At 43.5% G+C, this 121,447-nt stretch overlaps 4 protein-coding genes across 8 annotated transcripts; 1 reads left to right on the top strand and 3 right to left on the bottom strand.

Moving 5' to 3' along the window:
- Nucleotides 1–908: 908 nt before the first annotated feature.
- Nucleotides 909–51,201, bottom strand: gpr4 (G protein-coupled receptor 4). The gene is made up of 4 exons (XM_030744690.1): nucleotides 51,082–51,201; nucleotides 7,249–7,989; nucleotides 5,610–5,874; nucleotides 909–4,360 (listed from the first exon to the last, which is right to left on the bottom strand). Exons 2-4 carry the CDS (start codon nucleotides 7,375–7,377, stop codon nucleotides 3,645–3,647), a joined length of 1,110 nt encoding a protein of 369 aa, XP_030600550.1. The 5' UTR covers nucleotides 7,378–7,989; nucleotides 51,082–51,201; the 3' UTR covers nucleotides 909–3,644.
- A 24,094-nt stretch (nucleotides 51,202–75,295) lies between these two features.
- Nucleotides 75,296–104,958, bottom strand: eml2 (EMAP like 2). The gene is given in 24 exon segments (XM_030744342.1): nucleotides 75,296–76,952; nucleotides 77,721–77,851; nucleotides 78,197–78,292; nucleotides 78,474–78,561; nucleotides 78,702–78,763; nucleotides 78,766–78,798; nucleotides 78,873–78,961; nucleotides 79,096–79,163; nucleotides 79,280–79,411; nucleotides 79,497–79,622; nucleotides 79,870–80,024; nucleotides 80,302–80,401; nucleotides 80,543–80,677; nucleotides 80,826–80,921; nucleotides 81,437–81,547; nucleotides 81,828–81,897; nucleotides 82,799–82,948; nucleotides 83,307–83,436; nucleotides 84,164–84,192; nucleotides 93,219–93,320; nucleotides 93,747–93,864; nucleotides 94,146–94,373; nucleotides 104,186–104,514; nucleotides 104,650–104,958. Coding segments are annotated over 23 exon segments (2,448 nt in total). The 5' UTR covers nucleotides 104,259–104,514; nucleotides 104,650–104,958; the 3' UTR covers nucleotides 75,296–76,826.
- A 25-nt stretch (nucleotides 104,959–104,983) lies between these two features.
- LOC115790547 (rhomboid-related protein 4) lies at nucleotides 104,984–116,410 on the top strand. 5 transcript variants are annotated; one of them, XM_030744345.1, is made up of 9 exons: nucleotides 110,204–110,335; nucleotides 110,436–110,539; nucleotides 111,225–111,388; nucleotides 112,932–113,211; nucleotides 113,350–113,482; nucleotides 114,997–115,085; nucleotides 115,479–115,544; nucleotides 115,659–115,802; nucleotides 115,924–116,410. In XM_030744345.1, exons 3-9 carry the CDS (start codon nucleotides 111,236–111,238, stop codon nucleotides 116,028–116,030), a joined length of 972 nt encoding a protein of 323 aa, XP_030600205.1. In that variant the 5' UTR covers nucleotides 110,204–110,335; nucleotides 110,436–110,539; nucleotides 111,225–111,235; the 3' UTR covers nucleotides 116,031–116,410. The 5 variants fall into 5 exon arrangements, with proteins under 5 accessions (XP_030600207.1, XP_030600205.1, XP_030600204.1 ...); XM_030744347.1 differs by lacking the exons at nucleotides 110,204–110,335; nucleotides 110,436–110,539 and adding an exon at nucleotides 104,984–105,129; XM_030744344.1 differs by having other exon boundaries at nucleotides 110,239–110,539.
- Nucleotides 106,450–109,075, bottom strand: LOC115790546 (tubulin alpha-1B chain-like). Its single transcript, XM_030744343.1, has 4 exons — nucleotides 108,928–109,075; nucleotides 107,908–108,130; nucleotides 107,674–107,822; nucleotides 106,450–107,591 (listed from the first exon to the last, which is right to left on the bottom strand). The coding sequence occupies exons 1-4, from the start codon at nucleotides 108,928–108,930 to the stop codon at nucleotides 106,614–106,616; spliced, it is 1,353 nt and encodes a 450-aa protein (XP_030600203.1). The 5' UTR covers nucleotides 108,931–109,075; the 3' UTR covers nucleotides 106,450–106,613.
- Nucleotides 116,411–121,447: the final 5,037 nt, after the last annotated feature.

The raw sequence follows: 121,447 nt of genomic DNA, 5'->3' as shown, positions 1-121,447 counted from the left end.
AAGGAAGCACATCATCCACAAAAAGCAGAGAAGCGATACTGAGTCCACCAAAGCGGCGATCCTCTGCCACCTTTCTATGCCTAGAAATTCTGTTCATGAATTTTATGAACAGAATTGGTGCTGCTCTGGAGGACCCCAGCTCCCACAAAAGTTTAGTTTACTGCCAGCAATGTGAACGCAGCCAGTAAGGTTGGACAGGGATCCAATGGCCTGTGCCAGTGGGTCGAATATCCCATACCGCTGGAGCATCTCTCATAGGACACCCCGAGGGAACTGTCACATGCCCTCTCAAATTCCATAAAACACTAGTTAAGCAAACTCCCACACACCCTCCTCAAAAAGATAATGAGCTGGTCCAGTGTTTGCTGGATAAAAAAAACCCACATTGTTCCTCCTGAAACAGAGGTTTGACTCTCCTCTCCAGCACCCTGCCAACAGCAGAAGTTTGGAGTCGTGTGGAGCTTCAAAGAAGAAACATTAATTCATATTTTATCCCTAAAGTGAGCGTGATCAGGTCTCTTTCTAAATTAATTACAGTAGTCAGACGATACACTTTATTTATAGTCCAAGGCATCCACCTCTCAGTGTACGTTTGTCTGCAGTGAATACAGTTTATTTTCCACTCATGAATACCTTTAACTCACTCACTTTGGACCTCCCTGTGTGACCTTTTGTTGCCAGTGGCACTGCATTTTCAATTCTTCTGATAAAAGAGACAAACCACACAAAAACCCCTAAAGATAAACAGAGAATGAAGGAAAGAGAATATGGTGATAAACGCTGACTCGTTCCCTTCGATCCATTTCCATTTTAAAGGCCACCGCGGAGCCGCTCCAGCTTAGTTTTCAGCTTGCAGGCGCCGAACGAACACACGCTGGTAGATGCAATTTCTTTTTTAATGTACAATTTATTTCTCACCGACACTGTTATTGAACACATATGCATTATGAAGCCTGCACCTCCTCCCTCAGACTGACACACAGCTGTGCAACAAAACCAGTGGCAAATAGGACAACGCACAGGGCAACACTAACAAGCTGAAAACATCCAGATACTTTACATTATTGCATTGAATTTAGTGATGCTTTCATGCCAGGGCAAGATAAACATTTTCTGCTGCTGGGATGACATATTTTCCAAAATATACTACAGGTAGAACGGCAACACGATACCTGTGTCCACAAAAGGATTTGATTGGACTGGAATAATCTGAGCCATGATGCTGCACATTAGAAAATTCGCTGTCACTGCTTTATCATTAAACATCCAGCAGGGCATCCTATAATGTAAACACATGCACTTATGAAATGTCGTAACAGTGTAAGAACATGAGACTCCACAGAAATTTTTTTTTTTAAAAAGCATGTATAGATGAGCTGACAGTTGATTTGATTTTTGCTAAACACACAGATCAGCCTGATTTTTTTATAGTCAGGATTAGACCGTCATCCATCCAAAGATGGAGCAGCTGCATCATCTATGTTTCTCATGACACCACATGAAAGACGACTTAAGCATCTACGTTACAGTTTAGATTAACGGATGCGTCAGATTGATTAGTTTGATCCAGAGATTTTGGAGCGGCACGTCTGAACTGTGCAGAGCTCTGTTGTAGGACGACAGCAAACAAGCTCCGTTTGTTTACTCTGTATTGGATTTACTTTTTAAACAATCTCTCCATCAGGATCATGTGGATCACTCATGTGGGATGATGGTAAATACGCCCAGCTTATCAGATCCTTCATTAATCAACTCTCAGTTGCCGTCATGACTCTCAAAGGTCCAGGCAGATGGTAAAATATGGCAGTTGTAAAAGCGTCAGCGGATTAAAAAGTGACATATTCATATTTACATTAAAAACAATCATCATCAAGTACAAGCATATTTTTTTATTCTTAAATTTGAAATAAATCATCAACAACAGCCAATGTTGCCGTTCAGCCCCAACCTGCCACTGGTCCCTCTGACCGCTGCATTTCCTCATCACACCTTTAACAATAAAATATGTATTAATTTGTCACTAATATAACAAACAACAGTATTAGCAGCCAGCAGTTTTGCTTGAATAAAGAAGGAATGTACTTTTTTTTTTTTTTCAATGCAGGGAACCCAAATGTTCGATGTGAAGGCTGCTGAGCAGTGGTGCACATGTATGTTCTGCATCTCATTTAGGAAGGTCGGGATAGTTGAAGTCTGTGATAGTAATGTAAACGTTCTCACTGTTGGTCAGCTGCAGGTGCTCTTCAGCCCTTGCATGCAGTTTGGATTCACTCATGTTCACCTTTGAGTGAGATACATTTTTCATTTTCCAGTATCTATGCTCACATATTCCAGTGGTAAATGCATACATATAGATTTGTCTGAAGTATGACACTTATTTTCAGCTTCACAACATAATATAGTGGAAATGAATAATTTAAAAGCTTTCAAACTTATCTGAATGTTTTAGAAGTCTTTTAACATTTTCTTTGATGTCCCCCTGCAGGGAGATTTATTTGCTGTATGCGGTAAAAAATCAAATAGAAAACATGGCTCATGTTATACAATGACTCTGCTCTAAGCCTTCTCACCATCACAGTTTACAAGCTGAGGTACTTCATAAGGCTTCCTTTAAAAATTGAATGCAGTTATAAAGATGTTTCCAACAATTATTACAAATATGTCAGACCATCCTGCATCCCAAAATATATCATTCAGTCCCGTTGGGGTTCCACCATTGAAAACACTCAGCTATGCACTTTTAAAGATTTCTCTTAAATATTCAACAGCTTCATAAATGACATTGTAAATGGCACAGTGGAAAAAATGTCCAAAAATCCAAGTTGTCAAATTGTGCTGATAAAATCCTCATCGGTCACAGGATGGACAGACATCAGGTCTGTCAACCTGTTGGTCCTGCACTTTGGTTCAGACTGAAGGAACATTTTTACTGGCCAGCCTGGCACTGAGGTCGGTACACAGACGTCTGCTGAGGCTGAATCCTGCAGATGATCCCCTCACTCTTCCTGACGTGTCACCAGCAGGCCAGAGTTTCTTCTGATCGGACACGTCACATCACGATGATACCTCATGATGATCCTTCCCAGATTGCTGGGGCAGAATAGCACATTAACATGCTAACATCAGCATGCACTGCAGCTGTGTGGAGGCTGATGAACCACAGCTGGGAATGCTCAAAGTTCAATCCAGAGCCAGACGGCCAATCTGTCCGAGCCTCGTGTGTTAGCAGGTTTTTGGAATGAAAGAATCCTTTATGGAAAGTCACGTTTTTTTAAACTGTCATAGAACATTTTTCTGTTAGCAAATAGGATTCACACCATGCGCTGTCCTCGGGTTTCTTTACATTTCTGCATCAGCAGCGGCGAGGATCTAACCAGTGGTTTGACCATTTTTCATTCGGAGAACAATTTTGTGTTCTGCTGTGTGAGCATTTCATCCTCCCACAGGTCTGTTCACATGACCACCACCCTCCATTTTGCTGCTTCATTTATCCCATTCTCAATCTGTCTTATTGATAACCTACCCCATGCATCCACAGCCAATGGTTGCATCTGATTTCAGCACATAAGAAATCAAACCCTGGAAGTTATAGGAGCTGCCCCCCCCTCTCACAGAGCTGTTGACCTGTTACTGTTTGATCCAGGTCACTTCCTGAGGATGGTCATCTGCAGACACTCCTCCTTCAGAGCCACCAGTTCAGTCTTGTAGTTGTTGGTCTTGCCTGGATCAACATACACACAAGGTTGCTTCTTTGTTGACAGCGGTGTGTCCATGGTTACTGAACCAGCATTGAGAATGTCAGCATGTGAGGGCGAAGAAGAGTAGCGCCTGTGGCAGGCCACCGACAGCAAAGCTGAGAGGGCTCTGCCGACATCGTGCCTGGCTCCCTCATTAACAAAACAGTACAAAATAGGGTCAGCCACGCAGTTCAGGCTGGTCAGTGCCAGGGATACGTGGTATGCTGCAAACAAGGTCTCCTCCGAGCCGCAGTCACACGGCTTCCTTAAAAACATGACGCTCCGCACCAGGAGGAGGATGTGGTACGGTCCAAAGCAGAGCAAAACAATGAGAATCAAACTCAAAGCTAAACGCTGAATTTTGGCCTTTTCCTGGCGCTCTGTTGAGACATTGCAACGCACCGCTGCAAGGATCCCTCGGTAGGCGACCAGCATTGCTGTCCACGGAGCAAGGAAGCCAAGAAACGTCCTGTAGAGGTTCATGCCTGCTACCCAGTCCTGCATGGGATATTTCTCGAAGCAGAAGGTGTGGTTGAAGCGATCCTGGAAGAGCTCATCGTGGAAGAGAGGAGCAGAGTTCGCTACAATCTCAATGATCCACACAACGGCGCTGACAAGGACAGCTGCAGGAGGCAGAGGAGAGGAAACATTAGATACTGTGGTAACTGACATTCCTATATCTGCTGTAAATATTGATCACTCTGTGGAAATCCTATTCTCTCTAGATATTACAGTATGGAGATCCATCCATCCATCCATCCATCCATCCATCCATCCATCCATCCATCCATCCATCCATCCATCCATCCATCCATCCATCCATCCATCATCTTCCACTTATATAGTTATGGGGTTGGGGGGGCTGTTATAGGGTACACCCTGTACAGGTCAGCAGTCTTTAGCAGGACTGACACATAGAAACAGACAAACATTCACTCTCACATTCACACCTATGGCCAATTTGACACGTGGGCAAATTTATGGTGCACAAACCCTTGAATATAAAAAAAAATCTTTCAGGTCATATTTCTGATCTGATGCGCCTCTTCTGTGGATACTAGCAGTAGTTTTTAACTACTGAAAACTGCTCAGTTGTACCCGGAGACCCAGCACTTCTGATTATCCTCAACATGGATATGATCATTATTGCTGTACAGAACTTTGAGGTCCAGGGTGAAACAGCAAATGTACAAATGCAAGAGAAAGAGGGCCATCCTTGGAGTGATCTAAAAATAGTAGCAGGAACTGGTCCAGAGGTGAGTGGGGAGATGGCTTAGAGGGGGCGACTGGCCAAATATAAGTGGGATGTGGTTTTGGTTTCTGATGGGCAGTCTCACAGAACTTTCTGATTACACATTGCATAAAGTCCTCAACTTTTTGTTGTGTGAGTGTACCAGTTAAACAAACTACTAATTTCTCCAAACAGTAATTTCTGGATGCAATAGTGTATGAAACTTTAAAAAGTTTCCCTCATATCATCAGTTTCTATTTCTCTGTTATAAGTTGAAATTATGGTGCATGTCATTAAAGTGTATTCATTGTAATAACTTTAGCAGGCTTCCTTTCTTACATCAAAGAGATCTTATCTCTGCAACACTCCACTTCCTGCTGTTTCAAAATGTGGTAAGTTTCTATCTATAGTACGTACTTTGAAGATGTACTTCCTAATCAGTGTTAGCAGTATCACAATTTTGGGTAGCATCAGCAAATGCCAGTGTAAACAGGATGTCATGCACTAAAACGCTGCAGATCAGAAATGACTTACTCTTTAATAAACCATTTGTTTTTAGATTCCTCCATCACAAGTGTTAAAGAGCCACTTACATCAATGTGTTTGCACCAGGTTGGGTTGACGGCAGAAGTCATACAAACCTGTTTTGATTCGTCGAACTTTGGCAAAGCGCAGAGGGTATGCTACAGCCAGGTACCTGTCCAATGATATGCAGCACAGGAAGGCGATGCTGACATAGATATTAGTATAGAAGATGAAACCAAACAGCTTGCAGCTCTCCTGACCGTGGATCCAGTTATCGTGATGCAGGAAGTAGTCGATCCACAGAGGAAGAGTGGCAATGTAGAGGAGGTCAGCCACTGACAGGTTGATCAGGTAGATGCCGAGTTCATTGCACTGGCGTACCTGATGAAAAATGAGAGGGAGTGAAGATTAAAAGATAAAAAGAGAAAGGAGATGAACAAGAATAGTAACGCACTGGCTTAAAATCGGTGATAAGGTGATAACTCAAAGGGCCACACGGTGCAGTTTGCATCAGCTCCAGGTGATTCGGTTTCCTAGAAGTCGAAACAGGGCAGAATTTGAAGGGCTGACTGTGTTCAGTCAGAATTTTAGGCCTTTGTTACCTTCAGTGTGATGCAGCCACATGCTTTACAAGATGTTTTTTTGCAGTTGCTTCACTGCAGCTCAAATATACACGGCCACAGTGATGAGTTGGAAAAGAGACGGGCAGACAGAAATGTTGGAGGCAGGACTTTAGCACGTCTGCTGCATGGCTTCCATTCAGTTTTCTAATTTAATTTACCAAGTCACACCACACACACGTGCTGCACTGTGTAGAACTAATGGTAAATGGATTAAATGACATCCACTGAATAGGAGATGCCACTATTCATACAGTGATGAAAACACATAGTATTTAGGCATAAGTGAACTGGTATTCAGTTCGAGTGCGCGCATTAATGAAGCTGCTGATGTGGGTAATGCTGCTGAGCACAGACGTGTGTGACGACCATCGTGCACCTACTGAATGACCAGCTCTCTTGAGGTCGTCTGAATTGTGGGGTACTGTACAAATGTGCCCTGATGCTGACATCAAAGGCAAACAATTCAACATGAAATATTGCTTACTTTAATGACGGCTGTTCTTGAAAAACACGAGTTGGTGAACTGTATGAATAAAAGTCAATAAAAGTCAATAACAATCCTTCCTCTGGCTGCCAAAGCAAACGGACAGTCTGTGGGAAACGCTGTAAAAGTTTGATGCTGTATGGGAAAATATCCTGAGGCCTCTTTTGACCGTATCTGGCAGGCGATGCCGGACAAATGCAACATAAATGACCATTCACCACAAATGTGTGGTGAATGGTGACGCTCAGTGTGTGTTTTTTTAAACTGTTGTTTTTAGTGCAGTCAGAGGACTGTTTATAGACGTCTACAACAGGAACCTCAGAAACTGCCACAAGTCAAGTTTGTGTTGATTCTTCTCACTGAGTTTGAGCCGCTGTATCCTGTCTTCAGTCAGATTTGAGGTTTAGTCTTTAGAAAAATCAAATATAATGCAAGAATTAAGGCTAGAAAAAAACACTTGGATTGTTTTTACTGTGCAAATAAAACAGATTAAAGATTCCCGTGAAAAACAAAATAAGACCTATTTGTTCCCAGCATGGCCTCTGAAACCAAAGCGGCAGCCTTCCGACCTTAGTTTGGAAACCACTGTTTAGTCTAAAGCATCAGAGATCACTGAATGTGGAAACTGTGTGCAGGTGTCCACCTCACCTGCATGTAGGCAGCCCACAGGGCCATGCAGTTAGTGGGCAGTCCCAGAACGATGACTATGATGTAGAGCGTAGGCTGGAAGAACTGGTCCACCTTACTGTCCACTTCACAGAAGGAGATGTTGCACATTGTCCTGTGTGAGGCTCTCTGAGTGTGCTTGCAGGTGTGTGATGTGTGTTGAGCTGCTCTCAGCTTTGCGTCTCTCCCTTCTATAGTTTCACAATATTCCAGCTCCAGCAGTTTGACAGTGACATGATGACTCTGACGTCCTGCTCAGCTCCCGCACCGCAGTCCCAAACGGAGCGATGGAAGGAAGCATACGTCATTTCCAGGGAATGTCATCATTCTTGTTCTTTAAAGCACCATCCTCCGGACCCAGAGGCCTCGACATGTTATAATCCTCTCTCACGCTTCAAAGCCAGCCCGTGTCCTGCAGTGTTGAGTAAAAGAGGTGAAGAAGGGGAGGCTATATAATGTGGTGAAATGAAAGCTGCCTTATCAATGCTGTGCCAGGTCTCCTGGGCCTGCACAAGACCTCATCAATCTTTTAGAGATTAGAGGTCTGCCAGGTCTACTGTGAGAGTGATGAGCCTGAACATCACTGTGTGTGCGGTTGAATCTCAAGGTCCTGATGACACACAAAACTCCTCAGAGATGCTGGCAGTAAAACAGGAACGACTTTACGGAGCTTCGGCAGTCCGGAGCCGACAGGACGTCTCTTTATTCTGAACTCCTGAATATCTGCAAGAGAGAGAAAGATAGAGCAATAAAGATCATTTATGATATGAACTATATCTGTTTGGGGTATTTGAACTGAGTGAGATCCTTCCTGTGGTGAGAACGGACCACTCAAAACTGCCTGCAATGAATGACACATACAAGCCAAGCCCTTGTCTTCTAATACATTGAAACATTCACAAAACTGTGTGAAAGAAAAGACAAAGCATGCAGCAGGAGGCGCAGACAGGAACAACTTTCCACTGCTTGTACGGGGAACATCTCTGACATCTGGCACAATAACGCAGAACGTGCTGACAAACTGTACGCGCAAACAGAAAGTCAGATATTGTGAGTCTTCACCCAAACATTGGATTGCCTTTTTCACTTCTTGATTTTACGTCACCATCCCTGAGCTTAGCCTCTGTTTTTAAATATTGGATCACCTTGATATAATTTATGATATATCATAATATATTTTGAAGGATATGAATCACCGTGCCTCAGTCCTTATGTACAGTTCAGCTTTCTATGCGATGTTTGTGAACCTGTTAGAGGAAGGATACAGTGCTATGGGACACGTTGAATGCATGATATGAAAGTGTAAATCCTCTGATTTTATATGCAAAAAGATTTATTGCTCGATCATATGTGGTTGCAGTTCTACCAGTATATAAAAGCGGTTAGCTGTTGGGAGCGCCGGCGCTCCGGTCGGTCACAAGAGTTTAAAAGAACCAGGCAGAATGGGTCAGTTTACTTCCTGGCTGTCCAGGAAAGAGGCCTCAGAGATGTCTGTTTAAACATCTGTGAAGAAGCAGCTCAGTGATCAGAATTCACTGGTATGGAAACGTGATTTTGGACTAAGCTGACAGCTGCTGTCATGCATGCAAACACAGATGAGGACATTTCCATGTCATGGTTAAAATAAACATACATTAGCTGGGCCACAAGTCTGCTGTAATCTGAACTCACATGTTGAGCGCAGAGACACTGAAGGGAGGTTTATTTGGTCTTTACAATTATTTGTCACTCTGGAGGTGAACTGTCTGTTTTTTGTTTTTAAACAGCCTAAAATGTCAAATGTGTCTTAGTTGGCAGATGAATGTTTCAAGTGTTTCTTCTTCTTCTTTCAAATGACATTTCATTTTGCACTTGTGCACACTCGATAAATAACAGTAAAGATGCAATTAACTGTGATGCATTCAGAGTAAAACTGTAAGCTTGAGCTCACTCTCTGCTCCATTATCATGGACAAAGGTGCTGATGGGGAATTGTCAGTGTCTTCTTATATACTCCTTCGGCTCTATAACGATGTTTTTGTGGTGGTGCAGCTCAGTTAAGCAATAATACTCAGGAAGAGGAGCTGACATGACAGTTATGTGATACAATGTTTGCTCATTCCTCAGTATCTGTGAGCACAGCTGCTGTGCATTGACTGGCTGTAGCATTAGTATTAGCAAAATTCCAAGTGTGACCTCGATGGACAATCCCCTTTTTAATCTTTGGCATTTGCACCATTTAGTCCGAAGCTGCTGGAATCACACAAATATGTACAATGTGATGTGATGGTAATATTTCAGAGAGCAAACGCTGCTGTGACAAAGTCGGCATGAGGCGGCAGGAAAGGTAGAAGTGGTGTAAATTACAAGACCGTCAACAAGAAGAACATCCTGTTTGGGAGCCTCATGTTTCAGCCTTTGTTCAGTTTGTTTGATTTTTAATTGTTGTTTCCTTTCGTCTTTTTTGAAAGATTTGGGATTTTAAGGACTGTTAAGACTTCCCGGTGAACTCAAATCTCAATCAAGTCCAACAGTGTGACCCTTCCTCTGTGAGCATGGCTCTAAAGGACATTTTTTCTATGAGATACCAGTATCTATGACAAAATGGTCGTATTTGACACCCTGGGAATAAGAATGGACTCTTGTAGTGGAAAAGTATTAAAATTCTACCATGTCAGGCTTACAATAGAAAATGATTCCACTGGAGCTCAAAGCCCTGCATTGATTATATTAGATATCATCAGAACTCCAATTGGGAGGATTTTTCAGGTTTTCAGTAAAAGGAAAGAAGCGTGAGGCAGAAAAACGAGAAAAGAAGGAAACAAGGAAGGAATCAAACCTCCGTGCTCCATGATTTTCTACCTTGCATTCCCGACGATGACAGTTTACAATATAACAGACCCTTTAGATGCTGGTCCCAGTGTGCGGTTATCTCAAAAGATCTCTCTTTCACAGCTGAGTCACGGCACTCGACAATCAAAGATCTGCAATCGTATCTGTCACTGAGCACCACAGAGAGAATTCACTTCCTCATTAGATTAAACAGCAGGGCCACATGTCACCGACAGAACCTTCACTTCTTAAATGCTCCTCACAGAGGCCAGGGTTTGATCAAATTCAACTAGGATAAGACACAAACTAGGTTAATGTAAGATATAATCAGGTCAGCAGCCAGAGTGGAGAAGATGGGGGGTCGGGTCTGGCTCTAGGACATGCTGTCAGTCCTTATTTACTGACACAATATAAACCAGAGTGACATGGGTTTGTTTCCCAGCAAGTCTCACATGCATTATCTTTCTCCACCCAGTCACCAGAAATGTGGTATGTTACTGTCAACCACAGATATATATCAAGCTGCTCTTGCATGATAACATGCATGATAACTATGCATGGTTTCCATAGAAATTTAGGCACACTGTCAAGCCAGCTATGTGCAGCCAGCAGACTCTTTTGAAGTCAAAGGTTTGACTCGTTTCTGACACAAAGTTGATCAAAAGTGTAACACAACGTGGAAACATTACATACACCGGCAGACCGTTCTGACTCACACAGTTTTGTTCTTTTAGAACTAGTTACTAGTTCTATTATTGTTGCTGCTGTTGTTCTTTGTCAGTTGATGTCATTATCCACCTGTGTCAGCATACATCAGGGATCCTCACATCCAGGCCTCGAGGACACACCTGAGCCAAATATAGAAGTCATTAGCAGGACTCTGGAGAACTTGACTGCATACTGAGGAGGTAATTCAGCCATTTGATTCAGGTGTGTTGGATCAGGGACACATCTAAAAGCTGCAGGACACCGGCCCTTGAGGCCTGGATGTGAGGATCCCTGGCATCTTGAGCATTAATATTGTTCAGACAGTGCACAAAGACGTGGGTGGCACGATTCATTTACTAATACACTAATGACATTTAAAAACCTTGCACAGCAGTAACAAAAGTGCAACACAGTGATGCAGTGATTGCCCAGCAAACATGGTTGAAGCAGCAACAGTGTCTCCCTGGTCAAAGCTGGTTGCAGTATGAGGGCAAAAACTGGACCATCAAACGATGAATGTTGATGTTGTTTCAGTGAAATAGAGGTCCAGCCAGACGGTCTCTTACAAAGCAAGAAATATTGCCCTGTCCCCAGCACCCTCTTCTGTCACACCAACCCTCTGCATGTCCTCCTCCTCTACATCCACGAACCTCCTCTGAGGTCTTCCTCTTTTCCTCCTGACTGGCAGCTCTATTACCTGGGATCAGCTGGGATAGGCTCCAGCCCCCCCACGACCCTGAATAGGATATGCGGAAGTGAATGGATGGATGGATGGCAGCTCCATCTTCAACTTCTTTTGCCCAGCATATCCACTATCCCTCCTCTGCGCACGTCCAAACCATTTCACCCTCGCCTCTCTGACTTTGTCTCCAAACTGCTCAGCCCGAGCTGTTCATTTATAATTCTGTCCATCCTGCTCTCTCCCAGTGAAAAGCCTCCAGCTCAGCCTTTTTGTCAGTGCAACTGTCTCCAAACCACACATCATAGCAGGTCTCACTACCATCTTGTAAACCTTCCTTTTCACTCTTGCTGCTAATCACCACTGACACCCGTCTCCACTCGCTCCACCTGGCTTGCACTCTCCCCTTCACCTCTCTTGTGCACTGTCCATTGCTTTGGATGGTTGACCCCAAGGATTTGAACTCATCTACCTTCCCCATCTCCACTCCGTGCATGTTCACCTTTCCAAGTACCTCCTTCTCATTCCATCTGCTTCTCCTGACTTTCATTCCTCTTCTCTCCAGTGCATACCTCCACCCCTCCTGATTGATAACTAAATGGCTGTGATCAGCTAACTAAACAATGTTCACTCCACATATACAGACTACTACCGGACACAAATATATAAAACACAATGCATTTAGGCATGGAGACATGGTCAAGAAGTCCTGCTGAAGTTGGAAGTATCAGAAAAAGTGATTTAAGTGACCTTGAAGGTGGCGTGGTTGTAGATGCCAGAGGCTGAGCTCACAGTTTGCATGGACTCATCATCATGTAGCAGTGTGGCTCTTATAAGCAGCTCAAACCTGGATTCCTTTCACAACTGAAAGAGTCTCAACAGGTTTATTAGTAATTAGAAATGTGTGTGCAAGTGTGAACAATGAGAGTCTCTTTCAACCTGTTTGGTGCAGGAGGGTAAAACACAGCAGTGTCTGATCTGCTGCCAGAGGAGATTAGGTCGAGGCAGCACAGTTACGCTGCCGTGTTCCCAAGACTTACAAGGACATTACATTGATTTTTCAATCATTTCAAATAGCCTAACTCCAAATCTTCACCTGAATTAGTTACTGTAAGCCTAAACTTACCAGATCTTCAGCTTAAATTGTAATATTTTTCATTGTGGGGAGTTGCTTATTGTCCCCATATGGGAGAAAAGGCCCCATAATGTGACTCAAAGTGCCTCTCATTGTCCTGAAGGTTTAATGTACTACTTCCTGCGCTGTGGGCACCTCTGACTTTTGTGGCTTTTCTCCAGGTAACCAACTAAGAGCGACATTAAACAGGACAATGTGAGATATGACATATGACTTTTTGTTATACATCAGCGCACCACTACAAGTCAAAGCTTTTTACATCAATGTAAAGGCAAGTCAGCTCCAGCAAGTTATAATTATTTCATTATTTTAATCTCATGTTACAGTAACTATGTTTTCTATATGTTTTTATGTGAAACAGTTGGTGCTTGTAGGGTTTATGTATGTATGCATTATCATGTTATTATGTGACCAATGGGTGTATTCTGGATATTGACCAAAGAATCCAGAGTGAGGCCGTGAAACTGGTGAGTTACAAAATTTCCAACGCATGTTTATCACATTAGTTTGCTTGAAAAGCCTAAAACCTCAAAACTACAAAAAGAGGTTTTAAACCTGTTTGTAGTGCCCCAAAATACAAAGTGGGGTGAACACACCACGGCTTGAAGATGAGGCCACATTAGTAGCATGCCCCTGGTTTTTGGTTTGGTGTCTGTGAGGGAACAGGAAACAGTGGATCCTGACCTGTATCTGAGAAAAGGTTCAGGGACACACACACACACACACACACACACACACACACACACACACACACACACACGCACACACACACACACACAGACACACTCTGTCGAAACAATAAATCTGACCTTGAGAACAAAGGTATGTTTGGAATGCAAGCTCCGATTCTCAGTCGTTGAAAGGACTGTTTGAAGGTTTACAGTTAATTCAGGCTTATTTAAACTAGATCTCATTTTCATTGTTTTGGCCATCATTATTCTCTGCTATGATATTATTATACTAAACAAGGACCTTGAGATCTGGAAACAAGTTGACACTGTTAAAACAAAAAGTCCAGCGGGCAGGAAAGGAGCGGTCAAACCACCCGGATGAGCTGTGGACAAGAAAAGCAGATGATCTAAAATAGCTTATCTGGTTTATAATCCCGCTTTGCAGAAGGAATCTCTGTGCATGCAATCGCTGTTCATGTCATTGCTTTAGCTTCCTGCTTTGCTCTCATTTCCACAAAGATGCAGGTCTGTTTGTTTATTAACACGTCTTTGCAGAGAATTACATTACTGACACTCACCTGTCTGACTTCTTATTACAAACGAGCTATTTTTTAATGCAATATAGTGTTTTTCACTTTAAGCAAAGTAAATCTGAGTTGTGGACAGTCTCAGAGTAGGTGAAATGCCAAGGCTAATGTAAAGTGAAAATAAGAGGACTGACAGAAGGGTGTGTGTGTGTGTGTGTGTGTGTGTGTGTGTGTGTGTGTGTGTGTGTGTGTGTGTGTGTGTGTGTGTGTGTCACTGTTGACACACTAACTGCGTGGCTGTTTGCCAAACATTCCTGTTGACAACAGAAGCAGGAAGACGGTAATGTTACACTATCAAACACGCTGAAACACCTTGCACACTTCATCAAGCAACTTGGCATCTTTTAGGACACACACACACACACACACACACACACACACACACACACACACACACACACACACACACACACACACACACACACACACACACACACACACACACAGTGAAAACTCTTGTAAAAATGTTTGAAACCAAACAATGGTAATCTTCTGCAGGTTTTCCTGTGAGTTTACGTTTCTGTTACAGTGACTAGTTCAGCTCAGAAGATTCATATTTAAAGCTGGCAGCCAAATTGCAGATGTTATTTATTTTTAGCCTCATGAGTATCAGTGATATTGGGAGGTCAGCATCAGTGTGCTGTCACACCTCAATCTTCTTTGGCTCAAACCAGAGTGAAAACACTTTCTGCGCTGTCCACACAGTCGCGCTGTAAATAAAACAGACACAAGTTGCCAGGTGTCACAGCTAACTGGTCCAGTGGAGACCTGTTAGGTGGAGCGTTGGCAGCAGAATGAAAGGAGACCAAATCTGATGCCAGGTGGTTCATCCTTACTGGACTTGTCGAGTTTAGCTGATGGGGATGCCATGATGAAGTATCTCTCTATAAAGCAAAGAACACTGGCTAAGATTTGATTGCATTTTGATCACTTTGCAATTCCTTTGTAAAACAATTGAAATACTGCGGCAGGCCGTAGTTCACTCGTCAGAGATCAGCAGGACAGTTTGACTTCATCGTTCCTTTTGTATTATTTTTGGGGGCATTTTATGAGGTGGCAGTGGAGTGAGAAACTAATGGGAGTATAGCTACACTTTATAATGTATTTGACTAGCAGACTAACATAATTCATTTAACTTGTTGCTGGAATTGTATTTAACACCCTCTGAAATCCTTCTTTCATGGTGTACTTTCCAGAGACTTTCATTCACCCTTCAAATCTCAGCTGCCCTTTCAAAAACGAGCTCAGTGAGAAATAATAAGGACGGGAACTTGAGCTGCAGCCAAGCGGTGACAGAAAGCCGGACACCTGATGACAGCAAAGTCATCGTGACTCCTTGTTCTCAGTTTTGGCCCACCCATGTTCCCATGTTCCTGACCTCAACTTCCCAACATTTATAACGTTTCTGATAGTTTTAGCACAGCTAGGGTTCACTAAGTTCATTATCATCATTCTTATTTTAGGCTCAAAGGCACTAAAGTACAGGCAGCTTGCCGATGATGCGTCTGCATGTTGCTCTGTGGGACACAGGTGACATTAAAATGCTTTTATTAGCTGAAGCCATTAGCATGGTTATTTTCAGTCTGAGCAACCTTAAGAAAGATAAGCTCCACTATTTATGGAACTGGTGGAATTTAACTGTCCACAAACAATGAGATCAGGTTATTTAATGTTCTGTAAATATTGGAGATGAATCTGCTTTTATTCAGTCAGCACCACAGTTAAACAGCTCTTTGGACCAATTAAATATTCATTCCTTGTAGATTTTTAGTTTCCCAGATGATGAAATGTCATGAAAATACACTTCCTGTGAAATTAAGAGGCCACTGTCTCTAACCCAAACACCAACTAGTGGAACACATGCCGCACAGTGACCCAGACCCTGTTTCATTCCCACCACTTATGACTGTGGTCAACTTCCTCTTCCAGCTTGCATGCAAAGATATGAATGCTGCTCAAAGCCAATAACAAAGCACATTTCAGCCATCTTTTTAAATGTTCATCTTTAAACATGTTAATCAGATGATTGAGATTTGTATTTCTCTGTTACTTCATTTTAAAAGATACATTTCAAAATCTTAGAAACATGGTGTCAAAGCAGATACTTACTCTGGATGGCATTACTTTGGCCTCCAGTAACACTGTGAGAAATCTTGGAGTCATTTTTGACCAGGATATGTCCTTCAATGCACATATTAAACAAATATGTAGGACCGCTTTTTTGCATTTGTGCAATATTTCTAAAATTAGAAACATCCTTTCTCAGAGTGATGCTGAAAAGCTCATTCATGCATTTATTACTTCTAGGCTGGACTATTGTAATTCATTATTATCAGGCTGTCCTAAAAGCTCCCTGAAAAGCCTTCAGCTGATCCAAAATGCTGCAGCTAGAGTACTGACAGGGACTAGAAAGAGAGAGCAGATTTCTCCCATATTGGCTTCTCTTCATTGGCTCCCTGTTAAATCTAGAATAGAATTTAAAATTCTTCTCCTCACCTACAAGGTCTTGAATAATCAGGCCCCATCTTATCTCAAAGACCTCATAGTACCATATCACCCCAACAGAGCACTTCTCTCTCAGACTGCTGGCTTACTTGTGGTTCCTCGGATACTTAAGAGTAGAATGGGAGGCAGAGCCTTCAGCTTTCAGGCGCCTCTTCTGTGGAACCAGCTCCCAGTTTGGATTCAGGAGACAGACACCCTCTCTATTTTTAAGATTAGGCTTAAAACTTTCCTTTTTGATCAAGCTTATAGTTAGGGCTGGATCAGGTGACCCTGAACCCTCCCTTAGTTATGCTGCTATTGGCCTAGGCTGCTGGGGGGTTCACATAATGCACTGTTTCTTCTCATTCACCTTATTTACTTTGTTTATACTCCACTCTGCATTTAATCATTAATTGATATTAATCTCTGGCTCTCTTCCACAGCATGTCTTTCTCTCCCCTCAGCCCAACTGGTCACAGCAGATGACCCCCCCTCCCTGAGCCTGGTTCTGCTGGAGGTTTCTTCCTGTTAGTTTTTCCTTCCCACTGTCGCCAAATGCTGCTCATAGGGGGTCGTTTTGACTGTTGGGTTTTCTCTGTAATATTGTAGGGTCTTTACCCACAATACAAAGCACCTTGAGGCGACTGTTTGTTGTGATTTGGCGCTATATAAATAAAATTGAATTGAATCTTGAGTCACTTTTTTTCTTTTATGTATTTCCTCCCCATCTACATCTCATAATAATTAGCCACGACGCTTTGTCTCCTTCTTGCTTCCTCACTCATCCTCTGTATAATTTCTGAAATATGCTGGGAGTCAGGATAATACAGTTTGACTCAGGGTTTCTCCTCTGTTTTGTTTCAGATCCTGTCAATTCAAATTATTGCTAATAAGTGAGATGTTGTATATATGCAGCTTGCCTGACAGTTCTATCACAGAAACATACTGAAACGCTTTACCTGTGGTTGCAGCGTTCCTACGAGAGCAGAAAAACGTTATCCCGATGGTACTCAGACAGGAAGGTCGTTTCTCTCAGGCGTTTTTTAAAAGGATCAAAGAACAAGATCTTGGGAACATTTGAGGAGGAACTGAAAGGTCTAGATGGAACTGTAAGAAGCTTTGTACAAAAACAAAGACTACAGGGTGAGAGCCACTCCTATAGCATCATATTTCCATCCTGCCCAGAAACCTTTACTTTAAACAATACTGTAATACAGTGACAGCAGTGGTGACGAAAATCGGAGACGTAATAGAGATTTCCAGTGTGCAGGTCTCTCTTTTTTCTAACTAGACAAACACAGGACAGTTTAAAAGAAACAGATCTACATGAACGTGCTGACCGCCTGGGTTATGCTCATTCCAAATGTGTCTACACATAGTAAAATAACCATATTAAATGATATTAAGAAACCTTTCCTATGCTTTTTTTTTTCTTCTTTCCCCTCCTTGGGATAAAGCACCTATATTTCTGAGGGAGCTTGAGCCTAAAGTTTGAACATGCACAGTTAGATTTAAATAAATCAAACCTCTCCACCCCTTAAATCACCTCCTAACTGAGTGATAGTTAGTGTACGTAATGGGTATGATCACATTCAGCAGGGCAACATGTTAGCTCACCATTAACTCAAAAACTGGCTCTGTTTAGGCTCATGCTTCTCATATATTTGTATTTTTGCTCTGCATTTTCCACAGAGCACGTTTAAAGACCCGGTCTGCCGTGGACCTGCTGAGTATCCATCCATATGTGTTTTTATATCCTACAGCATCTATTGCCAATACTAAAATATTCTTTCTAAAGTCTTACAAGTGTAGCTTCATTGATTTTAAGTTGCATTAATAAAAAACACTGCTGAGAGCACAGCAGTGAACCGCTCTGACGTAAACAATGCTGGCGTCCTGCAGCTGCTGCTATTGTGTTGGCTACACAGGCAGTGTTTATAGACAAGGAGTAAGTCCGGACAATATCTATTACATTACTGGCAGGATGCCTTACTGATTGTATCAGTCTGTCCAATGAAATCTGAGTAGCGTCTATCATCAGTAACTAGGGTTTTATCTGTTGCTATTTTTACTCGGGTAAATCATCTCGATTAAATGAGGAATGATTGATGTTAAGTCACAGCTTACAACAGACTGCCTACACAGTCTGCGTCAGGGCGTTCAGACAGTATGGTCTGTGATGCCAGATGTCACATGATGACATGAGTACCTGGAAACTGGAGAAAAAAAAATCTCCCTCTCGTCCCGTGAGTGTGTCATCCTCAAGCTCAGGTCCTCTACCAGAGGCCTGGCAGGTTGAAGGTTCTGCGCGGTATCTCAGCTGTTCCTAGGACTGCACTCTTCTGGACAGAGACTGCTGATGTTTTGCCTGGAATCTGCTGGAGTCACTCTTCCACCTTCAGGGTTACAGCTCCTAATGCTCCTATTACCAATGGGACCACTTTGAGCTTTACCTTCCACATCTGCTCCAGCTGTTCCTTCAGCCTCTGGTACTTCTCTGTTTTTTCAGGTTGTCTGTTGGGATTGCCACATCTATCACAACTGTGGTCTTCTGTTCCTTGTCAACCACTAATATGTTTGGTTGGTTGGCCAGCAGCTGCTTGTCTGTCTGGAGCTGGACGTCCCACAGGACCTTAACCCTGTTGTTTTCAGCCACCTTTGGTGGTATAGTCTCCATGGCACCTTTACACAGTCTGCAACTTGGGTCCTGTTGGCTGTGGTAGACTTCGGCCTCTATGGTGCTTAGAGCCTGTTCTTGTGATGCCATGATCAGAGCCTCTGTGCTGTCCTTTAAGCTGGCCTTTTCTAGCCACTTACGCCAGCCTCTTCCTCTTTCTGTCAACGGTACATCCCGTGCAGAAGCTTGGTTGTCCATGATTATTCCTCCTCATCGTCTGTCTTCAGCTGAATCAGGCATTCTTGGAGCCGCTCATCTTTGGGAGCCTTCTTCCTGATGTATTTGCGGCTGCTCGGTGTTTCATCCTGGATTGTGACTCCGACACTCACTAATTCTCGTCCTCTTGCTTTCCGTTGCTCATAGAGCCTCAGGATGCTGGACTTCGGGTGGAGACCTCCATACATTGTGAGGAGTTTTCCTGTCTTGACATTGGTGGCATCTATCTGCTCCTGTGGCCAGCTTATTGTTCCAGCTGATCTGATGACTGGTACAGCGTATGTATTCATGACTTGGATCTTTTTCCAACTACTGTGGATCCTGGTGAGGTGGATCAGTGAGTCAATGTCTCACTCACTTCTAGCATACAGCTTGATGTCATCCATGTAGAGGATCTGGCTGATGGTCACTCTGCTCCTGAAACTATATCTGTATCCACTCTTAGTGATCAGCTGGCTTAGGGGTTTGAGGCCTATGCAGAACAGCAATAGGGACAGTGCATCATCTTGGTATATTCTGTATGATGGTGACTTGATTGCCTTGGAGTTGGCTTCCAGTGTTGTCTTACACAGTCCCACTGAGTTCCTGATGAATGTTATTAGCATGCTATTAGCTTTATACTAGCACTCCAGGATCCTTGTCAGAGGCATTGAGTCATAGGCTTTCTTGTATCCAGTCCAGGCAGTGCTCAGGTTGATCTGCCTGGTCTTAGAGTCCTGGTGTAAGGATACAGCACAAGTGGACACAAGAGGAGACTTGGGAACTGTAGGAATGCTACTACACATATAAACCCAGTGAAAGGGGTTAGAGGATGTGGGACTTATGGACTCTTCAACACCCAACATCCAGACTGACATTGAAAAAACTAGTATCTCAGTCTTCCGACATCCACAAGAAGCAGCTGCTATCACAACTAGAGATTGACGAGGTACAACACAAACGCTACAGCATTTGTCAGGTCAGGGAGAAGATATCATCATACCCATCAAGCCCCAAGAACAACTGGTATATTGAATGCCAGAGCAGCTGAGAGAAGATGATGGCTAAGCTGGAAACCTGGACCCTCTGTGGCCGATTACCAAGACTATGTGAAGAACCCTCTGAAAGTGTTCTAAAAGATGTGAATGCTGTACTATGGACAATCTCTATACACTACCAGTCATAAGTTTGAACATGAGTGTGCCCAAACTTTTGACTGGTACTGTATACTTGGACTCTACCTAAGTAGCTTCACATCATTTTAAAATAAACATTTCAACCAAGGCCCCGGGATAGCCCGTCGGTCCATCCTCTGCATGAAACAAGCTGTTTCAGCTCCATTCATGCTCCCGTTGAGACAACTTTCTTCTGAATACCCACCTGGTTGGTGGGTCATCTGCCTGAAATGAACATATCAAAGACATCCTCTTCATACAGAAACCTTTTTGTGGTCAGGCAATATACATGCAAGTCTTTGGGGTTTTTTTTTTTGGGGGGGGGGGGTTGTTGAACAAAACTGAGTGAAGTCCTGCAATGAATCCTGCCTTCTTGATGCTGGTTTAAATCGTCATGCTTTGTTGAAACAGCTTAAAAAAGGGGATGAAGGTTATGTGGAGCTGCAGCTAAATAGCATTGTGTTACACTAATGGTGCGTTCACACACACAATACACAAAGTGAAGTTTTGCCTCATATTACTCACATGAATACACAGGAGTGAGGAGGAGTTACCCACAATGCCAGAAGGACTAAAGGAAGTTCAACAATTTCCCTCAAATTTCTCTGAGCTGTCTCCTGTTTTTCCTGTCTATGAAAAAGGGAAGTTAGACCATACAGCTCAAGCTGCTCCCAAACACACAAACATGGTTTTGCTTTAAATTGCATCAAGCAAAAATCTATGTTCCATTTCTACATCCATGTTGGAAAATCATCCATCCATCCATTTTCAGGCTATCAGATTAAGATCGCCGGATCAGCAGTATAAGCAGGGATGCCCTGACCTCCTACTGACCTCAGTTGCTGAATGTTTCTAGAAACATGGTGTCTAACCAGATACTTATGGATGGCATTACTTTGGCCTCCAGTAACACTGTGAAGAACCTGGGAGACATTTTTAACCAGAATATGTCCTTCAATGCACATATTAAACAAATATGTCAGACTGCTTTCTTGTATTTGCACAAAAATTAATTAGAAACATCCTGTCTCAGAGTGATGCTGATTATTATAATTCATTATTATCAGGCTGTCCTAAAAGCTCCCTGAAAAGCCTTCAGCTGATCCAAAATGCTGCAGCTAGAGTACTGACAGGGACTAGAAAGAGAGAGCAGATTTCCCACTGTCCCACTGTTACCAAGTTTTTGCACATTAAAGCCGTGGCACAACATACTTCAAAAGTGCCGCCGTTCACGGACTTCCGGCAACAAATACCGTAATACCCCTATATGGCTGTGACGTGCAATTTCTGGGCTTTCAGGAACCGTTTGCATTTTTTTCGATGGGACAAACGGTTGTAGTTACGGTAAAAAGCCAGCTGATCAACGTTCCTTTGATCAGCCGACTCCGCGCTGATATGCCAGGTCTCAATCAGCTGTTCGCCGCTATTGAGGGCAAGTAACGGCCGCTTCAGCAGCGATCGCCCGGTGTTAAAGGGCTACAGCCTGTCACTCTTTGCCAGGGACAATGATTGACCCTCATGAGGCTGAAATATGTAGTGAAAACAGTAAAGTTGTCCTGTGTACTGTAAGTGTTGCGGGAGCCGCCGGTGCCCCATCAGATGTGTGATCAGCTGACAGTGATCAGCTGACCTGCTCCTTCTAGATTCAGCCAAATGCATTCAAGCTGCAATCAAAGTGAGAACATGGGATCTGGTAAGTTATAAAAGCGTCAGTCAGCTTAAATTTAAATTCAGGATTATCATCCTTCACCAAACTTTACAGTGAGCTCAGTATTCTCACGCAGCCTTTCACAAAAAAAGTGGGTTTAATGTCAGAGACATTTCACAATATTGATATTTCACAATATTTCACAATATTGATAAATAACTTTAATAGCACATCTTTGTGATGTGACTGTGATGTGACTGCAGGAGACCTGAGTGTGTCACTAGCAGAGGAACTTAACTGTTTCTTTGCTCGCTTTGAGACGCCTCAGGACCACCCATCTGCTCCAGTCCTGCCCCCTCCCACCAGGCTGCACCCCACTCACTGTCCAGGAGCATGAGGTACGGCGCGTGCTCCTGGCAGTGAACCCCAGGAAGGCTGCCGGACCAGACGGAGTACCTGGCAAGGTGATCAGAGCGTGTGCCCACCAGCTCACCCTGATTCTCACCAGGATTTTCAACCGCTCCCTGGCCCAAGCAGTCATCCCCCCCTGCCTAAAAACAGCCACAATCATCACCGTGCCCAAAAGGTCATCTGTCACCAGCCTAAATGATTACCGCCCTGTGGCCCTCACACCGGTAATCATGAAGTGCTTTGAGAGGCTGGTTCTCCAGCACATCAAAGACCATCTGCCCCCCACTTTCGACACCCATCAGTTTGCATATCGTGCAAACAGATCCACAGAGGACGCCATCGCTGTAGCTCTCCACTCTGTGTTGAGCCACTTGGAGCAGCAGCAGAGCTACGCTCGCATGCTCTTTGTGGATTACAGCTCAGCGTTCAACACAATCATCCCGGATATTCTCACCACCAAACTGCACACCCTGGGCCTCCCCCCTCTCACATGTTCCTGGATCAAGGACTTCTTAACCAACCGGCCCCAGACTGTGAGACTTGGCCCCCATCTCTCCTCCACCCGCACACTGAGCACTGGCTCCCCACAGGGCTGTGTGCTGAGCCCCCTCCTGTAGTGCCTCTACACCCATGACTGCAGTCCGGCCCACAATAACAACCTCATCGTCAAATTTGCTGACGACACCACAGTGGTCGGACTCATCTCAAAGGGAGATGAGGCAGCTTACAGAGAGGAGGTCCTGAAGTTGACAGCCTGGTGTTCAGAGAACAACCTGGTACTGAACACCATGAAAACCAAAGAGATCATCATTGACTTCAGGAAGCACAGGACTGACCCAGCTCCCCTCTACATCAACGGCGAGCGTGTGGAGAGGGTCCACACCTTCAGGTTTCTCGGTGTCCTCATCTCTGCTGATCTCTCTTGGTCAGATAACATCACAGCTGTTATCAAGAAGGCTCAGCAGTGACTTCACTTCCTGAGGGTCCTCAGGAAGAACAACTTGGACTCAAACCTGCTGCTGACCTTCTACTACTCATCCACTGAGAGCCTGCTGATGTACTGTATCACAGTATGGTACGGCAGCTGCACTGAGGCAGACAGGGTCAGGATTCAGAGGGTAGTCAAGACAGCACAAAGAATCGTTGGCTGCCCTCTCCCCTCCCTGATGGACATCTACACCTCCCGCTGCATCAGCAGAGCCAGGAACATCATCAAGGACAGCTCACACCCTGGCTTTGACCTGTTTGACCTGCTGCCCTCTGGCAGGTGCTACAGGTGCATCAAAGCCAGAACAAACAGACTCAAGAACAGTTTCTTCACCAGAGCAATCACCACCCTGAACTCACACACTGTAACTGTGCAATATTATATTATTCATACTGAACAATATCTAACATTCCTATATTGTGTAATATCCAGTATTCATTCACTAGTGCAATATTCATTCACCAAGTGCAATATTCTTCATCTTCATTATTATATGTATACACTTATTTACTTTTCTTACAATGTACAGATGCACCAATGTATGTATATATTTTTATACATTCTATTTTTTGTATATTTTATACATTGTTTATTTTCTGTATATTTCTTGATTATACTAGACTATAATATTTTTATTTTTATTTCAGAGAGTTTGATTTTCTGTTGCATGGCACTGAACAGGAGTGGCCCTCCAATCTCATTGTACATCCTGTATAATGACAATAAAGTCATTCTATTCTATTCTATTCTATTCTATCTTGTACAGATCCACTGCCTGAAAATCTGAAATCAATGACATTATTTCTTCAAGCGTTGCATTTCTCCCCATTTATTAAGGCTATTTGCTGAGTAGTTCCTATCCTTAAAAATAGCCTGTCATCTGCCGCCTCTGTCCTTTTTGATATGTGTGATTATCTCTGTGGCCTTAGATGGAAGTAACTCCAGGCAACAGTCCACAGTAAACTGGCTTGACATTAAAATGTATGGAGCTGCCAATCAAACTTGTTTACTTGCTATGTGAAGGTGCTGGAATGCTGCTTTGCATGTTTCCAGCCCTCCTTAACCTTGGTCAAGCCCACCTAACTTGATTATTGGCTTTTTTTTATTCAGGAATTCAGAGGCGATAACACTCAGGACTTCCAACAGCATCGGATAAGACACTTGGGCTTCAGCTCCAAGCTCATGGCTCTGAATTTGAGACTGGCGTCCCAGAGGGGCCTTATTGTCATAATGAGTTGTAAACACAAGGGAGGACAGTTCAGTGTCAGCTCCCATAAGTGTGGTGGGAAAGTCCCAGCATCACTCTGATGAACCCCACAACAATAAGCACAGCAGGGCGAGAGGAGAGGAGGAGAGGAGGTTTGTTGTGAGGATCTTGACTTATCAGCGCCATGACAGCTGGTGCAGACACAGTGACTGGGTCGAGCTGAACTGCCTGTGCAGTTTTTGTGTATTTGTTGTGCTCTTGTACTCCTGTCTCTGTGAGGACATTGGGGTTCAGCCCTCAAGAGGACAGATATTTTTGACAAGTGCAGAAATCTTGTCAAGCAGTGAAGGGACGATGAGTTAGAGTTTCTGATTTGGGGAAATTTGCTTCATGAAAAGATTCATACAGTCTTAATTTTTTTCCAGAAAGGAATTAATGTCATTGATCAGTTATGGTAGCTGGATAGCATTTACACTCATGTTGTATTTTAATAGCAAACATGTTAGCAGGCATGCTAAAATTAGCCAGCGAACTGTTTTATCTGAGTTTATATTGGTGTCTGTGTTATACTGGAAGTAAATGTGTTGACCTAATGATGTTAATGTTGGAGCACATAAAAAAATTGAGATTTTATATAGTAATATATGCAGAATGCACCCAGCTGGCATCCAGTTGTGTCATCACAGACGAGTTGCTCTCATCTGATGACCAGCTGGTCACAAATACTACTCACAATCGTTCATCAAATCTAAATAAATTTAGTGCAATCACCAGGTGATCGTCGATTTTTCCGTGTCTCCAGATGGCTGCCATCATATTTTTACACTAGTGTGACTGAGCCATGATGGGTGCTTTCTACACTACAAGAAAAGAGCGATGCAAAGTAAGGCTGGTTGAGAGGCTTTTGCAATATGTAGCATGCTATGCACACTGCCGGGTTCAACACGCTGTTCACAGAGCTGCAAAGGACAGAACAAAACAGGAGGAGTTTTCCAAACTTCCAGCAGGAGTTCAGTCTGTTTTCCGTGTCTAAATGGATTAATAGATCTGTGGAGTTACTAAGAGCAAGGCCCAACAAATCTAAGCTGTGCTTGTCATAGAACAAGCTACCCAACTACCCAAGACACACCTGTCGTCAATGCCCGGCGTGGGCTGGATGCTTCATTTCTACTGGCCATGTGGGTACTCATTACAGCACATAGAGGTCAAACTTTGAGTCTGTCCAACTTTGACTGCAGTGATCGCTCTCAGTTGCTGTGAAACATACACAACATACAGTACAAACAAGAGTGCAGCTAAAAGATTGAGGTCACTGAACAGCAGCAGGTGACATTAATAACAGAGCGCTGTATGGAAACCTTAACGTGGGGTCACTTGGGAAGGATCTGCTGGCCTCCACCTCTATGTGTGCTCACTATTGTACAAATGTGTTCATGTGCTACAAACAAGGCTGGTATGAAATTACCACAGCAGGTCTCTTAATCATCATTCCACTTCCTTCCGCGTTTTCCTGACAGCTAACGAGAATTAATTGAGTCTGACTCTATCCAGCTGTAGGAAACTACCAGGATATTCTTTACAAGAATCCTTAAAAAACCTCCAAAGCAAATGAAGATTTAAGTTGAACTCTACTAAAAATGAGGTGAAACAGACAAAGCTGAATAAACCACTGTACACACTTCATGTTTAAACAACATGAAGAGAAAAATACAGAAAAAGCACGTTTTAGAAAGAGGAAGGCAAACAGGAAGCTGCTGCTCAGACAATGATTAATCAAAGCAGAAGACACAAATGCAGGATGTGAAAAGAAAATGGGAAAATGAAAAAGGAGAAACGATGAGTGATGGCAGAAAAATGAGTGGGGGCAAACAGATATGCGCAGGGATGGGAATTGATTCCCAGTAATTCAATTCCTTGGAATTGTTAGTCTGCTTGCTTAACGATTCCGCTCATCGATTCCACTGAAGTGAGGACGCATTTGCGTGATTACATCACACGCGCGCTTTATTTGGTTCGGAATATATCCAACAGCGTGAAGACAGAAGCGTCAAGATAAAAAGCATCACAAAATTCTGTTGACAGTGTTTCAGCAGCAGCTGTTTTGCCGCAGTCTGTGCACACGCAGCAGGCGGAGCCGTTACCGAGACGGTGGAGCGAAATAAAGCATTTTTCTGGCGCCCAAAGCAGCAGCGCTTTTTCCTGTAACCACCGTTAAAACCTTTACTTTGAAACAGCTGGAGGTCCTTCATCAACCACCTGATCAGTACGTGAAGAAAAGAGACCTTTGTAGCTGCTGCATCCACCCTGTTTGTTTCACACAGAGAAACATCTGCAGTCGTGTGGAAGTTAAAATATGCAAAAACAAAAGTATTCCTAATCAGATCACTCGATTAATCAGTGGAATAATTAATAGTTGCAACCCTATTTCCTGTACTGCTTTCACTATACTGTATAATAATCTCCATCTCCTGTAACATTTAGTTGATGAGGACTGCCAGAGTCTGGCTGGCTCAGAGGCTGCTTCTCACACACCTTGCAGTTGTATTTTATGTTAAAATATTAAGAGTATTAATTTTGAAAGAGCAATTCTTATTTTTACATTAAGAAGAGTTAATGCAAACCAACCCATTTGTGGAACATTTTATTTACTAACCCAATGAGAATCGATAAGTGATATCGTTAATGGAATTGGAATCGCTAAATTCTTATCAATTCCCATCGCTAGAGATGAGAGAGAGGGAACCATTGGATGAAAAGAAGCTCAAGCGGTACGATGAGGTAAAGGAGACTGATGAGGGTCGATGGCACCGAGGCAACAGGCCCGTGTTACAGACACCAAACAATGAAGGATCTGAGTTTCCTTTCTAAGTGACAAGAAAGAAAAAAGTCACGGAAATGAAAACGTATGTGCGCATACAATCAGGAAATACTGAGCTTCACTCTGTGTGTATGTTTGGCACATAAATTATATGCAAACGGATGCTCAGTGAGCCGGGAACTCGGCCCCTCCCTGTAGAATGTCATCATTAAAAGAAATGAATGCACATCTCAGTGTGATTTTCAGCTGCAGGAAAACAGACCAGGTGAGCAAAGAAATGCCCAGATAATCAAAGAACCCCTCTGGTGAATGAAAATGAAAGTAATCTGGGACAGCTTACAAAGGTCTGATCTAGCTGTGAATGCACAATAAAGATTTTAAGGGTGTTTTCACTACTATAGTTCATTTTCTCTGAGCCGACTCAGTCGATGAGTTTGTAAACTTGTAGCATTTTCTGTGGCATGGTTTGTTTCCACCAGTGTTGGATGTAACAGGTTCCAAAGTAACATATTACTGTAGTCACATTATATTTTTCAGTTACATTCTTTGCAAAGGCTCTGTTCTTCCCGTGAGCAGCTCTACAATCAGATCGTTTCAGTTTATGTGCTGGAGGAGATCTACAGCAACTGCATAATACTGCTAACGCCAGCATCTGCACAGACAGCATGCTAACACAAAGCTATCCAAGAACCCTGAACGATGTTAAAGCTAAAGTGCATGTTCTCCCCGTTCTCCTCCGGGTACTCCGGTTTCCTCCCACAGTCCAAAGACATACAGTTACTGGGGTTAGGTTTATTGGTGATTCCAAATTGCCGATAGGTGTGAATGTGAGTGTGAATGGTTGTCTGTGTATCTGTGTTAGCCCTGCGACAGGCTGGCGACCTGTACAGGCTTGCAGTTGGGTCACATCCAGGTTGGATCACATTCTCATCGGACACAAGCTGGAGTTGGTTTGGAACAGGACTGAGGCCGCCTCCTCTGAAGGGCCTTGGTGCGGTTGCTTTGGTCCATCCCAGGTCAAGTCCCTGAGTCCATTATCCCGCTTTAGTGTCTTACCAACACACACGCTGCAGGCATGAAACATGCTACAGTTTCAAATGTGTGCTGTCACAAAATTTATGTCGGTGACCACAAACGAATAAATTCTTTTTTCCATTTCACATTTTCGATAATCTGAGTATTTGCAAGCTCATCGTTAGAGTCGTCGTTTTCCTTGTGGCGTCTTCTTTGTAGTGAAGTTCAGCAAGATTTTTCTCTTGTGATCACAGCAAAATTATGTTCAAAAACCAAAGACAAGAGACCAAAAACAGCTCATTTATAATGTCATTGGTTGAGTTCTGCTTCAGCTGGTGGAACCACAGTGTGACTGTTCGCTCAGGCTCAGCAGCCTCCAGATGGCTGATATATTTTTTCTTCCTGCAGGGCTTATGGGACTCTACACTGCCTGGATGGTTCCTATTGTAATTCCCTCAAGCACCATTACTGCGAAAGAAAACCAAAATTTTACCCACTGACGAACACATAACAGAGATCTGTGGTGGAACTGTTACTGTCTGTTCTCATGTTAAAATAAGAGGTGCCATCTGGCTCTGTTCCAGTGATGTTTCTGCTGATGGACTGCAAGTGAGTTTCTATGAAGCACAATTACACAATTATATGAGTCAAATCAACATTCTGATCCAGCATGACTCCCGACAAGTAATGCAGGCTAAAAGTGTCTTCTCCTTAATTTGTAGCAACTCTGGATAGCAGAGGACCCAAAAAAGTAAGATGCTAAAGTGGCCCGCGAGCTAGCTCTCCAAAAACCAGGATACGAGTGCAAAGACAAAGACGAAGGGGACTGTGGACTAACACGGGGGAGAAACCTGCTGACTGAGAACAGGTGTGGAAGAAAACTGTCAGAAAATAAGCTAAATTGCAGAAAGCTAACTAAAGTGTAAGAGAGAGCAGCATTACACAGGCTGAATCAGTATTAATTACAAAATAATTCATTAAAAGCAGACCTGTTTCACTCAGGCACTTCATCAGCTCTCTTAGTCTCAGATTTCATGCATCACAGAAACATATCAGCAGCAGTTTTGTGTGGGTTCTGTTTCACAGGCGGCCTGCCTCCGGCCCCATGAAGAGAGATTCCTGTGACAGTCACACGGTTTGCCCATTTTGCTCGGAAGCGTCGATGCGGCATCTGTGGCATGCACGCATACATCTGCTGTGTCACATGGACGTCGTCCAGACCGGTGGTGGAAAATTGCAGCTTGAAAATGTTGCAGTTATTTAGACTTTTCTCCTGTTTAAAACATAAAACTCCTCCAGGCGTTGTCTAAATAAACCCAGAGTTAGTCTGATTGTAATTAAGGCAGAAACACAGAGATGCAGTCCGCACACAAAGAAGCCTGAGGTGGGATGATGAATTGATAACTTTGATACAACAGACTGCTGATTATAATAATTATGACAAGAAGGACCACTGTTCAAGTCAGTATTTTTGTTAAGCACTGCTAAACAACGTTAAACAAACAGAAACATATCTGTCCTGTTTCCTGCTGCTCATATCGGTCAAATGAGCAATATGGTTGCTCAAGCTGGACGACTTCTTGTATTTATGTAAGGGCAAATATCTGCAGCTGTGCTCTGACGCATACTCTCAGCATCGCTAGTGCTCAAACGACTCGCTCTGCTCCAAACAAAACTTTAAGTCCCACGTCCTGTAAAGAGGCAATAACAACACTGACACCGCCTCCCTGCCTTCCTCATTTCCTCTCTGAATGCATACATGTACTCAGGGGACCCAGCCTGTAAAATCTCTTCTTCTCTATGCGGCTAGCCTGCTTTAACCATGAGCTGGTTACAGGTGTAAAATTTGCCTCCACATTAGAGGGTGCTCTTTTTGAAAATACCCACATGTTAAATATTATATTACATGATAACAGGCATGTGAGAGACACAATGAGGCTTCAGTTTTATAAAAGAAAAAAATCAGCTCTGTGAGAATTTTAATAGCTAACAGTTGGATCAGGAGTTGGAGAAACAAAGTTCCCAATTTTTTTTTCTTTTACTACAGTGTTATGGTGATATTATATGCAATAATCTCCATGATCTATCCATCACCTTGTTTAAATCTTCTTTTACAGGAAGTGCTGACAGACTGTTGTCACCAGCAGTGCGGCTGCAGCCCAGGGTCAAAGTTATTACAGCAATCCATCAAAGGCCTAATCCGTTTACAGGTGAGTCACAACAGACAGTGACTTCAGATGAGATTACAGTTAAGATGATTGGGTATATCTGGACCAACAAACCAGACTGTGTTATTAGAAAGGCTCAGTCTTCATGCAAGGTAATCATTTTTTGTTATATCTTTGGAGTAAAATGCACGACTATGGCATCTGACATCAGTGTCCCTGCAAGGTGTGAGTCAGCACAGTGCAGCAGTCATTGCATGTCATCAACACAGACCAGAACATGTCTGCTGCACAGTCTCACATGTGCTAAATTTGTAAAGCTCAGCAGGAAATTGCTGCACATTGTGAATCATGTCGACCTGCAGTGCCCCCCCCCCCCCCCCCCCCCCCCCCCCCGAGGTGACTGTAACACGTCAGGATCAGAGGTGTGTGTTTGTAATGCTGCAGGTTCAAGTTTTGCTACATATCACATTCAGTGTACTCTCAAGACAGCACAAACCTTTAAATTAAATCTCAACTTGATAAATGCCACCTGTTCATGGGGGGTTTGCACCCTCCCGTAGTATAATTTAAATGTATTGTTTTTATATGAAACCCTTTTTAATGTTTGTAAATCCCTATGATGGGTTTTATGGGCAAAGCCAAATTGGTGGCAGAAACCAAGCAGCATATTTGTGGAAAAACAAATTTAATACAAGATTTGTTGACTGACCTCTGTGACCTGTGTAGGACCTATAGCCAGAGGCAAAGACATAAAATTGAGCTGTGCTAAAAGTCAAGTCACTGATGGCACTTCCATACAGTGACTGTGCATTGAATAAATGACCAATGAGGGACCAAGTCTGGACTTTGTAATGATGTTACCGTGACAGCTACTCCAAATTGGTCTATTAATTCTGCTGCTAAGGACGTCTTTAGAGCAGAGCCATACTGTGAGGGAAATTAAGAGGAACATTAAGTTTAATACACTGTTAAAATGTCTTTAAGAAGCAATGTGCTCAGTGCTATAAATGGCAGGCGGCCAAAAGAACATGACAGCCAGAAACTAGATGAGAGAACATTAGCACACTGGAGGTGATCACAGAAGCTGTCAGAGAGCTGCTGGCATGATAATTCAATTTAAAAAAAAAAAAAACTGAACTGAACACCAGAAGTTGTTTGCTAAAATACCAGTGCTGTGGACACAGGTACTCACCTCAGTACTCAGCGCTGTGGAAGAAGAGATCGAAACCCAGAAGCAAAAAAAAGAATCGCCTCCTTTTTTTTCTCCAGAAATTCTCATCTTTTCATACTGTTGCAGCATCTCTCTGTATAACCCACGAGTCCCTAAGCTTCTGCTCTAATATGTCATTGAAACCATCGTACACTTGCCCCTGCACCCACACGGTTACAAAAATTGAGAGGCGCACGACCAGCCGAAACAACGCCAAAGCATCAGCAGATGTGATGTCACTGTGGCATGTGCTACCATTTGTGAGGGCGACAATGGCAGGGATCGTGGGCCCTTAAATGTGGGGCAGCCGAATGGTTAGCGATCATTTTACTGCAAAAAGAATGTGGTTGCAAACCTGCCTGAGCCTTTCTGAGTGTCCTCAGGGCACTGCAGGGTCCTCCTGCAGCAAAACATGTTGGGTTAACTGATGATAGTAAGCTGGCACTGGGCGTCAACGGTTGCCTTGTGATGGACAGGCACTGTATCCAGGCCTCCTGCCCAAGCTCAGTTAAGAAAATGAAAGTCTAAATATTACTTATACCGCTGTGGCTATCTGTGTATATAATATACCGTATTTTCCGGAGTATAAGTCGCACTTTTTTTCATAGTTTGGCTGGGGGTGCGACCTATACTCCGGAGCGACGTATATGTGACATTTATAACACATGAACCAAAATACTCCAGCCACTTGACATCTCCGTGAACTGCAGCTTTAAGGCAGTCTTGCGTAACCTGTGGGCGCAGTGGATGATGGATGGAGAGCACAGCTTAACGGCAACTGGGAGAATGCGCCACCCAACTTTCCTGGAAGTCATTGGATGGATCAAGAAAACATGGGCTTCAGTGACAAACCATCCTGTTGGGATTCAGAAAGGCTGGAATAATTGGAACTGCAGCTGACGACGAGTCTGACTAACGCGACACAGAAGAGGAAGCAGCGCTTCGTCTACGGAGTGTGCGGAGTTGTTTAGAAGTGACACCGAGGATGAAGAATTCAATGGATTGATGGTTTGGTTAACTTGTTAGTATGTTCTTTATGCTATGGTTATCTGAATAACTTAATGTTACGTTAACATACCGAACACGTGTTCGTTGTGCGTCATGTAGCTGAATGTGCTACGTTAGCATAACGTAACTCATGTAGCTGAATGTGTTACGTTAGCATAATGTAGGCGTAACCGTGTTCGTCCTGTTCTTTAATCCATTATTATTTTAAATTGCCGTTCAAGATGGAATTTCTGCTCTGGGTCTCGAATTCTATCAACCCCCCCCCCCCCCAAAAAAAGTGCGACTTATAGTCCAGTGCGACCTATATATGTTTTTTTCTTCTTTATTATGCATTTTTTGGCTGGTGCGACCTATACTCCGGAGCGACGTATAGTCCGAAAAATACGGTAATAACTTCAGAACAAATCTGTTCATCTTTGTGGTTTTTGAAAGAGACGCAGTGTTCAGGACGCTCTGCAGACACACAAAATAAACAAACATAAGCAGCTAGTTGTAACGTACAACCACGCAGATTAAAACTGATCAATCAGTCAGTGAATGCAGGGCTTCTGATTTTATCCATTTCTGTAACATTTACAGTTTAGAGCTGTTTTCTGGGAGAAAACATTTAGTACACAGGAAACTATGTATCAAATTTGAATAAACAGAAGGAGGACTGCATTGGTAGGAACTGGTGGTGAGAGCAAGTATTCTCCTCCAGCTACACAAACTCATAGTGTTAATAATTCCACATTGTGCAATTAGTAATTTATTAAGTATTTGTAAAGTATGTAAAGTCAGCTACTTTCTTCATGCTGACGCTGGAGAAGAAATGATGATAATCCTAAATATTACTATTCTGATGCTAACTGATGGTAATCTGTAAATGAAAGTCTCAGGGTGTCATTCTTTCCCACAACAGGTCACCGATGAGACTGCTAACGACTACATACGAGAAAACAAGACTACAATATGAGTGAAAATAATAATCAGGACAGGATACGCTGCTGTTTTGGCACGTTCTGAGCACGGCGTCTGTCACCGCAATGCATGTTAGACACGATGACAGTGCTGCTGAGCGCAGCAGAGAACAACAAGCAGGAACAACCGCATGATAACAGCTTCCAGCCCGTCATCAGTCGCTGAGCTGAGTCATGAGACTGAAGCCCAAGGACCCACGCTGTCATCATGTGGCCATCTCACCTGGGTGGGTGTGCTCGTGTGTAATATGTTTGAGAGAGGAGGAAAGGAAAGGGCAGCGAGTTTTGTCAATTTCTCTAACAGGCAAAATTGGCAAGTACACTGAAATCTCTATATATGCTGCAACGTTAAAAAAATAAGCACTGACACAAATAATATAAGTCCCATAGACTCCATCATAATTACTGTGTCATAGGTAATACTTTTTTTAACTAAGCCTGCCATTTGTTTTTTATGGCTTAAAGTTAGGGGCATGGCCTCTGACAGATGTGCTGGGTGCACACAGGTGGGGGGGTGTAGCAGGTAGCTGTCTGCTAATCTGAGTCCAAGACTGTAAAAACGTTTATGCTTCAAATTTAGTGAGTAAAATTAAGTATTTTTGTTAGTCTGGTAACTAACACTAATTAGCAGGCGTGCACTGTATGTCTGTGAAGTTGACATAAACCGATACAGTTATGTCAGCTGATACATTAGCCCTCCGCCCTTGGCTCTACACTTAGTCAGAATAACTAATGCTAACGCTGACACTTCCAAATGCAGAGACCAGAAAACCAGTTTGTGACGTCACAGTGGCTGCACCCAACCTTTCTCAGTTTTTTCCATATTTCTCATACTTACATGTTTCAGAGCATCATACAAATTTTAATAGGAAATGGTAAGCTGAGTCAATTTTAAATGATGATTTCATTTATTAATGCTATCCAAACCCAAAAAAGGTAATTGCGTCCTAAACCTAATAACTGGCTGTTCCTCCCTCAGCAGCAAGAACTGCAATCAAGTGTTTTTGTGATATCTGTGGGTGAGTCTTTCACATCACTGTGGAGACGTTTTGGTCCACTCTGTTGCAGAACTGTTTGAATTGAGCCACACTGGAGGTTTTTCCAGCATGAACGGCCTGTTTAAGGTCATGCCCAATCATCTCAGTTGGATTTAGGTCTGGACTTTGACTAGATCACTCCAAAACCTTCAGTTTTTTTTTTTCAGCCATTCAGAGGTGGACTTGCTGGTGTGTTGTGGATCATCATCTTGATGCATAAGTGTGCTTGAGCTTCGGGGCACAAACTGATGGCCAGATGTTTTCCTTCAGGATTTTCTGGTAGCAAACAGAATTCATGGTTTCATTAACTATGACAAGTCGTCCATGCTGTGTTAGTTTATGCCAGGGCTCTTCAACTCCAGGCCTTGACAGCCGGTGTCCTGCAGGTTTTAGATGTGTCCCTGACCCAACACACCTGAGTCAAATGGCTGAATGACCTCCTCAGTATGCAGTCAAGTTCTCCAGAGTCCTGCTAATGACTTCTATATTTGACTCAGGTGTGTTGAAGCAGAGACACATCTAAAACCTGCAGGACACCGGACCTCGAGGCCTGGAGTTGAAGAGCCCTGGTTTATGCAGATGTAACGGGACTCAAACCTTCCAAAAAGTTCAGCTTCATTCTCGTCAGTCCACAGAATATTTTCCCAAGAGTCTCGGGGATCATCCAGATGTTTGTTGGCAGATGTGAGATGAGCCTTTGTGTTCTTGTTGGTCAGCAGTGGTTTTCTCCCATGGAGGCCATTTTTGCCCAGTGTCTTTCTGATTGTTGAATCATGAACTCTGACCTTAACTGAGCCAAGTGGGGCCTGCAGTTCTTTAGGTGTTGTTCTGGGCTCTTCTGTGACCTCCTGGATGAGTCGTTGATCCTCTCTTGCATTAATTTTGGTAGCCAGCCGCTCCTTGGAAGGTTCACCACTGTTCCAAGTTTTCTCCATTAGTGGAAAATGGCTCTCGCCGCTGTTTGCTGGAGTCCGAAACGCTTAGAAATGGCTCTGTAAGCATTTCCAGACTGATGGATGTCAGTGACTTTGTTTCTCAGCTGTTCTTGAGGGAGTTTTTAGAACAATTCTTTATGATGTGCTGCTTTCTGAAATCTTTCAGCCTGCTTCACTTTGGTTCTATTTAAGTGATTTCTTGATGACTGTTTCACACGGGGCAGGTTGAATAACTTTTTTTTTTCTTAATAAATGAAATCATCATTTATAAATTGGATTTTGTATTTTCTCACATCATCTGAAACATTTAAGTGTGACAAATCAGGAACATCAGGAGGCAAATACTTTTTCACAGCAATGTATATGCAGTCCATGGGGGAACCAACCCTTTAGCTTCTTGATGCATACTCCAGTAAACACTGTACAGTCGCTGCCTTATTAATTAAAGTGTGATGTTCATTTTGTAAAAAGAATCAGACTCATTAGCATCACATGACATTTCTAAACATTAATTTGGTGAAATTCTGAGCAACAGGATTTCCCAAAGCAATGATGACATCATGGTGATGATGGCCATCTCATATCTACAGTCTGTTTCTGTAACACCGATGTGATAACTGAAAATTCGTCCTTTCAACATCGTCTCTCTGAGAATATTCAAGGAGTTTCAGGTGCAGTGCCAGACACGGTTGCTCACAGCAGCCTTTTTTTGTGTGTGAGGTTTTTGTGTTTGTTTTAAGGACTCTACAATGTGCAGCACAGACTCAGAGGATGCGGTGCATCCATGTGTTTCACTTCCTGTTTCTATACAAGACTCCAGGAAGCCTAAAATCAATCCACAGCCTCTCTGCTGACCAGCAGCCTGTTTACAGCAACACTGTGCCGTAAAATCAAACAAAGAGATATTCATCGAACGTGAACTGGATACAATAACAGCAGCTTTGATCCTTTGTGTAGTTTGGCTGGTTTGTTAAGGAATAAGGCAACACTTCTCTAGAAATCTTTTCCCTTTCCTTTTCCATATTTCCTCTTATTGCTTTCATAGACTCATTTATCTGACCTTTCATAAAGGTTTATTGCAGAGGAAGTAGGAGTTAGTGATGAAGTAAGGCTTCACTCCTCATTCATATGACTTCTTTGTTGGTTGTGTTAAAGTGAAACAAACTAGAAAGCAACCAAACCCAAAAAATGTTCAATTCTACAAAAGAAAAATACACACTTGGTACGTAGCGCTTGACAAACAGGCTAGAGCATACTGTCTGGTTCACATCATGAGAGTGAATGTGATGCAAATATTGGTGAATTAGAAATGCAAATCTGCCCGGTGTATCTGGATGATTTATTGACTCATGGAGGAGCCAAATGTCACAGTAGGTTTATGTTTTTTACATATACGTACACAACACGCTGAGTGGGAAATTAGAAGTGTTTCATCTGTGCATCTAGAGGACGTATTCACTGCAAGCATGTGTTTCTGAAGTGTTCAGTGCTCAATACACAACATGTACAAGTACTGACTAAAAATACAGCTGAAACACAAAGACAAATACTTAATGTTCTCCTTTTTATCCACTTCATTAATGTTACTGTTCAATAAAATTGTCCTGTATTAGTTTGTATTGCAGAGAAATGTTCAGTTCATCACTAATGCCTCCACCATAATTCTGTACATTCATTACTGTGCCTGCTTTTTTGAAGTTGTATACCTCTGGGCTTAAACCACGTGTGCTTATGAGTGCATATAAATCCAGGATTCATTAATACTTTCTTACCTGAATTTGTTCTGACACTGAGCACAAATTTAGAACTGCTTACAAATAACTTAAGCAGTATTAGACCATCGTGAGACAGGTTAGTTTTACCCTACTGATGGTGCGTAACAGTAATCCTGCTCAGTACGAGAGGAACCACAGCTTCAGACATTTGGTGTATGTGCTTGGCTGAGGAGCCAATGATGCGAAGCTGACGTCTGCGGGATTTTATCTGAACACCTCTAAGTCAGAATCCTGCCTAGACTCAGTGATACGGTAGTGCTGTGGATCTTTGGTTGGTCTCAGATAGCTGGCCTGCCCGGGCCGGCGAAGGAGAGCCGTTCATGACTGGGCTTGGGAACAACAGACGCCCCTCTCCAGTCGTGCCCTCATGTGGAGATCCTGGTGCTAAATAACTTGTAAACAACCTGAACGAGCCCCAGCTGTCTTAGAAAATATAAAAAAGTGAATTTTTCAAAAACAATGACAACAAATAATACAAACAAATTTAAATAAATGACACTAAAAAAGAATTGCCCTGCTATAGATTGGAAACTGGCCCAAGATGTCCCCATCTCTCACCATTTGAGAACTGGGACGGGCTCCAAACCTCCCTAATGCAGTTAAGAAATGGATGGATGGATGGATGGATGGATGGATGGATGGACCCTAAGGTATCAAACATTTACTGTTTTACCAGAAAAATATATTATACAGCCATGAAAGTAAGTCCTTTCATCCTTTCTGCCAGATGTTCTCAACTATGTGATCATTTCTTAGCTTAACAATGTTTTTTTGGGTAATTGTATATGTTTCCTGTTATCGACAAATGGGGGTGTGACAATCTCCTGGCAATATTCTGACTTTGCCAACCCAATGAGTTCATGTGCAACACAGATGGAATCTGTAGATGAGGAGAAAGCCAACATCCACACTGACCAAGAAGCACCTGGTAGCTCAGTGCAATAACATCAATAGAAGACAGCTACTGTCGAGGCCACAGATCCAGAGGCTACAATACAGTGAGAACAATAGTGAGCAGTGTGGACACAATGAGCCAACCCTGGTAGAAGCAAGCAGTGTCGCTGATGGCACCTGTAATGACAAGTACATCAACTAAGGTGAGGGTCACTGTGGTCAGACTCAAAGTAACCGCCCAACCAAGAGAACAAGTCCCCTGGCCTACTGAAAAAGTCCCATCAGAGGAGATGCTAGGAGATGTGAACACTGCCCTATGCACCACCCCCACTACCAGTATCACTGAAACCAGTGAGCTCATGCATGCCACTAACACTTGGGTCAAGGATGCATGTAGAGGAAGCCCCCCATGGAAATGAAGACCAGAAACCAAAATCAGGGAACCCCGGAAGAACCTTAGTCAACAACCCAACCAGAGCTGAAACTGAGCGATACTAGAAGATCATCAGGGAGAAGGAGGTATCACACAACACCAGCACCAAGTGGCCCAAGACTACAGCATCCTTCCAGAACAAGCTCGGGTCCTCTACCAGAGTCCTGGGAGCTTGAGTGCGCTGCACAGTATCTCAGCTGTTCCCAGGACTGCACTCATCTGGAAACAGATCTCGGATGTTATTCCTGGAATCTGCTGGAGCCGCTCCTCCAGTCTGGGGGGTCACTGCCCCGAGTGTTCCCATTACCACAGCGACCACTGTTACCATCACCTTCCCCATCCTATCTAGCTCTTCTCTCAGCCCTTGGTATTTCATGAGCTTCTTGCTTGGCATTGCTACATCACTACGGCTTTCTTCCTCTGCTTGTCCACCACTACTATGCCTGGTTGGTTAGCCATCACCAGTTTGTCCGTCTGTTTCTATTGATCAAGTGCTAAGAGCTTGTTCCTGTGCTGCCATGATTCGTGGTTTCTGGATCCTGTTCAGAGAGGTTGCTGATCCACCAGTGTGGTTCATGTTTCTCCCATATGCTCTTCAAGTATTGCTTCTTGTGGATGTTGGAACACAGAGCGATGTTAGTCTAGATCAGGGGTCCAGTGTTGGATCAGAGACACATCTAAAACCTGCCGGACACCTGCCCTCAAGGCCTGGAGTTTAAGACCCCTGGTCTAGATGTTGGATGTCGAACTCCTTTCCCTGGGGTTACAGGTGTAGGAGCATTCCAACTGTTCCCTATTCTCATCTCGTGTCCACTTAAGCTGTAGCCTTGTTCCAGTAACCCAGTTACTGTCAGTATGTCCTGTTTCCGCAACCTGATTTTTTTCCCACTGTTTTGTGCTCAAAATAACAACCATGCACATATTAGTGAATGGAGTCCAATTTGATGCTACATGGTTCATGTTGATGCACAGCAATCCTGCAGTGCATCAACACAAATTGAATAGACTGAAAGTTATGTATCACTCCTCAGCATGAAGGGTGAAAATGAATTAATGTGCACTTTAGAAAAGAAAAGCAGAAAATGGTAAAAAGAAATGCAGTCCAGGGTCTGAAGCAGACAGAGGGAAAGTTGAAGGCTGCAGGTCGTTAATCTTGGCTGTTCATTTCATGCTTGAGTGGCCATGCAGCCGTCCATGTTTCAGAGCCCTCACAGGCTTGTCCTGACACCCTGCAGGGAAAATTAATGACTTCATTAAGCGTCACATTTTCCTGCAGTGTCTCCCGCATCGAACCTTATTGGACACATTTTGATTTGATCAGATGATCAGAGTTTGTTACTGCATGTCTGGAAACAAATTAAGTGTTTTGTGTGTCTACATGAATACACAAGTAATTAATGTGACACTACATCCAATACACAAGATAAGATGAATAATGTGCAACTTTTTAGTCGTGCACTTTTTAGTCTACCTGAAAGGTTTGGATGATGATGATGATGATGATGATGACATGTTTGTCTGCTTGGCCTCCTGATTAAAACTGCACACACTGTTATTTTTACCTCAGTTACCACAGCAGTTTCTGTCAACCATTTCAATCCCTGAAATTCTTTATGTTTGACTGTAGACAACATTTTTTCATATTCAGTCTGATGGAAGTTGAGAATCTGGCTCATGAGTCAGGATCAGGCTTATCACTGATATTGAGATTTCCCAGTACTGTTACTGGTACATTCTCAATATTTGGGGGTTAAGACAAAACCATATTTATGGCTACTTCTGACACACTGGCAAGCTTCCCCGAGGAGGACACCACACCCTCCTGTCAATGAGGCTGTTTGCTGCCTCTGGCTCATAGGTGCCTTAAAAATATTAACAAACGGATCATTACAGAATTAGTTTTCTCTGATTGCCAGGGCAGCTTAATCAAACCGGTACTCTAAATGACCACTCAAAGCACTCTACAAGCCATGTTCATGCATTCACACAAGCATTAATTCTGTGTCTTTTAGCAATTTGTATCACTCACACACTGGGATGCATCAGGGGTAGTTGGGGACCTAGGAACTGATCCTCCAACCATCTGACTAGATGAGCCTCTCTAACTCCAGAGCCACAGTTGCCCAAACTCACACAGCCAACTCTGAAAAACTTAGAGGGGGAAGCTGTGACAGCCCCACATACACTGCCACTGCCAGCAGGTAGCTCTCACTACAAGATGAAGAGGCTGTGGCTGCTGTCTGTAGCTTTGTTTATGAGGCTCTGCCAAATGTGAAGATGTCAGCAGTCTGTCAGCATGCAGACAGCTATTCTGTGATCTTTTTTCATATTAGCTTAACAAGCTTCTGTAGTGGAGGTACATGACAGGAAGTGAACAGTCACTTGTCTTCATGTCTTTTGTTTGAACTAATCATGAACATTTTAAAAAGTACTTAAAACCGACGCTTGATTGGGTACCCTAGGTACTCTGATCATTTTAGCAAGTGTTACTTTGACTTTAAGTTGGAGCACTGCAGCGTCAAACTCCATGACTGGAGAGCACAGAACGCAAACACACAACAATGTCTAACATCTTTGTGTGACAGCAGCAGCTGGATTATTGGGGATCATAATAATAAATGTAAATAAATAATACATTCAAACACATCTTGGCAATTATCAGTATTTCAGTACCAATTTTCTACTGGTCCTCAGTATCCATCTGTACTTATTATATATTTATATATCATATATAATATTTCTTCTTCATGGTCGTATAGCATCGCAGACACTTAATAATGACATTCCCATTCTTTTCCATATGTAACACCTTTCTTGCAGGCTAAAACCATCTCCTCAGCTACAGTCTTACTGGTGCAGTGTGTGCTGGCAGTGTTTAGCACTGCCTTGGTGTGACATGGTGATTTGTACACTAAGTCCTGGACTGCTCACTGGACAAATGATATTCCAGTGGAGGTCTGGATGTGGAGGTGTCAGCAGTTTTAATGACAGGCTGCAGAAAACCGCCACTCATTTCTGAGGCAGCCTGTCAGACTAATCCAACTGAGGCCCTGTGTGTGTGTGTGTGTGTGTGTGTGTGTGTGTGTGTGTGTGTGTGTGTGTGTGTGTGTGTGTGTGTGTGTGTGTGTGTGTGCGCACGCGCGCGTGACTGAGGCACACTCACAAGCACATGACTGAATTTCTGTTGAGTTGAGGGTGTGTGGGTGTGTATATGAGTGAGTGTGTGAGTGATGACAGATATGGCCGCCCACACACACACACACACACACACACACACACACACACACACACACACACTCAAACCAAGGAGTTTTTAGTTACCTCTTTATCAAAATATAAATATGTAAATAATGTCATGTAGAAATATAAAAGAATAAATATATGAATATAAACATATTAATTTGCAAGAATCATTAACAACCAGACACTTTGTAAATCCCAAACTTTATCTGACACATTCACCAACTTTAAAACTTCAAACTACATAAAAGTTTGTTTGCATTAGTATATCAGTGCTCTTGTATCTTTGTGAGCACCGTGTCAAGACTGTGTCAGCGGGGTTTTGCATTGGTTTCAGTACATAAGTGTTTGCAAACACTGGGCAGCTGCCACTATGTGGTTACTTCCTGAGGCACTTCCCGTTTTGTTTCTTCTCATCTGATTGGTTGATTCTATTCTGGTTAATGGTGCTGAGTACTATGTGGGCACGTTGGGTGGAGTTCTTAAAAAACGTCATCTCAGATCTCTGGTTCAACGGGGTTACAAGAACTTGACATAAAATCAGCCTGCTGACAGACACACGAGGTTCACGTTAGGTTCTGCATTCATGCTGGAACCAGAAAAACCATTTAAACCATGCAGATGACAAAATGCAGACAGGAAGTAAATTGGTTTGTGAAAAAGGAGCAGAATACATTTTGGAGGACGGTGGCAGATCGACAATACTGCAGTGTGTGTTTGAACTATATACACCGTCACCTGCACTGTCTATATATTTGCTTATATCTAATATCAACAATGGTTTAATATTTCCACAAACACAATCAATAAGTGATGTGTAAATTTTTTTTTTCTTCACCATAATCTTTTGGACAGTACCTAAGAGTCAGCCTGTTTTCAATAAAACATATAAGAATTACATTTCTAGTAACTTCAGTCTTTTTTAAAAAAGTTTTAAAAGTTTTTAAAAAAAGTTTTAAAAAGTTTTTCATTTTCAATTTAAAGCAATTTTGCTCAGTTTAAATCACATTAGATCATGTCATCATTATAAACAGAGCCCAACTGATACAGGACGATGAGACAGATGCTGATATTTGGTTATTCAAAAATCTGATGGGCTTTTTTTCCTTTCAGGCACATGAAACACATAGGTTGAACTAATATTTGTTATGTGTAGTTATTTATGAGTCCTTACTAAGATTTACAAATGAACTTTGAATAATAATAAATAAATATGAACTCTGCTTGCTTCTAATTCCACTGAAATCTGTAGCGCATCTCAGTTTCGGGGGCGTGTCGGTGTCCCATAAACAAAGGTTCGAGCTTTTTCTCCTGGTGCTGTGAACAAGCCTCTAGTCTCTGACAGGAGACTGAAGGAGACCAGCGTGCAGGACGAGGTACTCCTGGCTCTGCTTTCACTGCTCTGAGATCAGCTACCATCTGCAAGTTTCTCGAATCAGAGCTAGCATTGGCTGATTTATCACTAGGGTTATCAAAAAAATCAATTCTCAGATACTAATCAATAACAAATCTACTAATTGATCAGATACTTATTTGCAAAAGTATCCAAACCAGCAGACCCATCCTCGCCTCGTCCAGCAGAAAACCACATAAGATGGATTTTCATATTTATGCTCTGGTCTGATATCACACACCACGAAACGTGTTTTTAGGGTCTGCTTTCATTGGTTATCACACTTTAGACCTTATAATAAAACACCATCAACCAAACATTTTAAATCAGAATATTAAGAGGCACCAGCTTCATTCATACTGTGCAGGAAAAGGAGAGCATGCTCATGCACAAGCCCTCCTCCCACGCTGTTCTGCCACAAACAGGATCCAGATCTATAGGAACGACTGAGTACCTATAGGCACATCACCCATCCATTATGTGTTATTTTTTACCTCTGGTCTTCTTTCTGTTTTTGGAGACTGGCTACAGTCTCCTTTTTTCATTAAAGTTTCATCGAATCATCTTCAGTAATCTATTATTAAAGCAATCAATAGCCACAGATCTGCTGAGAAGCCTTGGACAGAGACGGGAGTAAGGGAGAGGCCCAAAGTGACTCAGAAAGGGATATCTTCTCCTTTCCTGTAAACTCTCACTTTAGTTTTTCTGACATCATCAGATTGTCCATTGTTACCAAGATTCTTTAACCGCTTCCTCAGAAGAGCCATCGTCATGATTTTATCCCTGCAATTGTCAAAGCTGACAGCACATCAGTAAGTCAGTGCTGTGACAGGTAACAACTGCTGAAAGCAACTTAGCTTTGGATCATATGAGTCACTGCAATTAAGAAACATGAAGAAAAGAGAAGAATAGATGAGAAGGAAACTACTGATTAATGGCAAATGAAAGACAAGTAGCTGAATAATACTGGAAGAGGCAGATGGGAGACATGGAAAAGATAAAGAGATGCTATGAGAGATGGAAAATGGGTAGGGCTAAATGGTTAGAGAAAGAATTTATGGTAATGTTATCCAGACAAAAGATACAGAGGGATAGGAGAGATGTAGGAGGCTGGGGAAGAGGTGAAAAAGTTAACCTGAGAGGGAAAAGGGGAGATAAACACAATGGAGGAGAAAAAGGAAGGTCATTGATATTGTAGGAGAGAGCCATGTGGAAAGAGAGCTGGAGATTTAAGTGGAGAAAAAAAGAGGACAAACAGAGTGATGGTTATCGACCATCTGAAACTGCTCTAATGCTGGCTACAGGTGCTGCTGTCTCCACACCCGAGACACTGGTGTGTGTGTGTGTGTGTGTGTGTGTGTGTGTGTGTGTGTGTGTGTGTGTGTGTGTGTGTGTGTGTGTGTGTGTGTGTGTGCGTGTGTCTTCCTAACAGGGCTAACAGTATTTACTGACAGACAGCAGTGACCTCATCACACACACACACTGAGTGTCCCTCCTTCTGTCTCTTTCTTTTGTCCTCTCTTCTGTTTAAATGTCCCTCTCGGTCTGCAGGCCTTCAGTCGTATCATTCCATCAACACACAGAGATGCTCCATTGCATTACGTTACCAGTCCCACACTGCAATGTTCCAGGAAGGCCTTCAAAGTATGCACATACCAGGATGCCCTTTTTTCCAAATTAAGAAACCCAGCAACAAACCTGAACCCTCGCTGTGTAACAAGCGGTCTGGAACGACCTCACTGAGTGGAGTTGAACACAACATAGTGTTCATAGATACGCACAGCGTGTCCTTAAACCCCAGACCTGTCATGTATCTACACATGCTCATGACCACTTAGTTCCCTTTGACCTTTAACACTGAGGCACTCGCTGGCATTATTTTTAAACACGGAAACCAAACCTCAACCTGACCCTCCAAGCAGCTAAAGCTAAAAGAATACAAAGCAAATCACAACACAGTTATTAAAGACACCCTGAGAAACCAGAAAGTCCAGCCTGAGTAGTAATGATGCCGTTTAAGGCCTAACAGACGGCACAATGCTCATTCTTTTCCTCTTTTCCTGTCTGAAAAGTCACCACTTTAATTCTCGAGGTGAACTCTGTGCTTGTTTCTGACTGGCCGCAGCACTGACGGTCAATGTGGTTAAACTTTATTTGTACTCGATCACTGATCGTTGTTTGGCCAGACAAACAAGAAATGATCAAACTTTTTTATGAGCCTTGGAAATGGATTTATTTATCCATCTTTGTTTGCCCTCAGTAAGTGATTGTCTCCCAAACACTGAGATTTTTGAACTGGCTAAATCACAGCCTTGTGTTCTGTTGTCATTCTTACATTGTTGTTTTGGCATGTTGTGCATCTCTGAATTTTTGTAACCTGGCACGGGCAGAAGGGATGCATGTCTCTACAGACCTGCTGTGATTCATAAAAGCAGGAGCAAAGGGATTCCCAAATGGCACAAATGGAAATTGCTGCGTCACTTGGACGAGACGAGGTGTTGAAGAAGAAGAAGAAGAAACAGCCTTTATTGTCCCACAGAGGGGAAATTTGGGTGTAACAGCAGCCGCAGTTATTATAAATATAAATAAAGATATAATAATTCACACTATTAAGAAAAGAATATATATAAAATCAACAAACAATATTAACCTTAACAACCTCTGTGAAGCACCTGTTGTTTCTGAGAAGCAAGTCAAGGGTGGGTTGCAATGACCATAACCACAGCTTAATGTGAGCAAAAAAGAAAGATCTGAATTTGTGATGTAGAAAATGCTCTAGACCCTACAGCATACAAAACTGCAGTGTTTTTAAAATTACATCTTTATTAACCCATGATGGATCCTTCACTGTAACCTTCCCCTAACAGGAAATGCTTTGTTTTCCACACATGAGTCAGGAAATAGTGCCAGGCTCGGTTCTTAAAGTAACTGGGAGCACTCAGCAAACCAGTCACACAAGGTTTGATGTCGGTGGTTATTCGAGATATTTTCCCCGGGCTTCGAGACCAGTTTCAGGACATGCATATGGTTTATACGGTTTTAACAAATAAGAGAGCACCAATAAGAGCATCAAAGAATCAAACCATCATGCTGCATCTCTTCCATCTATTGGCACAGATTTCTAAAACAGTGAAACTCTGTAACGCTAAAATAAAACTTGATCCCCATATTAACTCTTGTCCTACATCTAATTATGCTAGGAGTTATTACATTTTTGCCCTTTTATTCATAATCAGACAATAATTTGCTGCATATAATTCATCGCACTCAGTTAATGAAGTAATGAGGCAGTAAAAGGCAGATCGCTGATGTCAGAGCACCTAACTATTAAAATATCTTTCAACACTGAAACAGAGGAGCAGCATAAGGAGCACAAGTTAGAAACCCTGTAGAGCCTTAAAGAAAACAGAGACTTATATTTCTGATGTACTGTGAAGACACAGACAATTATCTTCTATCCAGCAGAGCATTAATTGGTCAGAGGCGTTCTTGCTTCTGCAAATGAGCTCTCGACTCTGGGAAAACAAAAGCAAGCGCAGCACAAAAACAGCACTCTGCTCTGTGAGGTCCAATTAAACAAGCAGCTGCACGCGGCATCGGAGCGCTGTCAGTGCGGGTGTGAGTGGATGCATGTTTAGGTGTGACTCAAACCACCGTCACCTGCACTCGTTTATTGTGACACATGTTGTCTCCAGAACGGTTATCCAATTAGGCGAGCGATGAGCCTGCAGGTTGACATCTCCAGTCCATGGACACACAATATCCAAGACATAACATACTAGTAGAGTACTATAATCAAATATGCATGCATAAAAGCATAAAAGCTGCATACACACTGTAAAACCTTTGCATGTAGGCATACGCACTATTCAGTAACTAGACTATCCCATCAATACATAAGCACAGTATAAAAATCAGGTTAATAGAGCGTAAAAAATCTTGACACGTCTGGTTTCTTAATAACAAAAGACACACGTCACACACACACACACACACACACACACACACACACACACACACACACACACACACACACACACACACACACACACACACACACACACACACACACAGACAGTGTTCATGTGATGCTGTAACATTAAAGGAAACACCCATCTGCAGGGCAAAGTAAGGCTTTATTCCACTACCTGCCAGTTTGCAAAAATAAAACCTTGAGCTGCACCGAGCAGGATCAGAAGCAAAGCACGGTCTAAAGGTTTTTGGAAAACTGCACCGAATCACCAGAACTGGGGAGGGAACCACAACAGTGTTATGTTTCTGTGTAATGTGAAAACGTACCACGGTGGGCGTCAATCCACCAGTCAGGCTACTTGTTAGTGTCGTTCTCCACCGCTGTAGCCGCTAATCACAGTGATTACTTAACCACAAAGTGGTCTTAAGTGCTGCTTATCAGAGTGCCTCTGGAGACCAATTACACCTTCACTGCTATCTCGTTCACTTTAACCCTCCTCTGAAGCTCTTTTTTTATCCTCCTGTCCTCATCCTACGATCCATCTTCCACTTTCCACTCCCTTTGCCCTCACCTACTTTAATCTCAGGTTATTTTCTACTGTCCTCTTCTCTCTGTGTCACATCACTTTGACTTGATTCACATTTCCTAAGTTTCTTTTTTTGACATTTTACACAGCATGAGTGAAAACTGTGACCTGCTAGTGCTGTTTGAAAAGTGAAGATTAACTAATACTCTAAGCACCTCTAAAGCACTGAACACTGCATCTGTGCTGATCTTAATCCATCCGTCAGCTAAAAACTGTTTGTAATTATAAAAACTAAGGCTGGCACGTCTGCGGACTGATGTCTAAATAGACTGTTGATATGCAAGTGTGCCAAATGTGTGTTTAACTTCATCAAAGGGTGCAAAAATCTTACCTAACGGGATCTTCTTTTTACACCAAATTAGCACATATGTGCAAATTTTTTGTATTTTTTTTCTCTTGAACGTCAGTGCTGACTAAACAATGTTCGGCTGTTTCTTTAATAGCGACTGATGGAATTTGTGGCTGAGATGACAGAGCTGGAAAAGCTGAGACAGAATGACAACATCAAAACGCATCACAGCATGAAAAGGGGGTCAAAACTTGGGGGTCATGTTTCCATCATTGCTGATCTGAGCTGGAACCGCTAATACCTGTGACAGTCATTTGACCTGGGAGTGAATGCCTATTGCACATTTTCCCACTGAGGACAAAAATCAGATGTAAGTGGGTTTTTGTCCAGAGTGAAAGGAGCTTTTTAAAGGTCACACCAGCATCTGAATTCCAAGGAAAACCTTGAACAAGGAAGGAGAGGAGAGCTCCATCTGGACTGAGGGTGAAAGGTGAGAAGGTGCAGTGCATGCATGTGCAGGCGAGCGACTGGGTGAAGTGATGGAAAAAGGAACTTCAGGTAACTTCAGTTGGTGCTGTTGGCTAACCACAGTCATCCATCTGCCTTCAAGGTCAGAGCTAAAACTGCACAGATTATCTTTCCACTGAGGTCAGAATGGATGGACAGGATGGGGGGGTAAGGAGTGGAAGCTTACAGAAAGTGAGTGAGAACTGCATTTAACTTCAATGGATCGTAAAAAATGTAATTTCCCACTCACTGCTTTTTAATATATTTTAGGTTTAATCAGCCAATGAGGCAGGAAATCGGGAACAGAAAACGACAGTAAGATGAAACGCAAGAACGAGAGGGACAAACTGGCTGTATCCACCTCCACCGTGGGAGGAGACAAAGTGGCGGATGCAGACACAGAACAGAAGATGAGATTCTATTGATTTTACCATTACAACTGGTGAAGGAGAAAAGAGAAATTGTGGGATATAAACGAGGACTCGTGGTTTCGATTTTTTACTAAAAAAAAAAAGACCATTAAGGTTCATCGAAACATTTCCCCGTATCCTAGTGAAGCGTGATGCTTTCTCGGAGATCGCTGTCCCTGCCTCTCTCTCTGCCTGGGGTGGCTCAGCTGCTCAAGTGTTTCATTAAAGTGAAGAAGGCATTATACATACTCATCTGTGTAAATACATGCAGCAGCGCTTATTTTTACTCTAGAAATACTAAAACGAACAGCGAGCCTGTCAATACTTCTTTCAAAAGACGCATCTTTCTAATACAGAAAGCATGAAAATCATCTGAGCATGCTGATTGATCACACTGAGCATAAATCAATGATTTAATGTGGTCATTCATCCTGATAGTTTTCATAGCTGTGCTGCCCTTTGTCTCCTTTTGTTACTTTCTAAGGTTATTGATAGTAAACAAACCTCAAATCTATGTAATTTTATATCTTTTAAATCAGAAGAATCTTCACCAGGTCAAAGAGCAGTGAATTTCAAAGGTGAAACCACAGTACGCTGGACTCAGACCAGCTCTGACTGCCAAACCTGCGGCTTCACTCTCATGGTTTTTTAATCATCTGTGTCAGACAGCTTCAGTCATTTCAATGCAGGCTTATAGCTCCAAATCACAACAACTCTGTACTGTAAGGTAAAGACCTACAGCAGGCAGATGAATGCCTGAATGAAGCACCCAGCCTCAGCATGAGCAAGTATGGAAAATAAAACCAGGATAAATTAAAATCAACTAATTTCTCAGGAAGAAGCAGTTTGCTTGGATTAGATGCACACTGTAAGCAGACCTTTGTACTGTAATACCTACTGGATATGATACTGTAACACACATATATAATATCTTGCTGTAAATAGCAGAGCACTGTGGAAAAATAAAAGGTCACTGTTGTTTTAGTAAAAGTATTAAAGCTGTTCAGGAAAAATAGATCAGAGAGGGAGCGAGTTCTTTCTTTTTTGTAAAACACAGCACAGCAGAGGAAATCTATTATTATTCATATATGCACAGCTGAGATATTTTCTACTGGAGGTGATAAACGAGCTACAAGCCTCACCAGGACGAGCAGTCCCCGTGTAAAGTTCCTAAACTCGCTGCAGAGCCTTTCCAGTCTGCTCAGCACAGTGAACTGCACTCTGAAGGGTTCCTGACGGCGCATGAGCTACATCAGAAACACTCCCACAGTAATATGGAGCTGGAGAGGTTCAGTGGCACACGCAGCTGATTTAATCGTTCAGTCTGATCATTTATTAATTGTCTGCAGTCATTAGCCCTGGAGCTGTGGCGGGGACGCCAGTGCCTGCTGTACCGCAATGTCCGTAGTGCCAGCTCAGCTGATTTCCCGTTTTCTATTACAACAACAGGTTAATGGGAGCCAAAGCTCAGATGTTGGGAAGTTTACAATAAAGGGAAAGAGCGGAGGAGATGATTAGAAACAGCTTATTTTTCCCTTCATGTGTAGTTTCCTTTACTCTACCCTTGTCCAATGCTGATGGCTAAAACCTGAAGCGATGTCACTGCGTTATGGGACGTGAAAATGCTGACATACTGACCCAATGATCCAACTGTCAGGAAAAATCCTCAACAACTACGGACCGTAACCCTCCCTGCGCAGCGCAGAGCTCACCTCTAGTTTTGTGGTGCAGAGGACAGTTTCACTCAGCGGTAAAAACACGCGTACGTAAAAGGTGCGATGCTGTACTCACATTCAGGTCCCCGCAGTCCTGCACTCAGCTCCCCAAACACAGAGTATCCAGACAGAAACGTCTCATTTCATCCGGCCGCTGCGAAAAACGCTCCGACAGATGGTACAGCGACTGTGAAAGTGCCAGTGTGAGCACAGCGACAACAGCCGGCAGACTGAGACACACACACACACACACACACACACACACACACACACACACACACACACACACACACACACACACACACACACACACACACACACACACACACACACACAGATGGGAGAGGGAGAGAGAGAGTGTCACTGAGTCAGAACCTGAGTTCCGCCTCTCTCTCTCTCTCTCTTTATCTCTCTCTCTCTCTCTCTCTCTCTTTATCTCTCTCTCTCTTTATCTCTCTCTCCCTCTCTCTCCCTGTCTCTTTCTCCCTGTCTCTCTCTCTCTCTCTCTCTCTCTCTCTCTTTATCTCTCTCTCTCTTTATCTCTCTCTGTCTCTCTCTCTCTCTCTCTGTCTCTCTCTCTCTCTCTCTCTCTCTCTCTCTCTCTTTATCTCTCTCTCTCTTTATCTCTCTCTCTCCCTCTCTCTCTGTCTCTTTCTCTCTGTCTCTCTCTCTCTCTCTCTCTCTCTCTCTTATCTCTCTCTCTCTTTATCTCTCTCTGTCATAACTTCATTTGAAGCTTTATTACATGAAAGTTTAAATAAACAATATTACAAGAGCAAAACACAATGAGACAGTAGCTCACACAAAATAGAGATCTTAACAGTGTAGATTCATATCTATGAATAATGTGCAGCAGGCCCCTGTGTGTGTGTGTGTGTGTGTGTGTGTGTGTGTGTGTGTGTGTGTGTGTGTGTGTGTGTGTGTGTGTGTGTGTGGCTGCATGCCTGTACTGTGTGTGTCGAGGTCATTCACTGTCCCTCAGGTTGTGGCATATGCTGATATATATAAAGCAGCAACATATGACCTTTCACCTTGCTATTTTTACATTTTAGAGCATCTCTGCTTTTTTTAAAATCTCTGTCCGTCTTTCTCCCCCCCCAATGCTTTTTTCACGCATGCGCTGCAGCCTCGATCTTTTCTGTACATCACCCAGCAGGAGTGCATGTGAGAACACCTGTCCGCCTGCGTGTGAAGCACCGCTAATATCCTCATGTGTGCCGCCTCCTGCATGTTCTGTGGTATTTCCAGCAGTGCGCGTGCATCTGAAGCGGATTATGCCCCCCCCCTCCCGTTAGTTTCTTTGTTTTTTGTGGTTCAGTATGTTTGAAAGGGTCTCGGAGTAACACAGATGTGTACTCCTTTGCCTGCTCGGTCCACCTGTCTGTAACAGAGCTCACCTTCACCTGATGTGATGCAGTAAAGTGTGTAATTGTCAGTTCCATGTGTTTTACTGACAGTTCCATTAATTAGTCCGCAGCATTTCAGTGAATGAATGTAGGCTGGATAAACTCTTTATGTGGTGATTCAACTCAACAGCACCACAAGCACACTGAAATTTAAAAAAATGCATAAATCAATCAATATCAAGCAATAGTAAATGAATGAGGTGTCCCAACCACATTCTTCCCTCAGTTCAGATCTGACCCCCCCCCCCCGCTTTCCGCTGAGAAGCACTTCCACAGGTCTGGTATTAGACAGCTGTTTGGAGTTAAGCTTAGAGAGAAGTTGATTTTATGATTTTATGTTTTTATTGGCTCATCAGAACAGAGAGTCTTTTCTCTTCATGCTTTTAATCCTGGAATTGCTTTTTGGCAAACTCCAACTGGGCCGTCACATGTCGGCTGTCAAGAGCAGCTTTCATCGAGCCAACGCACCATAAACAGCTGATGGAGAGCTGCTGGGAATGTTCTCGTTTGCACCCAACTCTCCGTGTTCTCGTTTACGTGTTTCTCTTTATGAGGAGTACAGGTGGATCCCAACTTATTCCATGTTACAGTTACAGAAGCCAGTCGCTTTCGTTTGTGTGTGTTCATGTGTGTGCGCTGTCTGTTTGAAGGCTATTGTCGAGACAGGAAGTTCTCTTGTAACAGACGCACTTCCACGGCCCATCTTCATCGTGGTCGATGGCGTTTCTGTGGAAAATCACGGGCTGATGTCTGTGCGTTGCTACGTGGGCCTCCATGTGTTTTGCGTTTGATGATTACCATGTGTGAAAGCTGTAGGAGGCTGTCACCCTCACTCTTTCTGCTGTGACGTCTGTCAAATGACTCTCAGCATCACATTTCCTGTGCAGAGGCTTCTCACCCTGTAAAGCTGTAAACGTGGATCTTCTGCTGCTTTGGTGCTGGAAAACTTTCCTCCAGGAAACTCTTCAGATTAGTTTGGATTTTGATGAGCAGCAGTGAGCTGCATGGTGGGAAAAATAACTGCTGCTGTTTTGTAAATGCTGTTCGTGACTGAACTGTTTTCTGGAAATGTGGTCTCTGTTCTAGTCACATGAACTCCTCCAGTGGGAGGAAGCATGATGAAATGTGTCTGCTGCAGCTGGCCTAACTTTGCACAAGCAGTTCAAACTTAAACTCTGTGTCTTTATGGAAAAGATTACACAGCTGTTAATAAGCATGAGATATATCAGAATTATATCCATCTAGGAAAGGTGACTTTAAACACATAAGCATGACTTTGTATGTCTTACATTCAAAGTCAGTGTGATTTCTTCTGAAGGGATCTATGGGTCTGTGTGTGATATGTAAGCAGAAATGAAGTTAAAGCCATGCTTGTTGGCGTAAAACACCTCCCAGCTCTGTTCATGTTTAAGCATTTTAAGAATCAGAATCAGCTTCACTGACCAAGTATGTACATACAAGGAACTGAGCTCTGGTTATTTCTTTGCTCTCAGTGTACACAACAGACAGACAACAACAACATGTGCAGCATATTTATATTTCTATGTGCAGAGATGCTGGAATCAGTTATGGAGTGACCTTTAATTATCCACCTAAGGTGAAATTAAAAAGTGTACAAACTCACGCCGAAGTCACAGGGAAACAGAATGACATCACAGAGTTTTAAACTATTGGATACCTCAGAGCAGTGAACGTGAGTGAAATGAAATCATAAAACAAAGTTTAAGCACCAAAGAACAGTTTCAAGTTAATCAGTTAGAAAACTGCAGCAGGACTGCACCCCGAAGATGCAGCGCTGCAGCCTTTTTGTTCACCGGCGCGTTGTGCCGGCTCTCTGGTTGAGGGAAAGATTAACTGAAGTCCTCTTAGAGTTCAGCTGACTCATTTTCAATTTTGAAACAGCAACAAATATCAATACAAAGAGATTTTGCTTTGGAGGCCCAGCATGTAAAGGGCTGCAAGCATCTCAAACACATGCATAACTTGTCATGGTGAGGGGCTGTGTGCGGAGGGAGAGGACCCAAGTGCAGGACTGACGCAGACTAAAACTTGTTTTATTGCAGGGACTCGAAAAATACAAAATACAAAAACCCGAAATCTCAACCAGGGCAAGAAACAAACTAGAAGCCTGGGAGAAAACAAAAAGAAAACTTGAAGCGAAAACACACAGCTAAGGGGAAAACTCGGGGAAACAATGACGACGACACAACAACTAACAAAGGCAGACTAAGGGTTTAAATACACACAGGGGGATTAGGGCAGGTGGAAGCAACAGGGGACAACAGGTGAACCAAATGAACCTAATGACAAAGGGGAAGCAAAACTAGATACAAAACACAGGGAACACGAGACTGTCAAAATAAAACAGGAACTGACTAAACATAACAGACGCAGACCTAACACTGAAAACCTGACAAAGGGAACATACACAAAAAACAACAAGGGAAACTAAACAGCATACTCAAACCATATAACTATAAGAAGCACTAAGAAACATAACCTGAAAAGTACAACAAAGAAGGCTACACAAAAGAAACTCAAAACGCTGGGCCACCGGCTCAGGACCATGACATAACTGATGTTTCAGCAGGAGAAGAAGAACACTCGCTTTCACTCACACCACATGATGTTTAACACTCGGGTTCAAAAGCACTGCTGACTGAGGTCAATGACGTAATCTTAGCCATGTCATGGCTACCACTACCACTCAGACCTGTGAGGTCAGCTGGAAATGTAGACGTTATTATATCTAACAAAACATGAAAACATCAGAAATATTATGGTTTGGATCATTTCTGATAAACAGTTGATGATGATTTCTCTGGATTAGATTAGATTAAACTCTACAGAGGCATGCAGCAGCTCAGTCTCAGTCTTCCTCACGTTTGTAATCGATCACGTCGGCACGTCAGTCCCTGTGCTGCTCGAAGAAGTCACAGCTTTGGCTCATTGAGTGTGTGCAGCATCAGCCTTTCAGCCTTTCAGAGTCTCAGAGTCTCTTCTGTAACTCATTCAAATAATAAATGAAGTCTATACAATGCAGGAAATTTCCTAAAAACCAACAATTTGATGCAGCAGTGTGTGCGACTCCCTTCTCAGTGTAGCAGAATATGGCTCTTATGGGTCACATTTATATAATGAAGCTGGCAGCTGAGTGGAAAAGTAGAAAGTTCTTTGTTTTTTGGCGACTGTAATCAAACTGGTACTTTGATGGAACGACCTCTTACGGCGGTGTCACAGCTGGAAACAACAATGGTACGTGCAGCTGAACAGGAAACCTTGCTGTGCTTCAATGGCTGACCTGCCCACCTGACTCCCACAGGTGATATCACATGACCTCTGACAGAGGCCTGAAGCTGAGAGGCCCAAACAAGCCTTCTGGACACAGTTTATTTAATACAATGATGCACGTTAATAAGAGGAGTAAATCATTTCTCCATAGCTATCTTCTTTTTTTTTTTTTTTTTTTTTTTTTTTTTTTTTTTTTAAAGCCTGTCATGTCTGGTAGATCTTGCAAGCAGAACTGTGATCTGAATGCGTTGTTGTGCCAAACATATTTGCTATTTCAAGATGAGCTCTATAGGTTCTCAATAGGCTCTTCTTGTTGATGTTTTAACCCTTTATTTTATTTATCTGAGTTATTTTTCCACATACTATGTAACAGCCAGAGCTGACAGGCTGAAGAAGAGGAAAATAAAGAGAAGAAAAAGGGAGAGAGAAAGGGAGCAAAAAAAAAAAAGGGGAAAGAGCACAAGTCTATTAATCAGATACTTCATCACTTTAACATATAAAAAAATACTATCAATACTTGCAAAAATAAATTTGTGTGTGAAAAACAAAACTAACAAAGCATGTTACGCACACCAACAATTTTGTTGAGTTGTGATTGAGTGGGCGTTTGTGTCTGTGTCATGTTTGTGTCTGTGTCATGGAACGTACTTACCAATGAGGGCAAAACGCTGCAGCTCCACCCATCAGAAGCCAGAGGCAGGTACGGAAAGCCCCCAGAACCCCAGGCCACCAGCAGCCCACCAAGGGCCAGGAAGACCCCCGGCCACTCAGTCCAAAGACAACCGCACACCTACCCCAGCAGCCGGGAGAGGGTGGTCTCAGACGGAGCCCCCCCAGTCGAGGAGCGAGGGCTCCAGGGAACCCAAGGCGATGAGAAGCCAGCCCCCCCCCAGCGGCCAGCCCCCTGCACTGGCCGGCGGCAGGGCTCCCGGGCCCACGGCACCCAAGGACCGCCCGACCCTCCACAGCGCCCCCCCCCACGCCGAAGAAGCCAACGCAGCCCCGCACCGCACCCCCAAGGGGGGCAGGCCAGTACCCACGCCAGAACACCCAGCCCCACCCAGGAACCCCGAGGCACCCCCATCCCAGGGGGGTAGGGGGGAGGAGGCAACCAGCAAGGAGTGGCCAGGAGGCAAGGCACAAGGCCCAGACCCAGGTCCAGCCATACATACAAACACACCCAGACACCCGTGTACACATTTATACACAGATACTCATACATGCCCATACATACTTACCCACACACAGATATGCCATACATACACATTCACTCACCCACCCATACTCACGGAGACGGTGACAAATACACAAGACACACATTCATCCATAGCTACCCACCCTCTGAAGGCGGGCAAGTGGAAACCACCCCAGGGCCAACAGCGACCCCAGGACGCCACCAGCCCGGTCCCCAAGGAACCCCCCGCCCCCTACCCCGGGCGAGACGCAAGAAATCGGGGTGTAAGATGACCCATCCACCCCTCCTCCTCCCCAACTTGTAGGTCTATGTGTTAATGTTTGTGAGTGAATGAGGTGTATAGGGTGCAGTTAAAATTGAGGGGACAGTTATGCCACAAGCGCCAACTGTTGGTCGTCAGCGCTTGCCCACACTGCCCCCCCAAAACCCTCCATGTCTAAAGTGCAAATAAAATTTGGAGACAGACAGTGACGAGGATCCGAGTGGGGCCACCTCAGCGGCCCATCTCATCAACCTCTGAGTAACATGCCTGCCCCAAAGGTCCTATGTGTATCAGGGTGTAAGTGTGTATGTGTTGTGAGTTATAATGACTAAAGTGCAATTAAAACGGAGAGGCAAGTGGTGGTGCAGCTCTCCACGTGGCCTCTCCATCCTACATCTGTGAGTGATGTGTATTCTGTGTGTGTGTGTGTGTGTGTTTGTGTATGGGGAGGGGGGGGGGGGGGGGGGGGGGGCATATGACCAGGAAAAATCCTGGAAGAAGAGAGCCAGCTGTCCGCTGGCTCAATAGGCACCCCGACCTCCCACACCCCAGCACAGGGCAGGGGGAGGTGAGCCCGGGGCCGCGGTGACAGCATCCCGGAGCACTGCAGCACCCGAGGTTGGCGCCCTCGCCCCCACCGCAGAGGGCGGCCCGCTCCTCCTAGATGCCCATTCACTCAACAATAGACACAAACAGGCGACAGGACATACTGGCCTGGGCATGGAAATGCAGTGCCCAGTCCCCCCCAACCACCTCACCGCGGCCCCATCCCCCACCCCACCCCCCTGCAATGCAGGCACCCCAGGGCCCCAAAAGCGTAGACCGGACATCCCGACGTCAGGCCAACCCACCCCACCCGGCGGCGCGGCCGGGACAGCAGAGGCCCCCCCCGCGCCTGGGGGGGCCCACCGGGAGCCGGCGCGGCCCCAGTGCCGGGGCCCCAGACCCCAGCCCCCAAGCCATACAGGGAAGACCAGCCAACCGACCGAGGGCTGGCACCACCCCCCCAAGCACCCCGCCCACACCCCAGGACCGAAGGCAGCACCATCCAAGCCCCCACCACCATCAACCAGGACAGGCACACAGACATCACCAGAAGGTCGCCCCAGGACCCCAGCCTCAGGAGGCTACCAGCTACCCAGGCCCCCGGAGTCCCCCCCCACCCCCCCACAAAGCACATCAGGAGCAGAGCCCGCAGCCCACCACCCCCACTAAGTAATGGAGCTGAGCAGTGGGAACCAAAGAGAGTCAAATTCCTCCAATTTGTTTTTAGAAGAAGCAGACATTCTCTCTAAACTAACATGATCTACTAATAAATTTCTGTACTGAGTAATACATAGTTTATTTTTTGTCTTCCAGTTCATGAGGATCATCTTCTTAGCGATGCACAAGGCAGTAAGAACTATGTGTGATATATTTAACTCCATAATTAATTCACTGACATCACCTAAGATGCATAGTCTGGGGGAAGTTGGGATATGACAGCTAAACCATGTGGATAGATCTTCACAAATCCTCTGCCAAAATCTCTGAACTGGTACACAAGACCACAGAGCGTGTAGATGATTATCCTCTGAATTGCTTGTACAGTGGGTGCATATGTTTGAGTGTGTAAGGCCCATTTGGAACATCCTTTGTCCAGTGTAGTATGTTCTATGGAGAATCTTATATTGTACAAGTTGTATTTGGGGTCTTTTAGTCATTTTGAAGATATTTAAACATATTTCTGTCCATAAATTTTGATCCAGGTTGACAGAAAGATCACGCTCCCATTTTGTAATTGGGAGGGAAACTGAATCATCAGTTTTTATTAATAATTTATATAATTTTGATAACAATTTTGGGGTACAGAGGTTAAGAAATTCTGTTACCCAAGTAGGCATTTCTAGATTCAATTGATTAAGGTTAAATCTTCCCTGTAGGACGGACTTAACTTGTTGATATTCCAGAAATCTACCGTTGCCAATTCTATATTTTGATATAAGTTCTTGGAACGTGATAAAATTTCCATCTTGGATAATATGTTCTAAGTTATTTATACCCTTATCACGCCATAACGGAAAATTCAGCATTTTCTTTTTCTGACAAATATCTGGATTGTTCCAAATGGGTGTTAGTTTACAGGGGATGAGTGAAGACTTAGTTATTTTTAAAAATTCCCACCAGGCTGTCAGAGAGGTATTTATACTAAGGACTTTATAGCAGTTATGATGTTTAATACTGGAACTAATGAAAGGTAAATCTGAGATTTTTATTTTTCCACAAAACGCCTGTTCTAGATCCAGCCATGGGTTGTCTAATGAATTGGATTTGATCCACTTTGAAATATACTGCAATCTACTGCTTAAGAAATAGTAATAAAAGTTTGGTAATTCTAGACCTCCACTGTGTTTTGGCTTTGTAAAGTTTTTAAGCTTATTCTTGACGGTTTGTTTTTCCATAAAAATTTTGAGATGTTTGAATCTAGTGACTTGAACCAAGGAATAGAAGGTTTATTAGGGATCAATGAAAATAGATAATTAATTTTTGGTAAAACCATCATTTTAATGGCAGCAACTCTCCCCATGAGTGATATAGGTAAACTGTTCCAACGTGTGAGATCATCCTCTATTGTTTTTAATAAGGGGATATGATTTAATCGTACCAAGTCTGAGAGCCTGGCGGAAAAATTTATGCCTAAATATCTAATATTTCCTGACTTTAGTGGGGTCCTAGAGGTTCTCTGGAAATTACAATTCAGAGGCAAAACTGTTGATTTACTCCAATTGATAGAGTAATCAGATATAGATGAGAACTTATCTATCAGTGTGATAGTCTTCAAAGAGAGCCTTGTGAATTCCCAAGGAAAAGTAATACATCATCAGCATAAAGGCTAAGTTTATGGTCCATATTTTCAGTTTGAATCCCTTTAATATTTGCATTTTGACGGATTGCTGCTGCTAGCGGCTCAATGAAAATTACAAAAGAGAGGGAGAGAGTGGGCAGCCCTGCCTAGTGCCCCTCTGCAGACTGAAACTTTGTGAAATGAGATCATTTGTCCTAACACGCGCATTCGGAGAGCTGTGTAGTGTTCTGATCCAGTTTATAAAGGATGAACCGAATCCAAATTTTTGCAGAACTGCTAGTAAGAATTTCCAATTTACCCGATCAAATGCCTTCTCTGCATCTAAAGACACGATTGTCGTCTCTAATTTGTTAATAGAACAATAGTCTATTATATTTATCAGTCGACGTGTATTATTGGCTGAGTGCCGACCCTTGATAAAGCCTGTTTGATCTGGATGTACAATAAATGGAGTAATACTTTCTAATCTTTTGGCAAGGGCTTTGCAAATTATTTTAAGATCTACATTAATGAGAGAGATTGGCCTGTAGCTGGATGGGAGTGTGGGGTCTTTGCCTGGTTTAAGAAGCAGGCTAATGTTAGCAGAGTTTAAGGTTGGAGATAAGATGTGGTCATTCTGAATCTGAGTTACCATTCTGAAAAAAATGGGAGCTAGCTCAGACCAAAATTCTTTATAAAACTCGGCTGGAAAACCATCTGGGCCTGGGGCTTTATTATTTGGGAGATGCTGTAGGGCTTCACTAAGTTCAGACAATGAAAGAGGTAAATCCAGAGCTGCAGCCTGGCTGTCATTTAGTTTTGGTAGATTTATATTATTAAGAAATTCTTCAATTTCAGTATCAGATGGGTTAATCTGTGGTGAATATAAGGCTTCATAGAAGTCTCTGAAAGAGTTATTTATTTGTTGTGGGTCATGAGTAATAATACCAGTCGAGTCTTTAATAGAAAAAATAGCTGTTTTTTCTTTATTCAGTTTTAATTGCTTGGCCAGGAATTTTCCAGATTTATTTCCATGCTCAAAGTTTTCCAAACGCAGCCTCTGCAACATAAATTGTGTCCTTTTATCAATTATTTCATTTAGCTCCAGTTTCAGTTTCCTCAGGCTGATAATTGTATGTTCTTGTGGTGAAGCGGCATAAGCAGTTTCTAAAGATTTAATTTTTTGTTCTAATTCTAACACAAGTGCTTTTTCTTTATTTTTCCTATGCGAGCAGTAAGATATTATTTTGCCCCGCATTACTGCCTTTCCTGCTTCCCAAAGAACACATGGTGATATTCCTGGAATATCATTATATTCTAAGTATGCTGACCATTCCTTTTTGAAATAATTAATAAAATCTTCTTCTTTAAGTAATGATGTATTAAATCTCCAGTTCCTGATTGGTGGTGTGACTCTTTTCTGTGTCAGAGACATAGACACCGGTGCATGATCGCTAATAGTGATAGGGTGAATCTGAGTGTCTGTGATATCCATCATTATGGAGCTGCTAACTAAAAAGTAATCTAAGCGGGAATGAGATTTGTGTACTGGTGAGAAATAACTATAATCTCTCAAAGTAGGGTGATGTGAACGCCAAGCATCGCAAAGTCCAAAATCCTTCATGTACTGTTTAAGAATGTCTGCAGACTGCCAGTTCCTCTGACTCGCTGCTGTACTGAGCCTGTCAATATCTGCATTAAGTACCAGGTTGAAGTCTCCTCCTATTACAAGTGTGGTGTCAGAGTGATCTGAGAGTGAAGTGAACAAAGCATGAAAGAAGGAGGGGTCATCAACATTTGGTCCATATATACTAGCAATACATAAATCTGTATTCTGTATAGATAAATTAAGTATTATAAATCTACCTTCAGGGTCTATTGTACTGTTGCTAATGTTAAAGTTTATCTTCTTGTTAATCAATATAGCTACACCTCTTTGTTTGGAGTTATAGCAGGCTGAGTACGTGTGAGGGAACTGTGGAGAGGAAAGAGTGAGCACAGATGTTTTGGACACATGTGTCTCCTGTAGAAAAACAACATCTGCTTTTAAGTCTTTTAACCGATTAAAAATTTTTAGTCTCTTTTCCCTCGAACCAGCCCCGTGCACATTCCATGAGACAAATCTGAGTGTGCTCATATTTAAACTAACTGATGGACTGTTGTGTGCTCACTAAGGATGTGTGTGTGTGTGTACATATGTTCTGTATGTTGGCGTGTGCCCTTTATATTGATGTGTGCGTGTGTATGTGCGCTGTATGTTGGTGTGTGTGCATCTGCGCTGTATGTTAGTGTAGTAAACTGTAGCATTGTAAGTGACGTAAACATATTGCTGAGTGCAGAAAGAAAAAAGACGTGTAAAAAGTGACCTAAGTGACATAAGAATGAAATTAGATGAGGGGAAAACAAAACAGAACAAACAAACAAACAAACGATCACGGTACTATGCTGACTCGTCGGCGTTAATGGTACTACTTAGACAGATTTAGACTATTTAATGGTACTGTTTAGATAGTTGAAAAAAAAACTCAGAAAAGAACGTTAATATGGACACAGATCACCTGATCGATCAGCTGAGCCATGGCGTGGTGTTTTTGTCTCGGTAAAGCTGTCCGTTTACATACAGTTTGTCCACGGCGATGACAGCCCGGGAGCCTTCCTGCATGAGCTTCTTCCGGATGGGGAATAGGGCCTTGCGTCGCTCCAGAATCTCCTTTGGAAACTGGTCGTTGACGCTGAAGTCCGTCCCTCTCAGCTCCCGGCCGCGGCTCTTCACCAGCTCTTTTTCTTTGAAGTGTTCGAATTTGGCCACGATCGGTCTGGGTCTGCGTGCTCCGGGTCGCTTCCCTCCCAGGCGGTGGACTCTATGGAAGGCGATGGTCTTCACGGCGTCCTCCGGGAGCTTCAGGTGAGTTTGGATAAATTCCTTCACTGTAGCCTCCGGGTCCTCCTCTGCCTTCTCCGGGATACCTGAAAACACAAGATTTTCTCTCATGCTGCGGGCCTGAAGCTCGATAATCGATTCTTTAATTTTCTTATTTTCTTCTGAGAGCCGGGTCGTTTCCTCGGTGAGGGAATTCACCGACTCTCTGAGGACAGCGTTTTCAGCAGCCAGTGTTTCCACCTGATGCTGGCTGAACTCGACTGACTCCCGCAGGGCCTGAAACTCCTTGTGAAGGATTTCAACCAGGGCCAAGCGGGCGTCAAAGCTGGACAATTTGTTATTAATGGACTCCAGAATGTCCACAATATTGGTGGTGGGTGGCGAAGTTGCCTCTGGGGAATCTTCTGGGCGGCTTCTTTTTGTGGACGGCGTTGCTTTGCTGGTGGAGGGAGTCGGCGTCTTGTCTGTTTTCCCCATGACGACTCGCTCAAAACACCCGTCGATGTACCGCAGCAAACTATCCAGGTCCTCTCCACCGTCCTCCAGATTGTTGAAAATAATTTAAGTTAGGCTAAGAAACTACCTATATTTTTTTAGTTTTAAGCCTGTCTAGTTATAAATTGGCGAGAAAAAAAAAGGCTAATCACGCAAATGTTTGCTGATAGAGTCACGCCGCCATTAACGATACTGCCGAGATTCACAAAGTCTCGCGTGACTACAGCATAGTCTCCGTCTCCGTCTCCATAGCTATCTTCCATGATACAAATAATGTCCCCTACTAAACGGTGTCAGTGAGCCAAGAGTGATTCTCTTGTGTAATTTATCTGTAAAACAAAAATAAACCAACAAGCTGGAACAGAGTGTTGGGTCAGCAGTGGGATGCTGGGAGAGTTTTAAGGCAAAGTCTATGTTCTAAGTTCCTAAAATAACCAAACAGGAGAGAGAGGAGAGGAGTCATATGTGAAACATTTCTAAATAACACTATTGTGTTGTGTTGAATAGTAATATATTAGTAATATAGTATAATGTACATCTGCAGGCGTTCATCCCTCTCCAGCTTATTTAATGTGTGCTTTTTTCATGGCATTGTGTTATCTAAAGTGCTCACATCAGCATGTACTTCAGCTTCTCCACGTGTCACACCCATGAGACAGTACCAGCTCTGTTGAGACAGGTGGAGTCTCCCAAACACTGGAGTGGATCCAGATCAGCATGAAACACAGACAAAACAAACACCACGCAGAGATTAAAGCTTCCTCTCCATCTCGGGGGAGTCCGCAGCATTTTTCAGCAAAACCTGGTGTATTTTCAGCGAGGTGGGTGAGCCTAGGACAAAAATTCAGTACAGCATAGTCATCTGCAGCCCTGGATCAGCCATGTATTTCAGTGGGCTAGCTGAGTCTTCCACTTCAGCCTGTGTTACATGTAGTAGAGTAAGTACCAAAGAGTCAGTTAACTGATTTTAGCAAACTTTGGTTCAGAAAATATCTTTATGAGATGGATTTGCATGAAATTTGACACATACCACTGACTAATGCACAGGAGAGGAGTGATGTGTAGATTACTCTGCCTAAATTGTAGGTTTTTGTCGTATCTCAGTGTTTCCAGTGTTGCATATTGCAGACGGTTGCTGCATGATTGACAGTTACAACCATTTTCATCAAATTGCTCAGTTTGAATAATTATAATGAATGGCTGTAACTCCACCTAGAAGAATTTCCCTTGCAACATGTCAGTTATGCATTATTAATTACACAATAATTATGCATTATTATTTAACAGAAGCTGGACTTGATGAGTAAGTCACAAACTTCCCATTAAGCACACCTGTGGAGTGGCACATCGGCTCCAACCGACGTTTATTTTTGCATGTTTTTCAGATCTCACCCTTTATGCTGTGTTTGCAGTGAGGCAAACAGACACTAATGCAGAAATCTGCTATTGCTGGCAGAGATTAGCTGCACGCACCTCTTGAATTGGGTTATGTGTCACTAAGTTGTGACAGACTTGGTTAACGTCACACAAAACCTACTAATCCTTGGACTGCAATTATTAGTCCCCCACATTCCAGGAGTTTCTGGGAGAAAGAGCAACGTGGGAGGCAGCCGGGAGATGCTCTTGAAATACGGGAGAACTGGGGGTGCTGGCAGGTGTCCATTAATGACATTTGCCAGGTTTGGCTGTGGCGCTCATGCTGGCTGCTGCAATTTTTGAACACCGACTACCTGATCACATACTATATACTATATAAGTCGCTGGCATCCATCAGTCTGGAAAGGGTTACAGAGACATTTCTAAGACTTTGGGACTCCAGGGTGAGAGCTGTTATCCACAAATGGAGAAATCCTGGAACAGCGGTGAACCTTCCCAGGAGCGGCCGGCTACCAAAATTACTCCAGGAACTCATCAACGACTGCCAACAATCGAGGCCAAAGTTGAACTTTCTGGAAGGTCTGAGTCCCGTTACATCTGCATAAACTATCACAGCATTTCATAAAAAGAACATCATTGCAACAGTCAGATGTGATGGTGGTCATGTGATGTCTGCTTTGCTGCTTCAGGACGACCTGCTGCACCCTATGCTATAGTTGTCTGTCTTTTACAACAACAAAAATGTTTTTTTATTGAATCTGTATTGCAACAAATCAGTAACATTGATTCTGTGTCCTCATATCAAGAATTACATGTGGCCGGCCCGTGCAGCCATGTAGCTGTACAGATGCTTACAGCACACAGCAGTTAGCCCCTTCGGTCATGATGCAGGAATCTTGGTGGAAAGAAATCCATCTTCTGCCTAGATAATCATTTTATGTAGGAGATGTCAGAAAAGGAACATTACAGTACATCATATAACCGAGGAGGTTAGAGCAGAAGATGAGTGTTACATGACTCTTGTGCAGTACATAAAATTACTCTTGACGTTTTTTTCCCGCTCTGTGGGATGACCAGCGGACAGACTGCTGTTATTAAGCAACTCCCCATACATCAACACACTGCGCAGCAGGCTGTCAGCAGCAGCTCAGACACCCTGTTGGTACAGAGAACGGACCGCTCGACACACTCTGCATTATCAGCCTTCTCCGTGAGCTCTTTCACTCCCTCTCCTTGTGTCTTATACTGCTTTTTTTTTCCTGCCCCTTTCAAACACAATAACCTGCTCTTCATACTTAGTGAAGATCATTTTTTTTGAGATAAAGATAGTGTTGCTCCTTCTAAATGATGCAATGAATAAGATAAAAGAGTCAATATTTTAAAACACAAACATTTCACTGCCAAACAGCTGATTCTGCTGTTGTTTCTTGGTTTGAGCTTCAGCCCAGGCACTGACAGTCAGGCTTGTCATCGTTTGAGGCAATCTCAAAGCAGAGATATGGAGATGAGATTCTGCAGCCGGTGGCAATCCCATATCTCCACAGTCTGGGACCGAAGTCAGTCCTCCAAGATGACCACGCTCGCCCCCACAGAGCGGGTTTATCAGAGACTACCTCCAGAATCTGGGAGCGGAGAGGATGGAGTGGCCCACCTGCAGTCCTGACCTCAACCCCACTGAACACCTGTGTGATCAGCTCAGACGTGCTGTTCATGCCAAAGTGACCAACACAACCACACTGGGTGACTTGTGACAAACGCTGGTTGCAGAATGGGATGGCGTCCCACAGCAGTGTGTGAGCAGCCTGAGGAGGAGGTGCCGGGCTGCAGTGGCTGTGTGTGGTTCTTCCTCATGCTGCTCAGGCTCCTGTTTGTTACATGAATAAATGGTTAAACTGCCAACATGTCTTATTTCTTCAGACTTCAACCATCCAATCCAATAAACACCAAACAGTCAACAGCAGAATCAGCTGTTTGGGAGAGATCTTTCATGGGCACAGCCCACATACTCAGCTCTGCTGCTCAAACCACAGAAGCACTGTCCTCACAAGTGTGGCTCCATTTAAGGGAAATAAACAGGCTTTCCAACAATATGAGATTTATTGCCAAGAAGCATCGTTACAACAAAGAAATAATCAACACAAATTTCCTCATTTTTGTTCTAAATTTATACTATGTTACTTTTATTATGTTTTTATCTATTTCTCAGTCTGTGTCTGTTATTGTTATGTGTCTAGAATATTAATTGATGTTTGATAAATCCAAACACAGCATCTTGGCACACACCCCCAGCAACTAAACTGCCGCAGATCCACAAATGGCAAACAGTCGAGTGGTGCAGGAGTTCAGCGTATGAGCTGCTAAAAAGATGCAGTTTCATGCAAAAAATCATTTTACAAGAGCTGAATTCATGGCAGTTATTAAGTCTGACAGTTTAGTAATGCATATTAATCATGTGGGCTTGTTGCTCACCAAAAACATATAGAATTGGACTTTTCTGAATGCTTAATCAAATCCATCAAAAATACTTTGTGGGGTAAGATTGATAAATCTCTGACTTTCATGCGTATCAGATTCCAATCAAACCGATCACACATCAGCAGACGACCTAACAATAATCTGTGTAAGTGTTTGTGCTGTTTAGGTGCATCCACTTGTGTACCAAACACAGCTGAAACTGTGCAAAAAGCAAAGAGATCCTTCTTGAAGTTCGACTTTTGAAATAACACGACCAAATGTTTTGTTAATACACATGGACAGTGTATATAAAAAACATGGAATGGTATTGCACTTGTTGATAGAAAATCCAAAATCTTTCTGCCCTTTAAAGGCATTTCTGGAAAGATCAGCTTGTTAGTCAAGTCAACGCTCAGCAGACAGGCATCAGACAGCTCGCGTTACCCAAAAAAGGATCAAATACTAACTTGTGCAGCTTTGAACGTCCGTCACAGAGTTCGTCTGCAGTGCTGTGCAGAGATAGAAACAGCTGATTATGGGCAGCCAATCCTGAAAGTGAACGTAGTGAGACTGGTTACAGGTTCAGGTGAGGTCGTATCCAGTGCTGTTCACAATAACTTTTTGTTTCATGCTTCCTGGAAAGCTTTTAGAAAACTTCCACCCACGTTGTTTTAACTTCAGCCAGTAATCATATGACGTAAATATTGATTTCACGCTGTAATGGCTATAGAAAACCAATACCATCACCATTTAGAGCGGCTCTCTCGAAGCCTCTAATTCTCTGCAGCAAATTACGAAACCTCCCAGGAGAGCAAAGGCCTGATTGTGCAACTAAAACAGGAAGAGCACACAAGGTAGAAGACATAAAATGAAGGTGACATTTCACTTAGGGCAGGGTTTGGGTAAGTCATGGGGAACTGTAAGTCAGTGTAGTTTTACTGGATTTGCGTGCAAGTGTGTGTGCATGGGTGCACGCGTAGTAGCCTGAGGGCTGTATCATTTGCGGATGAGACCCCAGACTGTCAGGATCTTCCAGACTGTGTTATTTCGTAGTGTCTCTGAGAACAGCTCGGTCTGCTGTCTGTTCTCACGACCTGTTTCAGGAAAATGTCACATTTTCACTGCTTTTGTCTGACTTATTGTTTGTCCTCAGACCAGACAGGAATGCTGAAAACAGCGCAGGTGTGACGGCGCGTAAAGCTTACATTTGTCTGCATGAATTATTTTTGTGATGTCAAGCAATCAAGCGATCTTCGGTTTCTACAGTTTTGTCTCCCCGTCGGTCTGCTCGTCTTCTGTTCAGCGGATTTATGCCACTGATATTCTGCTGGACCCAGCAGACAGGAACCTACGGTATATTTGCATTAAACTCGGTAAACCTCTCCACTGTTCTGCTGTCTTAGTGAAGAGGAGGCCAACCAGACCAGCTCTTTCACTGAAAATCTGTGATCTGTATCTTCACTGATTTGTATTAAATCAGTGTTAAATAGGTCATCTCTTCAGTGTTGGTCACAACAGACAGATAACCTACAAGTAAACTGCAGCCACGCTATGATATCATCATTATTCATGGAACTGTATTGTCAAAACAGGAAATGGCTGACACCCAGCTCAAGATTTCTGTATTCAGTCCCAAACATCAGGTGCTGGAACAATGAGTCAGTTAACCAGGAAGGATGCACGTGAAAGAATCATCCATCCATCCATCCATGCATTTTCTTCCGCTTATCCGGGGCCGGGTTGTTGGGGCAGCCTAAGCAGAGAAGCCTAGACCTCGCTCTCCCACCTCCACCAGCTCATCCGGGATGACCCCAAGGCATTCCCAAGCCAGCCGAGAGAAATAAACTTTCCAGCATGTCCTGGGCAGGCTCAGGACATGCTGGAACCCTAGGATGCTTCCTGGCACCCAGGAGGCATCCTAGTCAGATGCCCGAGCTATCTCAACTGGCTCCATTCAGTGTGGAGGAGCAGCGGCCCCTCCCAAATGGCTGCACTCCTCACCCTAATTCTAAGGGAGAGGCCAGCCACCCTTCGGAGGAAGCTCATTTCTGCCGGTTATATTCTCAATCTCATCCTTTCGGTCACTACCCAGAACTCATGACCATAGGGGAGGGTAAGGATGTAGATCAACCAGTAAATCGACAGACCAATCTCTCGCCACTCCTTCTTCAGCTTGATGGCACCCTTCACCTCCGGTCACCACCATCTGGTTCGGGGATTTCCACCAGAATAGGCACCAACCACCTTGCAGCCTCAGGTCTGAGCAGCAGCCTCAACAATGAAGGTGCGGAACATGGTCCATTCGGACTCAATGTCCTCAGCCTCCCTCACAACACTGTCAAAGTTGTGAGGTGGGAGTTGAAGATGTCGTGGACTGAGGCCTCTGCCAGGAGTTCCCAGTACACCCTCATGATATGTTTAGGTGTGCTGGGTCTGTCCAGCATCAAGGAGATACAAGAATACCCACTCCAGCTCGCCGCCTCTCACCGAGGGCAACTCCGGACTGGAACTGAGTCCTGGTTCCAGAGCCCAGGCCATGCGTTGAGGTGAGCCCGACTATATCTAGCCAGTATCTCTCACCCTCTCACACTAGCCCATGCTCTTCCTCCACCAAAGAAGTGACATTCCATGTTTGGGGCCGCCGTCCTTGGCCACCACCCAACACACATTGCACCCAACCCCTACATCGCCTCCTACGGGTGGTGGGCCTACAGGAGTATTCTCTTCGGGCTGCACCCAGCCGGGCACCACAGGCTATGGACCACCAGACGCTCACCCTCAAGCTACTCTGCCCTATCCCGGGCAGGGTAAACAGTTCCCTTGGTCACTCTTCCATAGGGGTTGTTGGAATCGCTCTTTGTCTGGACCCCCACCCAGGACCAATTTACCATGGGAGACCCTACCAGGGGACAAGCCATGGACAACATAGCTCCTGGGATCACTGGGACACACACACCCCTCCACCACGATTTTTAAATGTTCAATGCATGTAATAAACACAAGCATTTAAAAAAAATTCAGCAGCTCACATTATCACTAAAACCTCCTCATTTCACCACATCCCCCAGTCCTGCAGCAACTGCAGTTCACCAGTTCAATTCTGAATTCAATTCAAATTCTTCTGAGTACATTCAAAGCCATCCACAACCTGGCCCCTCCTATCTGATCTTCTTCTCATCGCCGCCTCCTCCCACTTCCTTCATTCTTCCATCTGCCTGAGTGTACCCCCCCCCCGCCTCAGCACCGTGGGGAACAGAGTTTTTTCTCGTTCCGCTCCCCGACTCTGGAGCTCTCTCCCGCCTGACATCTGTAATATTGACTCTCTCCCTGTCTTCATAGCACGACTCAAAACTCGCCTGTTTAAAATAGCCTGTTCACTTTAGGTCCCAGGTCATTTGTTATGTTGTTTTTTTGTTTTTCTTCGGTAAAGTGTCCTTGGGTGTTTGGAAGGTGCTTACAAATAAAATGTATTATTATTATTATTATTAAAAATAAATCATAAGTTGGGTATATATCACAATCAAAATAACATTTAGTATTTTCCACCCATTTTCTTTTCTTTTCTTAAACATTTATCCAACTGGGATCACAGAGGGTGTGGTGCTGGGTCACGCCCTGAACAGGCTGCCAGCCTATCACAGGGCAACAGTACAATCCACAGAGCTGACCATCCACACTCACATCCACATCAGGAAGCAGCTGTCAGCCAACTCCATTTTCCAGCCCTAATCTTACACGAATCTCTGAGGGAGGAAACACATAAAGGACACAAACCAAAGGTGACCTTAAGGAGAGCATTGAAGCCCAGCTCTGCTTCTGTGCTGGTGAACTGAGCCAGCCTTCTCAGGAAGTGTATGATGAAAGTTGCACTGAAGCGCAGAAGGGCCTGGAGTTTATTCATGTGCAATCTGCCATTTTCTATTTTGTTGTTTGCTGTCAACATGGTTTCACTGCACATTTTTCCATTATGGCGCACCTACAAAAGGCTCGACACTGTTTCACCAACGTGCCTGCCGCGGGTTTGAAACCCAAACAGCTGAGGTCCCGCTGGGAAACATGATCGGCAGGAGTATCTCGATACACGCTCAGTGTTGAGGAGTGTGCAATACTCCACAAGTGGTTTACATAACTCTGAGCTCTGTTTGTCTTATTCATGCACAAAAGCTGAATATCTTCACACCTCTCACATCCTCAGTCTCTCTGAGACGGCAGCTACAGACAGTCTGTTTATGGCACGTCTGAATCCAGGACTCTGTCTCTGAATCTCTGGAAGAAATGTGGTTTCTGTAACAGTGATGTAATATTCATGTAAGATGGCATTAGCTGTGAATCCTAAACAAAGAGGAAAAGACTGAAGAAGAAAAAAAAGAAGGAAATGGCTTTATTTGGTTTGATATCGCTGTGAAATCCTCCTCCAAAGCACTCAGATAAGACAGTCATCTGATGCTGCTGCATATGAAAAATATAAAAACCACACATATATACACTGCTCAAAAAATAAAGGGAACACTTAAACAACACAATATAACTCCAAGTAAATCAAACTTCTGTGAAAACAAACTGTCCACTTAGGAAGCAACACTGATTGACAATCAATTTCACATGCTGTTGTGCAAATGGAATAAACAACAGGTGGAATTATTGGCAATTAGCAAGACACACTCAATAAAGGAGTGGTTTCTGCAGGTGGGACCACAGACCACTTCTCAGTACCTAGGCTTTCTGGCTGATGTTTTGGTCACTTTTGAATGTTGGTGGTGCTTTCACACTCGTGGTAGCATGAGACGGACTCTACAACCCATACAAGTGGCTCAGGTAGTGCAGCTCATCCAGGATGGCACATCAGTGCGAGCTGTGGAAAGAAGGTTTGCTGTGTCTGTCAGCGTAGTGTCCAGAGGCTGGAGGCACTACCAGGAGACAGGCCAGTACACCAGGAGACGTGGAGGAGGCCGTAGGAGGGCAACAACCCAGCAGCAGGACCGCTACCTCCACCTTTCTGCAAGGAGGAACAGGAGGAGCACTGCCAGAGCCCTGCGAAATGACCTCCAGCAGGCCACATATGTGCACGTGTCTGCACAAACGGTTAGAAACCGACTCCATGAGGATGGTATGAGGGACCAACGTCCACAGATGGGGGTTGTGCTCACAGTCCAACACCGTGCAGGACGCTTGGCATTTGCCAGAGAACACCAGGATTGGCAAATTCGCCACTGGCGCCCTGTGCTCTTCACAGACGAAAGCAGGTTCACACTGAGCACATGTGACATACGTGACAGAGTCTGGAGATGCCGTGGAGAGCGATCTGCTGCCTGCAATGTCCTTCAGCATGACCAGTTTGGCAGTGGTCAGTATGGTGTGGGTGGCATTTCTTTGGAGGGCTGCACAGCCCTCCATGTGCTCGCCAGAGGTAGCATGAATGCCATTAGGTACTGAGATGAAATCCTCAGACCCCTTGTGAGACCATATGCTGGTGCGGTTGGCCCTGGTTCCTCCTAATGCAGGACAATGCTAGACCTCATGCGGCTGGAGTGTGTCAGCAGTTCCTGCAAGATGAAGGCACTGAAGCTATGGACTGGCCCGCCCACAGGTCTGGGAGGAGATCCCTTAGGAGACCATCCGCCACCTCATCAGGAGCATGCCCAGGCGTTGTAGGGAGGATGGAGATATATATATATATATATATATATATATTATATATATATATAATGGGTGGGTGTGGGGGGGGGGGGGGTGACCTGTATTGCTCAGCAGCTTTTGTGATCACAAACATGATCAGTCTGGAACATGGACCGCTTTCTGCTGAAGTAGTTGCTCTGATCTGTGGACACAGAGTTAGCATTAGCGCTGTATCGGGGGAAGGCTTTAATAAAGTGAGCAGGTCTCCAGATTCATGTCGATCCAGCTTCTTCCTGTGGTGCGTAGGACTCTACCCTGAGGACACATCCGAAGTCAACTACAATTAACTTGCTCAAACACTTGGAATATCTTATCTTCCATCTTTGAACGTGTCCTTCTAAGAAGCCTGAGTAGTCCGGTCTCCCCCCTCCTAAAGGTCAATGTTTATTATGTTTTTGCTTTTTGGGTCTTATGTCTCAGTCTCATCCTTTCCACATATGGGAGAATATTCCTCCCCCGTTGACAGGAATACAATGCTTGCTGGTATCTTTATAAAATTGAATTAGTGATGAATCATCCATAACCACGAATCATCCGTCAACAATACCCCCACCACCCACTGCTACACCCCCTCCAGGAAAATTCCATGTTTTCAGGGAAGCTAATGCCATGTTTGAAAGAACCCACCTTTCTCTGATCAGCAGAAGAATACAAGCATACTTATATGACCTATATGTTAGCCTATCATGACAAACAGAGAGAGGCTCTGTGATTGCACCCATATAGCAGGTTATTCAGAAAGGGTTTTCTGCAGAAACATATCAGGAAAAGAATAAGTAAATAAAAATGATACAAATAAATAAGAGCATGGAAAACAGTATTTTGTATGTATTCATGTTACAGTTGTACTCATTTAGGACAGGCTTTCTGCATATTAGCTTTCACACTGAACTATTTTCAGCTCACGTCTTCACTCGAGTCAAGCTACATGAAGCGAATTCTGTTCATTGACTTTGTCTGCAGCTTCTAAAATACACTTTTGTTCACACCGGTAACGCTCTGCAGTGCCATTAAAGCTGGGGTGGGCAAAATGCTGTTTGGCTTAACTGGACAAAAGAAATCCATAATACTCATTCAGGATATTCAGTCCTGCTCCTCCTACTGCCTCTGTTTTTCCAGGCTTTGGAAAATCAAGCTGTGACAGTCAGTCCTCTGCATCAGGAGAGAGGGTTAACATAAAGCGGTTTTTCATGTGTTATACATCAGGTACAGTCATATGTGAAAAACTGAGTACACCCCCTGATTCAGTAGCCTGTAGAAGCTTAGCAGCAAAAACTTAAAGCAGTAATTTTTCATGGTCCCTCATGCCAGACGGACGGCCTCACCTTTGACCTTAGAACACTTTGGTGTGTGGAGGAGCTCACGCCCCGACTCACTGACCCTAAAGGTGCCCGGGTCCCATGGCTGCAAAACAAACCTAAGTCATCACCCCTCCCCCAACGTGTTGACAGGTTGATATGTGACTTTTGTGCTGATATGCTCTATGTCCATTGTGACACCATGTATTATGGCCAAACATCTTTAAACATGTCCAAAGGACATTGCTCCAGAAGTCTTGTGATCTGTTCAGACGCATCTCTGCAAACTTAATTCAGGAACTTTAACATTTAACATGCTACTGAGGCGTGCAGCGTCTGAGTTCCTGGTTTTCTGCAGTTTCTCTGAGCATTGCACAGTCTGACCTTTGCTGGGACATCCACTCATAGGAAGATTGTGGCGTTGTGTTAGCACACACCTGAATGCTCCACACCAGCAAACTACCAAAACCTGTTTTAGAGGTGGCCGCGCTTGCTGACGACCAACAAATTACATGTATTTGATTAGTAGTACCAGGCTGCTACTTACCATCTTAATCACTATATATCTACTATATGTTCAATGAAACATAAGGCTACACAAAGAAAAAATCCAGGCATCATTGACAACATGTCAACAAAAAGAGGGAAGTTAAGCAAAACATGATGAAAATATAAAAAAATAAAAAACAAAAAAAAAGGTAAAAAATATTTTAAGACCACTGTCACCTCCTCCCAAGCGATGGTTATACTGAAGCGAATAACGTCATGCATTTATTGTCAGCAGCCACGGCTAGTTTGATAAACCGTGCCTTGTTTCTTCTTGCAGAGGAAACGTTGGATATGTCACCCAGCAGAGCTGACCGCGGTCATCACGACCACAACACCAGCGTAGCTTCATCACTGCCGTTCATGGGACGCACGCTCATCCTGCACCATCACATACTGTGAGCCCTCTGTATCATTACAGTGATGGAATTGTACAAATAACCTTCATCGATTACCTACATGCATGTCAAATGTTGTTCATCTATTATTAATCATAAGAAAATGCATGCAGATCTCATAACATGAGCTCAGTGATTAAAGAGTTTCCCTCTGAGCTGTTACACAGTAGAATGACGACACAAAAGATAAATTAGGATATTTATGATTTACATCACTGAAATCAGTGCATCGTGCTCCAAGTTTCTGGACAGTGTAATTGGGGGGGGGCTCATTTGCATTTGGGTAAAAACTTTATTAACAAAACTGAAGGCAAAGCACAGCTCAAGCTTCCATAGAATAACAGCCTACATCACCCCTCTGTCAATCACTAAAAGTGCCACAAGTATGATAATCCATCATGTTACAGTTAAATATTAAAACAACACAGCCACTCGGATATACTGCATAATATATATATATATATATTTACTCTAGGGACCTTCAAGACATTAACAGCTTCTACAGAAGGAGGGCAGCCTCGATCATTCTCTTGCCCTGTAGCGCCATCTAGTGTCGTCTCAGCACATTTACAGTAGTACAATCAAACAGCAGCCCGGCAGCGGGAGGTGAAATTAAAAAGCTCAGGACAAAACAGACACTTTGTACCGTTCACAATCTGTAATACTTACAGTCTGCGCCTCAGGACTATGAAAATGCTGAGGGATGTAACAGTGAGGCGAGCGAGGCAGAGGGTTATTATAAGCATTTCAAAAGGAGGATTCCACCTATTTTATTTGCTCAAATACAAGTTAATATGTTTTGCTCTTCCTGATTTAGCATGCTGTGCCTTGATGAGGTTGCTGTACTAAATCTTTATATAACTGAAATTTTATCTGTGATTTTTAAGCTTTAGGAAATGCATGTTGACGGGGAGCTACGACACACTCCCGGGTTTCCCAAAAGAAAAGGAAAGTTGGCTGAAAGGAGGCACCAAGACTGCACCCAAACACCTGTTTTAATGACATTTAAGGGTATTTTTCATCGTTCTTTGTGATTTCCATAAATTCAATATGAAGCAAACATTTTAGCACCTCTGCTGTGCAGCACAGAGTGCATGAAACCTGCTTTATTTTTGTATTGTGTTAGTTCACAGACCCAAACTCGTGAAACTCGTTTCAAGAGTTTGGCTTCTCTTCACTGAATGAAACTGAAAAATACCATCATGTTAAACCCTAAAATCTTACATCTTTCACCCTCATCGTGTTGCATTCAGAACCAACTGGAGTGGACGTGATCTGCAGTCAAGGAGCCAAAACGTACTCATTTTAAAACAGACGGGATTCCCTTTGACGGGGAGCTCAAATAAATACAGTTCAGGCACAGTTCGTACTCATGCTAAAAACTGCAGGTTTATTGTGGAGTCACCCCCCCCCCCAGCATCAGCTGGGGTAGTAGCAGGAGTTGATTTTTTTTTTGGGGGGGGGGGGTTAAGTCATATCCTGTTATTACAACAACTCATTTCTCTACGTTTGATAACAGACAGCAGTAGACTTCAAATGATTCCAGTGATACTCATCTAGTGTGACATCTCTAAATGTTTCTTTGCTTTTGTTTTGAGTCCAGTAGGCACAGAGGAGGTGCTGCCCCCTGGTGGCAGGAGGATAAAGGTGAGGTGAAGATGTGACGAGGGTCAGACAGGATTCCAGAGGAAGTCAGAGGTGCGGGTGTATAATGTTGCCTAGGCAACCACCCACTGCAGGATGCTGGTGTCTTTCCCGCCGGTGGAGAGCAGGCAACTGTCATCGTGCAGGAAGGCAACGTTGGTCACGTGACTGCTGTGGCCACTGTACTCGTGACTCGGAGCCTGGACAGGTGAGAGAAGGTGTTACGAAGTGAAGCAATTAGAAGTCAACAACAAGCTCGAGCGTGAGCGGTCCCCTTTCATTCCTCCACTGCTGGCAGCAGCCTCTTGATAAAATAAATAACATCAGCTTATGTCCTATAATCTACCGTTACCTACATGCCCCTTAGAAAAGGTTGCAGGTTCCAGGAGCCAAATATCAATTATTGGAGAAAAAATATTTTACGTTCTTCCCAAAATGAATCATTTATGAACCTTTAAATGCTTCTAAGGAGAAAAAGTCTGAATAATGCTGGGGGGGGGGGGGGGGGGGGGTGGGGGCATCTAACTGCTCAGCTTCATTCCAAAACTCTTTAAAATATGCTGCAACTTTTTACAGCTTGTGATTTTCTGGACTATGGCAGCCAGTTTGTCTTAAATGGACAATTAAGTTTACAGCCCCAGTTTAAGAGGCTTTGACTGAGAACTTGTAAAAATGGTGTCTAACAGCCTGCGACGCTTTGTGAGCACAATATAAACACCTGGTAGAAAACTGGCCGCATTATGGCCTGCTAATGATAAGGTATCCTGTCATTTCTGCTGAGCTTTCACAGTGTTCATCAACACTTCATCACAATGTGGTTGGGAGACAAACACACAGCCACCCGGCCCTGGCACTGCTCAAAGTCAGCGTGCGGATGAAGCAGAACGGATTTCAGCGTCAGCGTACGATCACGCAGACGCTGGTCCTGATGTGCTTCGTGTTCGTCACTGCGAGTTTACGGGACTGACCCTTGGTTGAGAGCAGGGGAAGGAGAACAAGTGCACTTTGCCAAAGTCATCAGCAGAGGCCAGCAGGGATCGATCATGTGACCTGCACACAGCGTTGACGTCTGTGCCATCTGCTCCATCTGGCCAGATTCCTGCAAGAGACAAAAAGGAAAAAGAAAGAGCCGAAGGCAGAGTTAGCAAATCAAAAACACGTGCACGTCACCGTCAGCGCAGGAATGTCGAAATAAAAAGTCAGAGTGAAAGCTGCGCTCGTTTCAGATGAACGGTAGAAAGCACCAGGGTGTTTTTAAAATAATCTAATTGTTGCATGTAAAGGTGCCGGTGTGTCTGTTCTCCGGCTGAACACGATCAGCAATAAGCAGTAAATAAATGAAGCCGTGAGGTGCACCGTGTACAAAGCTATGGACATCCAGCTGATTCACCTCTTATTACTTAGCTTTTAATTCTCAGGGGGCTCCGAGACTTTAGGAACCTACCAAACGTGTTGAAGCTCAGAGTGCAGCTGGACGTGGCCCACTCCAGGTTACGCACAGTGTCCGTGTTGGTCACATGTTTACCGCTGGATGCCTCCCCTGAAAGCCCCCCCCCCCACACACACACACAAACCACACAAAAAATATATATTTGATGCCTCATGTGCACATAACTGAGATGTCAATGATGCGAGGCTCTGTATTTTAGCAGACTCTTATTATGACAGTAAAATTAAAGGGGGAGCTACAAGTGAGCATGAACAGATGAAATATGACGTACAGAAGAGGATCTCATAGTCTCCTGAGTTGGTGACCAGGTAATGGCTGTCTGAGGACCAGTCCACATGGGTCACGAAGCTGGAGTGTCCCTGAGGAAGAGGCCGATCACACACAGTGAGCCTTTAAAGCCTTCACACACCTGAGACATGACTTATGAAGAGTGATTACTGCAGGAACGAGATGCACTCATAAAATTTAGAACTGGTGCTGCGTGTGAAGATGTACTCACGGTGCATTTGCCCACGCGGCTGTACTTGCGGCCGTTTTCAGTGACAGCGTAGATGTAAACAAGTTATCATGGGAAGCGACGGCCAGGAAGTTACCGTCTGCAGACACAAATTAATACATGTGGCACTGAAATATGAAAGCTTAATGTTTTATGGATCAGATGAGGCTTTACCTGGAGAGTACTTGACATTGGAAATGATCTCATTGCCATCTGTGTGCATAGAAACAAGATCCCGAGTGTCAGTGTCCAGCACCAACCACCTGCAACACACACAAGGATCCAAACAGGAAGGCTTTAAGTAAGAGATCTGCTTTTCTGACAGCTGTGAATGTCGTGTCAGTGCTGGGTTTCTAACTCTGGGGATAAAAATGTTGCAGCCAGCTGAGAGGCTCACTTTCCAGTCATGGTCCCCACAGCCAGAACAGCCCCACTGGGATGGAAACCCGCAGACCTGCCCGGATCCTGAAGCACAGGCGGGAGCGGAGAAGAAGACCACTTTGTTAATCAGCATTTGTGATTGAATTGGCAGCTCAGTCCTTAATGCTAGCCTCATTCACAAAAACCTTACTCTTCCTCACCTCGATGGTCTTGCTCCAGAGGGGCTGGTGGGAGTGGGCGTCCCAGAGGTGAACCTGTTTGTCCTGTGAGCAGGTAACAAACTGCTCCATGGTGGGATGGACGTCCAGACCCCACAGCTCATCTGTGTGACCCTGTAACATCATGTAACGTCTTACGGAGCACGCAAAGAGTTTAAATATTTGTTAGCAGCCATTCTGTGAATTTATGAGCGTGTACCTGTACAATAGGAGTTAATGTATCAGGGAAGGCAGCTCTGATGATGGCGTTCTTGGTGGTTCCAACAAAGAGTTCTCCTGGTTTTCCTTCAGCCAGAGCCCGAACGGGACCGAAAGACTCTCCCACCTGGACACAACACACACACACGCACACACACACACACACACGCACACACACACACACACACACACACACCTGTTACGCCTTTCTTTTAATATTTTTTAATTTAAAATGAACTTAGGGACAGTTTAATCACAGCACTGAGAAAAGGTGTAAGATTACACCTAAGCGGGCTCCACGTAAATCTCAGGACTGATTTCTCCTCAGGATTATCCTGTCATTGTGCTCCTTTTATGCCGTTCAGCCCTCTTACCTCCATCTCTGCCTTTTTTCTGTAGCTGTGGTCCCACAGCACCACCTTGCGGTCTTTTCCTCCTCCAGACACCACGGTGCCGTCCTTCAGGACACAAACTGAGAAAATGCCGCCTTCGTGGGCCCCTGACACCACCTGGCTGATGCGGGTACCACCTGTCAGGACACACAGGACATCAGAACATGAGCAGAGGGCGCCCTGCCTCCAATGCATTCCTTAATTTGTGCCTCAGTAACGATGAATGAATGATTTCATTTAAAATCAAAACCTGCAGCCTGCAGGAATGTTTACTGAGGAAAGACGGCATCTTTTATGGCCACGTTTAGATGGTGGAAATATGAATGTTTTACTGAAACAATCGCAGACAAACAAACGTGTGTTCAAATTTTCATTAGTCTGAGCAGCCCAGCAAAACATCTGCTTAGACTCTACCTTTGGCCCAGATGTAGAGGTTCCCACTGGAGTCTCCTGTGATGGCGTCTCCATTCTCAGCAAATGCCACACACAGCACATACTTTGGTTTCTCGTGTTTCTGCAGAGAAACAGGAAGACAAGGCTGCTGGAACAGAGTCCACTTCAAGAAATAAAAACTAATAAAAATAAAAACTAAGTGCATTTTCAGCCACAGCGAGGTCTTAGGAAAAGAAGAACTTGGTGTCTCTGCCGGCAGTACCTCAAACAGGCCCTGTCTCTTAGTGAGAGTGTTCCCTTCCATGGTCCAGAAGTTGATGTGAGATTTTCCACAGGTGACAATCAGGTTGGTGTCCATGGGATGAAACACAGCAGCCAGCACAGAGTCATTGGAGCACTGCAGGGACAGGAGCCAAGATGCTAGTGTTTGTTTCTATTTACTGCTGCCATGAGAATGAATACCCTGTAAATATCCTGAATATCTGGAACCAGCAGATCAATAATGAGACAGCTGTATGGATGGGAGCGGGCTCAGGTGGTCATACCTTGACTTCAGCCAGCTGCTTCTCCTTCTGCCAATTCCAGACTGACAAGATGTGATCGTTGGCATCGTCCACAGCACAGAGGAAGGTGCCACCATTCTGATAAATGAACCAATAAATAGCTGATTAGATCTTCATAATCAGCCCTCCAAAATCAAAAATCAGGGCCACTGGGTGCGGGGGTAAGTGTAGAGGAAGGGACCGTAGTTATTGGAATTGTGTTATATTTGGCAGGATTATCAGGAAGCACTGCATTTGAAGCTGTTATAAAATATATCACATGATGAGCCTGGTTGTCCAAAGCCTTCATTTTATCTAAGCCACAGATTTGAATCATTGTCAGTGTTACAGCCTCCATACTGACACACCACCCTGAAGTACTGCTGTTAGGCCTCTGATTTATGATTCAGGCTGACTGAACACACAAGAATATAATTATTTTTTCTCAAGCTGGAAACAGAGGGCTCATTAAGCGCAATGTTTCTGGAAATACACTAAAATAAAGGGACTCATTAGGAGGTGGTTTTTCTTTAGATTATTCAGAGGTGTTCCCGGGCCCGCCCACTTGGCGTCCACCTGTGCTGCGTGATCTAAAAGGATGAGACGCTGCTCACCGACTTGGAGAAAGCCACGCAGGTGACCGCTCTGTCGAACACTCCCGCTCCGAGCACGTGGAGCGTGTTGAGGCTCACAGAGTCCCACACACGGACATGAGGAGCCAGCAGCTGAACACACACACACACACACACACACACACACACACACACAGAAAGAGGAGATGACATGTGAGACACAGAAATTGTTTTTTTTTGGTTCCCACAGAACACGACTCCTCCAGTTTTGATGCGTGTGACGTCATTAAGCTCTTCAGTCTTCATGCAAACTATTTTAATCACATAAATGTAACATTAAATGTAACTGCCATTAAATATTAACGTCCTCTCTTTTTTTTCAGCCATAACGTCAATATTTCGGGATCAGGGAGACCGATGATTTTCACAGCACCTTTCCATCTTTAGAGTTTCCAGCCACTTGTCCTGTTGCTATGGTAACCATGTCAGGATGCACACTCAGGCTGAGAAGAGAAAAAAAATAAATTATTTTTTATCACTTTTTCCTAATTAATTTTAATTTATTCCTCAACTTCCACAGAAGGACTTTAAAAATGTTCACACTAAAAGATTTTCAGGCTTCGCCTCCATCATCTCACACACACACACACACACACACACACACACACACACACACACACACACACACACACACACACACACACACACACACACACACTTACAGGAAACCTCAAATACTTCTGAGAAACGCGTTACAAACACTTAGAAAGTATAAACAGCCTTCTAAACAAACCGACTGACTCAGATTTTATTTACTCGGAAAATGTAACAAACACACATTATTTATTTCAACGTGAATCATATTTTGTGTTTCTAAAATAAAAAGGAGACGGCATGAAGAGGCGGACTCCACGTGACGGCGTGGGAGAGGAGAGCGCGATCGTTTCCCTGCAGAGATGAGTAGTTTTCCCAGCATGCCCCAGGGGGCCGTAATGTTTACGTCCCAGTGTCTCCAGGCACAGAATGTCAACTGGTGCTCGTTAAGCAGAGCACAGATTTCAGTGATGGTAAACACAGAAGCTGTCAATGACGTGCTACACAAAAACAGAAGCTCGTCTCTCTTTAGTCTCACGTGAGGAAAATGAGATTTTTACTTTTGTTTCTATTTGGTTTCTATTGATTTCAGCGTTAGTTTTTTTATTATGGGGTATTTTTCAGTTCAGAGCATGTATGGCAGTACAAACACTCACATGCACATCCCAGTCTCTATAAAGCCTCCTACGCTGTGCATTGATCTACATTTGTACTTCACTTTGAGCGCAGCACAAACAGGATGTGTCTGGATCAGGAAAGCTGGGCCACGACAGCAGAAGACTTAGCTCTCACCAGCCTGCCGTTTCTCACCATTTGACGTCATCGTTGTGGCCCAGGTAGTGTCTCTGCTGCTGCTCCTCTGTGTTGTACAGCACCACCACCGAAGCATTGAAGTAGACAATCTCTCCTGTGGGAAGCAGGTACAGGTTGGAGCGGCAGTCGCGACCGCGGTAGCCGTAACTGGATCATGGTTAAGGAAGCTGGACGAGACTGCAGCGTGCGGATAATCAGCAATCTTATTTTATACATTGTGCTGGTCCCATTTCCCAACATAACCTAGTAAAGCACCAAAGTTTTGTTATTTCTTGACTTTCAGTACTTTTACCCCACTCATTTATACTGTACACAAATGTGTGTCAGAGCAGGAGACTTTGTTTGTGTTTGTGTTTCTATTAAACACAAACACATGATCGCTGATTTTAGAAAAATGTACTCATACACGAGAGGAATCCAAATCTATTATAATTCAAACTAAATTAGAGCAAAAACAGCAACAATGATTAATTCATCTGCTCATTCCTCTCTCTGTGAAGGATACACCCACTGCAGTTTGAGCTTGTGGTCCGGCAGCGCCACCTTCTGGTCAAGGCTGTAGCGCTCCTTCTGCTGGTCCGGGACGTGCATGGTGACGGGACGGCCGCGGAGGAACAGCCTCACGTAGCCGTCCTCTGAAATTAAGGAGAGAGGAGGGAGATTAAGTCTGGCAGAAGGATTTTTGTGTCCTTGGAAACATCATCAGGTTTCTTTTAGTTTCTCTTCTTCTTTTATTGCTGTTGCAGGTTTTTGATATTTTGTGTGCTCTTTCAGGAGAGAAATTTACACACTGGATAAATCCAGCTTCACGTTTCTCTCTGCCGGCCCATTAGTGGCCAGGACGGGAACGAGGAAATAATGTGGACAGGCTGTCAGTGACAGCCCTCTGTAACACAGGCAGAAACCAGCCCAGGCCAAATTAAATAAAGGCCTTTAAATCCATGTATTATAAATTCCACACTTTTTGTTTAGAATACAATTTACTGGGATCAGTTTTAATAAGGATATAGGAACTCGCCATGAAATTTTCCCAGCTGCTCTCCTGCATTTACACAATTATTTTTCATATTATGAGGTCTTGTGCTTAGATGTGCAAATGAGGTGTTATCTCAGCTAATTTGCATAAAAGTCCAACAGACAAAGTTGACATAGTCTGAAAGAAGGCCAGCAAAATAACACAAACACAAAGTATTTGAAGTAATAAAAATCCTTCAAGAGTTCTCCGAGCACTCCTCGAGGCTAACTGAGTTTCGCACGAGAGGCTGCTCGACTGCTTTACAGCAAAGTGTGACAGTAACTGGAAGGACACACACACACACACACACACACACACATACGTGGTGGGACTACAATGAGTTTTACCTGCATTGAAGGTGCATTCTTTGGATTTGCTGAAACAGAAGAAAGAGAAGTGATGATATGACTTCACAGTACGTTACACAAACATTAGTATAAATATTACAGCATTTTCCAAAGCTGCTGTAGGTCGCTGTATTATAGTGCATATTTCTAAATTATTTACTCTAGTTTATATATCACAATCCTCAACACTCAGTTTAATGGACCACAGCACGCACATGCGCACACACACGCACACACAGGGTGTGCTGCACAAAGATGTGGAAAACTTATCCTTCTGAGGATGAGATGAAGTAGTCTGAAGACAGTGTTTAGGCCCGTTAACATTCACACTGAATACTAGATTACCTAAAATGTGCCAACCTGTACAAGTGAAAAGCATATTTTCACAAAAACGAGTCATAACCAACAACCAGCGTCTCCGGTAAGACTTTAGTGAACGGTGATCATTTCCACCTTAAATGACTTTAAAAACTGGACCACTGATGCAGGAACTCTTCCTAGAGCTCCGAGGAGCTTTCCGTGGGATCAGGGATGCTTCACACAGCTGAGGCAGGAGCTGGAAGGACAGATCTGGGCCACAGGATTACAGTCCTGTGCACTTTAACATAAATGCTGCAGAGCTCTATGATGCCTGCTGTCTCAGGGTGGACAGGCTTTGACCATTAGTTTTGTGCAACCCATGTCAGAAAACAGCCTACAGTCAGAATATCCAACAGAAGGAAAAATAGGATCTGCAGTCCAAATCCTGAAGGTTCTTGTGGCTCACAGTTGTTATTTGGGCTGAACGGATAAAGGCAACAGTGCCATCTGCAGGTTCTAAAGCTCAGTGAGGTGTCGCTGTTATTTTCCTGATCAAGCAACTGGAAAAAGCAGGTAAGTGTCCTGACACTTACCTGCATGTTTAACTGCTTTGTTTTATTCCAGGGAAAGTCCTGTTTGGACTCTTAATGTAACTGCTGAGATCATGCTAACATACACAAGTGTATAAATTTATTTCCTCCTCAACCTGCCAAAGAAGGAAATGCATAAACAAAGCAGCTCATATCTGCCCCAGGCTGAGCAAGTTCATACACATTTCTGTCATATCTTCTTTGATGAGGAGGACTTGTTGACACTGCTGTGTACACAGGTTTGTAACGACAAGCCAGCAGACGCAGAGCAAACAGTCGTCCTGTGTTCAGTGTCAGCAGCTGTCAGCCGTGTTCAGCAGAGGCCGGAGTTACAGATGCCACAGAGACAAGCTTATAAATGCATTTACACGTAAAAATGTTTTGACAACAAAAAAAGACAGCGAGTCAGCCCCTTTGCCAGAATCCATGATTAGACCTGTCAATCAAAACCTGCAGCTGTCCCTGAATCAGCTGTCACCCAATCAGAGCTGCCAGCCGAGCCCTCGACCCAACCTGTCCAGGTGCTGTCAACCAATCAGATTATCAGGATGTTGATGCGCTGCCTCGGCTGACAGCTGGATGTCACCATGGCAACAGGAAGAAAGGTAAGGCTTGATAAGATAAAGAGGAGCGGAGGGTTTGACTCTCGCTGAGCAACAGGAGGATCGAGACAGGCATGTCAGTGTTTCTGTGGAAGCACAGAGCGAACGACACAGCAGCAGGAACTCACTCCTCCTCCTCCTCCTCAGGCAGATTTACTCTGAAACCACAGAAGAAGACCTGTAACACATGACTGCTGTGAGGCAGTGACACGAAATTTCTCTCAGATTCAAAGGCTCGAAAGCTGTTAACAAGGAGAAACCAATCAAACTACACTCAACATCTTTACAGCTTAGAGCCAACATCTGTTCAGACTCATGATGGGAGGAGGAGGAAGGAGGCGGTGAAGATTATCACCAACCAAATCTGTAGAAGAATGATGTACAGTCATGGCCAAAACTGTTGGCACCCCTGAAAATCTTCCAGAAAATGAAGTATTTTTCCCCGGAAATTATTGCAATCACACGTTTTGTTATGCACACATATTTATTTCCTTTGTGTGTATTGGAAAAACACAAAAAAAAGAGGGGGGGGCAAAATCCATTTAATTTCATGCTAAACTCCAAAAATGGGCTGGACAAAATTACTGGCACCCTCAACTTTGCACACCCTTTGGAAAAAATAACTGAAATCAATCACTTCCTATAAAGATCAACAAACTTCTTCCACCTCTCAGCTGGAATTTTGGACCACTCTTATTTGGAGGCTGCCTTCTCCCAACAGCAGTTTTAGGATGTCTCCTCAGGTGTTCAATGGCATTTAGATCCAGACTCATTGCTGGCCACTTCAGAACTCTGCAGCGCCTTGTTTTGTGCTTTTTGAAGCATGTTTGGGGTCATTGTCCTGCTGGAAGACCCATGACCTTGGACGCAAACCCAGCTTTCTGACACTGGGCCCTACATTGGGACCCAAAATCCTTTGGTAATCTTCAGATTTCATGCTGCCTTGCACACAGTCAAGGAATCCAGTGCCAGAGGCAGCAAAACAACCTCCACCATCTTTGACTGTAGGTTCTGTTTTTGGTAAACAGTAGAAGGACGTGCTTTACCAAAAAGCTCTATCTTGGTCTCATGGACATTGGACATTGTCCCAGAAGGATTTTGGCTTACTCACGTATATTTTGACAAACTGCAGGCTAGCTTTTTATGTCTGTGTCAGCAGTGGGTCCTCCTGGGTCTCCTGCCAAAGCGTTTCCTTTCATTCAAATGTTGATGGATAGTTGGTGCTGACACTGATGCAGCCTGAGCCTGCAGGACAGCTTGAACTTCTTTAGAACTTGATTGGAGCTGCTTATCCACCATCCGGACTATCCTGCACTGCAACCTTTCATCAGTTTTTCTCTTCTGTCCACGTCCAGGGAAGTTAGCTACAGAGCTGTGGGCTGCAAACTTCTTGGTTATGCTGCGCACCGTGGACAAAGGAACATGAAGATCTCTGGAGATGGACGTGCAACCTTGAGATTGTTGATATTTTTCCACAATTTTGGTTCTCAAGTCCTCAGACAGTTTTCTTCTCCTCTTTCTGTTCTCCATGTTTAGCGTGGCACACACAGACACACAATGCAGAGACTGAGTCAACTTCTCTCCTTTTTATCTGGTTTCAGGTGTGATTTTTATACTGTCCACACCTGTTACTGTCACAGGTGAGTTTAAACGAGCATCACATGCTTGAAACAAAGTTTTTTACCCACAATTTTGAAAAGGTGCCAACAGTTCTGTCCGGCCCATTTTTGGAGTTTAGCATGAAATTATATGGATTTTGGCTTTTTTTTCCCCCTCTTGGGAAAATGAACACGTGCATAACAAAACGTGTGATTGCAGTAATTTACTGGGAGACATACTTCTCTGGAGAATTTTCAGGGGTGCCAACATTTCCGGCCATGACTGTAATTAACAGTGTAGTTTCTTTTTAACCTTTGCCAATCAGTCCACACAAATGAGTGATTTCAGACATAACCTTGATTACAGTGTCGCTCTTTGTGTTTGATAGAAGCCAGAAAGTGCAGACTGTCGCTTTTTGGATTTAAAAAAATGTGATCAACTTTGATATTTGTGTGACATTTTGGCTGAAGATGTGCGTTGTGAGGAAACCTTGTGCAACATATTTTAATCACTTCATCTTTGACCATATGACAAAATTCCCTCAAGGCCCACAAAAAAATTCAAAACAAAAGATTTGTGGGAATGAAAGAGACGGAAAACCCAAAAACATAAAACCTCCGGCCGTGAAAGGTGGGGTCGACTGACAAAAAGATCCAGATGATCTGCACAAAGGGTGCATTATGAAAGTAACACAAAGAGACCGCTGCATGCAAACATGAACACACATTCAAGTGAGAAACGCTGAAGAGAAATGAGCTCCAGGATGAGCCGTGTGGATCCGCCTGTCCTCCTGTTTGTTTAATGGGAACTGGAAAAAAAAAAAAAACCTGCACAGTACTGAAACTTCTGAATGGCTCTGAGCTCAGGAGGTCACCTGAAACACAATGATCGCAGTTTTCATTCTCGTTTTGTCACGATGTGTTTCAGAGAACAAAGGACATGCAGAAAGAGAAGTTTGGTTAACAGGAGATCAGAGCGCACGCGTTCGTTTGAAGAAGATCAAACAGCAGCAAACAGGCGAGTGATCGGAGGGCCTGTGTGGTGTCTGCTGTGCCTGTGCAGCCGGGCCAGGAAGGCTTTCAGCCCTTTAAAGTAACCACATAAAGCCCCATTTGTTCCTCGAACTGTGCGCGTGTGTGTTTCTGTTTGTGTGCGTGTGTAAAATGTGGTCTGCCAGCGCGATGAGGCGTGGCACGGCTCTAGCCAATAAGAGAACAAGATTGATCCAGGACCTGTAATTATGTCAGGGCACGCTGGGTAACTGGCAGCCGGACAGGGCGCATAACTCAAACCCAGCGGCAGTCGCTGGTCACCGGCTTTCCGGGCGCACAAACAGAGCTCTCATTAACATGCAGCACTGAGCGCGCTCTCTGAAAACACAAAGGGTTCTTGTAAGAACCAGAGGGCCCTAATGAGCACTGGTGCATCTGCAGAAGGATTCAAGGACCACAGCCGTGACGTTTATGTTATTTTGTGTTGGCCCAGTTATCAGTTTGAATATTGCAAACTTTAACCCGTTTTTGAATGCAACAGAATCAGGATATTTTTATGCTAAAGTTATTGGTTTGAAATATTAAACTTGTATTTTTAATCCTGCTGCTGACACTGGAGGCCCGTTATTGCTTTATTTCTTAAGGGGAACATTAAGAACTAGTTCCACCCAGCTAGCAGACTGCAGGGATGCAGGCGCAGAAGATGCTGCGGTCTGAGCAATGGGACTTCTCTCCCCTGAACTGGGAGTGGACAAGAGTGCATGCATCCATTTCCTGCTCAATTAAGACCCAAGACGTACAGCAGCTACACTAATAAGACGTGAACACAGTTTCACCAGCTTGTGTGAAAACTACATTAAGACTGAACCATAATGCACTGGACTAATCAACTCTGACATTAACGAGGCATCAGACAGTAAGCAGACAGTACGCAACACGATTTTTTCCTTTAATTCCATCATCAGTTTCAGTCTCACTGAATTCTTCTTGTTTGAGGTTGATGATTTTACATTAAAGTTTAGATGTTCTATGTAAGCAATAACAGATCCACCTGATACAAACACAAAAAGGAAGAGATAACAGCGTAAACGTGATATGAATCTTTTCCTTTTTCCTCGCAGTAACACTCTGAGCAGTACTCACAGATGTATGGGTTACTGCCCTGACTTTGAAAATACTTTTAATATGAAAGGAAAGCGTCAGTGATGTAAAACTGGTTTACTGTGGTGAAAAGCTGTCTCTCCAATCAGTGTGTTTGTTGCATGTAAAGCAGGAGGTTCAATCAATGTTATCAGTGTTTCCGCAAGCTGTGCAGGACTGCTGACGGTAAGCTCGGTCCCACCGCTACATTATCTTTGAGACTGATGTTACCAAGAGTCTGGAGAGCTGCAGTGCAATGCTACAGAGGATTCCAAAAAAATGTCTTTGCAGCATTTTGAATGGACTCAGCTCGTTTAGGAAATGAATTCATTTGGAAAACTTGAAAATTAGTATCAAAGTGCACCAACCTCAGCTGCAAATTAAAGTCCGGCAGATGATGTGAAGCACTTTGAAAAACCTGAAGGTGCAAGTTCAGGGTGTCCTGAGAAGCAGGAGCTGCGTCTCCCCTGCTGTCAGAATCAGTCACTGCTGACAGACCTGCTGAGCGCAGCGCCGCTGCTCCTCATGTCACATCACAGCCACTCAGTCACAGACACAAACGCTCATTAGCAGAAATGCTGAGAACACCTAAAAACTTTAACTATTCACATAATGTAATGAGTTTATAATAAAGAGATCCACTTCAGGATAAAAGTTCTGATTCTTTCCATAAAAGGCAGATTTCATTTGTTTTTAATACATACGAGGAATGTGAACCCACTTCTGTGTGAGCTAAAAACAAAAGAACAGCTGCAACTCATTTTAGTCCTTCTTGTTGTTCAGATATTTAAAATATTAAAGTATTGCAGAGTTTAGCAGGTTTTTTCCTGCCCCTGGCCATCAGGCTCATGTCCATTACTTCATCAGGCTTTTGTTGTTCTGTTCATGTTTCCATGCGGCCGCCCCTCCCTGCGCAGCCCGCAGGAACACAAACCTACTGCATCAAATGGTTTGCGTGACAACAGCCTCATAAAGCAGCTCCACTTCCCCCCAGAGTCTCCGAGCCAGAGCCAAACAACTCAATACTGACTTTGTTCAGAGTGAAAATAACCCAACACGTCAGAGAGTCAACCTGAAGGCAGTCACCAAGCAAAACAAAATGCATTTCATTTATTCAAATATTAGTCAATCAGCATCCACGGACCGGCTGGCTGTGACACAAGAACTACCTTTACTTATAGAAGCTGTATATTCACTTTCCATATTGCAAAGTTTAAAGCTACACACTTCCTTTTCTAAAATGCAAACATCTTTCTGAGGTCCTCTCTGATGTACACAGTCTGCTCCTACTCTGTCAGTCACTGACTACTCACTGTAAAGCAGCCATTTACCTGGACGATCTCTTCATGTCTGCAAGCTTCTCGTTACACTGGCAGTCAACACTGGTGAGCAGTCGGAGCGCTTCCTCTCCTGTCCAAAGCCACAGCAACACACCGACTTCCTCCTTCACTCTGCAAACTTTTAGCTCAGCCTGAAAGCTCATGTCATCCAATCAGAGCGCACTTCCTGGCTGTGCAGCCACACCCCCTTCTGCACAGCTCCCACATCACCCTTTTACCAAGAACTGCTGGAAACATGATCCATCAGCAGAAGGACACGAGTGAAAGGAAAGGAAAGGAAAGGAAAGGAAAGGAAAGGAAAGGAAAGTTTGATAATAAAAGTTGAAAATAAGACCTTGTGGTATCTCCTACCCACCCAATAAAAAAAGCACTGAACTCCCCCCACAGAAAAGTGCTTTGTGTTGTAACCCCCGTCTCTAAATGACACTACGCCCTGTTTTGTTTGTGCCCAGGTTAAAACGGCACCGCTGCAACATGGGAAGATGATTTAAAACAACTCAAAAAAGTAACGACTTCATTTAATATACAAAGTATAAACAGATGATGATGAGGAAAGTGGATTTCGTGTTTGTGATGAAGATAACTAAAGATAAACTTTCTCGTATTTGTTTGCTGACACACGTTTTATTCATTTGCGGTGATGTGCTGATACTTTAGTATCCATCAGAACTAGCATTTTACAAACAGCTGTGTAACCGCCAAACATCTGGAATTTATTGGAAGTACTGACTGAGGAAGCTGAACATGGTGAGACCGATCAGACACACTGAATAACTGCAGGTATACCACATAATTTCATATATGAAAGGCTGTCAAACCCCTGTTAGGGCAAAACCACCATCTTCACCCTTTTTCATCTAATTGTTGCATTTGATTTGATTTGATTTGATTAGCTGAACTTTACAGACTGGTTCCTGATGTTAACATTTACACTTCCAATGCAAAAACTCTCTTTGCAGTCTGTACCACCTTACTAAGGTGATGATGCATGGAGAGCGTCCCACCATCCACTGAGATGGTCAGTTACTGCTGACCCACGCGGCACACAGACACGGACTCTGAGCTCGTTAGGCAGAGGGGAGGGTTCAGATTGGTTGTCATGGCAACACAGTAAAGCAGCAACCTCCGGGAATGGAAGATTAAGTCTGAGCGGAAGTGCTGAAAACTGCTGGGCTCCAGCTTCAGGAGTCTCAGTCACTCAGCCGCACCGCTCAAAGACATTTGTGCTGTTGGTGCCTTTTGGAGCACTTTAATGAAATTATCTGACAAACAATATGGTTTACTGGATTAATAACCCGGGGTGAAAGTAAGCCGGTACGGTCCGGTACTGCGCCGGTACACAGTACCGACAAGAGTTGGAGCGGCTGTCTGCTGTAAAGCCGTCATTCAGAACCGGTCACGGCTGTACTTTGGGTCAGAATAGATCTGCCAGCAATAAGCAGTCTAAAACACGACTTAATCAGTTAATAAATTGCTTTTTTTTTTCTCATTTCATGTTTCTCATGTTTCTGAACTGTTCGTGCTTTGCTGGCGCCTCAAATCTCTGCCTTCTCTCCCCTCAGAGATCTCTGAGGGTGCCGCGGCACGGATCTATTACATTTTATATGACAGGCGAGACCCTCCTATTTTGATTGACACCTCGTTCGGCCAATCATGTAACTGGCTGCACCAACATCAACCGAAAAGCTACGTGACACACCCTGGTTGGCTCTGGAAAACCCATTTCTAAATATGATTGGCCGAATGAGGTGTCAATCAAAATAGGAGGGTCTATCCGTTCATAAAAAATGCACTACATCCCGGAGGACAGGATGCGGTGGGCAACGACGTGGGTTTTCCAGAGCCAATAATAACCAGAGGGCGCAGTTTTTCCAGGTGATTTTGGTTCGGCCAGTTAACAGGTTAAAACGTTCACCGCTACGTTTAATGTCGGTCTGCTTGTTACAAAATATCCCAATTAAAAGCAAATAGAGATGAACTAATTGTGTTTCATGTTATTCTGCTCAAGTTCAACAACACAGCACAGCTCAAAAACACTGCTTATGACCAGATTTCATTTACGCTACATGAGCGCGCATTCAGCTCCAAAACACAGTGGCTGCCAAGAGGACTGAGCTTTGAGAAAGTTTGGTGGTTATTTCTGTCCAGAGGTTTTGTGTTGGTGGACAGAGCCAGAATGCATGGAGGTGGTCATCGGTTGTGTTAAGTGTGCAAACATCTCAGTTCCTTAACAACCAAAATATATTCCACATTGTCAACTGATTCTAATTTCTGCCTTATCCAGGCAGGCATATATATATATATATATATATATATATATATATATATATATATATATATATATATATATATATATATATATATATATATATATATATATATATATATATATATATATATATATATATAAATTTAAAAAAAAACCCTGTTAATAGCTGTTCATAGACTCAGGGTTTATGTTACTACACCATCCCGCTGATAAGGGCTGCTACCTTTTGCCGCCGGAGGAGCTGCTGGAGGAGGTTGTTCGACTCCGACTCTCCGCCCCCAACTCCCTCCTCACCAGGGTGAGACGCTCTGTGGACATACTCTTTCTGAAGGAAGGGAGAGGAGGGAGGGCTGTTTATGCTCTGAGGGTTAAACTTTAACATCACCCTTTTTTACACAGAGTTACAGTTAAAACAATAGCTGATGCCTTAGCAATTAAATTTATGGTAATAAAAGTAAATTAACTTACAATTTCAATAAAATAATACATCAGGTTTCAGTTCCATTTTTAATGAGTGTGAATAGGAGATTAAAAACAGGCAAAAGAACACAAAGTGATCAAATTAAGTCTGATTTCATTGTGGTCAGTATCTTTGTTGTGTAACATTTTCCCAAAGATGCTTTTTAGTCTCCACAAATTTCCACTTTGCCCTTTTCTTTTACATGTTTCCTGCTTACTGCAGCTGAGTGTAAGCACTGGTGCTGAGTGTACACAGGTATGGTATGGGCAGGTTTTCCATTCTTAATCCTACCTCTTTATGGACTGCAGCACCTCTTTCTTTGGAGATGAAGGAGAAGAAAGGAGACGTTTTTGTTGAATGTAGCCGTTACTCAGAGGTCGGGAGGGAAGTGCCTGCAGGAGCTGACGCACTGAAAGAAGAGGAACTGTCGTGAGCATCATCAAAACAGAAAACAACAGCGTCTCACACACAATGTGTGTCCAGCTCCCCAGTATCAGGGCTGAATCTCAGGCTGCAGTTAAACTTTAGGTTACTGTTTCCAGATTTCTATATTTGACATTAAACCACATTTGAATGCTGGTTCAGCCTTCATTCACTTGACTGTCGTTTCAGCAGTCATGATCTATTTTGAGTTGTGTAGTGATAACAGTTTAGCAGCTGTAGCATTATTTATCCCCACTGCTTTCTTACCTTTCGTAGGTGGTGCTGCAGCCGTGGTGGCCAGATGCCTCCTCCCAGCATGGGCGCCTCCTGGTGGCTTCCCCTGGCTCTGCTCCTCACAATAGCCCAGCCGGCGCAGCGCATCAGCCAGAGCCGCCTTAAGCAGCTGGATCTCGTCCTCCTGCAGCTGCAGCCTCTGCTCCAGGTGAGAGACTCGGTCCTCCATGTCCATGTTACTGCTCGCCGACACCGTGTCATCTAGAGAGTTTAAGAGTTTAACACTTTAGCCTTACTGAATCCTAACGCTCCCAACGTAGTTTGCAAGAGTTAAATAGAAAGGTAAAGGAGCCGCATCAACATTCGTTCATTATAAAGAAAACACTGTGGGAAGTGCCGTGCAACTGTGAGAAGAGTACACAAATACTCAAAAAACATCACACTGAGCTTTTAAAGTCATCAGCAGAAAAAATAAGCAATAAAATGTCTGATGGGTGGAACTTTGATGTTTGCCAGCTTTATCACTTCCAAAGCCAGTTTTGATGTGTTTGGGTCATCGTCCTGTAGGAACATCCAATTATGTCCAAGTTTCAATCATCTAGCTGTTGATTTGAAGTTGAAGAATTCAGAGATGGTCCTTTTTCATTATTCCATCCACTCTGTGCTGTGTACCAGTACCACTGGCAGCAAAACAGCCCCAGAGCATGATGCTACCACCACCATGCTCAACAGCTGGTGCAGTGTTCTTAGGTTTGAAAGCTTCACCTTTACACCTCCCAACAAACCTCCTGTCATTGTGGCCAAACAGCTCAGCTCATCAAATTTCTCTCCAGAAGGCATTTGGCTCGTCCACGTGGGCAGCTGTAAATTTCAGTTGAGCTTGACGGTGTCGATTTTGGAGCGGGAGCTTCTTGCTGGGTCGGCACCCTCTCAGACTGTGGTGACGTAACACTTGCTTCACTGTGGACAGTGACACTGGTGATCCAGCAGTTTCCAGTTCATGGCAGGCTTGAGCCTCGGTGGTTCCTGGGTTGTTCCTGAACATCCTAATCGATTTCCTGTCAACTGAGGGAGACAGTGTGGGCCTCCTTCCAGACTTTGGCAAACTGGTGACACATCTGAATACCTTCTGTACATTTTTTTTTGGACTGATGATCCTGGAATCTGCAGTTGTTTGGAAATGGCTCCAAGAGACCTTCTCGACATGTGTAAATCTGTCCTTCTTAGACCTTCACTCAGTTTCTTGGTCAATCCGATGAGTGCTGTCAAACATGCTGGCAAAGAGGAACTGCCAGCTGTCATCATGAACACTAATGTTGAGTTAATAGCCCGTGACCTTGTCAAGGTAAAACAGATTGTGGAACCTTCAGCAGCACTCATTAAAACACTTGAGTGACTGTATGTATATATTTGAGCCTGCAGGTATAATTTTGACCCTGTGAGGATTGGAGAAAATCAAACTTGTGCACCTAATTTCTGCTTCTTAAAGTCATTAAAGATGTCTGCTGTGCAATCATTCCACCCTGGAAAAGGAACAGTTCAAAGTCCAAAATGACCACGGCCTTCATGCCCACGATGAGTGGATGCAAACATATATGTGAACTTTTGAGCTCATTTATTAAAAGCAAGCAGCTGTTTGAAATGAGTGTTATGGATATCAGCTGCTGCTGCTTTGTGAATGGGTGGTGTTAAATTTCCAGGAGGGGATAACAGCTGAAAGGTGTTGTGACTGCATTTAATAATTCAGACTGAGTGAGCGTGAACGGCAGAAAAAGAACGAAAGGAGGGAGAAAAACCAAACGGAGCTCAGAAACTTGAATAGATGGGCTGGGGGGCAGAGCCAGGTGTGCAGACAGAAACAACGCTCTGTTTTCTTGATTATGTCTTTGTTCATTAAAGAGGCAACTGTGAACACTTCAGTCCTGCTGTCGCTGCCAGTTACAGCAAATATGGTTCAAACTACAGCTCAGAGAAATCAGCAAAACAAACTATTACCATCCTCATAAAGAAGTCTCACCTTTTTCCATCTTTCTGTGAGCAGCTGTGACCTGAGTTTATGCTGCACACAGCAGCGAAAGGATCTGCAGCCGGCTACCTGCTGCTCTCCGTCTAACAGTTACTGTGGTTCTGGTGACTTCACACTCTGACATGTTTCAGACTGATGAGCTGTCAGAAAATACCCAGAATGTCTGCTTCCTCTTTCTACGTGCATCTTTTCCATGAATGACGTTGAGGAGTTCTCAGCAAAGATAAACTCATTACAGCTCTCTGTGACCACAGCACGGGGTGCCAGCTTGTATTAAATCTTTTATTGTTGAGCTGCAGCTCAATTTAAAACTGCATTTATTTTACCATAAATAAAAGGCACCGACTCTTTATTAATGCACTACCGTGAGGCGGTGATTTAGCGGCACTCTTGAAAATCTTGAAGATTATCTTCTCAGGAATCTGCGTGGAAAATATTTTGATGGGCAGTCCCAGTTTGTTTGCAACATTTGTGCCTTTTTGTTTATGCAACCATTGCTGACAACTGCACAGGGCAGCAATCAGAAAAGGACTGCTGGCTGACATAAACATGGACGCCAGTGATGAAGACATGCATTTAACCTGAGTGTGAATTTGGTGCTCTGTCTTTTTGGTTTGATAGCCACTCTACAAGGTATACAGCATAACTAGTTCAGTGAATTTCAGTACATGTGTTCATCAGCAAAAACATGCTGTTTTTTAAAGCAATATTTTTTCCTATGAGCTGCTTTCAGCTCCAGCCCCCACACATCCACCCAGTCGACTGCCTCCGTCCTAATCGTGGGCAATCTTTCCAATCGTGACATCACCGGAGGCTGGCGAGCTTATCGAAGGGAAGCTGCCCGGTGCGGATTATTTAAATCTGCGACCCACATTATCAGATTACAACCTGATAAAGTCAAAGACAAGTTTTCATTCAGATCCTCTCAGCTGCTCATGAGGCCTGAATCCTGATATCACAGAACAAAATGCAGATTTCCATTCAGGAGTTTTCAAACTCTTATGGCTGCAGAGAACGAAGGTGCTGCAGAGGTGACGCTCAACTTGAACTTCAGCACGTCGCCTCGACCATGTCTGCATGTCCAAATACGATGAGCTGCTGCCATGTGACCGGCTGATCAGATAGCTGCATTAACGAGGTGTACTTAATGAAGTGATCAGTGAGAAAGAATCAAAGAAACAACAGCTGCAGGCACAAGCTGTCGGCCCGATCTTAAATAATGGTAGTGATAAACCATAAAGGCAGCCAGGCTGCATGAAATATGTGTATGCACATACCTGTGAAAGAGACAACAAACATTTGAAGTCTTCACGTGATCGCAGCATTTGTGCTAAAACGTTTATATATAAAGTTGCAGTGAAAGAGCGCCGCTCTTCAAAAAGAGATTTGATGCTTTACGCTGCTGAGCCCTGTGAACACAGACAGTACTGTTACTGTTACTGTATCACATCTCACAGTCAAATGACACAGGAAGCAGGCACAAGGAAATTAAGCTTCAAATTTACATACATACATCAAACTCAGGGGACATTTGCATGGCAGAGCTGTCTCAGGCCTCCATCATCGTTTCTCTTCTTTAATGAAAAAGAGGTTTGAGTTTCTTCTTTATGATCCAAATGCAGATTCTGAGTCACTCCTAATTTAAAACCCCCAAATAAAAAGTCTATGAAAAACTTGTCCAACATCAGCTCATCTTGCTCTTACATTACTCATCACAAAGGCCTTCTACAAACAAGTCTTGAAACGCTGCAGCCCTCTTAAAAGGCATTTATTATGAAGCATTATATAAACTAAATATGGTTCAGTGGTCATAAACACTGCATGCACACAATCACCAGCCAAACCTGATAAAAACTGCTTAAAACCTTTGATGACTTGTCCCAAAAACAATGTTTTCTTCAAACAAAAGGGATCGGGCATAAATGCAGAAATGAAATGAGGACTAATTATGAAGTGAACAGGGAGCAGCCAGAATGTGGGTGGGAGGAGATCACGAGTTGAATGAACTGAGAAAGGATGAAGAGGTGGAAGAAGAGGGAGAAGAGATTCATTTTTATCCGACTACTGCAGCAATCACATCCATCAAAACTACTGCGACTGTAAAGTCAACTTAATCGAGCAAACGAATAGAGAAAAATGAGGAGATAAGATGATAGAAGCTAGAAGGAACAGTTTCACCTGAACAGGTAAAACTACAATCATCCAGTACTCAGTACTCGGCTGCAGTTTGGTTTTCGGTTCAGCTTGAGGATATGCTCTTTAGTCTTATTTTATTTAATGGTTACAAAAGAGGGAAACTGTCATCATTACTGGTCCCTAAAATCTGAGGATTACATCTGCTGTGCAGGAGTTACTGCAGCAGCGCTCGGAGCAGGCTCTTCACGCCAGCGTTGGATCGGCCGTGTAATCTGATGCTAATGTGCTCTCGTTATTATGGTAACATGCTGGTGGCCATTCATGCGAGCAGCTCCTGGAAAGTGTCTGCTAAATGTTTGTATGAAACATGCAAAAAGCATTTATTATTAAACACACAGTTGTAGGTTTGGCGTGTTTATGGTTCTCAGAAGTGTACTGAACTATAAACACTGAACTATTAACAATGAACAATGAAGAAGCTCAGTCCTGTTTGCTTATTTTTCCCTTACAAAAAGCACTTTAGTTTCACAGATTTTCTGCCTGCAGTGGCTCTGCACACCAGCCATGCTTTAAGCACCGCCTTTGCTTTAAGCCAACTTTCTTCTGACTGGCTGCCCCTCACAAAAGATGGCAACAGCAGGTGGGCGGGGCTTCTGTGCTCACAGCCTCAGCACCCACTGACATCACACAAAGGCAAGAGTAGAAAAAAATGCCAGAAACTGGGCGTTCAGAGCAGTGTGAAGACTGAGCTTTTGCTTACAGACACCGACTTTGTTTGAGAATGCACATTTGTAACGTGTGTGACAGAAAATAGGAAAACATTAAATCTAACTTTATTGTCCCAGAGGGAAGGTTTGTGCTGCTGCCTGATGAATTACAGATTTCATACCGACTGGACACATTAAACATTACATAAGAGACAAAGCAACAATGAAGGAGGCAGATGGTGGGAGAGGGAGGAGCAAACAAAGAGAGATCAGCAGAGTTCACCTTCATCTCATCTACTGTCGGGACACCTGTTTAAAGAGCGCTGCAGCGCCGGCTGCTTTTCAGTTTGCCCTTGACTCATCACACACACACACACACACACACACACACACACACACACACACACACACACACACACACACACAGCTGTTACACCTCAGTGGTGTTATATTGCTCTCATATAAACCTGAGGTCACATCTATTTGATATTCAGCAGGCATCAAACACACTTTGCATTACAAACTAACTTCCATCGCCATCCCAGCACAGGCAGACTGTAACAACACTGTACTTTAAGCAAAGCTGATGTGAGGATAATAACATGGCTGCTATCAGGGAAACAGCCACATATGAAGGAAGTGGGTAGACAAAAGAAAGGGATGGATGGAAAACAGAAAGAAAGAAAGGAGGAATCAGAGGGAAGGGTGTAAAAAGAGAGACAGAAAACCGTGGATGATGAAACGCAGAGGGATGTGTGAGTAAGTGTGATGCTGTCAGAGAGGCAGGGAGGTCGGCGCAGGGCAATAAGAAGATTGTAGGCTGCTGAAATATTCGTGCTGCAGTGAAGTGATGATGAAGGTGGAGCTCGTCATGCCTACCTGCCATTGTGCCACGCCGAGTGCCTGGCCACTCCTCCTGTCAATCAACCAGCCAGTCAATCCACAGAGCAGTCAGTCAGCTTGTCCACTTGCCCTCACTCTTCCTCCCCTAGAGGCTTTCTGGACTCCCACTCCCGCCCCTCCCCATCTGTAACCAGTGCTTGATCACCCGCTCCCTCTCCCGCTCTCACACACACACATACACACACACACACACACACACACACACACACATCATCTGCCATCCTCTTTTGCTGACCCACTCCTTCCTCCACCTCCACTTCCTCCTTCCGGGACCACTCCCTCTTCCTCGTCCCATCCCCTCCCTCTCTCTCCTCTTGTTTCTCCTCCTTCACTTGCATCCTTCCTCCTGTCTCATTAGCTAGAGGCGGAGACAGCAGAGGCAGAAGGGGTGGAGCCTGGCTTAGGGCCACACAAACACACTGCACCAGCATCAGCATCTGCACAGCCAGGCACCACCAGGAAGAGATGCTGCGGAGTCCAGGATCAATGGCATGCACTCACACACCCACACAAAGGTTGCACACCACATGCAAACTAAGTGCCATCGCTGTAGTCCATGTCCTTGCAAATAAAAGTGTAAAAACTGTCCTGTTGCGGTGCAGCATGTTCTCATACAGGCTCTACATGCACTCAGCTGGAAATGTGACAAACTGAGAACAACAGTTAGGATGATTTTAGGTCTGTGATATTCTATATGTGTATTTGTTGAGAAATGTCAGGAAAAGCAATAGTATATGGATTTAATTAATACATGGATTAGGCTTTAATTGTAAGGTCAAGACCCCACAATATTATAGAGAGAACTCCACTGATTAATGTGCCCCTATGAGCAGCACTTGGTGAACTTGACCTTCAGCAGGAAGAAACCTCATTTCACAATGTGTGTTCGACACACCACGCCTCCACCAAAAAGCTTCTCCTCCACTTTCTTGGTTATCACAGTGATGAGATCTGACCCAGATTTGAGAAAAAAGGCCACAAAATTTTACTTATGCATATTATAAGCGCTTTGAGTGCTCATACTGAGTAGAAAAGCGCTATATAAGAACTAGTCCATTTACCATTTACCATTTACACTACTGCAACAAGTTGCCTACATAAACAGTTTACCCGCCTCAAAAAAACTAAGAGTGGCACTGAACTGACCTGGGTCTTTTCCTCATCCTATTCTAACATTTAGATTGTTCAAAATTCTACATTTCCTCATCATACATTTTAAACATGTGCCATCTGAGCTCAACGCTCACTGAGGACAGAACATTTTCGGCTGCGTGACGCTTTCTTCTTTTCATCAACACTAAACAAAGTCTGCAGACAGCAGCTGTGCAGCTGTGCAGCATACAGCACGCCGTGATTGGCAGGTCCTGTTGCTGTAACACTCCAAACGCTGACAGTCTCCACTCATTTCCATCTTCAGCTGCAGGAGCAGACTGTACGCTGCACCGCTACTCAGCAGGTTGCACAGCATCTCTTTGCACTGTAAATGTGCTCCAGATGTCAATATGCATTCATGCACTCATGTGTACCTTTATGGTGTTGTTTAAACACACCTCTCTGGCAAAGATGAATCATAAAGGGTGGCTGTACAAGCAGGAAAGGCCCATTTATAAAATAAACTTGTGACTGTGAATGTCTTAACACCTGCACACATGTCTCTGTGCTAAATGTACAACAATATGAACAACTTTATATGATTCAAAGGACAACTGTGCGACTCTAAAATGAGCTTCGGTGTTTTAGCTCTGAGGACTGAGGTAGAACACGCAGAGCAAACTACTGGGTGGGGTTTACCTCAGCAGGATCATTTAGATAAAAGCTATAAACCCATCAGCACTGGAAACGCTAAACTAACTCATTATATTTCCCTGCATGAAACAGGACAATATAATGAATTGGACTTTATGTATAATTTGACTAGAAATAATTTAAACACCAGAGAACACAAACTGTATTTGGCTCGAGCAGAGACCAGGAGTGACAGGAGAACAGATCGGATCAGCGTGGAGGATCTCTGGTTACAGCAGTGAGAGGACAGATGGCAAATACAAGAAGATAGACAGACAGGGCGAAGGGAAGGAAGAAGGTGGTTCAACAGACACAACAAAGAAAGAAACAAGACACTCTGGTACCAGAGTTATAACGCACTCTGTTCTCTAGTTGGTCTACCTGCAGCTCACCAGCTGCAGCACAACAACACACCTTCATGTTATTGTGACTGATTCACACAAGCCTGGTTTTAGCACCTGTTTCAGCACTAAACACTGTTTATTGTCTGACTGCAGTATCCAGGTCCAGATTAAACACTGTATTTCACCCTGTTGACCAACGAGAGTGCAAATTATTTCTGTTTGTCTTTCAATACTTTTAGCAGTAGAGACACCCCCCCCGCCCGTTGAAGTCCAAAGCAGCTAAAAACACCTTCACAGCACGCTCCTGCAGGAGGATGGCTGCAGCGCTGTGAGGCTGAGGTTAACAAATACAGTCTGAAAATAATACAGCAGCTGATTCCAGTGTTTAAAAATCAGCTGTGTTTGATTGGATGAGAAGCCTGCACACTCTGCAGCCTTCATGGCACAGAGTGACAGGATAAGGAGGGGGTCATACAGAGATGGGAGTCTCAAAAGCCCGTGATAAGTTGGCTCAGACAGTGTGACCTCTGACCCTTGAGTGGTCAGAGGTTTCTTCACCTTTTGGAGCATCAGAAATGTGAGCAAACACAGCTGAGCATGTTTTCTCTGTTAACATCCTAAACTCGACTAATGCAGCCTTTATCTAAAGGTTTTCACAGCAGCAGCAGCACACACCTCATTAATGTACCTGTGTGTCTCAGTAATTAGAGATACTGTCTCTGCTGAGTTCAATCCTGCTCACATAAAGTGCCTTTTTTTTTCCCCATTATGCATCTAAAGCTGCCCAAATGAAGCAGCTGAGCCCAGGCTGCAGGATCAGCTGTCACTCAACAAGCTTTTTGTTTTTGTTTGACCTCACTGCATCACCTGAGCTCAGCCACTGAGAAGATCAGTGAGCCAAGGCTGTGCACATGTCTTACACTTTAACTGAAACCATTAGGACCCAGGAAGCTGCAGGAGGCTTTGGACCACCACCTCCACCAAATGCTTTGATTGGCACATGCTCCTTCTTGGATAACAAACATCACGGCTCTGATCAGACTCTCGCGACCCCTCGCTGTCGCTCCACCTGCTGCTCAATATGGCTGTCTGTGAGGCTGCAGAATTAGTGCAATCAACAGACACTTCTCTAAGATAAGAACACCTTAAACTGCTCCATCAGTGGTATTCACATGTCTGCAGAAATCTATCCTGAGAGTCACTTTGTCTAAACAGCTTTAGAAACTCATCACTGCCTCATTCACCTGTCACAGTCCTCCAGCGTGGCCGCAGATATGATCTGTGATCTATTCTGGCATCAGACGGGCATTTGCATCATATTTGTTAATCAGGATGTGACCGACACACGGCAGACGAGGCAGCGGGAGGGAACCGGCCACATGGCCATCACTGTAAACGTTTAAGCTGCCAATATTGCAAACAACTGTTCATGATCTCAACCACAATCCCTCCAACACATTAGTGATGAAGGCAACAAGTCAATTGTGTTTCCAGCAGTGGGTTGTGGGGGGGTGACCCTGACTCAGTGATACCTGAATTTTTACCTGCAACAGGTCAAGATGAGCCTTTAATTTTTCACTCTCTAACCCTGAACTAGAAAAAAGGAAAGAAAAGCACTGCAGTCACAAAAGACTCGTTTCTAACATAACTGTGCAAATGAATATAGGCCATATCTAAAGTGTTAAAAACATTATTAATTAATCTAATTTAAAAAAAAAAAAAACTGCCTTGTGCCTTGAAACACTCCTCCCATAAAATGTGTTCATGCAATTTTAATGTAGCAGCTAAAATATTTCACAAATTGGCGAGACTGTCAATAATATGTATCTACTTTTGGATGCAAAAGTTAATTAAAAATGTAAATATAAAAATGTCTATAAAATGAAACATCATGAGTCAGCAGTGATGTAATGTGATAAAACAGTAAACACAAACCATGGAAAGATGTGAGGGGGATAAGAAGACCCCAAAATATTTTCATAGCATTTCTTCATATTTTGTAGACATTTGTGAAATGCATTTTAAAGCGTGCTCCTCCAGAATAATGCTAACCCCTGTATATATATATATTTTTTTTTCACTGGATATTAGAGCTTTGCAGCTGTCTGCACGGCGGTGTGGGTTTTATTTCCCCCCGTTGTGTGTGCTGGGGAGAAATGAGAGGCAGCTCACCGTTGTTGCAGTACTGTAGCAGCAGGTTGGTGCTGTCATACAAGCTCCCGCACGAAGCTACCCGCTCCGACATCCTTCCCTCCTTTTGTTATCTCCTCTGTCCTTCCAACTCTTCCTCCTCTCACTCGGCTCCTTTGTCTTCCTCTCACCTCTTTCCGTCTCTTCTTCACGCAGTCACCGCTTTCTGTCTCATCATACAAACACACTCACGCACGCACGCACGCACGCACTTTTACCTGCCTCAGCTCCCCCGTTACTCACGCTCCCGCCTCACCGTCAGCGTCAAGCGCAGCGTGAGGAACAAACTACACTTCCTCTGCCTGCCGTCACTGCAATAACGCACAGCAGCCACTTCAAATCATTTGGAGGACTCTTGTGATTTTGATTTTAGACTACATAATAATAATAAAGCATAATTTAGATTTTAATTTAAGATTTAAGTTATTTTGAATCACTATAATTACCTTTAATTCCGCTGGTCAGGAGATAAAACTTGCATGTATAGAATGATCTGTTGAATGTGATTAAACTTGGTCCTGAAATATGATTTTAAAGACTTCTTCCCCTCAACGTTAAACTTCTGTCGCCATCTTTGCTTTAAGTGTAACATTCAGGATAGTGTGACGCGTCTGTCTCTCACACAGCTCTGCTCATTCGTCTCTCTGTTAAAGCTTCCGATTATAAGTCTTTGCTCGTCGGCAGAGACACGATGCTCTTATTTTGAAGAGAGAACCGTGTGTATTCCGGTGATAATCTAACTGACGTCTTCCCGGCCGTCTGCCATGTATGCCGCTGTTACTATAGCAACAGCCTCTCCGCCAGCTGTACTCTGAGCAGCGATCATTGGCGGCAGGAAAGATGTACAGTTTGTACCGTGTACACAACTACGAGCTGAATAACAGAGCCCGAGGTTTGTGTGTCTGAGACGGGAAAGCTGATCCCAGGTAGGAGATGAGTTCCTGAATAATTCACCTGCACCGGACGCACGTGCTCACAATTGGTGGCAGAGACCGCGCAGGTGAAAGCTCTTCCGCTGCAGCCTTTGATCAGGCAGGCCCTTCTTTTAGTCACTGTTAACAGCTGTCATCTCTGCATACGAACACTTAAGGCGTGTATTCATTTGTTTACTTATTGTAGACTTTTTCAAATTAACTATTAAATAATGTAGTTAATTGGCCTATTTATTTGGCACGTTTTTTGGGGGGAAAATATTGACCGGAAGTATTAGAAAATAAATCAGAGCGCTTGCATTATTAGTAGAAGATATTAACTGTAAACCTCAGACAGTATTAATAGCTCTCTGTTGGGGGCGGGGCCTACCTGCTGAATCCGTGTCCTTAAATCTTATACCCACCAATGATTGCTGTACACAGTCAGTGATACGCTAATTAAACCTGATTTTAAGGCCATTAATTATGTGCAGTACTTTCTGTGACCTCTGGAGGGCACTCGGCACGTATGTTTCTTCACAATACAAAAGCATGAAAGTATTTAGATACTTTAAAAGTCTAAAAAAAAAAAAAAAGTAACCGTCCTGCCAGCTCATTCTTAAATTAAAGCACATCAGCAGCATTTCATTTATCTAAACCACACACTTTACAGAAAACACCGTTTTTTAATGCAGGCTGTATGTGACAAAAGAAAAACTTTAAAGTTCTGCTTCACAAATGTGATTTGTTTGGTCTGCTTTTTTTTTTTTTAAATAAAATACTTTTCTCACAAAGCCTTAAATGTCTCTTTTAGTCAAAGAACTAACAGACACTTGTTTTAATTGGCACAGGAAAACTTTTTCCTTTTCCCAGTTTCTTTTTATAGCCCTCCACAAACAGACCCAGTTTCCATACAGCCCCTTGGGAAGGTTAATTGCCCACACCTGTCTCAGAACCTCCTCCTGGTCCATGAAGTAATGCAGTCTCAGGAACACCACAGTGGGAGTGGGTACCATTTTTTCCTCAGCTACATGAATACATCACCATTAAAGAGGTTTCAGTTTGTCAGTGTTTGCACGAGTGCAGTCTATTTACATCAACTAGAATAGCAGTACTTAATTATTCAACCTCAAGATATAAGAACAAGCTTCATTATTTTTGACAGGAGGCTGCAGTTGTTTAGTTTTCCTTTAAGGACATCAGAGGCCATATTGAGATGGTTTGTGGGCTGGTTCTGGCCCTCAGGCCTCACTTAGCTACAACCAGAGGTCTCGGCCTGTGGTGGTATGGCTACTTTTTTGCACAAAAAATAAAAATAAAAAGTTTTCACACAAGTTTTGTTTTTAATCACTTTATTAGCAGCAACTGAAAGAACAAACTGCTACAATGTTAAAAAGACAAAAGTAAAAAATGAAGCAGTGATGGGAGAATGTGATATGGAGACAAAAACAATGACATTTTCAAATGCATTTAACAACAATGCTCAACAAGAACAGTTACTACTCCTCTCCTTCCTCCTCTCCCTCACCATCAACAGAATCAACTCCAACCTCTTCATAATCCTTCTCCAGAGCCGCCATGTCTTCTCTGGCCTCAGAGAACTCGCCCTCCTCCATGCCCTCACCCACATACCAGTGTACAAAAGCACGCTTGGCATACATCAAGTCAAACTTGTGGTCAAGTCGGGCCCAGGCCTCAGCAATAGCAGTGGTGTTGCTCAGCATACACACTGCCCTCTGGACCTTGGCCAGGTCTCCACCAGGAACCACAGTGGGTGGCTGGTAGTTGATGCCAACCTTGAAACCAGTCGGGCACCAGTCCACAAACTGGATGGTGCGCTTGGTTTTGATGGTAGCAATGGCAGCATTGACATCTTTAGGCACCACGTCACCACGGTACAAAAGGCAGCAGGCCATGTACTTGCCATGGCGAGGGTCACATTTTACCATCTGATTGGCTGGCTCAAAGCAAGCATTTGTGATCTCTGCTACTGTTAACTGCTCATGGTAAGCCTTCTCTGCAGAAATGACTGGGGCATAGGTGGCCAGGGGGAAGTGAATGCGAGGGTAGGGCACCAAGTTGGTCTGGAACTCAGTCAGATCAACATTGAGGGCGCCATCAAAGCGGAGGGAAGCAGTGATGGAGGACACAATCTGACTGATCAACCTGTTCAGGTTGGTGTAGGTAGGACGCTCGATATCGAGGTTTCTACGGCAGATATCGTAGATGGCCTCGTTATCTACCATGAAGGCACAGTCAGAGTGCTCTAGAGTGGTGTGGGTGGTCAGGATGGCGTTATAGGGCTCCACCACAGCAGTGGACACCTGGGGAGCTGGGTAGATGGAGAACTCCAGCTTTGACTTCTTGCCATAGTCAACAGAGAGGCGCTCCATCAACAGGGAGGTGAAACCAGAGCCAGTACCACCTCCGAAGCTATGGAACACCAGGAAACCCTGAAGGCCAGTGCACTGGTCAGCCTGAGGACAGAAGGGGAAAAGACACTCAGCATGATGCAGTTTTAGCATTTAATTTGAAGAAAACTGCTTTGAATTTACCCACCAGTTTGCGGATCCTGTCCAGAACAAGATCGATGATCTCTTTTCCAATCGTGTAGTGTCCACGGGCGTAGTTGTTTGCTGCATCCTCCTTGCCTGTGATCAGCTGCTCAGGGTGGAACAGCTGGCGGTAGGTCCCAGTCCGCACCTCATCTAGGAAAACAAACAGAATTTAGTCACTTTTAAAAGGGAGTCGCATACTGCACTGTAATATTCAGCCAAAGGTGACAGCACTTACCAATGACAGTGGGTTCCAGGTCCACAAAAACAGCTCTGGGGACGTGCTTTCCAGCCCCAGTCTCGCTAAAGAAGGTGTTAAACGAATCATCTCCTCCTCCGATAGTCTTATCGCTGGGCATCTGTCCGTCAGGCTGAATGCCATGTTCCAGACAATAGAGCTCCCAGCAGGCATTCCCAATCTGGACACCAGCCTGTCCAACGTGGATGGAGATGCATTCACGCTGTGGGAAGAAATAAAGAGAGAGGAAAAAAACAAAAAACAAGACAGGTTACTTAGTTATGTTAATTTTTTAATTAAAAATCAGGATAAAGAAAGGGAAAAAAAAAGGGAGGGGGGCACTAAAAATGTAAAAAAAGAAGAAAAAATCGTATAAAATACTTGAAATAAACCAAAGGAAATGTTTTTAAAATGCCAAATTACTTTGCGCTCGCAGTGGCTCAACGAAGTCTTTAAAAAGAACCAAAAGCAGACCTGCTACGGTCTGACACGTTTCCCGCTACATGGCGTTGCTACGCGACAAGCCCTTCCTTCACCACTAATGACGTGTACCGTTGAAAATTCGAATCGTGCGCCTTTTTCGTCCTGAACCGATTCAACGGAAAACTTTAGCTTGTTCAGAAAGAATAAGTCTTTTTTAATGGATATCACCGCTCCCGTGCACGTATAAAGCGACGCCGACAGGAAATACAATTATTCATTCTGTTAACACTGCTACCACCAAATATACTACAATCCCATTTCCCCACCATTTATCTAAACGAAAACGCGCCGAAACATATCCCCAGGCCAAATAACACAGCCATACCCTCAACTCCTTATATTAAAACCTGCATAACTGAAAGTCACGTTCCGCTCAATGACATCCATGTTCCCGTTCCCGTTTCCACTTTCCGCTTAAAGGAAACGGCTCCTCCGTCGCGCCTAAGAATTGAGGATTTAATTTTAAAAACTGAGAAGCAGTAAGTCGTCGATAACTGAATAATAATATTTTGCAAAGCTTTTTGTTGTTGCTCTTACCATTTTTGCTCTTTGGTGATCAAACTAGAGGATGGCAGGGAAAAACTGGAGAACTCCTACTAACCGACCGTTAAGCGTCGACGTAAGAAGAAGTAATGGCGTAGACAGCGCGTTTGCGCCTGATTTCTGGAAAGGACCAAACCATTTCTTGTAAATGGGGGGAGGGTGGGGTGGCATAGGTCACTGGATGCTTAATTTTAGTCAAAAAAAAGGGAAAAGCACTAAATAAAGCACTAAATTCATTTTTATTGTTAAATAAAATAAAAATATGTTAGTGAGTCTAATAATGAAAACTATTTTAAATGTGTTATCTTTAATCTATCCCCAGTTGCATACCCTTAGAATCGCCCTCACTTCCTAGGGCCGCATTTCTAAAACCTTTTGCATATCGCCCCCTACCGCATTGGATGATAAACCGTGTACAACCGAGGTAATTGTGCTTGAGGCGTTATTATAAAAAGGCAAAAAAAAAAAAAGGACATATTTTGAAGTAAAATCTAAAGAGGAATTTTGCAACACCAAAGATGGTGATTGGAGTATTACTTCCAAGAAAAAAACAGCTTTTTAAATGCTATTCTGAGACAAAGCCAGTACATTTTTAACATGTCTTATTTAAATCAGATTTGACTACTACTACTAGTTTCTACTTTCAAGTATCCAACTAGTAGTTTTAAACGTGTATTTTATCCGAATATAATAGCCTACTCCTTACTGTCCTTTTTGATCCTTCTGTGTGCTTTTGAATCAATACACACATAACAATTTATACAAAAATACTTAACAGATTATTACTTTATCTTAATTCCAAGCAACACAGACCACATATATGGTTATTATTTAGAATTTACCTATGTTATGAATGAGAGTGCTACTCATTTTTTGTGACAAAATGCAATTTAAAAAAAGAAAAATCAATCATAACCAGGATACAGTTGGAAAAAACTCATGTTTATCTCGAACAAATCTAAATGAAGCATGATTTCTGATCATGAAGTAAATAAGAAATTAACCAGATTCAGTCTATATGATTCTGCCCCATTGAACAAATAGCTTATTTGTGCCAGCCTATACAACACATGACTGGCAGTTTTTCTGTGTTTCTTGCATTTGATTCGTGCAGGCTGTGTCTGTGGGCGGGGTTACAGCGTGACGTCAGTGAAAAGATGTGTTGTTTGAATTTGAATGTGTTATTGTTCTTTTCTTGCATGTATTGTTTTTGTCATTTTGTTTCCACTCATTGTCCTGTCAATGTCCAAACTCACTATTAAAAATAGCTTAGAAAAAAAATATTACACTTAACATCAAACATGCAGAAAAACCCTCAGTGCGGCTGCGCTAACTACGTAGCTTTGTTATGGGCACGTGACCTCGGGTTCTCGCTCAGCGCCAACTTGTCGAGTTGTTACTGGTAATTGCTAGAACTGATGAAATATCGAGTAATACACCGTGTTGACGTTTGACTCAGAGGCATATCAGTAAAACTTTAGCTTTTTTTTTTTTTTTATCAGTGTCAAACTCTCCTCACCTGTTTAAACACCTGGCTGACGTTAAAGTTGGCAGTAGCGAAAATAACTGAACGAGGAAGAGCTTCGAGCGACCGACACCGCTGACCGTGAGTTTACTTTTGTCCCCACTGATGGGGCTGTAATTTTAGTTTAGGGGCATTTTATTCCTAAATAATACAATGTTGTGTTTGTCAAAGAACAATCAGCATAAAGTTTATGATGAAGCTTCTGAGTGTCTTTAAACGGACTTGCAGCCTTTAACGTAAGTTGCTAATTTTAGACTCCATAACTGTTCAGTTAAAATAACTTTAAGCGGAGGGATATCCTTCTTACATATTTGTATATTTTTCTTCTCTGGGTCACGGTGTTGGGGTTGGGTCATATCTGAGCCTCTGTGAGGCGGTTGTATATGTCCCCTGTGTCAGTGTGCCTGAACAGCGAAGAGATATAGGCCAAGGGAAGGAGCAGTCCTCGGCCTTTAATAATCGATATCATTTAAAATTCTTAGGTGTGCTCTTAGATATCAGCAAGCGTCGACTCTTAACATAAAACATAATAAAACGGGACAAACGAAGGTATTATTTTTCTTATAAAGGCTGCGGAGTCTCATAAGTGTGTGAAAGAGGACTTAATCTTAACCACTTAATCTTCTGCATTTCTTTCTGATTTCTAGCCTTTCTCTAATAACAGAAATATATTTTTCCTGTAAATGTCCAGTGGTCAGATTTAATAACTAGATGTTATGGTAACCAAAAATGAGTGAAAAATAATCAGACACTGTTTCTTCCTAAGTTGTTTTCAGAATGCGAAACAGACAGAGGGGATCCCACCTGGGCCTGCTGCTCCTTGCCTCCCAGGTGTTTCAAATGGGTCTGGACAACATCCCTCCCATCACTCTGGCTGTCCTGGCTCTCAATGTGTACCTTTACCTGTTCCCTGCTGCGCCACTGTTACAGGTAGTTCACGAACACAGCTCTGCTGACAAAGACAGAGTCCATTTTTATCCTCTCGCACAAAAATAAAGCAGGAGGATATCATCTGTCTGGGAGGTTTTGCCTCTCCGGTCTACAAACTCCAAAACCACAGGGAGTTGAGCCATGAAATTTGGCATATGCGTTCTTTACTCTTCAAAGATCTGCAACATGATGTTCATATTCCTGGATGTTTAGTACTCTTTGTACATTTTGGCTGTGCTTTTCAGAAGTGGTGAGTAAACATCACGGATGATTTCAAGTTGCTAATGATATGCAGCCTTTCTCATGATTGGCTTAGCCTAATCATCTGGTCATATTGTGTGTGATTGGCTATACCTACTTGACCATTATTGACCTGCATGAAGAAAGACGGGATTCCCCATATGTAGCAGCTGACCTCGGTCACTGAACAGCTGGCAGCAGCTGACACAGAGAAACTGGAGAATCCCAAATTTGTAGGGAAAGATTATTTATAGTAACATCAGTTCTAGGCTGCAGCCTTATTGATAAGCCTGTGATGCCAACTTCTGATTGGATGAGCACTGTAAATGGTACAGGCTGCAGTTCATCAGTGAGCAATATAAAGCCATACCTGCTGCTCAGCAAAACTGCTCAAACATCAAGAACGTGGTTGCCTTATGATTATAGTGATGTTGTACATAATGCATTAACATCAGCAGATTTTGTAGTATGGGTGCATTATGTACTAATATTCCTGTACACACATGAGTATAATATGATGTGAATAACTCATAAGTATGCATTATATCTGGCTTATTGTTATAGATTATATAAATAGAAAGACATTATGTAGCATACACCCTGGACCAAATTTGTTGTCCATGGAAATTTTTTGTTTCTGTTCTGTTTACCAAAAAGTATTTGTAGAAATGTTAAAGATAATCACAGAACATCGGTCTTTTACAGCATGCTTAATATTGTTTGGATTTAATGAGTATTAATATCGAAAACATATTTTTGCTGGAATCTGTATCATATCTTTACTAACTCAGGGGTGACTAAAAGTGTTTGGATAAAAGTTTACAGCGAGGCCTCCAAATTAGGGCAGGATAGTTTTGCAGAGGGTAATAAGACATTTATGAACTGAGGCTTTAATCTTATCCTGACTTCTACGTTTATTTAATATTTTCATTAATTGTGGGAGGATATGCCCATCAGTGATGCAGGGTTGATCACTGGCACTGCTCCAGGCTGTGAATTTGTTTTTTTCTGCGATGGCTCATTTTAATGTAACTCTAACAAAAGTGGATTAGTATTAATTTGCCATAAGGTTTAGTATTTTGTCTTTAGTGCAGAAGGTTTGAAATAATTGGTTTCAAAGTGTTTTCTGTTAGAAACTAATAATAAAAAAGTATAATTACAATAATAGCAAAGTTGTTTTTTAAGTAAAAATGCAGAATACGCAGCTCTCCTGTTAACTAATGTTTAAAGATACTTTTTTTTGCCTGTTATGTTTCTGTAGTAAATGGAAAAATAAAAATTCTATGAACTATTGATTTCCCAGGCCTGTGTGAGTGTACAGCAGGCCTACTGGTTTCAAGACTGGCGCCGACTCCTGCTGTCCCCGCTGCACCACGCAGATGACTGGCATTTGTACTTCAACATGTTGTCCTTCCTCTGGAAAGGAAGCAGGCTGGAGCGGCGCCTGGGGGGGGCCTGGTTCGTTTACCTGCTGTCGGTCTTCTCTCTGCTCACCGGACTGATCTACCTGGTGTTGGAGGCGTTGTTAACAGAGCTCACGCAGAACCAGTCCTACAGCATGGAGTGTGCTGTTGGCTTCTCAGGTATAACTCATGAGGGAAAGTTCTATGATGCTTTTGTACTGTAACTAATACAGAAGGTTGGATCATGCTGGAAAAAAATACACATGGCAACATCTCCTTATTCCTGCGTATTAATCTTTGTAATGATCGTCTTTCTAGGTGTCCTGTTTGCTTTGAAGGTGCTCAATAACCATTACTACCCTGGAGGTGTGACCTATGTGATGGGATTTCCTGTGTCTAATCGCTATGCTAGCTGGGTGGAGCTGGTGTTTATCCACCTGACATCACCTGGGTGAGTTACCTGCCAGTTATTTGTATCTGTAAATTCATCAGGATCCTGGATTTACTGCTCAGATCAGCTATAGAGATACCAGTGTGAACAGTCCTAATGCACACAGCAGGTACCAGCAGTGACCCATGCCACGAGGGGACCACTTCATTGTAACTTTCTTTAGTGTGACAAACACTAAAAAGTAGAGAGCGGATTAAAGAGGGAGGTGCCTGTGAAGCTAGAAGCATAAAAACACAGCAGGATGTTTAACACGAAGGACGACTGTAGCTCAGAGATCAAAGAAGCACTGAAGTACAGTTACTGAACAGAATCAGGTATTTGTGTACTGCCTGAAATGACCAAACTTTTTTGATTATATTTTGGTATCAGTCAGTATCCACAGAGGGGAAGGCAACATGATGGTAGTTCATGCTTTGAAGTGATGATGTTCATATTCTGTGAGTCGACTTCCCGCTGATCTAATGCTGCTCCGGTCAAGTCTCCCGTTTTGGCCGGGAAATTCCCGTATTTTACCCCTCTGTCCCGCGTCATCCCGTATTTTTATTTTCCCGTATTTTTTCCTGTATTTTCAGTTTTCAGTTTTTTTAAAGCATTCCTGTGCCGCTCCAAACTGAATTGGCACTATCACTAGGTTAGTGCCGACAGTGGGAACAACCCCGTAAAAACAGCTGGACCTCAGTTGGGCTCAGTGTTGCCAACTTAGCATTTTTTGTTTGTTTGTTTGTTTTTTGCCCCATAAAGCGATATAGCGACAGTGAAATCCTCCGCTGTCACCATGTTTTGTGTACACACAGCCTTCTTACTGTTTTGTATGCTTTGGCATTGCTCAGACCTCACTTTGTCTCCACCCTCCAACCCCCGAACCTCACTTAAACACCGAGCCTGCCCGCCCGCTCCCATCCCCGGTCCTCGCTTCGACCCTTATCAACCTTTGAGACAGCCGACAGTGAGTTTTCTTACACACGTTGGCAACAATGGCCCAGATAAAGGAGGAGAGTTGAACTTAGCTAGCAGTCTCACCCCACAGTGTTTTCATTAAATTTGATATTCTAACAGTAAACAATACGGGACAAAACTGATCTATGTAATGTGGGTCTAGGCAAAGCATTAAAGTTATTAAGTTATTTCATAAAGTTTATTTTAAGTTCCAAACATATTTATGGTGTTTTTTCTTCACTTTTTGTCTCTCCAAAGATGTTTTTCCTCTCCTGCAGCCTCGATTGCAACTACAGTACATCCAAATGTACAATTATGCAAATTAGGTGATGACGTCATATAGTGACCTCTATTTTCAGCAGCGGAAAATTTCCCGTGTTTGTAAATACATAACTTGACAGGTATGGTTCGGACGCATCCTTAAACTGAGGGAAATTTCTTCCACTCGCTGGTGTGTGATTAGTGCACGGTTAGACAGGATTACTTTCAGTTCCTGTTGTTTAAGGCTTTAAATCACAGTGCCCACTAGATGGCAGTGTTCGATTAAACAGCAATGAATCTGTGCCTTCCTTTTTCAGGACCTCTTTTGTTGGTCACCTGTCAGGTATCCTGGTGGGTCTGCTCTACACCACTGGACCACTGAAGAAAATCATGAAGAAATGTGCAGGTCTGAATTATTACCTTTCTATAAACTTAGCACCCTGTATGAGTTCAGGTTTCACTGAATCAAGTACTGTGTTCAGCTCAGGGAGCTTCAGGAGTAGCTCAGATTTAGATTATTTAGTATTTGTTAATATGTGATAGAACACTGGAGTCGGCTCTGAGTGTTAATCCACGCACAAACGTTTGTTAGTAACACTGTTTAAACTGAAACAATCTGGGAGCCCTTCGGCTGGTCTGAGGTCTCACCCTCTGGGGGAGGCTGCGGTGTAGCTGTGAGATTTTCACGAATATGTGATTGGTCAATATTAAAGAATACATCAAGCTTCCATTATCAAAAATCTCACCTACAAATACCTTATATTTATATAGAATAAAACTCTGCATATATTTTCACCAGAGTTTGTGACATCGAATGGAAGTAACTCGCAGCCCCGTGCGTACCACACATCTTCAGGCTTTTCAGGTATGAGAGCACGTCCAGAAAATGACTGTATTGAATAATATATTGTGGGCTTTGTAGACGAGAACAAGAGTATACAATGTGTCAGAGTTTGCATTGTGTGTATGTGTGTCTCAGGCTATGCTGGCGCTGCTGGAGGGCACTCGGGGAGCTATCAGTATGCTGCAGGTAACGCAGCAGATTATACCGCGTCTTATACAGGTGGGCTGACAGAGGAGGAGCAGTTAGAGGCAGCCATCAGAAACAGCCTGAATGACGGAGGTAAGAGAGAGTTTTGATGAGTGGAAATGGGTTAAGGTGACACAAACAATTTAAATTGATCTTCAATTATAAACTCCTAAAATATATACATCTAATTTTCTTTCTTTGTATTTTTTTGTAGGTCAAAGCAGGCAGAGAGACGCTCCCCCTCCTTATGGTTTCCACCTCTCCGAAGATGCCAGAGCCGAGGAGGTCAGGCAGATGAGACTGAGGAGGTTTGACAGATGAACGTCGGGCAGCAGCAGAGAAGAAGAATGTTTTCCTGAGAAGTCTGTTCCAGATGCTGCTTCCACAGGCTGAGGATGATGGTCCTGAATAAGCAGGTCCAACATCCCAGTCTGACACGTTCAGGAGCTCTTTGTTGTGTGGTTGTTGTGTTAAGGTGGCAAGCTGCAGAAAGCTGCTTTGATGTTAAGTAAGAGTTCAAAGACTAATGAGCAGATTAGGTTCTGAACTGTGCGATGACACTGAGGATGATTTCAGATGCACGTTGTGCCTAAAGTCAGTATTTGAATGGGAGAAATGCAGTTTTGTTTGCAGAGCGTTGTGTTTACTGCAGTCTGCTTGTCTTCTTTCTGTTTTTATAAATAAATCAAGTTCTGATTAAACCGCGTTCAGGTGTTGACTGTGACGTCGAGCACACGTTCATGTTCAACAACAGAGAATAAAATAAGAGTTATGAGCCACGAACGCTAAACTTCCAAAAGCTGTGATTATAAAGTCTTAAAGAGTCTCCATGATGAAATCCACTGACATCTGAAACACAGTGTTACAGGAGCTATCCTGGAGGTAAGCAAGACTTACAATTTTAAGATATTACTGAACTACAAAAGGCAAAAATGAAGCTGCTATTAAATTTTAAATGATGCGTTTTTTTCTTCCCCTGAGATCCCTTTAAATTTTAACGGGCCAGTATTTTAATAAAGTTCAGTAGAAATAGCAGCAGTGCCTCACGATGCTTTTGCACTTGAGGAAACTTTTTATGTCAAATCGTCTTTCATTAGGTGACCAAAATATTCCAAATATTTTTAAGTTTTGCTATTTATTTTTTACTGAAGTTTATAAATGTTACTTTTTGATGCACATAACATCTGCTTTCATGGCTGCCTGGTGTGCCTGCGTAATCGTACACCTCATAAATATTGCACCATTTTGAGTTGAAATAATTTGTGCATACCTGCAAACATACAGCTGAATGACATCATGTTAATATTAAATGTTTTTATAGGAAAACAATGGAACAACCTTTTTTAACAAATCAGACACCATAATACTGTAACCTGTTTGATGCTGTCTGCGAGCAAAGTTAAGACAGGGACGTCTAAGAAGTGCATCGCTGCCTCAGATTTCCCCTAAAACCCTGAGGCATTATGGGAAGTAGGACAGCTTAAAAATTAGAGCTAAGAAACTCAACGGGCCGAACATCAGCCCACATGGGTCGAAAACCATTTTATTACAGTAGATTTGATAAAGTCTTGGCAGCTCGAGTAGGGTGCAGGGGTCAAAAGGTTGGGCGTTACACGTCCAGGCTCACTGTCACAGTAGGCGGATTGATTTTTTTATATCAGCTGTATGCTGACAGTTTACATAGTTTGATTTTTGCAACCTGCCAAGAGGAGCGTGGGAGCTGAGTGGAGCAGAGGGGGCCTGGCAGAACATGAATGGGGGAGGCTGAAGAGTGACAGAGGGGATGACAGGATGGGGACGAGGATGAGGAGGATGAGTTGTCTGTGTGGAACACGGGTGCACATTAAAGGCAGTTCTTGGCATGTTGGCGGTTCTGTTTCAGTTCGTCATCTCACATCGCACCTCCTCTGTTAACAGATCTGACTGCTTGGTTGTGTGAGGAGCTCCACCTGCTGTGACACTGTCACTGAGCATTAGAGACGAAACCGTGAAAGCTCTCCTCTCCTGATTCATGCATGGAGGCTGAGCTCAGCTGAGGTTCAGTGATATTTACACTCAAACCAGATCATCTTGAATCAAGGACTTTTGAAAGGTATTAGATGGATTTTTAAAAAATAATTTTACGTATACTTTGTGGCTTCTCAGCCATATGTGCCTGATAGAATAGAATAGAATAGAATAGAAAAGAATGCCTTTATTGTCATTATACAGGATGTACAATGAGATTGGAGGGCCACTCCTGTTCAGTGCCATGCAATGGAAAGTCAAACACTCTAAAATAAAAATAACAATATAATAATCTAATATAATCTAAAAATATACAGAAAACACAATGTATAATATATACCGAAAATAAGAGAATGTATAAAAATATATACGTTGTAAAAAAAATTAAATAAGTGTATACACAGAATAATGAAGATGTGAGTATTGCAATAGATCACCAATAGAATAAAAAAACTGAATGTTTTTCCTGTTATTTAGGAGAGTAGATTTTTAAACTCTTCATCACTGGTGATGAGTTGGTGCAGGTGGCATGAGAAGATGCTGGATAGGCCTGGTGTACCCAAAAGCATAGTGAGGATAAGCTGGGAACATCTGGCAGAGACCCCGGTCCATAAGATCCTCATTTCCTGTCTCTGGCAGACGTTCAAATGCATTTCGAGGGAGGCTGGGGACACTGAGTGGACCATGTTCTGCACCTCCGTTGCTGAGGTTGCTGCAAAGCTGTTGGTACCTATGGTGGCAGTAATCCCAGAACTAGGTGGTGGACACCAGAGGTGAATGGAGCCGTCAGGCTGAAGAAAGAGTCTCCCTTTCAGTCCGCCTCAAAGTGATTTTGGCAAACCATCAGACAACTCAGGAGGGGAAGCGGTGCTTCACAGGGTGCGCCAAAAAATAATGACACGTGAGGGATTTTTTGCAGTTTAGAAGAAAAAGTCCCCAAAAGTTATATTTTATTTTGTTAAGCCACATCAATGTTCCATACAAGTACAATCCATCAATTTTTCAATACGTCTGCCCTCTGCACTGATCACAACCTCTAAAGGATGTCAGAAGGAGCGGCAGGTTGTCTGAATGTACATCTCCACATCTCCACATCTCCTTCGGCCAGTCGTTTAAGATGGCTTTTGCTCTTTTGAGCCGTGTCTCTTTTTGCTGCCGTGTTAGTGTGGGACTTGGACTACTGGAAGTCATTTTTAACTATGGATGTGTTACTGATTTTGGGGTCAGCAGCCATCCTTCTCATGATCTTATGGGGTTGGTCCGTATCCTCTGACCTTGTTTGTAATGCACTCGACCCTTACTGACTTCTTCCTACCACAGCCAGCTTTTCTGTCAGCACTCCCGGTGAGTTCCAGCTTTTTCTTGACACCATAAACTGTCTTGATATCCCCAGCTGTCTGGATATGGCTGTCACTGTCAGTCCGGCAAGCAGCAAATCAGGAACTGCTTGAGTTTTGGTTTTGGTGGTGGTTCTCCTGTTCAAGAAGTGGGGCCCGATGGTGTGCTCCAACTATGGGGTCATCACACTCCTCAGCCTCCATGGAAAGGTCTGTGCCAGGGTTCTGGAGAGGAGAGTCTGCCCATTATCAAACCTGACCGCGGAACGTTGGACCAGCTCTTAATCCTCTCCAGGATATTTGAGGGGTGGGAGTTTGCCCAACATGTCTTTTATGGACTTGTAGAAAGCATTTGGCCATGTCCTTCGGGGCAGCCTGTGGGGGTGTATGGGTTATCTGGCCTGTTGTTCACTGTACAACCGCAACAAGAGCTTGGTCCAGAAATGCCAAAAATGAGCTGGAAGAGGTGGCTGGGGTGAGGGAAGTCTGGGCTTCTCTGCTTAGACTGCTGCCCCGCAGCCCGAACGTTTGAAATGCCATCCTTCAAATACAGTTTAAAACCACTGGTGACCAAACACACAGTGTCTCTTTCAGACAGAAACATGTAGGAGGCTGAAGTACTTGGTAGTGACTGGCCTAACATACCCTTCAGCTCTCTGACTGTGCTTATTAGCCGTGCAGTGCCACCCCACTAATGCATGCTGCATACCCACTCTGATCCACTAGAAAAGAAACACCCACACCGGTCAATCCGGCGTGAAGGTCAATTTGTCTTTGCGTCTGCCAAAGTCAGCTGAGATCACAATACACTCCCACGGGACCAGTGCCACGGCATAAATGAAATAAGCTCATGTTAAAAGAGGAAGCTCTAATTTTTTTGGAGGACTCTTCCCCCTCTCCACAGCACAGTGATTAACTTCATCATACTCAAATCCTGCTCAGCAACTCATAAAGTCTTGTGGAGAATGGTATTAACTCGTGCAGAGGTATAAGCCCAGGGCTAACTCTTAGAACAGTTATATCACCCGTGTGCCAGTGTTACAAACTGGGGTTGATGACTAAAGAAACTTTCCGCACTATTTATAGGATAATCTTGTGAAATCCCCCCCTCATCACCTCAAGCCCACCCTTAACCTCACACAGCTCTCCTGCTGACTTTGTTCCCAGACTCTACTCCGTCTCCTCTGCCCCGCAGTGGAATAATACCAAACACCCTTTTTCACAGTCAACAGTCCTGCACACCAACGCAGGTATTTTTAGTTATTTCAGGTATAGAAATAATGAGCATAAAGATTTCCTGCTTTAGGAGTTGTGTGCAGGAGATGTTTTGATATGGGGTCAATCAGAGAATATGAATGGGTTTGGACTGTTACGTCTGGCCTTTTTCATGCAAACATTACCCTCACACTGACAGAAAGGTAGAAGAAACTTTTGAGATGGAAGATAATGAATTTATACAATGTGCAAATGCTAATACGAGGAAACTGTCCTTGTCCTGCACATGTTTCTTATACAGCACACAATACATTAAACCCAATAACTCTATTTCAGTATTTTGTGAAGATAACAGAACTTATATTCTGCAGCAGGCTAATGTATCAGTGCTCATGATTATATGAATATGTGATGCATGCATTATGCGCACGTGTACATTAGAGTGGTTTTCCAAATGTGAAACTGAACCTTTATGTTGAAATGCTGCCCGCCCAGTGTTAGATTTCATTTTTCCCTTGTATGTGCTCAAATCAGTCGGCACTGTTGGAGCAGCCAGGGGTAGAAAATGTAGTGCACACTCTAAAGATAGCGAGATAAATAAAGCAAACATAAACACTGACAGACACATAAAAACATGGAATTGATTGGATCCCCGGAGCACAGCCAGCCTTAGAGTCTTTATTCTTTTTCAGGGGTGATATTTAGTTCAACTTGTCTGCTTCAGCCCCGAACTGTCCACCACTTGACTGGCTTCTCGACAGCAACTTGAGGGGCTGACAAGAATCCTTGAGCAGAGCCTATCACACTCACTCATTCAACTAATATCAGTTCAAATCTACTCTCACACCTACCTTTTTTTTTTACCCAGTTGCCTTCTGTGCTGCTGTCACAGTCTCCCCCTTTTACATTCCTCTCTTTTGTTCTCTCCTGCATTTCAGCATTCCTCTCTCCACTGCTTTAGGAATATTTTTCCCTTTGAATTTTGATTCCTCCCCAGTGTCTCTCCACCCACCTTTTCAAAAAACTCTCTTTTCTCCTTTCCTCTCTGCATCTTTGCTTCCCCCTGTGCATCTCACTGATGCTCTTCTCTCCTTTTTCCCTTGATGTTTCTTTCCGTTTGTCTCTTGATTCGTCTCACACAATCTAGCGTTGGTTTTGAACTCACTATACCTACTCTTT

This window comes from Archocentrus centrarchus, chromosome 13 (assembly GCF_007364275.1).
Source record: "Archocentrus centrarchus isolate MPI-CPG fArcCen1 chromosome 13, fArcCen1, whole genome shotgun sequence".
Classification (NCBI taxonomy): Eukaryota; Metazoa; Chordata; class Actinopteri; order Cichliformes; family Cichlidae; genus Archocentrus; species Archocentrus centrarchus.
The sequence above is the reverse complement of the archived record's forward strand: the minus strand, read 5'-3'. Positions and strand labels throughout refer to the sequence as shown.

Excerpts from the sequence above, each read along its gene's own strand:
- gpr4 (XM_030744690.1), bottom strand. The coding sequence starts at position 7,377 with ATGTGCAACATCTCCTTCTGTGAAGTGGACAGTAAGGTGGACCAGTTC. Across the intron at positions 5,875-7,248 it reads TGTGGGCTGCCTACATGCAG|GTACGCCAGTGCAATGAACT; the intron begins GTGAGGTGGACA and ends ATTTTTCATCAG. Across the intron at positions 4,361-5,609 it reads AGTTCGACGAATCAAAACAG|CTGTCCTTGTCAGCGCCGTT; the intron begins GTTTGTATGACT and ends TGCCTCCTGCAG.
- LOC115790546 (XM_030744343.1), bottom strand. Across the intron at positions 107,823-107,907 it reads CCTGGAACCCACTGTCATTG|ATGAGGTGCGGACTGGGACC; the intron begins GTAAGTGCTGTC and ends TTGTTTTCCTAG. Across the intron at positions 107,592-107,673 it reads TGGACAGGATCCGCAAACTG|GCTGACCAGTGCACTGGCCT; the intron begins GTGGGTAAATTC and ends TTCTGTCCTCAG.
- LOC115790547 (XM_030744347.1), top strand. The coding sequence starts at position 111,236 with ATGCGAAACAGACAGAGGGGATCCCACCTGGGCCTGCTGCTCCTTGCC. Across the intron at positions 113,212-113,349 it reads GTGTGCTGTTGGCTTCTCAG|GTGTCCTGTTTGCTTTGAAG; the intron begins GTATAACTCATG and ends TCGTCTTTCTAG. Across the intron at positions 115,545-115,658 it reads CACATCTTCAGGCTTTTCAG|GCTATGCTGGCGCTGCTGGA; the intron begins GTATGAGAGCAC and ends TGTGTGTCTCAG.